Source organism: Halichoerus grypus, chromosome 14, assembly GCF_964656455.1.
Source record: "Halichoerus grypus chromosome 14, mHalGry1.hap1.1, whole genome shotgun sequence".
Classification (NCBI taxonomy): domain Eukaryota; kingdom Metazoa; phylum Chordata; class Mammalia; order Carnivora; family Phocidae; genus Halichoerus; species Halichoerus grypus.
In genome coordinates, this window is record NC_135725.1 from 93,182 (window position 1) to 233,480 (window position 140,299).

Below are 140,299 nucleotides of genomic sequence, written 5' to 3' on the forward strand. Positions count from 1 at the left end.
GCCCGGGCTTGGTTCTCTAGAGAATAACAACACCACCAGGGCATCGTACAACTTGGCAGTTGCTTCCTTGCTGAGACCGGTGAGCTCTGACCTCCATACTGTCCTCCTGTCCTGCTCCCCTTTGTCACAGCAGAGGATACCAGCATCCTTATATAGTGAAGATCCACATACTCTGCCTTGATCGGACTTGGCCTCACAGCCTAATCATCAGACGTTTCCTCTGAAACACTTTAGAATTCAGCAGCTCACCATCCCCACGGTCATTTCTCACCTAGACCCTGGTAACGCCTCCTAACCAGTCCCCTTGTGTCCACTCTGCCCCTATATCCTATTTACCACACGAGTATTGAAGAGGTCGTTTCACAACGCAAATTATTGTGTCATTCTTGAAACCTCTGATGGACTCCACCGCATTTGGAGAGAAGTTGACATTGCCTCATGGAGGCCACCCCTCTTGGCTTTATCTTCCTCTCTGTTGTTCTCAGTAGTCTCTCAGTCACCCCAAACACAGGCTGTTGCTTGTGTTCCCAACACTCATCTTTCAGATCTCCCCAGAGCTACTTCCTCATCATCATTCAGATCTTAAAGTATCTGCTTTTCAGAGAGGCCATCTCAAACATCAGATAAAAAGCGCTTTCACAAATTCTTATCTTTCCCATGGTAATTAGCAGTGCCCTACAAGATCTTATATTTTTGTTTAAATGTTTATTCCTTATCTTTTCAGAAGAATATAAGCTCCTGTGGGCAGGACTCTGGCTTGTGATTAGAACAATGCCCAGCCCACAATGGGGAATCAAAACACGGAGGAAGAGAAAAAAGTAACACAACAAATTGCTCACACTGGTTTCCCTGAGCATGGGGAAGGCAAGAGATATGAGAAAAAAATAAGATCGTAAAATTTTTTTAAATGTCCATGATAAGAATGAATATATAGGGTAACAGTTTTGCACATGCATAAAACTGAGCATGTGTGAATGTGTGTTTATGTTATTAATGAAAAATTAGTTATGACTTTTGTTAAAGATAGTAAGGAAGACTTTATTTAAGGTGGCTACTACAACAGGGTTGTATTGTTGGGGGAGAGAGAGAGGGTTGACTCAGAATACAACAGAGAAAAATGGGAACTTATAGCCCAGCAAGTCAGTAGATAGAAAACTAAGAGGAAACATCAAGGGCAGAGGGGATTCTGGCCAAACAGGATCCTGCTGAATCCTAACAGGATTCCTGCTGAAAGCAGGCCAGGGTGATCAGATATAACCTCAACACCCCTGAAGAGGCCATGCCTTGAGCTTCAGTAGTTGGCATAATTGTCAACGAGCTAAAAGCATGCTGAGAGCAAGTAGTCCCTGTAGGGGAGTGTCTGTGGGCATGAGTCAAGGAAATACATGCGGGGGCCCTGCTGGGGGTAGGAGCCAAGGCTGTCGACAGTGAAGGCAAGAGTATCAAAGACAAAAGCCACCCAGGAGAGCCCTGCCCCAACTGCCCAGCAGCCTCTGCCTGCCCTCAGGAAGCAAGATCACCTGGAGTTATGGTTCCAATGAGGAGGTGGATGCCCCAGAGGTATGACTGATTCCTTAGCCCTCTCCACCATGCAGCTCTATGACTGCCTGGGAGAACCTTACATGCAAGCATAAAAGTCCCAGGATAAACATGTATGAATCTTCCATACATTTTTTAAAAGATTTTATTTATTTATTTGACAAAGAGAGAGAGAGAGTGAGCACAAGCAGGGGGAGCAGCAGAGGGAGAGGGAGAAGCAGGCTCCCCGCTGAGGAAGGACCCCAACATGGGGCTCGATCCCAGGACCCTGGGATCATGACCTGAGACAAAGGCAGCTGCTTAACCGACTGAGACACTGAGGCGCCCCGAAACCACATCACTCTTTGAAAATTTGATAAAATCCCTGATAATTTCCCTGGCCATTCAATATTTTATTATCTATAATCTTTCAATACATCTATCTGGATGAAGTGTATTCAGTAATCAATGGATGGCGTATACGTCCATTTTGGCAATTTAGATTGTATTTTCCTCTGAGTTTCTCGTCTCTGTTTTATGGGTTTCAATAGGGCCAATGGCTTTCAAGATGGTTTATAAGAAACCCTAGCTTTCTATACAGGGTACAATTGGCCATTGGTCTTAATTCAGATCATGGTAGTTACTTATGTATTTACTTCCGTTATAATAAACATACAGTGTTATGTTGGTTTCAGGTGTATATTGTTGCATTTTTATGGAAACAAAGCTGAACTTGGGATTGCACTCTAACCAAAGGCTCACTAACAACAAACAAATCATAACCTGTTAAGTAATGTCTTAAAGGCAAAAATACTGTAGCAATCCACCTTGAACATTTATATTGATCATGATCCCTGTCATTGTCTTTGAGATTATGAAAGAATAGTAGAATACAGATCATCCTTGTTTAATAGATAAGAACACTGTGTTTCATGGATATGAAGTAACTTGGTCAAAGTGACACTGGTTTTAGTGGCTGAACTTTGAGAACTGGAAAATAATCAGAGCATTTTTGGAGATTTACAACGGTGTTGTGATCCAGTTTCAAGCTGTTAAGTCAATGTATGAGTGTGAGGACTTCATAAATACAATAGCAAAAATGTTCTGATAGGAAATGAGAGAGAACTTTATTCAGCACTTTTTTTGGCAAAAGATTTAAAATAAGTATAAATGAGGTTGATGCACTCAGAGAACTATGGAATACTTTCATAATTTCTTAAGGAATTGTAGTGAAAACAGAGTATTCCAAGACTTCCCAGCTGTTAGTAACACAGTGCTCCCATGTGAACATGAATGCCAATCTCACAGCTCTGAGCACCCTACCACCACAAACACCCGCTCACACCTGGATTCGATGTAAGCCCGTTGTACTCTAGGGCCTCTCTCAGGTGGTGGTATTTTTCACCGTGATGCTCTCATGCCCTTGAAGCCCTGGATGCAAGGCCAATGGTAGAGGTTCAGCTTCCTTGTTGCCCCACAGCTCTCAGATGAGATGAATGTTCCTCTCTTAATTGAGGTCACAGTGGGTCATCTGAGCCACAATCTTCCCAAAGCCTGTTGAAACCATATCCGTAACATGGAGCTGTTTTGTTCATTACTTACCCAATTCGAAAAATCCAATTTGTGAGATAATATCAAATTGTGGTAAGGAACTCTGGGGTCATTCTACCCCAGTTTGAGCCCTGGCAGCACCACTCATTATTGGTGGCATGTCTTTAAGTGCCAAAACTAATCTATTTCTGTTTTCCTGCATTTTAAGTGCAGACAACGTCCACAGGTTTCTCCTGATGCACCGACTGTGTATTAATGGGTTAGTACAGGCTTGACATTCAGTTAACTCTCAGTAAATGTGCTATTCTTCTTTCTGTGTGTTGACACTGGCACAAATTGTGAATAAGACACAGACTTGTTCTTAAGATATTTCTAGTTCAGTTCAGCTTATTTGGGTCAGTTGAGTTTATTTCAATTCAACTATTTGTCAGTGGATAATTATAAAAAGTATTTTTCTCAAAAAGATGAGAGTCTACAAAGAAATACAGGCTGTTTGGTAAATGAATAGTTGTAATGAGTACAATAAAAAAGAAGTATGCACAAGGTAAAAGGTAGCAGCCACAGAGAAAGACACCAGGAACTTTAAATTTTATTGTAATGTTAACCTTAAAAATAAAACTGTCAGTTATTTTACCAGCAAAATGGTTTTATTTGGGAATAACAGAATTGCAAATCAGAACATGCAAGCTATAGCAAAACCAAAGGCGAGTCCAACAAACTAAGAGAGAACTATGATTTCATGAAGAAGATGGAGGAAGTTGGGAGGGGTTGTTTTGAATGAACATCCATTGAAGAAAAGCAAGAGTTCAAGGTGGTGAGTTTCTCACTGGCTGAGTTGCAGTGATAGTTGATTTCTTGGGGAGATGCAGTCAACATTTTTCTTTTGGGGCCTGAAATTGACAATTCTTTCCTGCTGAAGATTCTTCTGCTGGAGCCTGTAATTGACATTTCTTTCTATAATTAATGTCGAATAGTACTGCTCTCCCTTGGAGCTTCCCCTTCCAGCCTCTCAAGTCTACTTTAGTGAGGTTTCCCTTTATTGATTTTCACAGTAATATGGGCCAGGCTACATTGGTTGACCTGCCCTTCCCAACCACACTCCACAGAAAGCCAGAATGGGATCAAGTCCTAGGAGCATTCTACTGTTCAACCAGAGACAGTGATAAATGGGGACCGAAAGGTGAGCTTTGAGCCAACATTCAGAGTGCTAAAGTCGTATCAGTGGAGCTAAGATCAGCTGACCAGGCTGAAGGGAGAAGCAGCACTAAACAAGGAAAGCACCACAGTGCTCAGTGAGTCAATGGCAGAAAGATGAGGGTGTTGGCTATGGCGTCAGATGGAGTTTGGAGTTCTTGAATTTTCTTCCCAGGCAATTGGCTTCAGGGTTCTGATCGTTGTTCCTTAAAAGAATGTTAAATAACAAGCAAACAAACAACCTATTCAACACCACACACATTTTTAGGTTATTTAAATTGCCTTATCCTTAGTTTACATATACAAAGAATTTATTTGCCAGGTATTGCAGACAGGCTTTTAACATAGTATTGTCAAACTCTTGGAACCAATTTGACTCGTCTGCTTTATAGAAAATAACCACCCTTTGACCTACTTGCTAAAGCCGGTCCTCATCGTCAAACCAATCAGCCAAATCCAACTCACGTTCTGACAGAAAAATCTTAATTTTTTTGTTTAATTCAAATAAACACGGTATTAAAAGTCTGTGACGGGAGACTTGACAAGAGCCTGTTGCTTAGATAAAACACTCTCTCAGGGGTGAGGCATTCTCAAACTATCCCCTTGTTTAGCCCTCAGAAGTATTTAAATCCATGCTCCACAATCAGATCTGGAATGGGTGAGGGGCTTTGGTGAAGTAGGAGAAAGGTGGCTGTGGAAGCGAAGGTGAGAAAGAAGAACTTGCGGAACAGAGATGCTTTTTAGAGCAGGTTAGCTGTAGAAAAGAGTACACACCTAAGGTGAGAATCTGGAAATTGGTTATCTAAAAGCTATTCATGGCCATGGAACCTCTGGAAGTCTTCCCAAATCCCATGGGGTATACATATCCCTGTTTGAACACCAGTGACCTAAGTTCCCTTAAGTTTGTAGTGTGTGCCAGGATTGAGTGGATTAAAAAGTACACTATCAGAGTAGTCACTGATAGTGCTAGGAAAAATTTCCCCAAACTTGGAAATTAAAAAGATGCCATATCCATCAACATCGTACTAGAAGACAATTGCTCAACAATCCCACCTAAGGGTCAGCTAACTCTCTAGGAAAAGAACTGATTATTTATTTTTAACTATTTATTATTGATTAGGCCCAGACATGTACAGCCCTGTAAAGGTAGAAGTTAGACTATAAGAAACTGATCAGTTGCTTTTTTCTATGGTGGGAAAATTAGATAACCCCAAATATTACAGTTTAATTGCCCTACAGGACATTAACTAAGGAAAGCACCACAGTGCTCAGTGAGTCAATGGCAGAAAGATGAGGGTGTTGGCTACAGGACATTAACTAAGGCTGCCTCTAATTTAGCAATCATTATTCCTTTTGTTCTCACTCACTTTTGTTCTCACCTACTTTTTCAGATTCTCTTCTGAACTCACTTTATGTGTTCCCTTATTAATAAAATAAATGATTTCACTCATATGTGGAATTTAAGAAACAAAACAAATGAGCAAAGGGGAAAAAAAGAGAGAGAGAGAGCGAAACCAAGAAACAGACTCTTAATTATAGAGAACACACTGATGGTTAGCAGAAGGGAAGTAGGGGAGACATGGGTGAAATAGGTGACGGGGAGTAAGGAGGAGGAGCACCGGCTGATGTATGGAAGTGTGGAATCACTATCTTGTACACCTGAAACTAACATAACACTGTATGTTAACTAACTGGAATTAAAATAAAATAAATGAAATATTGGCATGTGCTCACTAACCCTTTGGGTGAGAATTATGTTTTTGAACATTTAGACAATTACATGTTGGCAGAGAAATTTACCTTGCATAAAAATAGGATACCTTGAAGAATTTTTAGCAAGGAAATGACCTAAGATGGATTTGTATTGGAAATACCAATTTTGTTTGAAGAGTGCATACATAGATGGAAGTAAACCCAAAGATAAAGACACTAAATTACTGAGAGATGAGAAGGGTATGAACTAGGGCACTGGCAGTGGGAGTGAGCAGGTGCAGAATGACTTGAGATATAGAATAAATAGGGCATGATGGTTGCTTGGATGTGTGGGTAGGGAAAGAGAGGTAGGTGAGAAAGGCTGTAAGTAACATTCGATAACTGATTATGAGGGGGTGGCAAGGAAAAGGAGGAGCTGACCTACATCAGCAATAATTCCTGCGTTAGGCATAGAGATTGTATCAGGTGGCAGCAACACACATTTAGCATGTGAAACAGAGAGAAGTAGGGCAAGGAAGAAAGTCCTTAAGTTCCTCGCCTTTTACATAGTTCACACACATTATAGAATAAACTCTTTGTCTCCCTGGCTCACTCAAAATTCCATCCTTCCTTCTGAAATGTTTGCCTGTCCCATCTGATTCTGAATCATCCTAGCATCCACTACAGCCTGACATACACTTTGTTTCAAAAAGGTAAATCACGGGGCGCCTGGGTGGCTCAGTCAGTTAAGCATCTGCCTTCAGCTCAGGTCATGGTCCCAGGGTCCTGGGATCAAGTCCTGCATCAGGCTCCCTGCTCAGCGAGTAGCCTGCTTCTCCCTCAGCCTGCTGTCCGCCCCCCCCCCACACCCGCTTGTGCTCTCTCTCCCTCTCTCTCTCTCTCTCTGACAAATAAATAAATGAATAAATAAATAAAATCTTAAAAAAACGTTTAAAAAAAAACAAAAACAAAAGGTAAATCACATTTACCTTTTAACCAAATTTGCTAAATGGAATTACTCTGTAATGCAAGGAATTAGGAAGATTAAGTAAGGATAGTTCTCCATGAAGAAAAGGGGGGACCAACTGAAGTGAATCCTTTCAAACAACAGACAGATATGGAAATACAGATATGTGCACACATGAAAGGGCCAAGGTACATTGACACCTCAGTAGCAACAAGCACCCCACCACCCAAATCTTGGTTTTTAAGTACCACTCTAATAAAAGGAATCAGAAACAGCTGACTGCAGGGCTGGGCTGAGAAAATGCAAGATGAAACTGGGGCATCTCGTAGTGTCAGAAAATAACAGTTCTTTTTTTAAAAAGTGATTTCTCTAGAGGACACGGGAGAAAACCTGAAAGAGCCCCAGTGGCCAAAGATGAAACAACTTGAACAAAATAAATGTTAGAATTCTAGGTTGAGGTTGACCTTTCCTCTTCTTTCAATACTTTAAAAATATTGCTCCACTGTCTTCTAGCTTGCATTGTTACCAAGAAAAGTATGCTCTCATTCTCATTTTGCTCTTCTGTATATGATGTGTCTCTTTCTGGGGGCTGCTTTTAAGATTTTCTGTTTATAATCAGTTTTAAACAATTTAATTATGATGTGCTTTGGTGTAGTTTTCTTCATGTTTCTTGTCCTTAGGGATTCTGGAGCTTCTTGGATCTGTGAGTTTATAGACTTCATCAAATTTGTAAAATTTTGGCTATTATTTCTTCAAACACTTTCTGTGCCCCTCGCATTCTCCTCTAGGGCCTTGAACTGTATTTTAAGCTAATGTGTGGATCTGCACACACCGAGGAGCTCCACTTTGTTTCCAGTTTCTGTTTTCAATCTGTGTTATTTTGCGTAGCCTCTATTGCTATTTTCAAGTTCACTACTCTTTTCTGCCAAGTCTAAAATGTCATTAATCCCATCCAGGGCAATTTTCATCTTTGACATCTTATTATAAATTACTACCTCCAATGGAAACCACAGCAGGATTTCAGTGTATAACCTGAATGGCTGATTCTGTTATTCTTCTTAGAAAATATATGGTATATAGAAGCTATTTCTTCAGAACTGGCATTTTACTAGGCACCTTGCCTTCAAAAACCTCTTCTAGGAGCTGCCTAGAAGAAATACTGCAAGTCTGTGTGTGCAGTTAAAGAAGTACTTTTGAGCAGGTGTGCACATATGCGTGTGTGTTAAGGGGAAGGTGATGTGGAGTGAGAAGGTATGCTGGGGTATCAAAGGAATTAAGTCTTGCACCGGTGATGGGATCCTAGTGTGTTTCACTCCTGCACTCCTGAGTACAGTTCCTTTTACTTTTTGTTTTCTTAATGTCTGCCATGCTGTTACACTCATAGAACCTCAGCAATTGCTCTATTTCGCTTTCAAGGCCCATGACTCCACCAGAAGCACCACTGTCTTTAGTAAGCAATTCCCAGACCCTAGTCTCAGTGAAAATCCCACCATTCTAGGTATTTCACTTGTGCACAGAGGATCTGAGCAACCCGGCTATTCTAAGCACACTGCTCCTATATCCAGTTTTTAAATAAGCCCTTTTGGTTCTGCCTCCAATCTGTATCTTTCCATCCCCACTGCCATCACCCTATTCAAGTCACCACCACAACTTACATGGACCACTGAAGTAGCCTCATACTTTTGTTCTCACCCTTCTCAAATTCATTCCCTACAAAGCTATGGAATGATTGGGGGGAAGTCTATTTGTTTTATTATTTCCTTTGGGAATATTGATCGACTTCTGCATGTTGATTTTTGTGTCCTGCAACTTCACTGAATGTGTTTATTATTTCTTTAAGATTTTATTTATTTATTTGAGAGAGAGAGTGAGCACAAGTGGGGGAGGGGCAAAGGGAGATGGAGTGGGAGAAGCAGACTCCCCACTGAGCAGGGAGCCCAATGTGGGGCTCAATCCCAGGACCCTGGGATCATGACCTGCGCCAAAGGCAGGCCCTTAACTGACTGAGCCACCCAGGCGCCCCGTGTTTATTATTTCTAATAGTTAATTTTGTTGTTGTGTCATTAGGGTTTTCTCTATATAATATCATGTCTTCTGCAAAGGTAATTTTACTTCACCTGTCATTTAGATGTCTTTTATTTCTTTTTCTTGTCAAGTTTCTCTGGCTAGAACTTCCAGTATTACATTAAAGAGAGGTGGCTAAAGTGGGCATCCTTGCCTTGTGCCAGATCTTAGATGGGAAGTTTTCATTTTTTCCCCATTTGTTATGATGTTAGATTAGGGCTTTTCATATATGGTCTTTATTGTGTTGAGTTAGGCTCCTTCTATGCCTATTTTGTTGAGTTTTAATGATGAAAGATATTGCATTTTGTCAAATGTTTTCTCTGTATCTGTTTAGATGATTATGTGGTGGGTTTTTTTTCTTTCATTTTGTTTATGTGGTGTATCATATTTATTGTGTACATTGAACCATCCTTGTGTCCCAGGGATAAATTCCATTGGTCATGGTGTATGGTCCTTTTAATGTGCTCTTGAATTCAGTTTGCTAATATTTTACTGAGGAGTTTTGCATCTGTATTCATTAAGAATATTGGCCTGTACTTTAGGTGCTCAGATGCTGGGTGTGTATATTTTTGTAATTGTTGTATCTTACTGTTGAATCATTATGACCTTGTCTTTAAAGACAGGTTTTGACTTAAAGTCTATTTTGTATAATATAATTACACCACCCCTACTTTCCATTGGTTACCGTTTGTATATAATATTTTCCCCATCTTTTCTTTTTTTCTTTCTCTTTTAAAAAGTTTTGTTTAAAGATTTATTTTTTAAGTAATCTTCACATTCAAGCCCCATGAATTCATAATCCCAACATCAAGAGTTGCACGCTCTTCTGACTGAGCCAGCTAGGCGCCCCTCCCATCCTTTCACTCTTAGCCTATGTGTCTTTAAATCTAAAGGGGGGGTCCCTTGTAGACAGCATACCACTACATCATATTTTTTTAACCATTCAATCACTGTATGCCTTTTGACTGGTGTGCTTAATTCAAGTATATTTAATTATTGATAAATGAGGACTTAATATAGCCCATTTATTTACTTATTAAGATTTTATTTATTTAAGAGAGAGAAGGAGAGAACGAGCGAGAGAGCACAAGCAGGGGGAGCGGCAGAGGGAGAGGAAGAAGCAGGCTCACCACTGAGCAGGGAGCCCAATGTGGGGCCCGATCCTAGGACCCTGGGATCATGACTTGAGGCCTAAGGTAGACGCTTAACAACTGAGCAACCCTGGACCCCCATCCCTTTTATTTAAAAAAAAATTTTTTTTTTAAAGATTATTTATTTTATAGAGAGAGGGTGAGCGGGAGGGGCAGAGGGACAGGGAGAGAATCCTCAAGCGGACGCCCCGCTGAGCCGGAGCCAGACATGGGACTCAATCCCAGGACCCTGAGATCATGACCTGAGCCAAAATCAAGAGGGCCACTCAACCGACTGAGCCACCCAGGCGCCCCTCTTTTGTTTTGTTTCTCAGTTGTTTTGTCTCTCTCTTCCACTCTTGCTTATCTTCGTTATTTGATGATTTTAGTGATTTTCTTTGATTCTTTTATCTTTATCTTTTGTGTATTTACTATAGGTTTTTTCTTTGTAGTTAACTGGCACGAGCCAAGCTACTCATGCTGTTTGACAAGGTCCAAGTATGGGGGACGATCCTGAAAACAGGAGACTCCACAGCTGGCTCCTGCTATTCTCTTTCATTTTGTTTATGGCAATCTTTATAATTGTGGGAATATTTCTGGGGTTTCATGATAAAGTGACTACTCATCTTAGTTACGCCTATCTAAGCAATCATAATGAAACTAATTCCACGAAGAATTAGTTTCTATAGAACAAAATAACAAGACGGTCACGCTCTGTCTAGCACCTTTCTCTTTGCGTACTGTTTTTTAGTTTTAGCGAAAGCCAATAAGTGGAAATCAATAAAGGTCATGTTAATCATTACAAAGGAAAAATGAAAGAAGGCTATGGCTGTAATCCAGAAAATGATCTAAGATTTGGAAAAACAAAAATATCCTAACATATAAATAAAGTTCCTCCGAGGCTGTCAGGAGGAGATGCTTGCAACCTGATCCTGTGTCTGTGTCTCCTCATTCGCCGACGCCGTCCTTTCCTACGAGAGACCCACCCCGGCCGACTCCAGCAGTTAACTTGAGGCTTGCATAGAATATCCTGTAGTTATAACCCTCGGTTTTAAATTTCAATTGCATACAAAAACTCTACACTTTTATCCTCCCCCACATATTTGGTGTTCTTGTACTCAGAGTTTACTTCATTTTGAACAAATTTTTCTCTTAACCCTTAAGTTAGGGTTAAAAGTAATTTATAAATAACCATTACAGTGTACCATTTGTTGTATATTTACCTTTACCAGTGAGATTTAGGATCTCATGCTCCTGTTGAGCATGTTTTCATTTCAATTTGAAGACTCCTTTAAGCATTTCTTTTTTTTTTTTTAAGATTTTTTTTTTTTTTTTTAAGATTTTATTTATTTATTTGACAGAGAGAGCGAGAGAGCACAAGCAGGGAGAACAGTAGAGGGAGAGGGAGAAGCAGGCTCCCCGCCAAACAGGGAGCCCGATGCGGGGCTCGATCCCAGGACCCTGAGATCATGACCTGAGCCGAAGGCAGACGCTTAACGACTGAGCCACCCAGGCGCCCCAAGATTTTTTTTTTTTTGACACAGAGAGAGAGACAGCCAGAGAGGGAACACAAGCAGGGGTAGCGGGAGAGGGAGAAGCAGGCTTCCCTCGGAGCAGGGAGCCCGATGCAGGGCTCCTTTAAGCATTTCTTGTAAGGCTAGTGGTGATGAACTCCCTCAGTTTTTGTTTGTCTTGGAACGTCTTTATCACTCCTTCATTTTCAAAGGAAAATTTTGCTTCATTTCAAAGGTATAGTTATTCTTGGTTGGCAGTTTTTTCTCTTAGTACTTTGAATATATCTTCCCATTCTCTCCTGGCTTGCAAGGTTTGTGCTGAGAAATCCACTGATAATATTAAAGGAGTTCCTTTATATGTGATGAATGGCTTTTCTCTTGTTGTTTTCAAAATACTATTTTTGTCCTTAATTTTTGGCAATATGATTTTATAATGTATCTTGGTCTATTCTTTGGATTTATCCTATTTGGAAACTTTTCAGCCTAATTAATTTGGATGTCTATTTCCCTCCCAAGATTTGGGAAAATTTCAGCCATTATTTCTTTAAATACACTTTCTACCCCCTTTTCTCTCTTCTCCTTCTAGGATATATTGCATATCCCATATTCAAACAGTTTTATTTTGTTGATGCTTTCCCATTAATATCACAGACTTTCTTCACTAATTTTCATTTTATCCCCTCTGAATGGATACTTTCAAATGACCTTTGAGGGTGCAGATTCTTTCTTCTTGAATGAGTCTGTTGTTGAAGGTCTCTCTTGTGTTTTTGATTTCATTCATTGTTTTCTTCAGCACCAGAATTTTAGTTCTCTTTTATAAATTCTGTCTCTCTGTGGAACTCATTTTACACATGTATTGTTTTCCTGATTTTGTTGTCTGTGTTCTTTTGTGTGTTCACTGAACTTCTTTAAAATAATTATTTTTAATTCTTTCCCAGGAAATTCACAGATTTCCACTGGAGACTGTAACTGGAAAAATATTCTTTTTTTGTTGGTGGTTTCTTATTTCTTCATTTTTTAAAAAAGATTTTCTTTATTTATTAGGGAGAGAGAGAGAAAGCACAAGCAGGGGGAGTGGCAGGCAGAGGGAGAAGCAGGCTCCTCGCCGAGCAGGGAGCCCAACGTGGGACTCAATCCCAGGACCCTGAGATCATGACCTGAGCCGAAGGCAGATGCTTAACCGACTGAGCCACCCGGGCATCCCATTTCCTTGATTTTTTTGTGTGCGTGTGTGTTTCTTATAGCCTTACATTGATCACCTTGCATTTGAAGGAGAAGTCCCCTTTCCAGACTTTAGAGACTACCTTTACTGGGCAAAGATGTTCACCTACAGTTGGGTGTGAGGGTGCTGGGTGAGGTGGGATTTGGCAGCTCCAGCTCTGGGAGAGTGCAGCAGTGTGGACTCTCAGTAGCTCTGTCAGCTGAGGTTAGCATCAGTGAATACTGTAGAGGTCCTTGGCAGCCAAGGCTGCAGATGAACATGGTAGCAGCAAGGACTGCTGGAGTCCTCAGTGACAAAGAATGCTGAGGTTCTCCTGCACTTCTTTTCCCCAGCAGGGTTAATTATAGCTGAGGGGATCCCTCTTGGTGCTGAGGTCCAGGGTGACACAGTTAAAATGCTTCCTATTCTTTTCTATGCAGACATCCCCAGGTTATTGTTTTATTTTGTTTTGCTCCACTAGGTTCCTGTGGCTTCATTGTGTTCCAGAACTCTCTGAGCTGTTTTCCTTGGTAAGTAGTTGTTACATTTGTTTTCTTTGGAGGACAAAGGTTGGGATCTTGTAGTCTACCATCTTGCTGACACTACTCCCCTGTAACACTTTTCTGAATTCAAGTCCTTCTAGTAAAACACTGAACCTGAGGGTGGTCTTTAGTACCCCAACCACAGACTGAATCATTAAATTCCTTGATTTTAGTGTAATGCAGTATTAAACTTACCTCACTTTTAAAATTCAGCTGTAAGACAGCATGATTAAGTCATTTAAGTGGAAAAAAATCAACAAAAATATATAACCAAAATGAATAAACTCTTATATTCCTCCTCCTAGGAAAAACATACTGTATTAGCAGGGGCACCTGGGTGGCTCAGTCAGTTAAGTGTCTGCCTCAGGCCCTGGTCATGATCTCAGGGTCCTGGGATTGAGCCCCGCAGCAGGGAGCCTGCTTCTCCCTCTGCCTGCCGCTCCCCCTGCTTCTCTCTCTTTCTCTCTCACTCTGTCAAATAAATAAAATCTTTTTTTTATTTTTTTAAAAGATTTTATTTATTTATTTGAGAGAGAGAATGAGACAGAGAGCATGAGAGAGGGGAGGGTCAGAGGGAGAAGCAGACTCCCCGCTGAGCAGGGAGCCCGATGCGGGACTCGATGCCGGGACTCCAGGATCATGAACTGAGCTGAAGGCAGTTGCTTAACCAACTGAGCCACCCAGGCGCCCTAAATAAAATCTTTTAAAAAAAGAACTGTATTAGCACATTTTGCTCTGACATGGTAATATTGATCATCAACAATTGTTAGAAGGTGGAAGAGGGGTAGTCAAGTATTCTCCAGACTGAGAAGGCACTTTAAGACCAAAAAAATGAAGAAAGCCACTCCATACCGTTTACACAGTTTTATTCAGGGTAACTTAATGGCAGTGGGGGGGCGGGCGGGGGACATCAGGCAGATGACCATCCAGGTGCTGTGCAGCTATTCTCTGAAAAGTCCAGACCTTAATCCACAGATTTTAGAGAGTGAATTAAAGTGGTGCCATCTGTGTACCAGAGGGGAGGGAGGGTAAGAAACTATGTTATCTCTACTAGTTATCTAAAGAACTTTAGGGAACATCAGAACAAGCCTTCCTCATTCTGGTCATGGCATACATTAACCTTCCAAGGGCTTGGAACACATAGCCCTGAGGGAGGTCATTGCACAAACATAAACAAGATGTAGGGCCAAAGATGCAGTCAGTACTGTTGGCACTCATACCAGCATTATAATGGCACCCTTATTTGTACTGATTTTAAGATTAGCCTTAGTAGAATCATACCTTGTTCTATATACCCTGCCAATGTTATAGCAAATTTCAGTGGATGCTATGGTAAAGAAAAAAATAAACTTCAAAAATCTCCATTGCTCCCTCTAGAAAAACTCTATTGTGAGAGTCTCTTAAGAAAATGGCTTACAAATTTTTCTGGTTTTTGGTCCCAGGAGTCAGGAAATGATAATCTAGCTCATAAGTGATAGAATCGTTATAATCAAATAGCATGACATCGTGCATATATTTTCCTTCTTGTTTAGGAAACTATTTGTTGAAATTAAATACTCATTCAGAAAAGTAGGCAAATCATTAAGTATATAACTGATGAATTTTCACCAAATGTACACATCTGTGTACCCAGAACCCAGATCCAGAAAGAGAACATGATCAGCCCTGTAGAAACCTCTACAATACTGATTACCCTGACTTTGAACAACACAAATTAATTTTTTGTATTTTTGAATCATGTAAAAGGAATCATATTATCTATATTCTTTTATGTTATGTTTGACTTCTTTTGTTCATCATCTTGAAATTCAGTGATGCTATTGAGAATAGTTAAAATTCATTCGTTTTCATTGCTGAATGGTATTCCACTATGTAAGCCACCATGATTTAGGAGATAATGTATATATTTTCTTTCCAAAATAATATACTGACTGCATTTCACTGTACTAATTCCTTTGTGTAAAACAGGATATCTCAACCTTAGCACCATTGACATTTTGGACTACATAATTCTTTGCTGTTAGGGACTATCCTATGCATTGTAGGATGTTTATTAGCATCCCTGGCCTCTTAGCAACCTCCCCTCTCTGATGATCATGACAATAAAGAACATTTCCAGAAATTGCCAAACGCCCCCTGGGAAGCAAAATTACCCCAGGTTGAGGACCATTGGTTTGAAGAATGGGTCAATTTTATAGAACCTTGGGACTTGTATATGTGCCATTAGAGAAAGTGTACTTAAAAAAAAAAGTTCCTCTTGTTTTTGCATGTGAGCAAATGTAGCCTACTCATAAGTAATGCAACAAACAGCAAAACCCAAAACTATTTATTTCTTTAAAATGCATTTTGGGCGCCTGGGTGGGTCAGTTGGTTAAGCGACTGCCTTCGGCTCAGGTCATGATCCTGGAGTCCCGGGATCGAGTCCCACGTCAGGCTCCCTGCTCAGCGGGGAGTCTGCTTCTCCCTCTGACCCTCCTCCCTCTCATGCTCTCTGTCTCTCATTCTCTCTCAAATAAACAAATAAAATCTTAAAAAAAAAAGAGTCTCCTTTGTTGTCAGGGACTAAGGATAAAGTTATAAAAAAATAAATAAATAAAATGCATTTTAATTTGGGGTTTTTTTGGCGGGGTTGTTTTTATTTAAATTCCAGCTAGTTAACATACAGTGTAGTATTAGTTTCAGGAGTACCATATAGTGAATACAACACCTGGTACTCATCACAATTCCCCCTCCTTAACCCTCATGAAACAGACTCTTAACTCTAGAGAACACACTGATGGTTACCAGAATGGAGGTGGGTGGGGGATGGGTTAAACAGGTAATGGGGATTAAGGAGTACATTTTTTTTATTAAAGATTTTTATTTATTTATTTGACACAGAGAGAGAGACAGCGAGAGAGCGAACACAAGCAGGGGGAGTGGGAGAGGGAGAAGCAGGCTCCCCGCTGAGCAGGAAGCCTGATGCGGGGCTCGATCCCAGGACCCTGGGATCATGACCTGAGCCGAAGGCAGACGCCTAATGACTGAGCCACCCAGGTGCCCCAGGAGTACATTTTTGACAACCCAATACTATTTCAACAAGGGAGGAAGTGTAAATAGCACATTAAAAGAGGCAACAAAGTCAAAGGCTTCTGCAAAGTGTGCGTGTATAATATTTTCATATGTTACTCAACTCTTCCCAGAGTCACTGAATGGAGAGAGAATATCCAGAAAGAGAAAATAACTGAGAGCTTTACATCGCAATTATCTCTACGTATATAGAATCATATAATGTGCTTTCTGTAATCACCACAACAGTAACAATAAGGTGGGTATTAATACCCCAAATCTGTAAAAGGGGAGAATGAGGATTACGGAGGTTAAACCACTTTTTCAAGGTTACACAAGCAATAACTGGTGAAACAGATCCCAGCTCAAGTCAGTCTTTCAACTACTACTGCTACCACTTCCTTTTGTCTATTTCTTAAGAGTTTCCAATTAAAGAACCACAGGGTTTTTTAAAAATATTAAATATCTGATCCACACGAGCCTCAACTAACAATTCCAGCTAAAGTTCTAAAACTTGGCATAGACATACCAGGTGAGAACAAGAGGAATGCACTTGTTCAAAATTCTTTGGGTTGTCACTTGTTCCCCCTGTACCTATGAACATTTCTGCCTTCCAAAACAGGATCAGCAACACACAATATACTGTATGAGTCCAATAAAATGAAGTAGGAAAGACTTCCAATACATACTATGGGGCCTTCCTTCCTAAATACACCGTTTGAAACAGTATTAACCTGGTTTAATTTCTTCTACAAGCATTTACTGACCATCTCCTACGTTCTGGGCACCGAGCCAGGCCATGGGACTACAAAGATAAGTCAGAAAAGTCCCTTGTTCTAAAGAAGTGTATGGCATGATAGGCAGAATTCTAAGATGGTCCTTATGATTGCTGTACTCTAGTGTGCATACCCTGCATTATCCCTCCACTCGACTGCAGGCAAGACCAGTGAATATAACAGGTTATCACTTCTGTGATTAGGATACTAATCAGTTGACTTTGGGTTAATCAAAAGGGAGATAATCCTGGGTGGACTTGATCTACTCAAATGAGCTCTTTAAAGGAAGGTGAAGTCTCAGAAGTGAGAAGGAGCAAACTGTTGGTGGAGGGCCACTTAGCAAGTAGTAGAACAGCCTCCAGATGCTGAGAGGAGTGGCTGACTAACAGCCAGCAAGAATATGGGGCCCTTAGTCATAAGACCACAGGGAAATGAATTCCAGCAACATCTTGAGAGAGCTTGGAAGCAGATCCTTACTTAGCTGAACTTCCAGATGAGTATGTAGTCAGCTGACATCTTGATTTTACCCTTGTGAGACCCTCAGCAGAGCCAGTTAAAATCTGCCAGATTCTTGCCCCACAGACACTGAGATAATACCTGGGTGCTGACTTAAGCCCCTAAGTTTGTGGTAATTTGCTTTGTAACAATAGGAAACTAATAAAAAGTGTATAATTCATTGTTTTTTTTTTAGATTGGGAAATTGGTCTGTTTTCTTTTTCTTATTATAAAAGTATACTATTACATATTCATAGCCCTAAATCAGAAATTTATATGAAAAATATTCTTGATTCTAGAGCCAATCATTATTAAAGAAACACTTTCATTCTTTTTTTGATTAATGTTTTTAAAAAGATCAAACATTATTGTTTTGCAATCTTTCTGTGCTACAGTATTGTATGCATATCTTTCTATATTTCATGTTCATGTATATCTTTAAAAATCAATAAAGATAAAAAGGCAGCACTTCCCAAACTGTGTCCTACACATCTACAAGATATTAATCAGTGTTTCAAGAATAAAAATCTTTGAGAAACACTGCTTACTATATTTTCTCTTTGGAAAATCATGATACCCATCAGCATATTAAAACTAGAGGAAGTCTGGCAATAAAAAAGAAAATATTTTAAATTTGTTATTATTTAACACACAAAGTTATTTCCTACCAGCTCTTGCATACCTATTAACAGAGGAGCATCTTTTCCTTAACAATATGATTTCAAACAATGGAGATATCTAAACCCTCTTGGATGAAACAAGGTATCACATGTATCTTTCAGTGAGCACCATTACTTTCCTAGAATCTAAGATGTCGAATTAAATTATGTGGACTCCCAAGTCTTTGACCTTGATTAGTACAGAATTAAATAAAAGGTAAGGATAATGGTCTATTTAATTCCTATGGTATAGCTGTCAACATAATGTAATTATACAATTCACTTCTTTAAAATTACTTTTATGAGTCTCCAGATCAAGAGACCTGACCTTACAGTATCATCATCAAATGCTATTTATAGTGTTATATTTTTGGCAATGCATTTTAAGTGGGATTTTCATAAACTGGTATGCGTTTGGAGGATAATCAGGAAAGATGGCAGGTTTATCTTGACATTTTAAACAACTGCAATTAGACATTTTTGTATAGACATAGAAGGCAGAAGCAGGATCAAAGCACAGCTGAAAGAATCAAGCAGTCTTTAGCTCAAAAAAGAACATAATTCAAAAAAATGACAGCTATCCATAAGTGAATTGGGTGTATTTAACATTACCTCTTCTCTGGCTATATTTAAGTAGAGGTTAGATGACAACCTGCTTGAGATATTGTTGGGAAATTTCCTACTCTCAATTCAATGCTGTTGACTTCTAAAATCCAGTCAGTCTCCTATTGTGAACTAAAGGGTCTTCAAGAAAGGCCAAGTAGCAGTACAGTCCCTGCATTAAGGGGCAATCCAGGTTGGTTACTTGAGATCAAGAAAAGAACGGTGTTCTTTCAGGAAGAAAAGCCAGTTTTGGAGATCCATGTACTCTGGGAGACAATGTCTGAACAGTAAGTATAAATTAAGCTATAGCTCTGTACACCAAGGGCTATGAACTAAATTGTATCCTTCCCCAAAATTTAGATGTTGAAGCCTTAACCCCCAATGTGATGCTATTTGGAGAGGTAGTTAGGTTTAGATGAGATCATGTAGGCAGGAGTGCTCATGATGGGTTTGTGCCAACAGAGAGCTTGTCCTTGTGAGGACACAGTAAGGTGGCCATCTGTAAGCCAGGAAAAAAAGCTTTCATCAGAACCTGATTACTGGTGCCCTGAGCTCAGACTTCCAGCCACTGGAACTGTAAGAAATAAATTTCTGTCGTTTAAGCCATCCAGTCTATGGTATTTTGTTACGACAGCCTGCACTAAAACACCAAAGTTATACTAGCTCAAGTCCTGGGAGGGACCTAAGCCAGTGTGTAGACCAAGTCGGAGCACACAAAAATCTTTAGAATTGTGCATGAACTGTTTGGAATGTTAACTTTAAAAATAAAACTGCCAGTTATCTTACCAGCAAAATATCGGAGAACTGCAATCCAGGGCAAGAAAGCAATCTAGTGTCAAAACCATAGACAAGTCCCAAGAACCAAGGAGAGGAAGGTTCTCTTACAGAGGAAGTTGGGAGGGCTGTTACAAACAAAAAGTCCACTGGAGTAAACCAGGGGTTTAAAGTATAATGGCTTTTCATTGGTTGGGCTGGTGGACCTGGGGAGAGAACCGTTCTTCCTCCTGCCGGAATAATATAGTAGCTAAAGCGCCATGCACTTACAAGGTGAGTCTCTTCCTGCTGGGCCTACAGATGACGGGAAGTGATAGGGCATGAGAGCTCGCCCTTCTGATTTACTAATTCTTATAGTAAATCAATGGTTGTAAATCAGTTGTAAATCAATGGTGGACTGATTGGACTTATTTCATTGTTAGTTAAGTCCATCTGGGTCTCCCTAATAAGGAGAAAGACATAAGGTCTTCAGGTTTTCAAGGTATTCCTCTTCTTTCAAGGAGGCATTGAATGCTCAACCATCTAGCAGGAAAAAATATTATGACTATATTTGTACTCCAAATTGGTGCAACAGTCCTACCTGTTTGTTACCTTAGCTTTGTAACTACCAAGTCACTTTCCTTTTGAAGCTTGGGTTGGCAACTGCAAAATAGGATGTGGTATCTCACAAGGTCCTTTAGGGCCAGTAATCACGATAGCAGCATTCATGAAGCCCAGATTAGGGTAGTTTACTTCTGTACATCATCACCTTACCCAGAGCAGGCTATTATTCCTATTTCACACAGGAAGTTCCGCTGCTGAGTAATCGGTTCATATTCATCGGTTTGCCACAGTGGGCGGTGTCTCAGGAAACAGAACGGCTGGGGAGGTCCTGGGAGATGACGTTCTTCCGGCGCGCGGCGGGGGCCTGACGTCCCGGCGGCTCCGGAGACGTGGAGGCGGGGCCCGAGGTGGGCGGGGCGCTGCTGGAGGCCTCGGGCGCGGGCGGGGAGCTTGAGGCGGGAGCTGAGGCGCGGGGCGGGCGGAGCCTCTTGACCGTGCGGGGCAGCCGCTGACGCCGCTGGCAGCCGCGAGAGCCCCGGTCGTTGCGGCGGGTGCGGCCGGTGGCTTCTGCACCTGCGCTCCCTTCTTCGCCTCATCAGCGACTCCAGCCCCAGCCGCCCTTCCAGCTCTCGGCGTCGCCGCTGGCGCCGCCGCCGCCCGACCCGCAGGCCGCCGCGGGCCGCGGAGCCCATGAGGGCGCGGGCCCCGCCGCCGCGTCAGCGGCGTCGCCGTCGTCCCGGAGCGTCCCGAGCCGGCGCGGGCATGGCCGCGGCATGAGCGCGGAGCCGCCGCCGGAGCCAGAGAACAAGGCGGTGTCGGAGCCCGCGGCGGGAGCCATGCCAGAGAAGCGCCCGGGCGCGCAGGCCGCCGGCTGCATCTCGGTGAGCGCGGGTGCGGGTCCCGGCCGCGGTGCTCAGCCCGAGGCCCCGGGTCAGGGGAGGCTGGGCGGGGCCGGAGCGCGGAGCCGCGCGGTGCTAGGCCGGCGCCTGCGTCCCCGGGGGTTTGGGGAGACGTGGAGCGTTGGCTCCGGCTCTCGGGAAGCCGGTCCTTTCCGGGGTCAGCCATTGGATTCCTCCCTGGGCTTTCCTAGCGCCGCTGCTCTCCAGACAGACCTCGAGGGGGCCCATTGTTTCAAACAGCGCCAGACACCGGGCCCCGAGTATAAGTAATTTAGTTTTTCAAGAATTTCCAGACGTGTGACTGGCGATACCATTTCCGTGGTGCAGTTTCTGGCCGAGCCTACATGGATGTGTGGGGGCCTCAACCGGGAAGTTGGCGGTGGAGGCTGGGCAGCACCTCAGCTGCTGCTTCCTTCTCCCGGCGGCCGTGCCGTTGGAGGGCAGGCTCTCGGAGCAAGCTGGGGATGCCAGGGCCCGGCTGCGGGACGTGTATAGGCCGGTCTCGCGCTCCGGTTTCACGCCAGGCTCAGGTGGCTTCCGAAGCCCTGACTTAATTGGCACGGATTCGGCAGAACAGGCCTTGTCAGTGGCGCTTTGGTTTGTTGTGGTGGAATACTAAGCAGAGAGAGCCAGTCATTTCTTAGAGGTTTTTTTTTTTTTTTTTTTTTTTGTCTGTTTAGGACAGGAAATATAGAAACGTTACAGTGAGTAGAAACTAACGCAAAGAAAACTAGAAATTTTAGGAAAATTAAGTGTATGCAGTCAGCGTCACATTTTAGCTTACGTGTCTATATTGCTTTTAAAAAATACATGATTATTCACTGGTGATGTGAGTCCCCATTAGTAGAATTGGGAGGGTGGGTGAAGTAGAAGGAGCAGTAAGTAGCATGGAGCCAGAAGAGCTGGGTTCTAGTCTTGGTTCCCTGAGAACCAGGGTGCTCGGCAAGGTCCCGACACAACCCTGCCACTCCGTGCCTCCCCTGTAGCGGGAGAGCTTAGTAATGTTGAAGGACCCTCCTTGCTCAAGTGAGTTCTAATTTTTTAAAAAGCATTAGGAGTTCATTTCTTTTTTTTTTTTTTTAAGATTTTATTTATTCATTTGAGACACAGAGAGAGAGAGAGAGCATGAGCAGGGAGAGGGAGAAGCAGGCTCCCCGCTGAGCCAGGAGCCCGATGTGGGGCTTGATCCCAGGACTGTGGGATCATGACCTGACCGAAGGCAGACGCTTAACCATCTGAGCAACCCAGGTGCCCCAGGAATTCCTCATTTCAAAGATAAGATTTCCGTAAAGGGAATTTTATCTTCAGTGGGGAAGATAAGAGAATAAGTTTTTCTCGTTTTGTTTTTGATTATTTAAAAAGTAGACTTGTCATCTTCCTCCCCCTCTAACCTGAACCAAACTGCCAGGTCCTCCTCCTGTCTTTGAATTGATAGACCATAATTACTAACCAGAGGCCACACCAGTAACATGAGAGGTAGCCTCCTTCATTCCTTGCCATGCTTACAACATCCAGTATATTCCTAAGTCTAGCTAATTTTACCGGGCAAAGATTTTAGGTTTTTATTCTCTGCATCTCTATGGTTCATTTCCTCAGCATTTTGACTTAGATTTTGACTTGTCTTTTGGGACCCTTGCTTACCTCACCATTGGTCTGCTGTCCACAATGTTGATCAGTGTGATCTAACATGTAAATATAATTACTGCTGTCCTTAAATTTTTTCCTTGGCTCGCCTTGGTTTATAGGATAGAAAAAATAACCTGGCAGGTTGAAGCATTATAGCATAGTGATTAGGTGAGCATGCTCGGAATCCCAGTTCCCACCTTTTATTTCCTACATAACTTTGGGCAAGTTACATAATATCTCTGAATTAATAATAGTATTTACCACAGAGGATTGTGAGGGTTACTACAACCTTGCACCTAGTAAGTTCTCAATAAATATTAGCTGTTATTAGTTCTCAATATTTTTGGCATGAATGATTGGCCAGAACGTATAGGTGATCCCTGACTGTCAGTTATTCACTAAAAATTAAAGTTGCTAATTTTATGCGCTTAGAGCTAGAACTTTTGAGGGATGTTTACTCAAGGAAACTTAGACTCTTTATTCCCTGTTTCCTTCTCCTGTGGACCCTGATGCTAACCTAATTTGGGCACAAGTACATTCCTGCTCAGTCTTCCCTTGTCTCTGAGGGTCCGCAGAGTCAGTACTGATAAACTGCTGTGAAACTGACTTGAGTTTTCTGATGCTTGCTGTACTTAGTGAATGACTAGCATGGGCAGGTGGCACAGTTCAGACACTGGTGCTTTTTGGAATGTGTGGTGGCTGGGAAAGCAAGTGAATGCCTTTAATCATATAGGTTCATGTTGTATGCCGGTACCCCAAAATTATGCATCTTTCCTGCTTGCACTTTCTGTCTAGTATCACTTCCCAGGAGCTATGTTCTGTAGCCTCTGTGACTTGATTTCATTTTAATGTATTGGAATTTCCTTATAGCTTGAGTCCAGTGATACTCATGGTTTCAGGTTCTTAGATGCTAATAATTACAGGGAAAACTGCCCATACACAGGGAACCTGCCGGCAGCTTTTCAGCCTTGTTTGGCAAAGAGATGTATTGACCTGAAAGAGATTGGCAGAGAGATGTATTGATCTGAGTAATAGAAGGGAATCAAGTATTTACTTCAAGAGATCATTGCCTTGTAGAAAAGGGATGTGTGTTTAGCAAGTAAGTTCTTGTTTTATTATTTCCTCTTTTCTCTTTCCTTCCCTAATCATGTGTGTACAACTTGAGATGTTTCATCAGAATTGTTTGCATTATCATTAAATGTATGTTTTCCATCATACTTAACCTTCATAACCAGGTAAGGGGGAAGGTTTGTTGTTGTTGTTGTTGTGTTTGTTTTTTTTTTTTTTTTTTGGCATCATTTACCTGTGAGCATCTGATGAAAATTAAGGATTTGCTGCAAAGAAAACACAGCTAAGTTTAGCATACTATTTCAGGATGTTTTTGGACTCCCAGAAGCCAATGCTTGGTAATGGGTTAAGAGCCCTGATATAAGGCCTCTCAGGATCATTGTTGTTCTGGTGACATTTGATGTCTCTTTTTTTTAGATTTTTTATTTATTTATCTGAGAGAGAGAATGGGAGACAGAGAGCATGAGAGGGGGAGGATCAGAGGGAGAAGCAGACTCCCTGCTGAGCAGGGAGTCCGATGCGGGACTCGATCCCGGGACTCCAGGATCATGACCTGAGCCGAAGGCAGTTGCTTAACCAACTGAGCCACCCAGGCGCCCCACATTTGATGTCTCTTAAGTTGATTTTCCTAAGACTGTTCCAGAGGGTTTTCTGTAAAGGCTAATTTTAATTCTGATTTTTGAGAACAAGAATATTATTTATTATGTAGGCAAAATGGAAATAATACTGAAGAGTAGCTTCAGATAAAAAAATGCTAAAATGACTCTGTTATGTTTATAGAGATAAAAGAGGGTCTAGGCACATATTAGGGAAAATTAACTATAAGCTTTCAATTCTTTCTTGACACTGTTAGGGACCGGTATGATCATTTCAATAATAAAATAGTACTGGGACATTGGCATAGCAACTTCTCAAGTAAATTCTAGCAGATAAGGGGAGAAACTGAAAGCATTTGTGAGCACTTGATATACTGCAATTTAGAAAAGCCAATACGTGGTGCTTTCATAGAAACATTTACTATATTTCATATTTAGAATTATGCAAATTTCTAGTCAGCTCACTGTCATCACGGCTAGCCTTTGTCATAACACAGGCTTATCCTTGCTGTTGTGTTGTTCTTAGGCCTGGCATAGGCAGGATTTTGTAGACCTTGCTTCTTAGGATATTTGAGCATCCTTTTCCACCATTTTTCTTACTAGATGAAGTCTTTAAAGATAGGGACTACAGCTGTGTATCTTTTAATCTGAAATAGTCTTTTGGGGATGATCAATAAAAATAAATAAGTCATTCAGTGTAGCTTTAAGCCAGTTTTTTGGCTTATTAATGACATAAGCTTGTCTTTTACTTTTTTTTTCCCTCTTGTCATTTATATAATATGCTTTGGCCTTATAAAACAAGTTGGGGGGGGACCTGGGTGGCTCAGTCATTAAGCGTCTACCTTTGGCTCAGGTCATGATCCCAGGGTCCTGGGATTGAGCCCTGCATCGGGCTCTCTGATCAGCGGGGAGCCTGCTTCTCCCTCTCCGGCTCCCCCTGCTTGTGTTCCCTCTCTCACTGTCTCTGTCTCTGTCAAAAAATAAATAAAATCTTAAAAAAAAAAAAAAGTTTGGGAGTTCTGGTTTCTTCTTTTCTCTGAAGATTTTGTGTGTGGTAAGATAATTTTAGAACTTAATGGTTTTTAGGCTGGGGTAATGTAGTTGTATAACAGTCGAGGTTTTCTTTTTCTTTTTTTTTTTTATTTAAAGATTTTGTTTATTTGACAGAGAGAGACACAGAGAGAGAGGGAACACAAACAGGGGGAGCGGGAGAGGGTTAGAAGCAGGCTCCTGGCTGAGCAGGGAGCCCAATGCAGGGCTCAATCCCAGGACCCTGGTATCATGACCTGAGCCAAAGGCAGACGCTTAACGACTGAGTCACCCAGGCACCCCAACAATCAAGGTTTTCTATTTGATTTTCTTTTTTTTCTGTTTTAGTAAGTTGTATTTTCTTAGGAATTTGTCCATTTCACCTTCAAATTAACTGGCATAAAGTTGTAATAGCCTCTTAGGCTTTTTTAAACTGCTATAAGATCCTTACTGTTTTTATTGCTGACACTGGTAATTTTCAACCTCATCTTTAAAAAAAAAAAATTAATTCTCCAGTGTATTCTGGGTAATCATCAGTTTTGCAAATGGGGATAATTTTGCGTCGTCTGTATTTCTATGTTACATGAACTAGAATATCCAGGAAAAGGTTCGGTAGCAATGGTGAAAGTTCACAACTTTCTCTTCATAACAGAAATACATCTTTTTCATTGTTAAGGATGGTGTAAACTATATGTATGAGATAAATAGGCTTTATTACATGACAGAAGCATCTTTTTATTCTTACTCTCTTTTTTGTATGTGTTCCCCTCTTCCCCACTCTTTCTTCCTCTTTGCCTCCCTCCCTCCCTTCCAGTCCAGTGTCTCGTAGAACCTTCTCACAAGTGGGCTACGAAGTCTGAGATGTCCCTTGGAGAAATAGGTTGTGGCATAGTAAGGGCATTGTTGTATAAGAATTGGAGAGAAATTTGTCATTAATCCCTGTAATCAACTATAATAAATAATCTGCTAAAACATATAATATCTGTGAATTATGTCAACTTCTTTCTAGCTGCCTGACTTTTTAATACATAGTTCTGTATTTGCTTATAGTTCTAAAATAGCTTTATTGAAATAAAATTGACATGGTAAAAACTATGTTTAGAGTGTACAGGTTTGTGTTTTGACATGTGTATACACTTGTGAAATCATTACCACAATCAAGATAGTGAATATATCCATCACTCCCAGAAGTTGCCTTGTGCCCAATTTTACATCCTCTCTCTCCACCTACTCCCTAGGCAAGCATTTATCTACTTTCTGTCACTATATATTACTTTTAATTTTTTAGCATATACTCTTTTTGGTTTGACTTTATTTTTCCTCAGCATAAATTATTTTGAGATTTATCCATATTGTATATAAATCAGTGCATTCTTCTTTTGTTGCTGAGTAGTACTCCATTGCAGGGGTGTACCACAATTTGTCCATTCAGCATTGATCAACATTTGGTTTATCACCAGGTTTTGGCCAGTATAAATAAAGTTGCTATGAGCATTTGTCTACCAGTCTTTGTATGGGATATACTTTTTTTTTTTTTTAAAGATTTTATTATTAATTTGAGAGAGAGAATGAGAGAGAGAGAGAGAGCATGAGAGGGGGGAGGGTCAGAGGGAGAAGCAGACTCCCCGCCGAGCAGGGAGCCCAATGCGGGACTCGATCCTGGGACTCCAGGATCATGACCTGAGCTGAAGGCAGTCGCTCAACCAACTGAGCCACCCAGGCGCCCTGTATGGGATATACTTTTATCAGAGTGGAATGGCTGAATCATATGGTAGGTGTATTGTTTAACTTTTTAAGAAAACTGCCAAACTGTTCTCTAAAGTTATTGTACAGTTTTACATTGTCACTAGCACTGTGAGAGTTCCACCTCATCTACATCCTCAAAACTTAGTTTTAGCCCTTGTAATAGATCTGTAGTAGTGGTATCTTACTGTGTTTTTAATTTGCATGTCCCTGTGGCTAATGATGTTCAACATCTCTCCATAAATTTATTTGCCATCTTTATATCTTCTTGGTGAAGTGTCTGCTCAAGTCTTGCCTATTTTTGTTGTTGTTGTTGTTAGGTTGTTTATTATCTTAAAATTGATTTTTGAGAGTTCTTTATATATTTGGGATGGAAGTCCTTTATCAGATACATGCTTTGCAAATATTTTCTTCCAAGCTGTGCTTTTAGAAGAACAGTTTTTAATTTTCATGAAATTTAATTTATTAATTTGTTTTTTATGGATAGTTTTTGGTTTTACATCTAAGAAATGCTTGCCTAACTCATTATCACAAGGATTTCCTTCTCTGTTTTTAGAAGTTTTTTAGATTTTACAATTAGGTTTATGACCATTTTGAATTAGTTTATAATATGGTGCAAAGTGTGGGTGGAAATTCGTTTTTTGTGTATGGATAATTGATGCATGATTTGTTGAAAAGACTTTTTTTTTTAAGATTTTATTTATTTGAAAGAAAGAATGTGGGGGGGAGGGGCAGAGAGAGGGAGAGAGAGAGAATCTCAAGCAGATTCAGCGCTGAGCACAGAACCTGATGTGGGGCTCAAGCCCAAGATCATGACCTGAGTCTGAGATCATGACCTGAGCCAAAACTAAGAGTCCAATGCTTAACCAACTGAGCCACCACGCCCCCTGAAAAGACTTTTTTTTTTTTTCGCTAAATTGTCTTTGCACTTTAGTCGAAATTCAGTTTCAGTTGTCCGTATATGTCAGTCTATTCTGGATTCTCTGTTTCATCTATTTATCTTTATATCAATACCACTTAATCCTTATTACTGGAGGTACATAATACTTGAAACAAATAGTGTTAGGCTTCCAACTTTGTTTTCTTTTAAAAATGTTTTGGCTATTCTAGGTCCTTTGCATTTTAGAACTATAGAATCAGATTGTCGACTTTTACAAAAATAACGAAAAACCCTGCTTATATTTTCATTGGGATTGTGTTGACTCTGAAGATCAGTTTGAGCAGAATTGAAGACAACATTGAGTCTCCTCATCCATGAAGGAGGTACTGCTCCATTTATTTTAGATCTTCTTTTAAATATCCCACCTTTATTTTGTAGTTTTCAGTATATAGGTCTTTCACATCATTTGTCAGATTATACCCTATTTCATATTTTTTGATGCTATTGTACATAATAGTGTAAATGTATTAAAAATGTGAACTGTTAAAAAATTCAGATTCATAATTGTTTGTTGCCAGTATATAGAAATATAGTTGAGTTAAGAAATTTCTAACATTGTGATATAATACACGTAACATAGAATTGACTATTTTAACCTTTTTTTTTTTTTTTAAGATTTTATTTATTTTTGACAGAGAGAGAGAGAGAGAGAGGGAGTACAAGCAAGGGAAGCAGCAGGGAGAGGGAGAAGCAGACTCCCCGCTCAGCAGAGAGCCGGATGCAGGGCTTGATCCCAGGACCCTAGGATCATGACCCGAGCCGAAGGCAGACGCTTAACGGTCTGAGCCACCCAGGTGCCCCCCCCCCCTTTTTATTAAGTGGGCTCCATGCTGGGCCCAGTATGGGGCTTGAACTCACAACTCTGAGATCAAGACCTGAGCTGAGATCAAGAGTTGGATGCTTAAATCACTGAGCCAACCAGGCACCCCTTTACCTTTTTTTTTTTTTAAGATTATTTATTTATTTATTTGAGAGAGTGAGTGAGAGAGCAGGAGCAGGGGGAGGGGGAGGGAGAGGGAGAAGCAGACTCCACACTGAGCAGGGAGCCCAACATGGGGCTCGATCCTAGGACCCCGGGATCATGATCCGAGCCAAAGGCAGACACTTAACCAACTGAGCCACCCAGGTACCCCAACCCCTTAACCATTTTTTAGCATGCAGTTTAGTAGTGTTAAATATATTAACATATATAGAAACCAATCTCTAAAACTTTTTCAGTTTGTAAAACTAAGCCTTTACATCCATTACACAGAATTTACCCTGTCCCCTGTTCCCTAATAACCACCTTTGTGCTTTTAGTTTCTATAAGTTTGACTACTCTAAGTACCTCATATAAGTGGAATCATAGTCTTGTTGTGACCATCAGCATAATGTCCTCAATGTTGTTGTTGACACATGTTGAAATATGTTGTCTTTAAGATTGTTGAAGACATGTAGTGTGCCTCAGAATTTCCTTCAAGACTGAATAGTATTCCATTTTATGTATATACCACATTTTGTTTCTCCATTTATCGGTTGAGTATTTCATTGCTTCTGGGTTTGTTTGTTTGGTTGGTTTTTTTACTATTGCAAATAATGCCTTTGTGAACATGATTGTACAAATAAATATCTCTTTGAGAGCCTGCTTTCAGTTCTTTTGGATACCTACCCAGAAGTGGAATCACTGGATCATTGGATAATTCCATTTTTAATTTTTGAGGCACCGCCATGCTGTTTCCCTTTGTGGCTGCACCATTTTAAATTCCTACCAACATTACACAAGGGTTCCAGTATCTCTACATCCTCACCACACCTGTCATTTTCTGGTTTTTGTTTTGGAGAGTAACCATCCTGATGAGTGTGGAGGGATATCTCATTTTGATTTTGCATTTCACTAATGATTAGTGATTTTGAGCATCTTTTCATATGCTTATTGGCCATCTGTATATCTTCTTCGGAGAAATGGTAGTCCTTTGCTCATTTTCAAATTGGGTTGTTGTTGTTGTTATTTTGAGTACTTGTAGAGGTTCTTGATAAATTCTGGAAATTACCTTCTTATCAGATAATGCATTGCAAATATTTTCTCCAGAGGTTGCCTTTTCACTCTGTTGATTGTATCCTTTGATGTGCAGAAGTTTTAAATTTTGGTAACATCCAGCTTACCTGTTTTTACTTTTGTTGTCTTTGTTTTTTGGTGTCATATCAAGATATCATTGTCAAATCCAGTGTTATGAAGCTTTCCCCTTTTGTCATTTTGTAAGAGTTTTAGGTCTTACATTTAGGGTTTTGGTTCATTTTAAAAGTTTCTGATTTTGATGAGGCCCAATATCTACTTTTTTTTTGTTGCTTGTTTCTTTTTGTTGCTTTGGAGTCATGTCTAAGAATCTATGACTAAATCCAAGATTTACCTCTGTTTTCTTCCAGGAGCTTTGTGGTTTTAGCTTAGATCATTTATCTGGTCTGAGTTAACTTTTGTATATGGGGTGAGGTAGAGTTCCAGCTTCATTCTTTATATGAGGAAATTCAGTTGTCTCCGCATCATTTGTTGAGGAAACTGTTCTTTCTTTCCCTTTTGAATGGATTTGGCACTTTTGCCAAAAATCAGCAGGACATAGATGTATGGGTCTATTTGTGGAAACTCAGTTCTAGTCCGCTCGTGTATATGACAGCCTCTGTCTCTTCTGCTCCCATGTTGGCAACTCACTGATGTTTACTGTGTACTGTGATCTTTGAGTTGGGGATCATGTTTGGGACAAATGGGAGTAGCTTTCAACCTTACCTTTTTCCAGTTGAAGGCAGATGACCTGATGGACAAAAGCCAGATGCTCTAGTTCATTTGATGTTTTCAGGTCACGTTGATAAAGCAAGTGAGGGGTTTAGTGGAGATTGTTCTTTTGCCCAGATACACACTAGCCAGGCCAGACTCCTTAGTGTGGGAAAGTGGGGGTGGTGGGTGAGTAAAGGGCTGCACTTCACCTGAAGAACTGTCTGCATTTGGCTCCTGTCACCTATTACTTAGGTTGCCGCAGTCCAGACTACCTGTCATATGTATGTGCTGATTCTGTTTGTAGAGAACTTTGGGCTCTAAGAAAGGAGTAAGTAGTGTAAGTAGTACAGTGGTTAGTCACGTACACTCTGGAGGTAAGTGATTGTCTGGATGGAATACCAGCTTAGGCACTTAGTAACTGCAAGATGAGCAAGTTACTTGAATTCTCTGCATCTGAGTTTTGTCACCCACAAAATGGGAATAATAATAGTTTCTATCTCAAAGAATTCAGTGAAGATAAAATGGTAGGATCTGTGATATGCTTTCATCAGGTCTTGGCATGGTATCTGTTGTTGCTTCTGCTGCTATTGTAGGATAGTTTTTGCCTAAGTATAGCTTAGGATCTTTTGTGGTAGACCGTCCCTAACCTGTGTCCTTGTTCTTTAGAGTGTTTATTTCCATTTAAAATTTTATATTCCATGAAACAGGAACAGGGATAGTATCCTCTGTTGATACCATTGCCCCCAGCATCTAACTGACATAATGGGACTCAAAAAACATATGTTGAGTGAATTAACCACTTGGAATTGAATATTTTCATTCTTTTTTTTTTTTTTTTTTTTTTAGATTTTTATTTATTTGACAGAGAGAGACACAGAGAGAGAGGGAACACAAGCAGGGGGAGCGGGAGAGGGAGAAGCAGGCTTCCTGTGGAGCAGGGAGCCCGATGCGGGGCTCGATCCCAGGACCCTGGGACCATGACCTGAGCCGAAGGCAGACGCTTAACGACTGAGCCACCCAGGCGCCCCGAATATTTTCATTCTTGAAGAAGATTGATAGAAATAGAAATATTTACAAAAGCAGTCCTTGGCATCTTGGTTTGCTTTAAGTCGGGTGGTGGTTGGTAAATTATAGAGTTTGAAAAGTTGAGTTAAAAGCAGTTATCTTACAAATGTTTAATGAATGCTTAGTCCCTCCAACATCATAGTCATTGCATTTATTCAACTATTTAATGCAGTGCTGGGAAAATTTTCATAATTTTTATGGAAAAGTTATTTCATCTAAAGAAGCCGTAAAATTGGTTTTCCTACTGGCATTCCAGTATTAGGAGGATGAAAGCAAAACTTTCAGGTATAATCATTTATTTGTTTTAAAACTATTTGTGTTTTTCATCTTTGTGTTTATATTTTAAAAGATTTCTGATAAAGAATTTATTGTTGATGGAGCATTTTACTAACCAGATAAATACAAATGATGTAGGCAAGAAGTATTAAATGTCTGAATTATTAAAATACTAAGAGCTTATAGTGAAACCTACTTCTCATAAATGTCTTCAGTAGTGCTGCAGAGATGACTTTGAATCTTATGGCAGTACATTCCAACTGTGGAGTACCAGTTTTCAATTAAAATGTATTTTAAAATAATTTTTCTGCTTAGAAGTACAATGGAGCCAACAGTTTACAGTTACAGCCTTAGTTGCTTAGCTTACCCATAAAAATCAAACTCAAATATTTCATTTTTAATAGCTTAACATTGTTCATGGTGTAATGATACACTTCATGATAAAGGGAATTTTTATTGCACATAATAGGAAATACAGGAATTGTGTGCTTATTTTAGCAGTTTAATATCACCAAAGACCTAGTGGGCTCATTACATTCATATGCTCTGCTCTTCCCAGGGTGCTAGTTTTTGGTCTTTAGGATTGACCACATATGGTCTCAAGTTGGCTGACGTTGCTAAGTATCACATGCTTACACAACAGTGCTGTCACACTGGAAACAGTAATGTTTTGATATTGTCCCTAGAAGAATGAAGGAAAGTCCATAAACCCTCCCACATATTTCCCCTCATATCTCCCTGGCCATAATGGGGTCATGTGGTTCATTCCTTTTTTTTTTTTTTTTTAAGATTTTATTTATTTATTTGACAGAGAGAGACACAGCGAGAGAAGGAACACAAGCAGGGGGAGTGGGAGAGGGAGAAGCAGGCTTCCTGCCTGAGCAGAGAACCTGATGTGGGGCTCGATCCCAGGACCCTGGGATCATGACCTGAGCCGAAGGCAGACGCTTAACGACTGAGCCACCCAGGCGTCCCTACTCCATCAGATCCTTAACAGAAAAATGTTTGCTGGCCCCAGTGTGAGTAAGTGGAATACAAAGGGGTGTTCATAAATATCAGTAACCCGATAAAATATCTGAGAAGCTGCTGACATTCCTTAACTACCCTGAGCAGAGGCGGGTCCTTCCCTACCAAATCCCTGTAGCCTCTTTTCCACATACAACTAGTCTCTCTCCTGTACTACACAACACCTCTCGAAGGCAAGGATCTTAATAGTATTCCTCTAAATGTACCCTGAACTCCGAATATAACAGGCTTTTGTGACAGAAAAAGTTGACTTCCCATACCACCCAAGACATTTGCTAATAAATTCCCAATGGTGTTCATGTTTCAGCAACTGTGTGCATAAAGAGACTGTAGTCACCTTCTGACACTGCAGGCTTGAGAACTCTTCAGGTCCAGAAGTTGAATCTTGACAAGCCAACTTGACCAGGATAATTCAATGACTTAAAATAGGAATGAACCGGGGCGACTGGGTGGCTCCGTCATTAAGTGTCTGCCTTCAGCTCAGGTCATGATCCCAGGGTCCTGGGATCGAGCCCCGCATCGGGCTCCTTGCTCCGCGGGAAGCCTGCTTCTCCCTCTCCCACTCCCCCTGCTTGTGTTCCCTCTCTTCACTGTCTCTGTCTCTGTCAAAAAATAAATAAAATCTTAAAAAAAAAAAAAAAAGCAGCCGTGGACATACATAAATGAATGAGCACTGCTAAATTTTAGTAGAACAATTTACAAAAACTGGTGGTAGATTTAGACTGTGGGCTATAGTTAGCCAGCCCCTGCTGTAGTGTTTCCCATACTCTTTCCTTTCCTCCTTCAGGATGTTTTTGATATTCTTGTCCATTTATTTTTTAAAACTTTATTTTAGGGGCGCCTGGGTGACTCAGTCGGTTAAGCGTCTGCCTTCGGCTCGTCATGATCCCAGGGTCCTAGGATTGAACCCTGCATCGGGCTCCCTGCTTGGCAGGGAGTCTGCTTCTCCCTCTGCCTGCCGCTCCCCCTGCTTGTGCTCTCTCTCTGACAGATAAATAAAATCTTAAAAAAAAATAAAAATAAAATTTTATTTTAGGGTAGTTTAGACTTAGAGAACAATTGCAAAGATTGTATAGAGAGGTTTCATAAACCCCACACCCGTTTCCTTCTATTATTAGCATCTTATATTAGTATGGTATATTTGTCAAAATTAATGAACCAGTGTCCATACTTTACCATCATCTAAAGTCTACACTTTATTCACATTCTGCTGGTTTTTACTGAATGCCCGTTTTCTGTTCCAGTATTTCTTTACATTTAGTTGTCATGTCTCCTTAAGTTCTTCTGGGCTGTGATAGTTTCTCTGACTTTCCTTGTTTTTGATGACCTTCACAATTTTCATGAGTCCTGGTTAGATATTTTGTAGAATGTCCCTCAGGTGGGATTCATCTAATGTTTTCCTCAATATTAGGGTGAGATTATGGGTTTGGGGGAGGAAGCCCACAAAAGTGAAGTGCCATTTTCATTACATCATCTCAAGGATACAAATCACTGTTGATGCTTGTCACCTTTCTTTATAAAGTTACTCTTTTCCCCCTCTTCCTATACTGTGCTCTTTGGAAGAGTATGTGCAGCCCACATTTGAAGAATGGGAAGTTATGCTTCACTTTCTTGAGTACAAAGTACCTATGTAAATTATTTGGAATTCCTCTGCATAGGAGATTTGTCTGTTCTCCCCCTTTTGTTTACTACATCATCATGTTAGTATAAACTTGGAAATATTTATTTTATAATTTGGTTATAATCCAATACTGCTTTGTTCATATTGTTCCAGCTTTAGCCATTGGGAGCTCTTTGACATATCCCCATGTTTTTGTCACTGTGTTAGGTTTTGTTTATTTGTTGTTTTTTGTTGTTGTTGTTTTAGCACTTACATTCTGGCACTACAAGATGCTCCAGGTTCCTCTTGTATATTTCCTGCCTTAGTCCTAGAATTAGCCATTTCTCCAAGGAGCCCTGGCTCCTTTTGTTGGAAAATTGTATTTGAAACCAAGACCTGGGTACCAGATACTTCAAGTGCTGTTGGGCTGCCACGGTGTCATTACTTTTAGGTTCTCAGGTGACAGGTCAAGGAAAATATGATGTGTGTATATTAGCCTGTGTATATACATATATCTATAAATATTTCTGTATGTGGTCGCCTGTATCATTGTAAAGCTAGAATGAGGTCATAATGATACCCAAATCTAATCTGTTAGCACATGGCTCATTCTATCTCTCCCCCCTTGTTTATTTATAACCTTCCACTGGGGCGGTGAAAAAAGTAACTCCCACCATTTGTCATCCGTTTACTTAATTGTTCAGTTCCAGGACACTGGTTTCAGAATTGTTATCTGTACCATTGTGGGGAACATATTTATCAATTAGAGTACAGTGCTTATGTGAGGTTTCTTTTGCCTTCAGTCTTGCAGACTAGTCATTCCTAATGTTATTTAGATCACTAACTTTCCCCCCATTCTCTTCAATGAAGTTGAGTCATGCATTCTTTTTTTTTTTTTTTTAAGATTCTATTTATTTATTTGACAGAGAGAGACACAGCGAGAGAGGGAACACAAGCAGGGGGAGTGGGAGAGGGAGAAGCAGTCTTCCCACCGAGCAGTGAGCCTGATGCGGGGCTTGATCCCAGGGCCCTGGGATCATGACCTGAGCCAAAGGCAGACGTTTAATGACTGAGCCACCCAGGCTCCCTGAGTCATGCATTCTTAATACAGTTAGCTCTTTGTCACATTCTGCAGTCCATGCTGAGATTCTCTGCCCTCTTAAACATTTTTTTTTTAATTAACATGTACTAAGGTTCACTCTGTGTTCCGAAAGTCTGTGGGTTTTGACAAATACATAGCGCCACTTACCATCTACCATTACAGTGTTATACATAAGTTTCACTACCTGAAAAAGTCCTTTGTGCTTCAACTGTTTAACCTTACCTCTTCCACCCCTAGCAACCACTGATCTGTTTACCACCTCTGTAGTTTTACCTGGAATCATACACCATATAGCCTTCCAGACTTGCTTCTTTTCACTTAGCAATGTGCATTTAAATTCTGCCATCCAGCAATTGCATTGTTTTAATTTGCATTTTTAAATGATATATGCTGAGCATCTTCTCATATAGTTATTTGCCCTGTCATTTTTGGTTAGGAGTCTGTTCAGAACCCCCCCCCCCAACCCTGTTTTATAATTAGGGGATTTATTAGCTCATTTAACAAGAAATCTGATGGAAAGACAGTTTCAGGATTGGTTCATTTAGCATGTAAGCAGTATAATCAAGGACCCAGGTCCTTTGTGTTTTCTGTGTATTGACTTGACAGCCACGCCAGACATTATTCCAGCCTTCACACACCATCAGCAAAGTCCAGAGGCAGCCAAGAGACAGTCAGCCTCTTTGTGTGTCTTTCTCTCATCTCTTTTTTTACCACTGCATTTTTTTATTGATATACTCACATAAAATTGACTGTATTCCAGTGTACAATTTTTAGTATATTCACAAGTTTATGCAGCCGTCACCACTGTCAGAACATTTTCGTCTCCCCAAAATGAAACCCAGTACCCATTAGGAGTCACTCTTCATTTTCCCCTGCTCTCAAGCCTTGGCGACCACTAAGCTGCTCCCTCCCTTTGGAATTGTGTAGTCTGGGCATTTCACTTAAATGGAATGATACTATATGTTGTTGCCTTTCCTCTTGGCTTTTCTCACTTAGCATTATGTTTTCAAAGTTCCTCCATGTTGTAGCATGAATTTATACTTTATTTCTTTTTACAGCTGAATAATACTGTATTGTATGGATATACCACTTTTTGTTTGTTTATTCAATCAGTTGGTAGACATTTGGGTTGTTTCCACACTTGGTTACTGTGAATAATGTTGTATGAACATTTGTTTACAGTTTCTGTATGAATGTATATTTTCAGTTGTCTTGGGTATTGGAGTACAATTGCTGATAATTATATGGTAACTGTTGAACATTTTGAGGAACTGCCAAACTATTTTCCACAGTGGTTGTACCGTTTTAAATTCCCAACAGTTCTGTATGAGGGCTCCAATTTAATTCCTCATCAATGCTTGTTATTATTTTTTTTTATTACACCCATTCTAGTGGTTCTGAAGTGGTACATCACTGTGGTGGTACATCACTGTGGTGGTACATCACTGTGGTTTTGATATTCATTTCCCTGGTGGCTAATGATGTTGAACGTCTTTTCATGTGTTTATTGATCACTTGTATATGTTCTTTCTTTTTAAGATTTTATTTATTTATTTGACACAGAGAGAGAGACAGCGAGAGAGGGAACACAAGCAGGGGGAGCGGGAGAGGGAGAAGCAGGCTCCTGGCTGAGCAGGGAGCCTGATGCGGGGCTCGATCCCAGGACCCTGGGACCATGACCTGAGCCGAAGGCAGACGCTTAACGACTGAGCCACCCAGGCGCCCCGCCCCTGTATATCTTCTTTCAAGCAATGTTTGTACAAGTCCTTTGCCCGTTTTTAAATTGGGTTACTTGTTATTTTATAAGTGAGTTGTAAGAGCTCTTGATTCAAGTCCCTTATCAGGTATGAGTTTTGCAAATAATTTCTTTGACTCTGTGGCTTGTCTTTTTGTTCTTTCAGCAGTGTTTTTCACGGAGTGTAAGTTTTTAATTTTAATGGAGTCCAACATATCAACTTTTTCTTACATGGATAGTGACATTAGTGCTGTATATACAAACTCATTGTGAAACTAAGGGACCTCCTTTTAGCTCTGTGATCTATTTTCAGTTCCTTTTTTTTTTTTTAATTGTGGTAAAATATATGTAACACAAAATTCACCAATTTAGGCATTTTTAAGTGTACAGTTCAGTGGCATTTAAGTACATTAACATTGTTGTGCAACCATTACCATTGTCCATCTCCAGAACTTTTCATCATTTGAAACTGAACTCTGTACCCATTAAAAAATAATTTATTGTTTCCCTTTCTCTCTATCGCTGGATGACCACCATTCTACTTTCTGTCTCTTTGAATCTCATATAACAGAATCATACAGTATCTGTCCTTGTATGACTGGCTTATTTGACTTAGCATGATGTCATCAATATTTAGCCATGTTGTAGCGCTTATCAGAATTTCCTTCCTTTTCATGGCTGAATAATAGTCCATTGTATGCACATACTATATTTTGTTTATAAATTTATCTGTCAGTGGACATTTGGATGGCTTCTACCTTTTGGCTACTATAAATAACGATGGTATCAACATGGGTGTACAAATATCTCCTTGAGATCCTGCTTTCAATTCTTTTGGATATGTACCCAGAAGTGGAATTACTGGATATTTGGTAATTCTATTTTTAATTTTTTAGGAACCCCCATGCTGTTTTTTCACATTGGCTATACCATTTTACAGTACCACCAACAGTGCACAAGGGTTCCAGTTTCTCTACATCCTTGACAACACTTGCTGTTTTCAGGTTTTTAAATATTTTTTCTTTTTAATCATAGCCATCCTAATGAGCACAAGGTACTATCCTTGTTGTTTAACTTTGCATTTTCCTAATGATAAGTGATGTGGAGCATCTTTTCATGTGTTTTTTTTGTCCTTTGCCCATTTTTTAATCAGTTTGGTTTTTTGGTCCTTGAATTGTAGGAGTTTTTTATATATATATAATCTGGGTAATCCTCATTGGATATATGATTTGCAAATATTTTCTTCCATTTTGTGGGTTGCCTTTTCACTCTGTTGATAATACCCCTTGATGCACAAAAGTTTTTCTTTTTGATTAATCAGATTATCTGTTTTTTTCTTTTGTTGCCTGTTCTTTTGGTGACATTGAGGAAAGCATTGTCAAATCCAATGTCAGGAAATTTTCCTCCTATGTTGTCTTCTAAGAGTTTGTAGTTTTAGCTTTTACATTTAGGGCTTTGATCCATTTTGAATTAATTTTTTGTACATGATGTGAGGTTAGGTCCAGCTTTATTATTTTGCATATTATGAATGTCCAGTGTTCCCAGCACCATGTGTTGAAGAGACTACTCTTTCTCCATTGAATGGTCTTAGCACTCTTGTTGCAAATTATTTGGCAAGTGTTTATTTCTGGACTCTCTATTATTATATTCCATTGGTTTATGCTAGTACCACACAGTTTTGATGAGCTTTGTAGTATGCTTTGAAAGCACGAAATGTGAGTACTGCAGTTTTGTTCTTTTTTAAGATTGTTTGGCTGTTATTTCAGGGTCCCTTGAGATCCCATATGAATTTTAGAATGGGTTTTTCTGTTTTTGCAAAGAATGTAATTGGGATTTTTGTAGGAATGACATTGAATCCATAGATCATTTAGGGCTATTCACATCTGGACAACATTAAGTTTCCTGATTCCTGAACATGGAATGTCTTTCTGTTTATTTTTGGTCTTCTTAATTCCTTTCAGCAATGTTTTGTAGTTCTCAGTGTTGAAGTATTTTGCCTGCCTGGTTCATTTTTCCTGAGAATTTATTCTTTTTGATGCTATTGTGAAAGGAATTGTTTTTGTAATTTCCTTTTTGGATTGTTCATTGTTAGGGTATAGAAATGCAACTGAGGGTGCCTGGGTGGCTCAGTCAGTTAAGTGGCTGCCTTAGGCTCAGGTCATAATGTCAGGGTCCTGGGATTGAGCCCTGGGTCAGGCTCCCTGCTCAGCAGGGAGCCTTCTGCCCCGCCCCTTCCTCGCTCATGCGGTCTGTCTCTCAAATAAATAAATAAAATCTTTTAAAAAATGCAACTGATACTTGCATGGTTTTTTTGTTTGTTTGTTTGTTTTGGTCCTGCAATTTTGCTGAATTCATTTATTAGCTCTAAAGTTTTTTTTGTAACCTTTAGGGTTTTGTATATGTAAGATGATGGCATCCCCAAGCAGAAATGATTTTACTTCTTCGTTTCCAGTTTGGATACTTTTTATTCTTATGTAATTATTGTGGCTAGAACTCCCAGTACTATGTTCTATAAAAGTGTTGAAAGCAGGCATCCTTTTCCTGTTCCTGATCTTAAAGGAAAAGTTTTTTCAGCCTTTCACTATTGACTGTGATGTTAGGTGTGGATTTTTCATATGTGCCATTTATCATATTGAGATAATTTCCTTCTATCCCTTTAAAGATTTTTTTTATCATGAAAGGCTGTTAAGTTTGTCAGATGCTTTTTCTGCATCAGTGGAGATGATCATGTGTTTTCCCCCCTTCATTTTAATGTGGTGTGTTCCATTGATTGATTTTCATATGTGAACTTTTCTTACATTCCAGGAATAAATGTCACTTGGCCATGGTATTAGAACCCTTTTAATAGGCTGCTGAATTTAATTTGCTAGTATCGTGTTAAAGATTTTTGTATCGTTAGCATAAGGGAAATTAATCTGCAGTTGTCTTTTCTTGTGGTATCTTTTTCTTTGGTACAGGTAAATACTTTCTTCATAGAATGTGTTAGGAAGTGTTCCCTCCTCTTCATTGAGAATGATTGATTTTAATTCTTCTTTAAATGTTTGGTAGAATTTACCATTGAAGCTGTGAGGGCCAGGGCTTTTCTTTGTTGGGAGGTTTTTGATCACTGATCCAATACCCTTACTAGTTGTAGGTATATTCAGATATTCTATTTCTTCATGATTCAGTCTTAGTAGATTGGGTGTTTCTAGATATTTGTCCAATTCATGTAGTTTATCCAATCCATTGTCCTACAGTTGCTCATAATACTCCTTTATAACCTCCCTTTCGTTTCCAATTCTAGTAATTTAAATCTTCCCTCTATATTTCGTAGTCAGTTTCACTAAAGATTTGTTAATTTTTTGATAGTTTGACGATTCTTTGTTGCTTTTCTGTTCAGTATTGCATTTATTTCTGCTCTAAGCCTTTATTATTTCTTTCATTTTTCTTGCTTTGCTTTAGATTTGCTTTTCTAGTTTCTTACAGTGAAAAGTTAGGTTATCGAAAGCAGATTTTTTTTTTTTATAATAAGGTATTTACAGCTAAAAACTTCCCTGTAAGCACTGCTTTAACAGCATTCAACAAGCTTTGATATGTTGTGTTTTCATTTTTGTTCATCTGAAAGTTTTGTGATCTTCCTTGTGATTTCTTATTTGACCTATGGTTATTTAGGTGTATGTTGTTTAATATCCACGTATTTTGTAAATTTTCCATATTTTTTATATTACTGATTTCTAGTTTCATTACATTGTGGTCAAGGGAACATAGTTTATACGATTTCAGTCCTTTTAATTTATTTAGACTTGTTTTATGATATTTCTGTGTACACATGAGAAGAATATACTGCTGTAGTTGGAGTGTTCAGGTAAATGTTTGTTAGGTCTAGTTAGTGTAGTGTTACTAAAATCTTTCCTTCCTTGTTGATCTTCTAATTGTTCTATTCATTACTAGAAGTGGGTATGGAAGTCTCCAACTATTATTATTGAATTGTCTATTTGTACCTTTTATTTTTAAAGGGTATTACAGTTCTGAATAGCCAGAGTGATGTTAAACCTCTAGTCACTTCTCTTTGGGAGAGAATTATGGTCAGCTTAGTTAACAGGACTGGGTCTAGAAGTTGTTTTCCCTTTCAGGCAATACAATGTTAATTCCTCAAATTAGAAAAAAAAAAATTCAGTGCTTCAATATTTCCTATGATGCATAGTATACAGACAGTCTTTTAAACAGAATGCTGGGGACCATGTCTTTTATTCACCTACAGGCTAACTTCAGTATGCTAGGAAAATCATCAGTTTGCACCCTGGAGCGAGGGCCTTCTGGCTCCATTTTAGAGCGGTTTCCCTTTATTGATTTTCACGGCTATATGTGGACTGTGGGATGAGATTGGAGAACTACAAAAGGGATCTCAAGAAAGTTTTGAGTTTAAACTTAATCATGAGGGCAAAGGGAGGGCGGTTGTATCACTTAATGATTGCTACATAAGAAACTACCCCCAAATTTAGTGTTTTTAAAACAGCAACCATTTATGACAATTCTTTGGGCTAGGGTCAGCTTGGGGTTCTTCACTGGGTTTGTTTGGAGTTACCCATGCTTCCATAGTCATCTGCAGGCTTGATGGAGTTGGGTGATCTAAAACAGCCTTGTTCCTCTGTCAGGCAGCTGGTAATGGCTGTTCACTGGTTGGCCCAGGTGGCCTGAATAGGGAGGACTTAATATGCTTGTGCCAAGAAGGCATTTGCATGTGGTCTTGAGGACCTCTGGAGGCCTAGGTTCAGAAGTCCATGTTGTCACTTCACCTGACATCTCTTGGTTTGAGTCAAGTTGTTAAGCCTGCCCAGATCCAGGGAAGTGGAGAAATAGACTCTACCTTTGGATGGCATAGGCAGCACATATTGCAAAAAGATTATGTACACAGGAATGAGATTCAGAATTTGTAGCTCAGTTTTTGCAGTCTTCTGCAGGTGTCATATGATAACATAGGTATTTTAGAATGATCACTCTGAGTATGGTATCAAGAAAGATTTGAAGAAGGAAGGGAAGAGAAGTCAAGTTAGAGTTAAGAGGCCATTGCAGTCCTCTGTAGGAGAGATGGTCGTATGAGTGAATAAAGACATCACCACATACTTATCATCTAAACATCTCAAGCTGTTCCATACTGATTTATAAAGGGGCAAATGGAGAGAGGAGACGTTGAACTGATCCAGAAAGGCTGCACTAGATCAGGCTTAACTGGAAATAATTGGTTAGGTTGTGTTAAAGTTTTTCTGATTAGCTCAGATAATTTAAGGGAGAAACTTGTGATCCTTTTTTTTCATCAGCATCCTGGCCACCAAGAGCTTAGGAAGAATTGGAAGGAAGGCAGATTTATTTTTGTCACCTTTTTTTTTTTTTTTTTTTTAAGATTTTTATTTATTTAACGGAGAGAGAGAGAGCACAAGCAGGCAGAGTGGCAGACAGAGGGAGAGGGAGAAGCAGGCTCTTCGCCGAGCAGGGAGCCCGATGCAGGGCTCGATCCCAGACCCTGGGATCATGACCTGAGCCGAAGGCAGCCACTTAACCGACTGAGCCACCCAGGCGCCCCTATTTTTGTCACCTTCTTATATCCAGTTGCCCACACTAAGTTCCCACTGTACCAAGGCCTGCCTGCCTGTCATAGTACATTTCTCTCATGTATCACTGGTACTGGCTAGGAATAGTTGATAGTTCAATTAAAGTAATTTATGTAGAGGTGAGAATAAGAAAGTGTTTGCATTTTAGAAGAGATGTTTGTTAAACAACTTCTAATTGATACATCTAAGCATATAATATATAAACAAAATGTAGGTTGTCTGGTTTTTTTTCGCAAGGTGTTAAAATAGCATAATGTCCTAAAATATATCACACAGATTAAAGTGTGTATCTGTTTTTATGTTTAATCAGCATTGCCGCTACATGGATCTCTATCCCAGTGGTCTCCATAAATAGAACTTTATTGCCTACAAAAGCACCAAACCATGGAAACTGCAAATGAGAAATAAGAGTTACCTTCTTATGCTTCCTATGCGCTGTTCTCAGAGTTTTTTGAGATTCTTGTATGCATGATGCTTAATAAATAAAATGATTCAAGAGCAATATTGGGCTGTTTATTGACATGCTCACACAGTGTTCAGAAGCAATTGTTTTGTAGTGTGGAGTTGGTGACTATCAGAATTTTTACCCAAATAACTAGAAATTATTAGTAAGTGCATATAGGCTACTTTACTTTTTTAAAATTCATTTTTGCCACTGCTTCTAGTTTTTTTCTGTAGATTTTAAAACAGATTCCAAACATGCTGTCAGTTCACAAACAAATGCATTAGTGTGTATCTCTAAGAGATAAGGATCTTTAAAAAACACACCTTCAATACCATTATGTTACAAAGAGTATAATTCTTTTTTTTTTTTTTTAAAGATTTTATTTATTTATTTGACAGAGAGAGACAGTGAGAGCAGGAACACAAGCAGGGGGAGTGGGAGAGGGAGAAGCGGGCTTCCTGCCGAGCAGGGAGCCCGATGTGGGACTCGATCCCAGGACCCTGGGATCATGACCTGAGCCGAAGGCAGACGCTTAACGACTGAGCCACCCAGGCGCCCCAAAGAGTATAATTCTTTAGTATCATCTAATATCCAGTTCATTTTCAAATATCCATGATTGTCTCAGAATTGTCTTTTTTCCAGATAGTTTGAGTCAAACCCCAAAGTCCCAGAATATTGCTTTTGGTTAATATTTCTTAAATTTCTTTTAATCTATATACTAACATAGTTCTCCCTCCTTTTTCTTTTTTTCTTTGACCATACCATTTCCTTGTTGAAGAAACTGGGCCATCTGCTTCAAAAATTTTTCTACATTTTGGGTTTTGCTGTTTAAAAGATCAGAGAAAAGATGTTAGTCTCTGAAGAAGAGATCCTTCTTCCATCTCATAAATTTTGTAGAGTGCTTACTACTATAGTGGGGTGAGAGAAGGGCTATTTGGATACATCATTGAACAAAGACAAAAATCCTTTCCTTCATAGCATTTAAATTACCATTCCATGGGCAGTAGACAAAAATGAATCCTAAAGTTTGTTGGAAATCCTCTAGAAAACAATAAGAGCATAACAAAAGGGGATAGGGAGGTGTGGGACCTCCTTGGACTAGTGGGATGTGGGGCTGACTGCCCTGGAAGTCTAAGAGGGTGGAGCAGAGGAGTTGCCGGGATCTGATTTACATTTAAACGGGGGCACTGTGGCTGCAGTGCAGTGGGTGAAGGAGCAAGGGTGGAAAGCTACTCTGTAACCTGGGCAAGAGGTGGTAGAGGATTAGATGGAGGGCAGTGTGGGGAGAGCCAAGGGTGATGGCAAAGTTTCTGTCTCTAGCAGCTAGAACGACTTAACGCAGAAGGTCTCAGAAGGCTTAATCACAGGCAGAGGCTGAATAGTTGCTGCCATTTCCATTCACTATTCTGTTGGTAAAGGACTATTGAAAACTATTCCTTTTTGGAAGATTATGTTAAAGGCCTTTTGGTTTGGAGGGGGTGAGTTGTTAGATGCTTAATTTTTTTTTTTAACTTTGTAAAATGCTTTCTGTTTTTGCAAATGTCTTATTTAATGGCATTTAAAGGTACTTTTCATTGGACATGGCAAAAATTTAGAAATTCACGAGTTTGTATTTTTAATAACGTTTGTTCTTGGCTCTTTGAAAATTTTCAAAACTACAAAAAAAAGTTAAAAGTAAAATTATATTCCCTTCATCTAAATTCAGCAGTTGGCATTTATTAACATTTGCTTTAGGAAGTACGTATGTACCTTTTCGGTTTTTTTGTTGTTGTTGTTTTGCCAAACCGTTTGACGGTAAGTTGCAGACATCAAGAATACCCAAATGATTAATATAAAGTCCATATTCATATTTTATCCTTTTGTTCCCTTTTCCTCCAGGATCCCCCATTTTGTTGTGTGACTCTCGCCTCCTTTAATATGTATGAGTCTCCTGACCTTTACTTTCATCTTTTATGACATTGACATTTTTAAGGAGACCACGCCTGTTATCTTGTAGAATGTCCCACAATCTGGATTTGTCTGATTATTTCCTTACGATTAAATTCCAGTGAAATGTAGATTTACTTCTACCTTTTAAAGACTTAAAAATATAAGCATAAGAATAGTGAGGGCTTTACAGAGTCTTTTGCAAGCATCACTTTCAGTTACTACCAAATGGTAGCAAGGTGCCTAATCTTGTAATAAGCGTTGTCATAGAATCAACATTAAGTTGAAGGGAATTTTAGATTTATCTCCAGAAGTCATAAACTGCAGGCAACTGGCAGAATAGATACAGTCTTAAAATGTAACAAACAGAAAGTTGGATTTTGACCCCCTGGTATGGACTGTGTTTTCCTTATTGTTCGTCCTCCCCCATCATTTAAATCATCTGTGCTGCTCCTGAAGCTTTTGAACAAGTGACCCACATGCCCACCTCTCTCTTTACATAGCTAGAGAAACCAGGCTTAGAAAGGCCAAGTTTCTGAGGGACACATAATTAGTAAGAGACAGAATAGTCAGGTCTTGGAACCTCAGTCTCTTAAAGACCCAGTTGATTCTCAACCAAAGCTCAGTTATTTGCAGTCATGGGACAAGTGAAAAAGTTTATAACTTTGCCACCTTCTGTGATTAGGCAAGGAATCAGGGATGCCACAGAATGAAGTTTTATCGTATATAATACAGGTAGGTCCTAAGCTTACTTCATACAGTCTTTATTTTGTGTGTTAGATACCATTTTAGCAAAATTGATTTCTTTTATCTGTCTACTATTTTTCATAATAACTTTCTTCCTTTTTTAGCTACAAGGCTTTGGCAGACCAAGTGTATATCATGCTGCTATTGTCATCTTCCTAGAATTCTTTGCGTGGGGCTTGTTGACAACTCCAATGTTAACTGTAAGTATTGCTGAACAGGTCCTTATTTATGAAAGCAAAACAGAGGTTCTTAAGCATATATCCCCAGGGCCAAATGTTTAGGTATGTGTTTGAGAGAATCTCTTGACAGCGATTTAAGACTGCTTATTCCACTGTGTTGTTTCCACTGTGGAGACTAAGAACTACCTGCAACAAAACACCTGGGCTGCACGTTAAATATTCTTGGGTAGCAAGGCACTCCCACTGAGCCAGAATCTTAGAAGTGCTGTGAGTGAACTGTAGGTATTTAGGAAGACCGTGAAGATGCACAAGGAGAAATTATTGCAAAGCTTTGTTGAACTTTGTAACTTACTTTGTATGGATGTAATGGCCTTTGACTAAGAACATAGGAAATAGATTGGTAAGTACCTTGTAACAGTGATCATTGTATTTGGTAGCTAACTTACTATAGCCACTTCTTTGCAGAGGCTGTACTGAATTTCTTAGCAAGAACCTGGATATTTGATATGTGTTGTGGTTAGAGGGAAGGGAAATGCTTAAGAAAGGTTTGGCATGTAGATTTTGGGTGCTTAATTACTTTTTTATTTATTTTATTTTTTTAGACGATTTTATTTGGGAAAGTGCACATGCACGTGTGTGCACGAGCAGGGGGAGGAACAGAGAGAGCGAGAGAATCCCAAGTGGACTGAGGACAGAGTCTGACACAGGGCTCAATTTCAGGACCCTGAGATCATGACCTGAGCCAAAATCAAGAGTCAGACACTTAACTTGACTGAGCCACCCAGGTGCACCCCAATCACTAACAATTCTAATAAAAATATTTTAAAATTGAAGAAAAAGGTATTTTTAAATTGGCCTTACATTTCAGTTGTCTTAAAAATCATTGCTGGTTAACTCTTCCCAATCACCATTTGCCTTACAAGAGAATCCCTTTGGATACAGATAAACTCTGGTCACAAATTAGCTTTAGAAAATAGGCAACTTTAAAGGGTGGCTGTTAGCCTTACATAAGACTTTGCTATTTTTAATTCTTCTGGTGCATTTAAAATAAAATTTGATTTAATTAAAATGACAGCTTGGATGGAGCAGTCAACTTAAAAGGTTGCCTGTGTTTTTAAACCTCTATTTTATTCTTTCTCATTATACTACGTTTTCCTTCCTGAGGCTTTGCTACAGAAGGTAATTGGTTATTAGTTAATGGGGGTAAGTGGTCCCCGTTTTAAGTTTCATGAGCCTGCTGTGTTCACCACTGTTTGGGCTGCCTATGACACAGTTGGTGCTCAGTAGATATTTTCTCTGAATAATAAGTATATGAATTATAGGCACACGTGTGTGTCCTTGAGGGATTGTTTCTTTGAGACCTATATTCAGTATGAATATAGACACACCAGGCTACTCATTGTAAGGAACTATGTTACTTAATTTTTGGTCTAGGCTCTCTGACTCTGGTCCATGTCCATGTCCCCCCCAACCCCCATGTGTTAAGTGTTTTAAATAGTTTAAATAGTATTTTTCTAAGGCAACCAGAAATCTGCTGTAGTGGTTCAGCAGGTTTCTCAATATAGAGTTAATCCTATAATCATGCTCTAGTAAGAATTCAAAGTGAAGAATACTTTAATATTTTTGAGGCCTTGTTAGAAATTCTGAAACCACCTTCCAGACAGTTAAAATCTTTGGGGACCTTTTTGGCCCTAGACCAGGTTGCCAGATCTCTTTTAATTTTAATTAATTAGTTAATTAATTTTAATATGCATGCAAAGACTGATGTGCCTTTTTTCTTACTGCCCAATGCAGATAATTTTCCTAGGGGTTCTTTGTCCTTGTTAGACCCTGGAATGCAGCCTTAGAAGCCAGCTAAAATGCTGCTTTATTTTCTCTTTGCAGTTTCTGAGCAGTTGTGCTGCTTTCAGAGATTTGGTTAAAATAAACATGTGAGGAGTACAGGGTTGCTAGCATCACTCTGACACACTATACTGTCATAGAAAAAGTGTTGCTGAGTCAGTAGATGGGTTCATTCTCTTTTTTCTGAGCTCTTGGTGTTGCTAAATTAAGCTAAATGTCCTTTAGTGTCCTATCTCCCTTAGCCTTTACATCACAGTTTGCTACCTCTGTTTTTGTTCTGATGTGGCAGGGCTGGTTCCTTTCACCTTTTTTATGGGGGGCAGGAGGGGGAGATTTTCTCTGGCATATCCCCTCTACTTTCTGCCTTTTCTGGTTGTACAGAAAACTGATAATGTTAGGTTGTTTGATAAGGAAGGGACAAAATTAGGGTTTGTTTATTACAGCAGGAGTTCGTTTATCCTCTTCCTTTATCTTGGGGTTTACTGTTGTCAGATAACTAGTTCTTGGCATCCTACATCTATCACCCACTATGGTGTAACTATTAGGATGATGGTTCATGTGTGGGGTTTTTTTTCCGTGCTATAACTAGTGGACAGCATTCTGTCCTGTTTCCATCAGGTGAGAAAAACAGTCTGAAGTAAGGATTTGGAGATACAGAACAGTACCTACATATTAGTATTTTGTCCAATCAGACTGTCTGCATCCTAGCACTCATTAGAAGTGCTCTGTTTGAAGTAGTACAGAATTGGAGACTTTCCAGGATGGCGGAGAAGTAGGAGACCTTAGTTTTGTCAGGTCCCAGGAATTCAGCTAGATTGCTATCAGATCATTCTGAACACCTGTAAACTCATCCAGAGATCTAAGAAAAGAATTGCTATAATTCTACAAATAGAAAAGTGACCACGTTCTGCAAGAATGACAAGACAGAAAAACTCACCTCAAAAAAGAACAAGAGAGGGTACTGACAGCCAGAGACCTAATCAATATGGATATAAGTAAGATGTCAGAACTAGAGTTTAGAATAACGATTATAAAGATACTAGCTGGGCTTGAAAAAAGCATAGAAGACACTAGAGAATCCCTTTCTGGAGAAGTAAAAGAACTAAAATCTAAGGCAAAATAAAAAGAGCTATTAATGAGATGCAATAAAAAATGGAGGCTCTAATTGCTGGGATAAATGAGGCAGATAGATGCCATTCCCATTGGAAATATGGACTTGGCCCTGCTTATAGTCATTCCCACCCCATTGCTGCTTTTCTAACTAGGTCTTAGTTTGCATTTCAGGGCCTTGGGGCTGTTACTTACACAGCCAGGGTGCCAAGACTGGTGGCAAGTTCCCAGTCAGTCCCTGAACGCTTGGTGCTTAGCTGGCTAGGGTATTCATGGTGATGGGTAAAGATTTAATTTTCTGTTACGCTGGTACATGAAACAATTTGTGTTTTGACCTTGTGTCTAGTGATTTTGCTGAATTCACTTATTAATACTAAGTGTTTATCTGCAGATTTTTACATACATGTTCATATATTTTGTGAGTGACAGTTTTTAAATCCTTCCAGTCCTTTTTCTTTTTCTTTTTCTTACTGCATTGCTGTGACATCCAGTACAGTGTTGAATAGAAGCGATCATAGTAGGCATCCTTATCTCATAGATGATATCTGTTGGAAAGTGATCTAAAATTTAAAATTCACCACTAAGTATGTTATTTGCTATAGATATGTTTTTGTAGATACTCTGTCAGAGAAAGGAAGTTCCCCTCTATTCCTGTTTTGCTTACAGTTAATTAGGTGTTAAATTTTATCAAATGAATTTTCTGCATATAACCAGATAACAACTAGATTTTTCCTTTATTTGAGTAATGTTGTCAGTTATATTGATTTTTTTAATTAAAAGATTTTATTTGAGAGAGAGAAATTACAAGAAAGGGGGTGTAGAGGGAGAAGTAGACTCCCCGCTGAGCAGGGAGCCTGACGCAAAACTGGATTCCAGGACTCTGGGATCATGACCTGAGCCGAAAGCAGACGTGTAACCGACCGAGCCACCCAGGTGCCCAGCTATACTGATTTTTGAATATTAGGCCACTCTTGCATAAATCCCACTCACTTAGTTTTGTTATATATTTATAACTAGAAGCTTGTACTTTTCATCCCCTTCACCCATTTCACCCACCGTCCCCTGCCTCTGGCAACCACCAGTCTGTTCTCTGTATCTGTGAGCTTGTTTATTTTGTTTTGTTTTGTTTGCTTCCACATATAAATGAGATAATATGATATTAGTCTTTTTCTGTTTGACTTATTTCTCTTAGTGAAATGCCCTCTGGGTCCATTAATGTTGTCTCAAGTGGCAGAATTTCCTTCCTTTTTAATGGCTGAATAATATTCCCGTGTGTGTGTGTGTGTGTGTGTGTGTGTGTGTGTGTGACAGTTTCTTTTATTTTTATTTTTAATTGAAGTACAGTATGATATATTAGTTTCAGGTGTACAACATTGTGATTTGACAGTTCTGTACATTACAGAATGCTCACTGTGATAGTTACCATCTGTCACCATACAGAATTATTACAGTCTTAATGACTATATTCCCTATGGTCATAGACTGTTGCATGTATATTATCTTAATTTCTAAACATTTGGGGACTTTTCTAGATTGTATTATCAGAGATCATATTATGAATTATTTCAGTTCTTCAAAATTTGTCAAAGCTTGTTTTGTATACTTGCATATGGTTAATTCTGATAAATTTTCCATATGATCTGAAAAGAACAAGTATTCCCCTGGAGTAGTGTTCTCTATGTGGTAAGTATGTTAAATTTGTTAATTATGTTTGATGTCTTTTATATATTCACTGATGTCTTTTGTCTGCCTGTTCTGGCATCCTTCAAGAGAGATGTATTTCTCTTCCACTTTTTACATTATTGTTGTGCAGCTAAATTCTGTATTTTTTTTAAACACTACAGTACATTGTAATATTTTATACAGTCAGTATTTACCCTGATACTTATCCATTCTGATGTTCTTACTTTTTCTGTATTTCTGTGCTTTCTCCTATAATCAGTTCTTGAAGACTTTTTTTTTACTTGTTTTGCTTTGGTGCAGGTCCCTGTGCAGCACATTGTTTTTAATGTGCATAGCATTTTTTGGAATGTCTTGGAGGACACTTACTTATTTTAAAACTTTCTTCTGTTTCCTACCATAATTTGGTTATTTGGCAGTGAGGCAGATTACCTTTTCCTATTTGTGTTCTTTTTGTGCCTTTCAGTGATTTTCAGATTTGTTACTGAATTTTATACATGCTTATATTTACAAATGAGGGGGTAGATCAGAGATTGTGAAAACAAATTTTTCTGGGGCTAGGCAAGTAATGTAAATGTCAGAAGTGGGGTAGGAATGTTGTAGTTGGAATACATGCTCCTTCAGCTGCAGCAGCCGCTGTCTGCTTACTCAGCTAATCAGTGATGTGGCAATGGAAGCCCCATGTTTTGAAATCTTCTGACTTCCTGTAACATGCTAGAAAATCATATGGAGTATGATTTTTCCTAAAATTTACACACTGACAATTATCACACTTTGAAAAACACAAATACAAGTCAGAAAGAATATCAGCTTGCCAATTTGCCGCCTGTGCCCTATACACCTCTGGTAGTTGGAGTGCTGCCCAGGTGGAAAGGCCTGTTCCTCAGAATTGAATGCACACATTGCTTGTAGGAGCTCTTGATTTATGTCAGTGTGGTTGTTCAGAGATCCCTCTGTAATGATGAAGTAGTTTATTGTGTGATTGTAGGGCTTTATGCTACTCTTGGCAAACATAAGGAACCTGGGGCATTATCATTTTTTAATCCTACCCATTTGGTTCTGCAGGTATCCCATTTAGTAATCTCAGTTCAGAGAACTGTGCTGTTTGATTCTTATGTTGGGCACAGATACGGAGGTCAGCAGCCTTGAGAGCAAGATACCAGGAGCTCATTTTATAACCTTTTAAAAACCTCTTCAACTGTGGATGTTTTTCCTCCTCCTCCAGTTCTGAATCTTGTTTTTTTTGTTTTAGTTTTTTTCCTGGACTCTGGGAAATTTACGTTTTCAAAGATCTTTTTTTTTTCCCCTACCTTCACATGTTATTGTTGCTTCAACTCTTTCAGGGTTTCCCGTCTGCTGTGTATGATCCAGAAGTCCTTCACTATTCTTAGCTTCTCAGGAATACTGTAAATTTAGTTTCCTATCAGTGGAATTTTAGGCAGAAGTACAGAAATACAGCTGTGTGTGTGTGTGTAATGTGTAAGCATATATACATACATATGCGGTTATTAGCTTCATTGTACTAGAAGTCAGTTCAACTCTCTAAACTTTCAGTTATTAGGAAATACTATTATAGGGGTGCCTGGGTGGCTTAGTCGGTTAAGCGTCTGCCTTCAGCTCAGGTCATGATCCCGGGGTCCTGGGATTGAGCCCCACATCAGGCTCCTTGCTCAGTGGGAAGTTTGCTTCTCCCTCTGCTGCTTCCCCTGTTTGTGCTCTCTCTCTCTCTCTCTCTCTCTCTGCGAAATAAATAAATAAATAAATAAATAAATATCTTTTTTAAAAAAAGGAAATACCATTATATTTAATGCTTATAATAGTTCTGAAGAATAAAGGCAATATCTTCCTTAAGTTTTATTTTATATAGGAAGATGTTAAAAATGAAAGCTTTGATTTTTATCAGAAATGTTTAATAAACTTTTTATCGTTAGGTTAAATTATATACTGTATTTAATTTTTTTTTTAATTTATCATAAAATGGGTAGAATATTGCTGTTTTCTTTACAGCTGCTTTATTTTATGAATACTTGGCTTTTTTTTTATTGACTTTTTTGTTTTACTTATTTATCCAATAAGATTTAACTGCTTTCTTCTCCACCCCCACCCCCCATTAGGAAAATGTAGAAGAATTTTGAAAAGCACAGATTGAAAATTCTTAGAGGAACTTCCTGCATCATGGCACTGTTGCCCAGAAATGGTCCCTCACATAGCCAGGCATCCCATTAGATCTCTTCAGTTTAATGTACAGCCCAATAAATGCATACTCCATCGTTTATACATGCTGATGGTTTTGTCAGATTTAAGTGGTTGTCTCCTGTTTCTGGATTGCATCACCTGCACAAGTGAATGCATGTTTGGGTCGTTTTGAGGGTAGAGTTGTTTTAGGGGAGGTCAGAGGACAGAGCCGGAGACAGTGGAGGATCGGCACCGGTGCCCCTTTGACAGCAAGCAGGCAGCCCTGGAGTTGGTGTAGTATTCACGGCACTTCTCCACCTTCTCTTTCACCCTGGCAGAAACTGTGAGGAAGCCTCTACTCAAGGGGAGTCCGAGAAATGTCTGTATGCTCTCAGCCTCAGTTTGACAGAATATATAAGGGGAGAACAGAGGGTTGTGAGACAGTAGATACCCACACCCAGTGGCACACACAGGATTAGAGAAACATTTTTTAAAATACACTGACTTTCTTGTGTTTTGCTGTTTCACCATATTTTTGTGATGCATGTAACAAATGAAACTGTTAAGGAGTTCGGATAGTGATTTGCATTCCATTTTCTTTAAAGAAAATTTTTATATCTCTGTATCCTATGAAGTATGTTATTTTTGAGATTTTTCTGAGAACTCTAAAGATTTTTAACTTGTGATATTTGCTGTCTTTTATCTACTTTCCTATTTTTCCAGTATAAATAGGTAGAGTTGCAATGCACCTAGCTGAGATGACAAACCTTTTCTAAATCTTAGGAATAATCTTGTTAAGGGAAAGGTTGGAAATAATTTCTGTGAATGCATTTTACTTTCATAGCATTCCATGCAAACTTACTGAAGTCTAATGTCAATATCTTCACCCTCATCCAGGACAGCAGTGTCAGCACGAATGAGGTGAAGGAATGTAAACACTTTCTTCAGTTACCTCGTTTATTCTAATGTCATTAAGTCTTTTAATTCCACACAATTAAAAAAAACCTACAGGACACATCATTTTGTTGGGTGCATCAGTGTTCATTTATATTCACCATTTTCTTTGCTGTTTACTTCATGTTGCATCTCACATCTTAGTCTAGATTATTTTCCTTCTTCTGGAAGTACATTTTTTTATATCTCATTAGGTGGAGTCCATAAGTTAGTAGACTCACTACTGTAAGTTTTTGCTAGGTTAAAAATTGTGCTGAAAGCACATTTTAACCAGGTATAGAATTGTAGGTTGGCATTTGTCTTCCTTTCCTTGTTATGTTGATGATAGGATAGCATGCTTCTTGTCTGGGCTCCATTGTTACTCTTACGAAGACATCTTAACTGCTGCTCATTTGAAGCCAGTCTGTATTTCTCTTGCTGCTTTTAAGTTTTTGTTTGTTTGGTTTGGTTTGGTTTGGTTTTCTGATTGTGAGTTTGGATTTCTTTTTATATTGCTTAAAATTTATTATGCTGCTTTAATATCTGCCCTGATGTCTGTCATTGGTTCTAGTACATTCTCAGCCATTGGCTCCTGAAATGTTGTGTTTGCCTCATTCTCATTACAAGACAAGTTTAACTGAAGTTGTGTCATATTTTCTTATAGGATCCTCTGTGTCTTTTACTTTCTCTTTTATTTTTTGTCTTTTTGTCTCTCTATGCTGCATTCTGGATAGTTTCTATTGACCTACTTTTGGGTTCAGTAATTCTCAGCCATGTCTAATCTTGTCAAACATCTCCACTGAGTGAGTTCCTAACTTAAGTCAATACATTTTTTCTGTTTGGGAATTTCTTTTCTTTTTAAAATCTGTGGACTTTCCTACAGCTTCTAGTTCAAAAATTTCAAGCTTATTTTCTATATCTTGGAACATAGTAAGCATATTTTTTAAAAATTTTATTTATTTGAGAGAAGAGAGCATGCACGTACCAGTGGGGGGAAGGGGCACAGAGAGAGAGGGTCAAGCAGACTCCCTGCTGAATGAGGAGCCTGACACAGGGCTTGATCCCAGGACCCCAAGATCATGACCTGAGCCAAAGTCAGATGCTTAACCAACTGAGCTGCCTAGTGCCCCAAGCATACTCTTTTTTACATTATTTCTGTTAAGTAATTCCAGAATGTGAAGTTGTTCAGAGTCTGTTTCTATTATATACATATTCTTTGTTGCTGTTTCTTGCTTATGGTGTCATATTTCATTTTGTATCTGTGATTACCTTTGATTATGTCCTGGTCATTATATTTGAAAAAAAATATATGTATGGTTGATTTGAAACCTAGATGATGCCTTTTCAGGATTGATTTTAGATTTTTTCTGTTAGATATCCAGAGGTGCTACCAGTCTGGAATCACTATGATCCAAATTGAAGGCTTGAGGTTTCCTGGACTACCTAGGTCACATGAAGCTGGGCTGCAGGTTCATACTTGAGCTTATATAACCTTTTGTGGCACCTGCTTAAAATTGTTGGTGGTGAAGGGTGTAGCCCATTAACAGTTTGTGTTTGCTGCAAATGCTTTTGTAAGAAAAGCACCTGAGTGCCCCTGTGTATGTTCTTGCCTTATTTAGATTTCTGCCTCATTATTTTTTACCTTTTCATACTTTAAGGATATTTTCCATATATCGCTGATACTTAAAATGTTTTCATTCCAGGGTTCATCTTATTTACGTAACCTAACATTAACAGAAGCAAAATCTTTCTCTTTAATTTGTTTTTGAATTTCTCTTGATGTTTGCTTTTTGTAGGTTCTACATGAAACATTCCCTCAACACACATTCCTCATGAATGGTCTCATTCAAGGTGTAAAGGTAAGAACAGTTTTTGTGTGGTTCACAAGGAACCAAAGGCAGGAATCCTTTAGTAGTTTAAGTCTGGAAGTTTAAGTGGGAAGTAGGGAAATAATCACTGTTTGTTCTGGAGACCTAAATCTAAACTTCTACCTGGATTATTAATGTCAAAATGAAACACAACCCAAGCCCATAAGGCATAGAATGGTTTACTGGTAAAAGCAGTACTTCATTTTTATTAACATGTATATAGCAGTTTATAAAGAGTTTAATTATGTGAGGCTTTTAATTGCCTTGCCTATCATATTCTTGTCTGCTTTTGAGATTGACTTTGATATTGAGGAAGAAGGCAGCATCAAGATTTCGTCAGCTATATAGTCGTCTTGTCAAAGCTTGTTTGTGTTCTAGTCACAGCTAAGTTCTCGACCATGTAATTAATTAGCCTAATTCATTGTTTAAATTTTAATGTGATATTTATCAGAAAAGCTTATGAAAGATTAAAATAGAATGTTATGTTCCAGTCCCACTTCACAGTATAGTTAGTCTATGGGAATAGTGTCCTATGTGTCCCTCCCAGCTTAGATGGTATTGATCTGTGAGCTGAGGAGCACACAAAATTATACCATAGTAATTTGCTGAATTTACAGCTGGGAGCAGCATTATTTGTAATGAATGCTATTTATTCTTTTTCCTAGTTTCAAAAAGAATTTGAGAATGCTTACAATAATGGCATTTTATTTTTTATTTTTTTAAAGATTTATTTATTTTAGAGAGCAAGCATGAGCGGGGGAGGGGCAGAGGAAGAGGGGGAGAGAGAGAGAGAATCTCCAGGAGACTTCCCACTGAGCCTGATGTGGGCTCGATCTCACCACCCTGAGATCATGACCTGAGCAAAATCAAGTCGGACACTCAACTGACTGAGCCACCCAGGTGCCCCTAAAATGGCATTTTAAATAAAGGTTGAAGCAAGAAGTTTTTAGTACTCATTGAGAAGAGGAATATTATCAAGAATCTGGCATGTGGTCATTTAAGCACCTGTTTGTGATCAGCATAGATAAAAAGAAAAAATGAGAGAAAGCATTGATAAAAATATAACATAAATTTATCCTTATAGTAGATTCTTGGGGAAGTTACTCCATAGACCTTTTTATCTTATGGACTAGCTAATAAAATGTGTTTTAGTCTGGTTCTGCAAAATAAAACGAGCTAGATCTGTACTCTGAAGCCGAGCAGTGTGCTACACTTTGACCTAGAGACACCTACAATATTATTCTAAAAAAATGTAAAACACAAGGTATTTGGATTGATTCAGGGGCTTGGACAGTGGCTTATTCCACTTCAGTATATACAAACTTCAGCTCATTGAGCTTTAATAAGGACTTCTGTCCTGTAGTGATAGGTTATTATGTCAGGGGTAGGGATAAAATGACAGCACCTACAGCAAAGTGTAGCCCTATTAAGATAGCTTAATGTGAGTGTGAGCACAGTGAAGTGAATGTGGCTTCAAATTGGGATCAAGCCCCGTGTTGGTCTCCACACTCAGTGAAGAGTCTGCTTGAGATTCTCTCTCCTTCTCACCCTCCCCTTGCGCTCGCTCGCTCTCTCAAATAAAAAAACAAAATCTTGGGGTGCCTGGGTGGCTCAGTCGTTAAGTGTCTGCCTTCGGCTCAGGTCATGATCTCAGGGTCCTGGGATCGAGCCCCGCATCGGGCTCCCTGCTCGGTGGGAAGCCTGCTTCTCCCTCTCCCACTCCCCCTGCTTGTGTTCCCTCTCTCGCTGTGCCTCTCTTTGTCAAATAAATAAAATCGTAAAAAAAAAAAATCTTTAAAAATAAATAAATAAAAGATCTTTCTAACCAGGGTGATTATTACAGATTAAATGAACTAATATATGTAAACCTATTAGCACAATATCTTCCTGTGCTGACTAAAATGTTACAAGGAGAAATATGTAAAAAACAAAAACTATTAGAAGGAAATCTTGGTGACCATTTTCTTACCAGTTTGGGAAAAGATTTTCTTTTCTTAGAAAAAGAATTTATAAAGGAAAAGATTGAGGCATTTACATCAGTATTTTAACTTTGGTAAGTCAAAACCACCATCATAAAAATTAAGACAAATGACAAAAAGTTATTTGCAGCATGTGAAATAGAAGGAGGAATACATAAAAGTGCTCTCAAAGTAAAATGTTATGAGAATGATTGATATCCCAGAGGGGAAGGAAGGACATAAGCTAGCAGTTTACAAAAGGTGTCAGTGTAGAAATAGGTTTATCACTAGTAAGCAATGAATCCCAAATGAAATGAGATTATATTTTCTTTTTTTTTTTTTTTAAGATTTTATTTATTTATTTGACAGAGAGTGAGAGAGAGAGAGAGACAGAGGGCGAGCACAAGCAGGGGAAACAGCAGGTAGGGGAGAAGCAGGCTCCCCGCTGAACAAGGAGCCCGATGTGGGGCTCAGTCCCAGAACCATGGGATCATGACCTGAGCCAAAGGCAGCTGCTTAACTGATTGAGCCACCCTGGTGCCCCGAGATTATATTTTCACATAGACATTGGTAGAAAAGTTTAAACTGACAATAACTAGTTCATTTTGTGGTAAATTGGGTCCCCGTACATGGTTGATGGAGGATAAATTGGTATAGCTTTCCTGGAAGGCAGTGTTTAAAGAACCTCAAAATAGGGGCACTTGGGTGGCTCAGTTGTGAGGCGTCTGCCTTCAGCTCAGGTCATGGTCCCAGGGTCCTGGAATCTAGCCCCACGTTGGGCTTCTTGCTCAGCGTGGGGGGAGCCTGCTGCTCCCTCTCCCACTCCCCCTGCTTGTGTTCCCTCTCTTGCTGTCTCTCTCTGTCAAATAAATAAAAATCTTAAAAAAAAAAAAAAAAAAGAACCTCAAAATATTCACTTACTTTAACAAAGCAATTCCATTTCTAGAAAATTGTTCTAATCAAATAGTTATTCAGAGATTCAGGTAAAGGGCTGTTTGTAATAGTAAACATGGAAGCAATTAAAATGCCTTAAAATTAGAAGAAGTACTTTGTGGCACAGCCATATGATGTAACACGGGTACATGAAGAACACATTTTTGAAGAATACTACATAATGTGTGAGCCAAAAAGGTTGTAAAACTAGAGTATGGCTTTGGTTTTTGTTTTTACCAAAATACGTATGTATAAGCAGGGGGAAACGTGATTAAAACAGAGTCACCTGAAGCGTGAAAGCATATGGATTTATGGATGATTCGCAGTTTTCTTCTTTACGTTCGTTCTTTGTAGATTTTCCACAGTTCCTTGTACTTTGTAAGTTTACTGTTGTAATGCATGGGTGAGAAAGTTCATATTTGGGGTGAGCACCCATAAAAGATACAAGAGGAAACAAATCTGTGAATTCTCCAGTTTCAGGTTTTTTCCTCTGGCAGCTTTATTCAGATGAAATTCACACACCATGCAAGTCACCCAGTAAAAGTGTACATTCCATGGGGTTAGCGTGTTTACAGACTTGTACAGCCATCAGCACAGATCTACTTTCTGCTTCTATAGATTTGCCTGTTCTGGACATTTCATATAAATGGAGTCATACTGGGACGCCTGGGTGTCTGTTGGTTAAGCGTCCAGCCTTGGTTTTGGCTCAGGTCATGATCTCAGGGTCATGAGATAAGCCTCGTGCTGGGCTCCACGCTCAGCATGGAGTCTGCTTGTCCTTCCTGCCTCTGCGTGCTCTCTCTCCCTCTCTCTCTCTCTCAAATAAATAAATAAAATCTTAAAACACTTAAAAAAAAAAATGGAATCATACTATAAAATAGTCTTTTGTGACTGTCCTTCACTTCCATGATATCATCCAGGCCCACCTGTGTTGCAGCACATGTTAGTACTTCATTTTTTTATGGCCAAATATTCTGTTGTGTGAACATGCAAGTTCATCTGTTCATTAGTGATGGACATTTGTATTTCTTCCACTTCTTGGCCTGAGTAATGACACTGCTGTGAACATTACATTTGTGTACAAATTTTCATGTGGCCCTATGTTTTCACTTTGCCCTAAGAATACACCGAGGGGTACTAGAATTGCTGGATCATATGATAACTTGATTGTTTTAATTTTGTTTTCAAATTAACATCTTTCCTAACCCTCTCTCTGGCAAGTCATATGTGTTCCTCATCCCTTAGACTTCTGAAATACGAATGACTCAAGCCTTGGACAACAGTTTCTTCTAACTCTACACTCGCTTCCTGGATGACATTATCAGACTTACCACTTTCAGCTCTCAAATATCTTCCTAGACCTTAGTCCAGAACTCCAGATTTATATACCCAGTTGCCTTACTGTGACACCTCTATTTCCTGGTCTGATAAGCATCTCAAAGTTAACATGCCAAAACTAATTCCTGATCTTCCCCTTTGGCCTGACCTGCTCCCAGGCCTTACTTATTTCAGTTACTGGTCATGCCATTCTCACTCAGACCAAAATCCCTGGAGTGAGTGTTGACTCCTTTCTCTTCCCAAAACCATTCCATCAGCAGATTCTGTGGTTGTGCCTTCAAAATAGATCTATAATGAGAAGACTCCCTGGTCTCCTTTCAGTAGAGATCCTGATAAAATATAAGCCAGCTTGTGGCATTCTTAACCAATCCCATCCCCACTCCATTTTCTCCTCTGGCATCATCCCTGTGCTCCCTGCTGACCTAGCTCCAAGCAAGCCTGTGCGTGCCTGAGGGCTTTGCCAGTTCTGTTTTTTTCTGCTTGATTGCTTTCCCCCCAGATACTGACCTCACTCCATAACCCTTAGCTTTTCACCCAGATGTCATTTTTTAGTAAAGCCTTTACTGACTATTGTCTTGAATAATGTAACCTGTTCTCATCACTTCAGTCCCTCTTCTCTGTTTTTCTCCAAAAGCATTATAATTTCACCTCTGACATGCTGTGTGTTTTGCTTTATGTTGTTATTGTGTGTCCTTCTCAACCTTTCTCTTTTAGACTAGAACCTTCTTAAAGGCATGAATTTTTGTCTGCTTTGCTTACTGCTGTCCTCAGCACCTAGAACAGTTCTCAGCAAATGACAGGTGTTCAGTAAGTATTGTTGACTTACTATTTTTTTCCAGTCTTTTTCTATGCATTTTTAAATAGTCAAGATCCAGCTTACACGGAGACTGTAACAATTTATCTTTGTTCTTGTATCAGCAATCACTAATTATATCATCATCATTTCTCTATGACATTAAAAACTACACTAAGTATAGGCAGCCCTCTTTTTGCACATTACAGTATGCACAAATTTCAGTTGTATCTAGTTCAGTTAAAAAATACCAGCCCCCTACAACAATACAGCTCACATTTCCATTACCGTGGTGTAGTGATTGTGAGTAATCGCATAAAGTACGGACTGCTCCTAGCTCCTCAGGCCACAGAACACTGCATACGGCACAGATGGCATCATGCTCAGTGACCAGTGATGTCACTTCTTGCAGAGTCTGTTGGGGACCGGTCACTGCAGAGCATGTAGCTGTGTCGCCTCCTTGTCTCCAGTGATAAACCCACATGACAGTTGACAAAAGTAGATCATTGAAAAGCAACTGGCCAACGAGGGTGGAAACGCAGTGAAGAAGTAATTACTGATAATGCTAGAAGTGAGATTCAGATAGAACCTCTGCAGAGTTACGGAAGAAATGAGCTGGTAATCAGAGTAGAGGAGAGCAGTGTGTTGAAAAAGATGTCCCAGGGGAAGTGATGTCAGCAAAATGCTTCACCTTGAAGGAACTCTCAGAGATGGTATTTCATGACATTGAAAACAAAGGACAAAATGTTGGAAGTTGATTCAGATTTAGAGAGGTGTCTGACAGTTTGCCAATACACAGAAGATACTCCTTGCACATCATATGTTATAGGTCCTATGTTAGTAGGAAGGCAAGCACTGTTCAGGTGACTCTTGGTAAGTTTTTTATAAGGAAATAAAATGCTTTCTTAAGGTTTTCCATTACAGTGTAAATAAATATTAGTAAATATTTTGGTTTTTTTTCCTTTTCATTAGTATTAAGAGATTAATAACATTAAAAGATTTATTTTAAGAAATGGACTCACATGATTTGGGGGCTAGCAAGTCTGAAATATGTAGGTCAGGCTGAACTCAGGCAAGAGTTGATGCTACAGTCCCAAGGCAGAACTCTGTCTTCTGCAAACCTCAGATTTTGCTCTTAAGGCCATCAACTAATTGGAAGAGCCTCCCCCCCCCATATTATTGAGGGCAATACCCTTTACTTTATTTTTTTTATTTTTTTTTAAAGATTTTATTTATTTATTTGACAGAGAGAGGCACAGCGAGAGAGGGAACACAAGCAGGGGGAGTGGGAGAGGGAGAAGCAGGCTTCCCGCCGAGCAGGGAGCCCGATGTGGGGCTCGATCCCAGGACCCTGAGATCACGACCTGAGCCGAAGGCAGACGCTTAACGACTGAGCCACCCAGGCGCCCCAATACCCTTTACTTTAAAACCAACTGCAACAAAATACCTTCACAGGAACACCCACACGCACTTGATTAAATAACTGGGTACTATAGCCTAGCCAAGGTGACACCATCACAGTAGTTTTAGCTACACTTTATCCAAAATGTAACACCAGACTGAGACGCCATGGTGTGACTTGGCAGATGAAGTCTAGTTATGATGCTGGTTAATAGGAGCAGGTGGAGAGTGACTGTAATCATTTTCATCATTAAAACCAATTGGTCTGGGCGCCTGGGTGGCTCGGTCAGTTGGGCATCTGCCTTCGGCTCGGGTCGTGGTCCCAGAGTCCTGGGATCGAGCCCCGCATCGGGCTCCCTGCTCTGAGGGAAGCCTGCTTCTCCCTCTCCCACTTCCCCTGCTTGTGTTCCCTCTCTTGCTGTGTCTCTCTCTGTCAAATAAATAGATGAAATCTTTAAAGAAAACAAAAAACAATTGGTCTGATGACCCAGTGTCTGCCTTGTAACTTCTTGAAATTTTTTGCTTTAGCAGCTATGTTTTATATTTATTACAAAATTAGACATCTTTATCAGTGTCCCAAACTCAGCAGGTCATGTGTCCAAGGTTGGTTTATGCCTAGAATGATCAGTATGAAGAGGGTGGCTCTAAAGCAGGGAAGTGATAATCTTGTCTAGCTTTGACATCACAGTGAAGGCTTGGGAAAGGGGAGAAAGTAGAAGACCCAGCAGGCCAGCTAATGGGGTAGACCCTCTGCCAGGATGCTCTTCCAGGGGTATTTAATACGTCATTTCTATAGTCCCAGGAGTTGCTGCTCAGCTGTCTCATCCTGCTGTTTAAATGAGTTAAATCATCAAGCAGTGCTTATAGTAGCTTAGCATAAGGACACACGGAAACTTTTGGTTGATTTTTATTTATTTATTTATTTATTTATTATTTATTTATTTATTTATTTATTTATTTATTTAACAGAGAGAGACACAGTGAGAGAGGAAACACAAGCAGAGGGGAGTGGGAGAGGGAGAAGCAGGCTTCCCGCGGAGCAGGGAGCCCGATGTGGGACTCGATCCCAGGACCCTGGGACCATGACCTGAGCCGAAGGCAGACGCTTAATGACTGAGCCACCCAGGCGCCCTGATTTTTTTTTTAATGTTGATTTATTTATTTGAGAGAGAGAGTGCACAGGAGCAGGGGGAGGGGCGGAGGGGGAGAGAGAATCTCAAGCAGATTCCCTGCTGAGTGTGGAGCCTGGCACGGGGCTCAATCTTAGGACCCTGAGATCATGACCAGAGCCGAAATCAAGAGTCAGACCCAGGCACTTCTTGTCCGATGTTTTTAAGAATTAAAAAACGAGATATCTTTAAAGTTCCCTCAAACTACTCTTTGGTATTAGTAAGTACAGAATGGTTTCCCTACACACACACACACACACACACACACACGGAATAATTCTTAATTTGCACAACAATTTAAAGATTATCCTTTTTATTATCTGTAAATAAAATTATTAGACAACCTACTTGAGAAATGACTTCAAAAGTTTTTTTTTGTTTTTTAAAGATTTTTTATTTATTTATCTGAGAGAGAGAATGGGAGACAGAGAGCATGAGAGGGGGAGGATCAGAGGGAGAAGCAGACTCCCCGCCGAGCAGGGAGTCCGATGCGGGACTCGATCCCGGGACTCCAGGATCATGACCTGAGCCGAAGGCAGTTGCTTAACCAACTGAGCCACCCAGGCGCCCCTGACTTCGTAAGTTTTAAGTAGTCTTTTCATGACAGACTGCTAATTTATCCGTTTAATAAAACAGGTGTGGGGCACCTGGGTGGCACAGTCCGTGAAGCATCCAGCTCTTGGTTTCAGCTCAGGCCATGATCTCATAGTCGTGGGATAGAGCCCTGCATCATGGAGTCTGCATGGGATTCTCTGCCCCTCCTGCTTGTGTGCTCTCTCTCACTCTCCCTCCCGCCCCCTCTCTCTAAAATAAATAAATATGTAAGATAAAATAAGCATGTAAGAGTGCCCACAAGTAGAAAAGACTAGTACTTTATGTGGTTTAGGTTGGAGACCCTGAAATGTTAACAGATTAGTTTAATAATTGGTTTGAATTGTGGGCTCAGGGGTTAGGACTCAGGTTCTGGAGCCACCTCACATCTGAGCTGAATCCTGCCTCTCTGCTGCTTATGAGATTCGGGCTAGCTGTATACCCTAATAGAACCTACCTCACAGTGTAAGGGCATGTGTGTAAAAGGCGTGGAAGAGTTTGGCATAGGTGGATGCTAGCTATTACTGTTATTATTACTTTAAAACATACACTGAGCTTTCTTGGAGTCAGAATTTGTAGTGGCCCTATTACTTCTAAGATTAAGGAAAAGTCTGTTTACTTATATTTTAATTAAAACAATTTAATTTCACTTTCATCTGCTTTTTGTTTCTTCTTTCTTTTAGTGAATCTTCCCTACTTCTCTCCCTTTACCTCAAAACAAAACTACATGCCCTAGCCCTCCTGCCCATTTTGTTCTTTCCTTGAAGTTTCTGGCGCCAACTGTTTTTTGACCCTTCTCCAGCTTTGCAGATTCCCTTTTCCAAACTTTAATTGAATTAAAATCACCTTATATGTCACATTTCTCATTTGCCCTCTTGCACTGATTGATACGTTCCCTGTGAAGGGAAGCTGTGTACTGTGCAGGGTCTCAGTGGGCCCCAGGTCAGAGAGGTGACCCTGTGTTAATATTGTTTTTATGTGAAAATATTTGTACTAGTCAACTATACAAATAAAAACATGGTTCCATTGGTGTATGATTTTCTCTTTGATCTTTTTGAGATAAAAGTCATTATTAGTAAATTACTGTATGAAAGACCAAAATGAACAAATCTAATTTTGGGGTAACCAAGTCTACATGTTGCAAGTTCCTCATAGCTTATTGAAGAATACTGAAAATTTCTTATAGTATGTGAGCTTTTTCATGGAAAAGTGAGAATTTTCAGAAGTAGTTAAATGACCTTGTACGCTATTCTTCAGTGGAGCCATTGCTCACTCACATTCGTTTGCAAAGTTAATTACGCTATTTGGAAAAAAAAATTTTTTTTAGTTTTAAAAATATTGACCCAACTGTTCTAGTCAAATATTTGCCAACCGCCTATGTTAAGGAAAACGTATGCTTAAAGCTTTTATGATGGCTCTATGAAGTGTAACAGTCATGTATGTTTGCTTCAGGTAAGTTGTATTTGTCATTCTTTGTATGCTTTAAAATGTTTATTGGATAATTGCATTTAATTGAACAATAAACTCTAATTAGAGCCTATAAGTCATGTCAGAAATACTGGCCAGGGCACCTGGGTGGCTTTAGTCAGTTAAGCGTCTGCCTTCGGCTCAGGTCATGATCCCAGGGTCCTGGGATCCAGCCCCGCATCGGGCTCCCTGCTCATCCGGGAGCCTGCTTCTCAACCTCTCCCTCTGCTGCTCCCCCTGCTTGTGCACTTATGCGCTCGCTCGCTCTCTCTCTCTTTCCCTCTGTCAAATAAATAAAATCTTTAAAAAAAAAAAATACTGGCCAATTAATTATGCCACCTTAAACACCCATGTCCACTGGGAAGTTAGCTAACTAGTGACTGTGTGAACCATTGGTGAATTTTGCCGTCTGCACCTGGACTCCTGCACACCATGGTGCACCTAGTACTGGTTGGGCTGTGATAGCGTAGTAACCGTTGATCCTCATTATGTTTGGATTTCGTATTTGCGAAACTCACTGAGTTTATTTGTAATCCCAGATCAACACAGTGCTCTTGTGGTCATTCATGCACCCAGGTGAGGGGCGAGCGTGAGTTAACAGCCAACTCGTTTCTAGCTGAGGTCGAATTTCTGTCTACTTGTTTGAGGTCTTATACTGTACATGTGTCCCTTTTGTGGTCCATACTTAGTGCCACATTTTTTGCATCTTTGTGTCTTTTGTTGGTGATTTGGCTGTTTAAAATGTCCCCAAGTGTAGTGCTGAAGTACTGACTAGTATCTCTAGTGCAGGAGGTCTGCGATGTGCCTTACCCAGAATATACTGTCAGATAAGCCTCATTCAAGGCATGAGTCATGGTGCTGTTGACTGAGAGTTCAATGTTCATAAGCCAACAATATATATTAAATAAAGTGTCTTTAAACAGAAACACACATAAATCATGGTTGTGTATTGATCGGTTAATGAAAATAGGTGACCAGAGCCTTGATAACACTGTGTTTCCCTAAGGAGCAGTGGCTCCACATTCTCTAATTCAGTGCTTGTGGTAGCCTTATAGAACATAACTACTGTGGGTAGTGAGAATCAGTGATATTTCTTTTTTCTTTTTTTTTTTTTAAAGATTTTATTTATTTATTTGACAGACCGCGGGAGAGGGAACACAAGCAGGGGGAGTGGGAGAGGGAGAAGCAGGCTTCCTGCTGAGCAGGGAGCCTGATGCGGGGCTCGATCCCAGGACCCCGGGATCACAACCTGAGCCGAAGGCAGACACTTAACGACTGAGCCATCCAGGCCGCCCCTATGTGTGGATTTTTTGACTACACGAGGTAGAGCATGTTGGTGCCCCAACCCTCGTGTTCTTCAGGGGTCAGCTGTATGAGATTGTATGTTAGCATCTTAATAAAAAAGTAGGTTGTCCCAGAAGATGTTTTCAGTATCTATTATTGTCACTAAGAATTTGATTTAAACAATATTTTTAATGGATAGATTAAATTACCATTTAAAATCCATAATCTGGAAGATAGCATATTTTTTCTGTAAAAACTATATTATTTTAAATATTACTTTAATGCTTGGCCTTTTTTTTTTTTTTTTAAGATTTTACTTATTTACTTGTCAGAGAGAGCACAAGCGGGGGGAGGGGGGGCGGCAGGCAGAGGGAGAAGCAGGCTCCCCGCTGAGCAAGGAGCCCGATGTGGGACTCAGTCCCAGGACCCCAGGATCATGACCTGAGCTGAAGGCAGACACTTAACCAACTGAGCCACCCAGGCATCCACCTTCTCATTTTTTTGTTTAAAAATGGCATACATTCCATATTTTAAAGCATTGTGTGAAGTCTGGAATTAGAACTGTCCAACTTTCCCAGAGTTCTTTGTGGTTTAAAGAGTTTTAGTTACCATTTTTGTGGTGGTGGTGATTTTTACTCTCTTGTTCTCTTAAGTTTCTTTACATATTTTTGTTGACCAGTACTCTACTGCCCACATATCCTGGTACTTGAGATTTTTAGAGAATTTTGAAGCAACATAAAAGATTATCTTTCCTAAAATTCATAAAACCGATAGTCACAAGTCCTGAATTTAAGCCCCACTTTCTGCAATTACTTGGCTCTTTGTTAAGGGAAAATCATTTAATCCTTGATCTGTTACTTTCTTGACACAAGGACAGGCTAAATGGAAATCCACTGTGGCTTAGAAATTACATTACAGGGTTTGATTCCTGGGCATGGATTAATATTTTATTTCAGAAGAACTAAAAAGCTTTTCTTCTCACCCTGCCATCAAGTCTCCCTCTTACCTCCCCTTACTTCAGTTTGCCTGACACCTAGTCGGTGGGCTCTAGGTTTACTGGTGGCTGATAGGAGATTGGAATCCTGTACCCCTTCTTCCCCGCTGTGTTTTGGTTTCCTCTTAAAGTTCAGTTCACCAGACCTTTTGAAAGCCCTTACCAGGCTTGTGGTAGGCACCAAGGGTACAGAGATGTGAAGAAACCATCCCTCTGACATTAATCTCCATTTCGAATTGGAGAGAAGATGGACAAATAGCAAGTGTTGAAATCACAGTAGAAGAGATAGATATGTACCAGGCAGGAGGAGTTTGTTTCATACCCCACAAACACTAGTGTGATTAATTCTGTTTGTGTAGCTAAGAGAATAGATAGAGGAGGAAGTTGGGAAGAATGACTAGTAGTTTACCCAGTCTAAGTGTGGGAAATGTACGCAGGCACAGCGAAGGCCAGTTGGCAAAAAGGAGAATAGTTTGCTCAGAAAACTAAGAAGTACTCCATATAGCCAAAGCGTAGAATGTGTGTTAGGTGCCAGATCTGGAGGGTACTGTTTGTGTGCGATGCTGAGCAATTTCAGATAAACGACAGTAGAAAATGTAATGAACACCCATGTACTTATCACCCAGTTTCATTATTTATCAACATTTTCCTACTCTTGTCTCTTGTCTCCTCTATCTCAGTTTTCAGAAACTCATTATTTCACCCATAAGTACCCACTGAAAAATTTAAACTGCACAGTGGAGACCACAGCATGGTTTTAAAGAATTTTTATTATTATTTTAGAACAAGTGTGAGTGAGGGGGGGAGGAGCAGAAGGGAGGAAGAGGAAGAGAATCTGAAGTGGACTCTGCGCTGAGCAGAGAGCTTGATGCGGGACTCAATCTCACGATCCCAAGATCATGATACAAGCTGAAACCAAGGGTCTGATGCTTAACTGACTGAGCCACCCACGTGCCCCAAGACCATACCAGGGCATTAAAGAAGGGATCAGGACAGAGGTTTGCAGCTCATCAAGGGGAGCACATATTGTAGGGAGGACCAGGGTCGGGGCCAAGTAGGCAAGAAAGTGTCTTCAATGCAGCAGGTGATTTGGAACTATGCATATTTATTAAACTGAATTAAGTTTCTGGCCTCTTCCTGTATGCTTGGTGTGTGTTCATCTCATGGGCCATCTGTAGGTATACATTGTTCATATCCCTGCTTCTCCAGAAAAACAAGCTCTTTCCCCCACTTTTCCGTTTTCTAACAGCATGCTTAGAAATTCATTAGAATTTTTTTTTTAATTTCCAATCCTGCTCTTTTGTTTGGGCAATAAACAAATGAAATTTTAGTGATAAATTGATCGCTCTGTCTTGGGCTGTTAGACATGGACATGCTAATGGGCTGACTTGCAATTATGTGGGGTTTTTTTTTTTTTTGGTTCAGTTAGCCACTGTATATAGTACATCATTAGTTGTTTGTTTTTTTAATTTTTTTTTTTTAGATTTTATTTATTTGAGAGAGAGAGACAGATAGTGAGAGAGAGAGCACAAGTGGGGAGGAGAGGGCGAAGCAGGCTGCCCACAGAGCAGGGAGCCCGATGCGGGACTCAATCCCAGGACCCTGGGATCATGACCTGAGCCGAAGGCAGACGCCCAACCGACTGAGCCACCCAGGTGCCCACATCATTAGTTTTTGGTGTAGTGTTCAGTGATTCAGTAGTTGCATAGAACACCCAGTGCTCATCACAACACATGCCCTCCTTAATACCCATCACCCGGCTACCCCATCCCCCCACCCCCCTCCCCTCGAAACCGTCGGATTATTTCCTGGAGTCCATAGTTTCTCATGGTTAGTCTCCCTCTCTGATTTCTCCCCCTTCAGTTTTCCCTCCCTTCCCCTGTGGTCCTCTACGCTATTCCTTATGTTACACATCTGAGTGAAACCATATGATAATTGTCTTTCTCTGCTTGACTTATTTCATTAGAATGTTTTTAAATGACAGTTTGTATTTAATGCTTCAAATTATTCTCTTTGGGGGCCAGTAAAAGAAATGGAGCATTTAGAAAGGAAAAATTGCAAGTGATTGGGGGACCACGATGTAAATTTGAACTTTGTTGCTGCTTTCCTCTGCAGGGCCTGCTGTCTTTTCTGAGTGCCCCCCTCATAGGCGCTCTGTCTGATGTGTGGGGGAGGAAACCCTTTCTCCTTGGCACCGTGTTCTTCACCTGCTTCCCAATTCCACTGATGAGGATCAGCCCTTGGTGAGTGGCTTGGCCCTGTACCATCATGACTGCCTGTTTGGGGTCACATGTGAATAATACATCTGCAAAGCATTTCTTAACCATTTCAGAGCAGTCGATACCTGTATTTTTATTTGATCTCTTTTGGTAATACTGAAAGCCAGTTTGGGTTCTAAGATGTTTAAAGATGTCGCTAAGGGCAGCTGTTGTTGCCATCAGGTCAGTTAAAGGATTGGGTCCTGGGAGGGGGCTGACGGTCCCTGTACTCACCCCTGCGGCTCAGCTGACTGCAGGTGTGTTGTCCTCTCACTGCTCTAGGGTACCAGAGGAACATAGTTTACACTGAAAGACTTTTGAGTACATGGTAGTTAGACCAAGAGCCTGTTCTATCTAAATCATGATATGAATTTGAATTTGATCTTATCTTTTCATGATAAATAGGGAGAGAATATTTAACATATAACCAAGTACCAAAGATGGTTTGGAATTTGCACCTGATCTGTACCTTAGTTGTTTTTCTTGGTTCCAGAAGATGGTATGTGGCCAAAATTTCTGTTGCTGAGATGCTCGTCCTAAGGTGTGAAGAACACACCTTAAAATGGAAGGTTTTTTTGTGTGTGTCTGTGTATGTTTTAATACATTAATATTTCTTTTTTGGCTCATGTAAAAATGTCATCATTTGATTATCTGATAATTTTATGTCAATATTTGTTACATTGTAAATATGTTGGTTCCCCATAGTGGATCATTTTATTTTCTACCAGATGATGAAGTTTTATCAAATACTTTCTGGTATTGACTCTTTCCAAGAACAAGTCATGCTTTTCCAATAAATGAGAGCTTTTTTTTTAATGTCCTCTCAATATTTTAAAATATTTTTTCTTTAGATTTTGAAATGATTTTGCCTCTTCCCTTCCAGTTTTCATGCTGTTGCTTTTGCTTATATTGATTAATGAATACTGCTAAGTAAAAGTGATAATGGACTTAACATTTCATGTATATAAAGGGAATGTTGTGATTTTTCATCATTCGAGTGTTTAAGGTAGCTTTTGCATTGAAAAATATTATGTTACAAGGGGCACCTGGGTGGCTCAGTCGTTAAGCGTCTGCCTTCGGCTCGGGTCATGATCCCAGGGTTCTGGGATCGAGCCCCACATCGGGCTCCCTGCTCAGCGGGAAGCCTGCTTCTCCCTCTCCCACTCCCCCTACTTGTGTTCCCTCTCTCGCTGTGTCTGTCAAATAAATAAATTAATTAAATCTTAAAAAAAAGAAAGATACGTTACTATGAAGAATTATATTAATAGATTTTTCTAATAGTGAAATATCCTTATGTCCTAGGATAAGCCCTACTTTTTGTTCTGTGGAATTTTGTTTGGTAGTATCTTAACTAGATTTTTTTTTAAAGCACCTGTGCATATGATTGAAGTTTTAGTTTTAAATACATTAATATTTTTTGTTGTGATTTCTGCTTTTGTGTAGCTCTTTTATTTATTTTTAAGATTTTACATATTTGAGAGTGAGCGTGAGCACATGTGCACACAAGGGCCAGGGGAAGGGCAGAGGGAGAGGAGAGTTAGACTCCCCTGAGCAGGGGGCCCCACATGGGGCTCAGTCCCAGGACCTTGAGATCATGATCTGAGCCGAAGGCAGACACTTAACCAGCTGAGCCACCCAGGCGCCCCTGTAGCTCTTTTAAAGTTATTTGCTGTATGTGTCTTTTTCTTAGCTAAAGCTAAGAAATTTTAAGTTTTTCTCTTCTGTTGGCTGCCTTTAAAACTATATCTTTACTTAATCCCCTTATTCTTTCATTTTTTTCAACTGCATGTACTGACACCCTTTAAGCAATTACAGACTTGGTGTGTTTCTTCTTCCCCATCTTGATTATCATTTTATTAGTTGTCCGTTCTATCTTTAAATATACATATACATGTATTTGTTTTTAAATTTATTTCTTGGTTTATAATATTTACATGATAATCTTTGGGTCTGGTTATAAAAGTGTATGTACACTACCTCTCTCCCGGGTAATTAAAATAATCTTTTTATAGGTGGTACTTTGCGATGATTTCTGTGTCTGGAGTCTTCTCGGTCACGTTCTCTGTGATATTTGCCTATGTAGCTGATGTCACTCAAGAACACGAGCGAAGTACTGCTTATGGATGGGTAAGATTATAGTTTATGTTTTTTAACCAGAGAAGTAATTAGGGTTCTATTTAAAAATGTACTGGAAAGTAAGATTTAAAATAAATTATAAATACTGACTTACATAAGAGAAAATCTAAAGCAATTGAAATCAGAAAAGGAGATCTATGAAGTTTAAAATAGTAAGATGGAAATTACTAGTAATGTATCCTCCGGTTTTAGGGTGAGTTGTCAGCTGCAAAACTGTTTTTTTTTTGTTTTTTTTTTTTTTAAAGATTTTGTTTATTTATTTGACAGAGAGAGAGACAGCGAGAGAGGGAACACAAGCAGAGGGAGTGGGAGAGGGAGAAGCAGGCTTCCCGCCGAGCAGGGAGCCCGATGCGGGGCTCGATCCCAGGACCCTGGGACCATGACCTGAGCCGAAGGCAGACGCTCAATGACTGAGCCACTCGGGCACCCTGCAAAACTATTTCAAAAGTTGATTTGATTTGGTTCATATTGGCTTACCTCTTGAGGAACCATAAACAGTAAACAGGTGCTAAGCACAGAAGTCCCTGTGCACCTCGTTCATATTGGAGAGGTGCTGCACCTCAGCCCTGTTAATCCACTGTTACTGTATTGCTGGTTGTGTATGTCAGGCACTTATTTGGGACATGGTACTGTAGAAGAAGGACTACATTTATTTGGCAATTAATTTTTGAGTGCATAACAAAAGTTATAGGAGACCTTGTTTTGGATAATTGAGTATTAGAAAATCATTTCTAATTTTCTGAGGTGTAATTATGGCTTTGTGGTTCTGTTGGGGAAGAAAGACTTGTACAGGATGGCAAGCTGAAGCCCTTGAGGTCAATGTGTCATGACTAAAGTTGTTTTGGGGGGCGGGACAATGCCATGTGAGCAGTCTGTGGGTATGTGTCCAGTGCGTGAAATTGCTGAGTCATGTGGGTGTTTTTGAGGGGGGAAATTTTCCCTTCTTCCCTTCTAGGTTCTTTGGCTACCCTAATAATAATTAAATGGACATAGACAGATTAACAGGAGGGAAACATTTAATTTTGTACAGAGCTCCACAAAGACCTGAGAGAGCCAAGAGCATTTGGACGGTTGAAGCTTATATGCCATCCTTAGCTAAGGAAAAAGGGGGTAGGGGTCTGGGACTTCAGAGGGGACGAAAGCCATTCACAGGAAGATGAGAAGAGCAAATGTTTGGTAAATAAATGTTTGCCATGCCATGCAAATAAATCTTTCTGATAGAAAAAGTTATCTCTGGCGATAGCTCTCTTCCTGATACAGGCCCCCATCTAAATTCTTTTAGGCTCTGAAAGAGAGGCAAAAAATCTTTCCCTGAGTGTGCTGGGTCTTAATTGCCTTCAACCAAAACAGTCTACGTGCAAAGGGGTATAGTTGGGGTGCTGCATTCTCCCCTTCAGCATGCACTGTGCTCTTCTTTCAACTTCCCTGTGTTGGAAAATGTTTACAGTGAGAAAAGGTGGAAGAAGAAAACTGGCTGGGTTGTTGAACAGGTTTGAGGAGGACTGAAGGCCAGAAACCCACGTTACTTCTCTCCTTTCCCAAGCCTTTCTCTTCCCTGTAAATCCTACTTCCTGGAAGATAGGAAGGAGTCATAACTGCACAAAGATCAGTTGTTGCTGTTCCATAAAACACAACAGCAGCTTTCACTTTGTTGACTTTAGACATTAGTTGAAAAGCAACTTCTTCAACCTTACTTCCCCTCTACCTACTACCTGCTTTCCCCTCCCGTTCATCTTCCTGCTACCCTGAATGTCTCTCATAGCACATCCTAAGACTGTCTCCATCTGCCGTCCCCACAATGCCGTGGAAGAGGACAGAGGGAGGGGCTCTAGGAAGCCTTCAAAGGAGGCAGGGGTGTGCAGGGTGGCTCATAACAGTCAGCCAGAAGCTTCACTTACCACATTTGTGCAGCTTTTCTGTACATGATGGGAACTACCCATTGAGATATTAATTCCCCTCCAGTTTTAAAAACATTTTTGTTCTTTGTTTTCAGCCAAAACAAAACAAAGAAAACAAACAAAAAAACAAAAACCACTCACAAAGCCGTTGTGCCGAGTATTAATGCTTTCAGGACAGATTTCAGAAAGAGCATGACTTAGCTGCCCTTGCTAGCACACTTCATCTGTAAAATGGCAGTTATGCTTATGGTGTTCATCGGGCTGCCGAGAGGAATGCGAGAGAGGAGAGCTGGCTGTGCTGGACTTGGTCACAAGAGTCAGGGTGTTGGCCAGTGACCTTTACGTGTGCCCTAACTTGTCAGATGTGAAGATGACACAACTAAAAAAAAAAAGGAAAGGAAAAAAGCTTGCAGGCTGCGTATCTTACAGATAAAGGAGGATTTACTGCCAGTTATTTACGAGATTGTCAATCAAGTCTAGCTGGGGTTTTAGAGCCGTTAAAGAATGTATAAAGTATGTACACCTTCCTTCCTTAATGAAACCTCCACTACATCAAGAAGGTGGCAGTTCTTTCAGGGCTGCAGCAAGGAATAGTCCTATTAACTGAGTTAATGCTCACTGAGAGATTGTGGTGGTGAAGTCAACCTTTAGATTTATTTACCAGAGCCATGCTGAGCGTGAGGTGAATTAGGGATTTAGATAAATACGCAAACTAAGCAACAGTGCTGCTCTGAGTTTTAAGTTACTGCATTTTATATAGAAGTTCATGGGGTCATAGATCCCAGAAACTCAGTCATCCAGCAAGTATTGAGTCTCGGCTGTTGGAGGGGAACAAAACTGATCGGATGGAACAATTTAGGGAACTGCGGCTGCTCTCCACCCTTTCTGATACTTGAAACTTGGCAACTAGCTTTTTACTTTTATTTCCTTATTCCATGTGATTAAATTGGCTCTCAGAATATTCACTGTTATTACATAGAGATTTTCACACTAAATTCTGTTTCTCACTATGAAATACATCTCTACGTTTATTTTTCGCATATTTGAAGAAACTGATCTCTCAAGTGCTGTACCTGGTTCGGTGTCCCACTTAGGGAGGAAAAAAATATAGGTGCACGGCAGCAGAGGAGTTGATGGCAGGAGGGAGTCCTGAGTGCTGAGGGACCTAACGAATCAGGGCTGCATTAGGAGGACTGGTAGGCCTGCCCCTCTGTGTCTAAGAACATCTGCCCTGCTGTCTAAGTCATTTTATGGGGCTTTCAGCTCTTCAGATACATAGACTCTGAAGTCCTAAACTCATCTTTTTTTTTTTTAAGATTTATTTTATTTTAGAGAGAGGACGAGAGGGGGAGAGGGAGAGAGAGAGCAGCAGACTCCCGTCTGAGCAAGGAGCCCCACGCAGGGCTCGATACCACCACCCTGAGATCATGACCTGAGCTGAAATCAAGAGTCAGACACTTAACCGACTGAGCCATCCAGGTGCCCCCTAAACTCATTTCTTAACCTCTGTTTTGAAAGCTTAAAAGAAAGATTCTCATTAAGATTTCTGCCTATGCCAATTTCAGGTTTTCTCTGTAGCAGTTTACAAATAAATTATGGAAATACTAGAAAACAGAGCACTTCTTTCTCAGAGCAGTGTTGCAGGGTGCATCACATGGATGGGAAAGATGAATTAAAACGTTTACCATGGTTTGGAGTGCATGCATTACTTACTAATGAGCATTAATCTCACTACATCCAAAGTAGCTACTGTATCCCTTCCAAAATTTTCTGAGGGGGAGCTTAGTAGAATGCAGTCATTTTCCATTCAAAACTCATGTATCAAATGTATTCTTATATATTAAATCATTGTTCTGGAATAATAAATTTAATTCCATCGTTTGTAATGACTGAATCTTGAGTTATTGAAAAATTTTTATTTTATAAAATGTCCATTTAGCTAGAAGACAACGATGGTAGATTTAGAAATGCCATTTTGACAAATAATGAAATAAATTCTTTAAACTCAAGTGATTATTAGATCCTTTAGACTTGGAATGCTGTGGGATTATAAAAACCAGTTTCAGCTGAAATTAAGCAGCTGTAAGTAACTGTACGTTTTGGTGGGAAAGGTTATTTTCGATATTAGAAAATGGCTTCTCATTCTTGCTCATCATATGAACTTGAGTTATTTAACTTTTCTATTGCTATTTGTACATTGAGTAGTAATCTTGTTTACATGCAGAAATGTGAAGATTAAGGAAATGAAAAACTTACTGATGAATGACTTATTGACCCATTTTGTGCAGAAATGAGGTGGTTAGGCGTTGGAGGACCCTGTGGCAGTGCTCCCATAGCTGCCTGCATGTCACTGCAATTTATAATGTGACTTATGTGACTGCCTTGATCTTTTCAAATAATATGGAAAAACCTGAAGGGCAGGAGCTCTGTCTTCTTTTTCATCAGGTACAGAGTGGGTACTTAGTAAATACTGAACCAAGACATTCCTGTTCCCCAAGTTGGAATTCTCTACGCCTCCTTTTCTCCCCCAGACAGTTGTTACTGGACTTTTGGCTTCTGTAGTATTTTTAGTATAATACTAGTATCAGATATATTGTATTTCCACACTCGTTTGCGGGTGAAGGAAGAACGTCATTGGCTAACCAGGTGTTGTCATAATTTTGACGCCAGGTAATGATTTCAGTGGTTTCTTTTAAAACCCATTAGAAGTTTAGATAACCAGTTTATAAGTCTGTTTTTGGCATTCAATCTGGTTATAATTTGGAGACTGTCCATTTAAGCTTCTGAACATTCAGATTACATTCCAAGACAAAGGAGGTGCTCTACATTAGGAAAACCATGTGAAGAGGCTCCACATGGATTCAGGTGCAAATGTGTCTCTGGTATAGAATGGAGGTGGGGAGTGACAGAAAATAACAGCCCAGGGATCTCAAGGTAAAAAGCTTCAACTGTCTCTCAACAGATCTTTGTTGTTGTTGTTACAGCTTTTTCTCTAAGAATATCAGGGATTTTTTTTTTTCCCTTCTCTGTGCTAATGCAATGGTCACCAATAATAAAATGGTAAAACTGTGCATGTTTTTAGACTATGAAATCAACACAGTCCCTGAGTAATTTGTAGGTTTTACCATTAGCCCTGCAGACATTGTTTTTTCATGCCTTTCTCCCCACATCGGTTTTCCAATTAAAGAAGACTAAAGTGTGTATGTTTTATTCATGGGGAAGTTTTTCTCAATTTTTATTTCTAGTAAGATATTTTTTACTCTTGTAGCTTTTCAGGATATCTGCAGTTAGTTCATAGTTTGGGAACAAGTCCTTAAAAGGAAATGACTTTCTCTTTCATTCTTAAAATGTATGTGCAACACATTACTTTTGTTTTGTTTAAAGCCAGGGAGGGATGGCTATAGGTACGTATCTGTGGGACCCTGCGTAAGAAGCAGGAACATAGGTGTGCACCTGCAGCAGGTGGGCTGAGTGTGTGCTTTCTGCACGTGCGTGTGGTAGAGGATGGGACCCAGGGTGAGAGAGTGCTTTTCCACAGGTCTCAGCCACCTTTGCAGCCAGTCTGGTCAGCAGCCCAGCCATTGGAGCATACCTTTCAGCCAGTTACGGAGACCGCCTCGTTGTGCTGGTGGCCACAGTGGTGGCTTTTCTGGACATCTGCTTCATCTTATTGGCTGTTCCAGAATCTCTGCCAGAGAAAATGAGACCGCTTTCCTGGGGAGCCAAGATTTCTTGGAAACAAGCAGACCCTTTTGCGGTAAATATCCATTTCTTTCTCCAGTAAAAATAAAAAAAAAATTGCACATAAGGCCTGAAGGTGTCTGTGCACCAAGGAATATATAGAATTTATATTTCTTTCCTTTTTTCATTTTTTTTATTAGGGAGGAAGAGAGGGATGGGCAGAGGGAAAGTGAGAGAATCTTATGTGTTCCATGCCCAGCGTGGAGCTCAACTTGGGGCTCAATCTCATGAGTCAGACACTTAACCGACTAAGCCACCCAGGCACCCCTAGAATTTATTTTTAAGTCAAGTGTGTGGTAGGTATCCTAAGGAAAGAGAGAAAAAAGGTCCACTTAATCCCTGATGAGGGTGTAGGAAGGAAGTTGTTTTTTTCTTATTGCATGGTTTTCTTTTTTTTTTTTTGTAAACAAAACGAAGGTGGCCGTTTGAAGTGTTCATTTTATTCACTTAAATTCAGGAAAGATGAATAGATTCGGTCTGACTAGTTATTTTCTAGTTTGTTAATATACATCCACTTTGACCAGAGGCTTTGAACTTGTATTTTCCAAGTTGAATGGATTCTTTGTTTCCTGTAACTTTTTAAAATTTTTGGCATTTTTAATTTTTTTTGGAAGGATTCTATTAAGAAAAAGTACTGAGAAGAAGAATCTTATCCCTCCCCTTTTCCCACTTTATCTGACTTGAAATTGTTCTTGAAGAAAATACGTGCAGAAAAAAATAACCAGAGATTTGATTGCTGTTTTTAAACACCCAAGTTTACTTTTTTAGGAAAAATGTGTAAAAGAAAAATAACTCATCAAATTCTTTTCTAAAAAGGTCCCTCAGGTCATGACCTGGGGACCCTGCTCGTTTTGTTTGTGCCATGATGTCAGACATTGAGAAGGAGGTACTTAGAGAAGGAACCCAGGCGTGGACCCGGGCGCCCATCAGGCCTCCCATTTTCTTGTCATGTAGTGATCAAGTTATGCGTGGAAACTCCGACTGCCGCCGTGTACTCTTTCAGGCCTACCGCAGGGATTACAGTAAATAACTAGTCTCGTGTCTGGTGTGCAGCCAGTGCCCACAGACATGAGCTGCTTTTGCTGTTCACACATGAAGGTTACAATTACAGTGACCCTAGAATGCACTGAAGCATTCTCCAGTCCTTAGAAAACAACACACCTTTTGGTCTTCTCAGCAATTCTGTGTAAAAAGGGATGTAAGAAGGACTTTTAGACAAAGTTGGAACATTCAAAAGTTACTGGTCAGAGAATCTTGTCACTGACCCCATGACGAGCATACTTATCTCTCTACCAGTTTTACAGGCAAATTGAATATTATTAACATCTTAAAGAATATAGTAAATTTATATATTGTAAAAACCCTGAACTGTTTATGGATTTAAAAGGGTTATATTATGAATGAGAGAGAGAGATGAGATTTTCTTAAAAGGTTCTGCAACAATGTTTTTTCAGGGTCTGTTCATAGGATGTGAACCAGTATGGTTAACAAAGATGAGCAAGTATTTGTGGGGGAAACTTGTTTTGGTTTTAAGCTGTAATACTTTAAACATAAAACATAGAGGACTTGTAACCATAGAGTTAATGTTTACCTGCTTTTGTAATCCCTTCAACTTTTATAATTCACCTTAACAGAACAAAACAATGAAGCCAATATCCTGGAATATCAGTGACTTTAGTGTCGCCTGCTTTTTACATGTTTCTCTTTCTGCTTATTCCTAGTCACTGAAGAAAGTTGGAAAAGATTCTACCGTCTTATTAATTTGCATCACTGTGTTTCTTTCATACCTTCCTGAAGCTGGACAGTATTCAAGTTTTTTTCTCTATCTCAGACAGGTGGGTAATGTGTGCCTAGTAGGTTTAGAACATGAAGAAAACCAAAGGTTAGGATCTGTTGAAAAGTATTGTGGGGAAAACGGTATATAGAGAAAAAAAATGTGTGGAGTTGCTTCTAGTTATAGTAAGTATAGGCGCTGACATATAATTAGCAGTCGGGGGACCTATAATACGATGATATATTAAAATATTGTAAAATGTTTAATCTGGGAAAAATTTCCTTGAGAATTAGCATAAACAAAGTTTATCATAATGTTTTAAATCTTCATTAAATTTCAGAGAGAGGTCAGGTTTGTTTGATGTGACCTGACCTGGGACATCTTCAGTAGGCCATATAACTCAGTGCTGCTGTAGACTTCAAGGGGGCTCACAAGCAATAATCAAGGCAGGTGACTTAAGGCAATTTAAGAACAAGCTCCTTTCCAACTGTTGTTTCAGTTCTCTGGGATTGCGGAGACATGAGGTGCCTTCCATAGCAATCCTGCCCTGGTCTTTTACTGATTTCCCTGGAAGTCCTTCTAGGGGCTTACTCCACGCGGCAGAGCAGGCCTCCTCCTAAGATAAATTCCTTTATTTCTGGAGATATTTTTAGTTGAAACTTGTTAAATTCACCAATCTCAGTTTTCCTGAAAGTGTGAGACTAATATTTTATATGGTGACATAGAAGTAAAACTTTTTCAACCAGTCCTTTTTCAGTTTTGCTCATTTGGGGTGGGCAGATGCTGGAGATTTAGTGGGAAGACTGGTGAGGTAGCATGTTTAATGTAGAAAATTATATGTGCATTTGTAATTATGCATTAAATTAATTGTGCATTTAATGTAGGAAAAATGGGAAAGCTTAGGGAAGTGAAAAATCCTCTCATTCCTTCAGAAAAAACAACTATGGATATTTTCTTTTTCTACCCTTTTTTCCTATACATATTGCTTATGTCACTACCACCAGCACTTAACAGTAAATCAGAATCATTTTCTGTTGTTTTATATTTGTGCTTTTAAGAGCAGTTCACACACACACACATTTGAGTTAAAATTGCATTTGGTATTTGTAAATCATATATCTGATAAGGAACTTGTATCAAGTATTAACTTTTATAAGTGAACAATAAAAAGACAACCGAACTGAAAAAATTCAGAAAAAGATTGAATAGATACCCATCCAAGGAAGCACATGAAAAGATGCTTAACATTAGCCATCAAGGAAATGCAAATCAAAACGAGATACTTCTTCACACCTGCTAATAAATAAGATGGCTGTAATCAAAGACAGAGAAAGTTATGGAGAAATGCAAACTCTCACACATGGCTGGTGGGAATGTAAAATGGGGTGGAAGAGAGTTCGGCAGTCCCTCAAGGTGTTCAAACTAGGGTTTCCAGCGAATCTATTCCTACGTAAATAGCCAAGAGAAATGAAAACACATGTCTACGTAGAAACTTTTTTTTTTTTTTAAAGATTTTATTTATTTATTTGACAGAGACACAGCGAGAGAGGGAACCCAAGCAGACGGAGTGGGAGAGGGAGAAGCAGGCTTCCCTCGGAGCAGGGAGCCCGATGCAGGGCTCAATCCCAGGACTCTGGGATCATGACCTGAGCCAAAGGCAGACGCCTAACGACCGAGCCACCCAGGCGCCCCTACGTAGAAACTTTTATACAAATATTTATAATAGCCAAAAAGGAGAAGCAGCTGATGAAATGTATTGACAAATGATCTGTATGGCAGGATGTTACTGTTTGGCAATAAGAAGCAGTAAAGTGCTGGTACCTGCTACAGCATGGACAGCCCTTCAAAACATGCTAAATGAAAGAAACCAGGACCATACATTGTTTGATTCCATTTATATGAAAGGCTCAGAAAAAACAAAGGCAGAGACAGGGAAGTGTATCACTGGCTGGACAGAGGAACAGGCTGGAGGAATGGGACTCCTGATGGGGTACCATGTTTCTTTGAGGAGTGATGACATTTTCTACAATTGACTGTGGTGATGGTTGCCCAACTCTGTGAATATTCTCAAACCACCGAATTGTATACTTCTAATGGGTGAATTGTAGGATACTTAAGTTCTTTCTTGATAAAGCTGCTTTAAATATGTATATGTTTATATTTATATTTACAAATACAGGTGGAAAAATAAGGCTACTTCTCAGGTTCCAATTTTTTTTAGTTCGGTTTTCATTAGCAAGTAATAGGCTTATTTGTCAGCATCACTGACTTGGGAATCTGAGATTCTAGCTCTTTTATTAGCTAGTTGTAGGGGTGCCTGGGTGGCTCAGTCGTTAAGCGTCTGCCTTCGGCTCAGGTCATGGTCCCAGGGTCCTGGGATCAAGCCCCGCATCGGGCTGCCTGCTCAGCGGGGAGTCTGCTTCTCCCTCTCCCACTCACCCTGCTTGTGCTCTCTCGCTCTCTCTCTCTCTCTCAAATAAATAAAATCTTAAAAAAAAATGATTATTAACTAGTTGCGTGACCGGAAGCAAGACAATCATTTATTAAATGAATAGAATGCATACAATACTTTTTAAGTCCTTTTCCTGATTTTTATAGGATTTCAATAGAGGGCAAAAATATTTGACTTTTTAAAAACTTGATATTTAAAACCTAAAGTTTTAGGCCTTTCAGAGCTTCTGTTAAGGTTGAGAGGCTTAGTATTGCCAGCTCACTTTAATTGCTTCTAGAATCACCATGGAAGCTTTTTAAAATATGCCTGTGCCTGGACCCAGAGAGTCTGATTTAATTAGTCTCAAGTGGGTTACAGCATTTCATTGCTTACCCCCCTCCCTTTCTCTGTTGCCCACATGATTTTAATGTGCAGCCAAGGTTGAGAGCCATTGACTTGGCTAATGAGCAGATTCTCTTGGTAGCACCAAAAGTCAGATCATTTTCTTCATGTTCTCTCTAGTGTTTGGTGATGTTATATTTGTCTCTTGGTGGGTTGGAGATGGGGATTATTTTTTATAGTATCTATAAAGCGTTTTCTTTCCATTTCCACAGGTCATAGGTTTTGGATCTGTTAAGATTGCGGCATTCATAGCTATGGTAGGAATTCTGTCTATTGTGGCTCAGGTGAGTGTCATTTCATCCATTTTTTCTTTATCATTTTTATTTGGAAATAACTAGATTTACAGGAAACTGCAAAGAAATAAATGTTCATAGGGAACCCTGGCACCCCTCTGTCAGTACCCTCCTCCTCCCCTGCCATGGTAACATCTCTTATATCTGTGGTACAATATCACACCCAGTAAACAGGCATGGATGCATGGATACAGTCTACAGAACCTTTTTTTTTTTTTTTTTTTTTTTTTTTTGGGGAGAGAGAGAGGCGGCCCGGGGTAGGGGTGGGGATGGGGTGGGCAGAGGCAGAGAGAATCTCTAACAGACTCCACACTGAGCTCAGAGCCCAACACAGGGCTCGATCTCACGACACCAATCATGACTTGAGCCAAAATCAAGAGTTGGATTCTCAACCGACTGAGCCACCCAGGCACCCCAGAACCATCATTTTTAATAGAATGTTGAGATTGTAATTTAGGAGGAATTTTTTTTTTTTTAAAGATTCTATTTATTTATTTGACAGAGAGAGACACAGTGAGAGAGGGAATACAAGCAGGGGGAGTGGGGAGAGGGAGAAGCAGGCTTCCCGCCGAGCAGGGAGCCTGATGTGGGGCTCGATACCAGGACCTGGAATCATGACCTGAGCCGAAGGCAGACGCTTAACGACTGAGCCACCCAGGCACCCCTAGGAGGAATTTAATACAGCTTTTCAGTACTTTTTAGGATACCTATTACCTCTACTGGTCATTTCAGCAAATAACAATTTGCTTTTACAACCACCAATAGTCTACTCCATATACTGCAAAATAAGCTTAAAATAAAGAAGCACTCTCCTGGTTAATGAGGAAAGTTTAGTAGCAGTGGAAAACAGAAATGAAATCAGTAACTGTTCCAAACCTTGCTATCCGCAGGACTGAAGAGATGTGGTAATGAGTGCATTAGAATATATGAAATGAGTAAACATTAAACGTTTCCCCACCTATTATAAATATAGGACCACAAAAGGCAGGGTATAGGACCTTTAAGTGAACTCACTGACATGCCTGGGTGTACTCACAGTATCACATGGAACTGCCTAGAGGCTACTCCCTGAAACGGCTTCCTGCTGCTTTATAGCATGGGGCCCCGCAGAGTGCTCTTCAAGGAGAAACAAGAAGGCGATGAAACTGTTCTGCCCAAACGTTAGAACTGACAAGGCTCAAAGGACTGCACCAAGGCAAAAAAGCCTTTTATTTTTTCTTACCGAACTTTTTAGTGAATGTAAATTATGTTGAACTTTCAAGTTCCTCATGATTTTGGTTTGCATTTATAGCAACTCTGGTTAGTCAGTTAGCCAAAACTCACCTTTTATCCTCTGCCTTTACAGACTATCTGAGCTAGTTGTTTAGCAGACTATGTATCTGTTAAAGTCAAATTTATATTAGTCCAACTTTCTGACACCGGTAACTTCCAGCAGAATCCCACATAGTCTGTAAATGTTCAACAGGGGTTTGCTCTTCCCTGGTGGTTAAGTGATTGGCATTTCTCCAAAGCGTCTGAGTCATGTGCTTCTCAATCATGATAATTGGTGAACAGCTATGATGACCTTTGGAAAGTGCTAGCAAAGCATTAGATAAACAGGCTTTGGAGAGGGCTCTGAAGGCCCTGAGCCCCAGGTTAGCCTTGGAACCCCCACAGCTCGACTTGAAAGCTCCGTCAGTACTGCGTGGCTTCCCCTCTCTCAGGCCAGGCTGTGTACCCGTAGAGGCCCCTGGTCATTGTAAATGGGCTCCCCTCATCAAGCTTGCATCGAATCTGTGTACTCACATGGTTTCTCAAGATTATCTCCTTTGTTTTTACAGACAGTCTTTCTTACCATCTTGATGAGATCATTAGGGAATAAGAATACTGTCCTCCTAGGCTTGGGCTTCCAGATGTTCCAGTTAGCCTGGTATGGTTTTGGATCTCAGGCCTGGTAAGCCTCTCCTTTGAATCCTCATAAAGTAATAGACGGAAGCATCTTTTAGAACTTGAGTTGGTTGAATGTGATGTGAAGGAAGGGTTATTTTGCTGGTTTGGTGTACTCAGTATTTCAAAAAGGATGTTTAGACTTAATTTGGGGAAGGTTGGAGGGTAAGTACTCTCAGATTTTTGTTAAATTGCCTTTGCCTCATCGGTGAAGTTCTTATTTAATTGGATGTGTGTGCCTCCTCCAACGCCTCAAAAAAGTTTTATGTCTGCTTTTTAAACACATTTGTCAATTTTTAGTGACCTCACATAGTCCACAAGAAGACAAGAAAAAATGACTGGTTATGATGGGGTTCACTGCCATAATTAGCTGAGTGACTCTGGGTAGTGACCTAACTTTTATAACATAAAGCATCTGAGTTAGACGAACACAAAGATCTCCAAAACCACGTGTGCCCCGAGGCAGTTATTACTGCTAGCACATTAGATGCCCACAAACAGGAAGGAAGTTCAAAATAAGCCCTGAGGAGTTAAGAGGAAATATATGTGCCTGCTTACCAAATATCAGATTTTCTATCTCCATTTTACATACGAGAATTGATCCTCACTTTACACATGCTTAGAGGAGCTAGAAATGTGGTCAGTGGTTCAATGGTTGATTCTTCTTGTTCTTGAAGATTCCGGTCCTGTGAACTTTGGTTCAGTAGCTGATTCGGTCAGACCTGTGCTATGTTTCAAAGATTTTGTTGACCTGCAGGGGTTTTTCTTTTCAGTAAGGACGTGCACATTAGCCTCCCCAAGGAAAGTCTGGCCAAACAGGTTTTCAGCCTGATTAGGGCCTCACTTTGCTCACACTCATGCTTCATACTTTAGTTCCTTTCGTAGTGACCCTGAACTTCAGGTCTCTGTTGTTTCCGTCGGTGGCACATGACACTTGCTTGAGGGGTGGCAAACTGAGCAGCCCGAGGGCAGTGTGAAGGTGAGAAGCACAGAGAGAAAAGTGGAAAATCAGTGAGGAAGATGTGGTGCTTATAGAAACAAATCCTTTTTAACTTCATTGAGCTTATACATCTTAAAGATGGTAATGGGCAAACGAGGAAGAACGGATTTCGAAGGAGGTAACATAAAATAATGAAATCTTCCCAGCTGTGAAGTAATCATTATTAACAGTATGATGTAGGACCTTCCAGGTTTAAAAAAAAAACAAACAAACCATTTTTTAAAGAGGGAAAAATAAATACAACCTAACAGAAAGCTTTTTGTGATTCTGTCAGATTGTACTCTGAACGGTAAGCTCCTTAGGGCTGGCCTGCCACCTGACTGCAGTCGCTCTTGTCATTGCAGGATGATGTGGGCAGCAGGGACGGTGGCCGCCATGTCCAGCATTACATTTCCAGCGGTCAGCGCCCTTGTCTCTCGGAACGCAGAGTCAGATCAGCAAGGTGAGGTCACTGTCCCCTTCCTGTTTTCCTCCTTTAGCTAAGATACACTCCAGGTCACGGAGCAGGTGATAGCCATGTGGTCCCTTCTCAGCAATTACAGCTTTCTCTTTTCCCTCCTGCTTCTGGACTTTCAGAATACTAAGGATTAGAAATAGAACTATCCAAAATAAAAACAAAAAACAAAACCAAAACTATCCATTTTCTCTCTTCAGTTTTGAGTCTTCTTGTGTGTGTTACCACCAGAATCATTTTAACAGATGTATGTCAAATTAGGAAAGACTGGTTAGTAAAGCAATGAGTTCTTTATTTAATCCCCATAATTACTGAAATTTCTTTAATTTGGAATCAAAGTCCATTAGCTTAAATTAGGAAATGATTTTTTGAGGGGATAAATAAGTAAATATGTGTACTTTGGAAACAATTAAAACGGAGACGACCATGTGGAGAATAGCACTCTACCGTCTAGACTCATCATGAACCTCTGGCTTCTGTCAGGCAGTTCCCACTGCCAGAATTAATCCTTTCCTTCTCCATCTGTTAATGGCTCACCTAAAGTAGTCAGGAAGTAGTGAATTTTAGAAGGAAAATCTTTTAAATTCACTAGAGCCTTTTTAAAAGTTCTAACAAAAACTAGACTGGAAAAGACTAATTCATTGCACCTACTTTTCCACATCAGAAATTAGCCATCTTATTCATACCCATTTTTAAAGTGTCACTTGAAGACGACATTCTGTGTGTCACCCTGTTTCCCTTGGCTGTGTGTCCTTGGGGAGGTGTTATGTCTGAAGAAGTGAGACAGCTGTGGGCACTGCCTTGACGTCTGACAGGCACCATCTGGCCTTTCATGACATGAATTCTCTTTGGCTCTTATTATGCTTGTATGTTCTAATACAGATGTTTCTAAATGTCAGCGTACAACATTACTGGAACACATTAAGTTGAATCATATTTGAACAATTTTGACTTGTGGAAACATCCATTTTCATATGATTCAAGCTAATATTTTATCTGCCACATTAGAAACCAGAGATATCTAGAAGTTGGTACTTCTGGGATTTTTCAGTGCAGGTCACCATGAGGAGCAGAGTCTGTGTGAATGTGCCGCGAGTACACAACTTTGGGACTGCTATGGACTCACACACAGGGCTCCAGGAGACAAAGGGCAGATTTTTCCTGTAAAAGGACCATTAGATGAGTAGAGGAGGAAAATCTCGTTCCATAGAAAAGTGGAAATTGCCTATAAATGGAGAATATTAGTGTTTTTTTCATTTTTTATTCCCCATTTATGGGAAGGATCTAGCTGTTACGGGGAGGGATTCAGCCCCAAAAGAGATTTCACAAACATCACTGTCATTTCACCTCCTTATAGATCTTAGGGGGGAGAGTTAGGACATTAACAGGACATAGTAAAACCAGTAATATATTTGTGCACCAAATGGAACTATGATGGGCGAAGTCCCTAATCTACTTCCCTTAGCACAGACTACTCATACTTATTCCAGCTGAGCAGTGGATCACAGTTTGTAGGAAAATACTGTTAAGTCCCTAATCTCGAGATGCTTTTCTGAGAAGACTGGCTCCCTTCTCTCTATTCTCATGTAGGAGTTGCCCAGGGGATCATAACTGGAATAAGAGGGCTGTGTAATGGCCTGGGACCGGCACTGTATGGCTTCATATTCTACATGTTCCATGTGGAACTGACTGAGTTGGAACCAGAATTGAATTCTGACAATGCTGCCCTGCAGGTAATTTGGTGATAAGTCTAGTTTTATAACAACCATATGTCTGATGATAGCAAAATCTGAACTTAAATTTGGAGAATGTTCTTGTTCATGTGATGTTTCTATTGTATGTGCTATGTTCAGTGCTTCCTGGGATTGAGGAAGGATCAGTTCAGTGATGTAATATCTTCTGCAGCAAAAAGCTCTCTCTTAATTTTGTTCAGAGTCCATTTTTACCTACACAAGTACTCTGATCAGAATCCTGTCCTCTGGTGAAGCCCAGCAAAGGCCAAATAAAATGTGAAATGACCTAGATCCCTGCTAGAAATTGAGCTAGAGTGCTTTTTCTACTACATATTTCTTCAGTCCTTTCTTTAGTGTAAATTTCTGTATAAAATTGTTCTTAATGTTCATGAACATAGTGCGAGGTCACAGGATGGGGACTGGAGACCCACAACTGCCACTTAAAAGCTGTTGAAAAGTGGTGCAAAGAACAATGATTAGTTGCCCTCTGTCATATTCCAAACAGAGGCTCTATGGGAATTTGCCTTGATACTTCATGAAACATTTGCTTATGAGAAAATGATTTACTTTTTGATGGTTTGGGGGAGTCCAGGGCTAATTTTGGATTGAAGACTAACCGAATCCTTTATCTCCATTTGTTTCCCATGCCCCTCAGGGAGCTGTCATCCCAGGCCCACCGTTTTTATTTGGGGCATGTATAGTTCTCATGTCTTTCCTGGTTGCCTTATTCATCCCTGAATACCGTAAAGGCAGTGGACTTCAAAAACATAGCAACAGCATCAGCGGCAGCCTGACCAACACCCCAGAGCGGGCCAGTGATGAGGACATTGAGCCACTGTTGCAGGACAGCAGCATCTGGGAGCTCTCTTCCTTCGAGGAGTCTGGGAATCAGTGCACTGAGCTGTGAACTTGGCAGAAAGGGGAATTCTGCTGATGCCTTCTCTGAGAGCCGTGGGAGCCACACCACACGGAGACTTCATGGTGCTGGAAGGGAGATGCTAGTGGCACCCTTCAGGGCCAGGTTTGAGAAGTGACCCTCTCCATCCCTCCACGCCCCCCCCCCCCCGCTCCTATTCTTTTCCTTCTTTTTGTGGTGTATTAGAACAATATTCGAAGTATTTTCCTGCAAATTTTGCAACTCTCAAAGTCATCTGGAGTCCAAACTTTGAAACTCAAATAGATTTCTTACCTCTGGTAGGATGGCTTTCCTTGAATAACTCTGGAGGAAGAGTGATAGCAGTTTTTCCATCTCCTTTTCAGTGGAAGGTGCAGGGTGGGAGTGGACTGCCATCTCTGGCAAGATCTGAGGTAAAAAGTCCCTGCTATTTTCTTCCTTCCTGTTTCTCTGATCTGTGCCCGTTTAGCCCACGGGTGTTCATGAGTGGCCGCCCCAAGAGTCACTCAGTATCAGGGATCTATTGCCTTTGTTCCCAAATCTTACTCTCCTTTCCTTCTCTCTACTTCCTGTTCTTGGCTAGAATGAAATTCAGCATATACACCTCTGGACATTAATAATGATCAGTGATAACCTTTATTTAGATAAAAGGAAAATTTTCTTAAAATTTTAAATTATGAAGAACTGGCAACTCAGATCGCTGGACCTGGTGTTTTGGTCAGATCCCAGGTGATTTTACAGAAGAAAAATGCACATCAAGTATTCTAGTGGCAACACAGAATTTGAAGGGAGCTTCTAAGAAAGTTTTCAATAATAAAAATATTCCTAAGTGAGGATGAGAATTAGTGACTGGATACCAGTGGAGTTTATATCCAAGTTCAGATTCATAGAACACATTATTACCATCTGCTCCTTGCTGCATCTTCTGTCTTCTCAGTTTTTCTCGTTCATCTCACTCCTGCCTTAACTGCTCTATTGTATGCATCAGTTTTTAGTCGGGTCTTTATTTCCATCTGTTTATCTGACTTTTGAATTTCATGGGAATATGCACATCAGATTCTTTTCTAAAATATGGTGGTTTAGGAAGCTCAGTTTCACAATAAGTGTCTTGCTAATTTTTCGAGATGTTCTATGGAAAGAAGACTTTACAGATTTATACGTATTTTCCTGTACCAATAAATCGACCATTAACTAGGCCCCACCCACCTTTAACAGAGCACTCCTCTGCAAGTTTTATAGGTATGAAATATATGTAGATATTTGTAAGGAGTTTTAAATTTTTTTTGATGGGGTGCTGTGTAAATCTTGTATTTAAAAATGTAATGAAGGTGTTGAAAGAAAAATATATATACAACTTTTATAAAAGGATTGTGTACTGACTGAATACATTTAAAAGAAAATATATTTTGAAACCTGTTCTGCTATGAACAGAGATAACATATCTTTTTACTATGCTGTTGGTTTTTAAGTTAAGCTTCCTAATGCATAATAAATTTGCAATGGATACCTTTATGTCTTAGTACCATTGATCTTTTTGGGTTCTCTTTTGGGTGGGTATCAACTAAATTCTTAATATCTTTAATTAAGCTAATGCAAAAAAGAGGTATATTTTCAAAAAATTTTGATTTTTAACAGACTCCCTTCAAAAACATCATATCGTAGCTTTTTCATCTAAAATAAAAAAACAGGGACACATATTTGTACACCCATTTATTGGCATTCTTCACAATAGCCAAAAGGTGGAAGCAACCCGAGTGTCTGCTGTTGACTGAATGGATAAAGGAAATACGGCATTTACATACAAGGAAATCCTCAGCCTAGGGAAGGAAGGAAATTCTGACTCACGCCACAACATGGATGAGCTTTCAGGACATGATAAGTGAAGTAAGCCAGTCACAAAAGGACATACACAGTGTGGTTCCACTTTAGTCAAATTGAGACAGAAAGTAGAATAGTGGATGCCAGAACTAGGAAAGAGTGAGGGGGAATTACTGTTTAATGAGTAGAGTTTCAGTTTTGCAAATGGATGTGGTGAGGATGGTTGCATAAAAGTATGAATGTACTCAGTGCCACTGAACTAAAAATGGTCAACTCAGGTTATGTGTATATTTTGCCACAATTTTTAAAAAATGCTCTCGTGACATCTTTACTATTGCTTACCGAAATTGCAGTTTCTTTACCCAGTATAACAAATGTCAAAACTGGGATAAAATCTATCATTTTAACCATTTACAATTTAGTGGTTTTTAATTTATTCATGAGGTTGCACAGCTGTTAGGACTATCTCCACAACATTTCCATCATAGGCTGAGGGAACAGTGTTCACCATTGAATTATTAAACCAGAGCCTTATGGAAGGGCTGCCACCTGGCCAGTGCTGGAAATTCTAGGCTAGGAAGTGAGTTCTGTGGGGTGATGGCTGGGGCTGACAGTGTACCTGGTTCTCTGCCTGTGCTGGAAAAACTGCAAACTGGGTTTGGCTGCTACTCTCGGGAAGAACCGCCACTGCCAGCGTGAAGAAGCGTCATCAGAATGAAGCTGTGAGAAAGTAGAAGACAGGAAGAAGTCAGTCAGTCCCTCTTCTTCTTCAGTATGCAGTTTCTATCTAGCATCCTTCATCAGCTAACACAGAGCCAGCTGACAAAGGAGAACAGGTATGCCAAGTAAAGGACAGGTTGGAACTAAGAGACAATAACTGGCACCCTCAACATACCTTACTTGAGCTTCTGATCCTCACCAGCACCTCTCCCGTGACCCAGATCTGCATTTGCTAAAGGATGTGGATCTTCCACAGGTTGCTATCATTTTCCCCTAACTTTTCTACTGAGCATTAAAGTACAGTTGAATAACATCAAGGGTAAGGGTGCCAAGTCCCTATGAGGTCGAAAATCCACATGTAACTTGACTCACCAAAAACTGAATTACTGATACCCTACTCTTAACTGGAAGCCTTATCAGTAACAACACATATTTTGTATGTTGCATGTATTACATACTGCATTCTTACAATAAAGTTAAGCTAGAAAAAAGAAAATGTTAAGAAATCTTAAAATAGGGGCGCCTGGGTGGCTTACTCGTTAATTGTCTGCCTTCGGCTCAGGTCATGATCCCGGGGTCCTGGGATCGAGCCCCACACTGGGCTCCCTGCTCGGCGGGAAGCCTGCTTCTCCCTCTCCCAATTCCCCTGCTTGTGTTCTCTCTCTCGATGTCTGTCAAATAAAATCTTTAAAAAAAACTAAAAGAATACAAGTTATGAGGGAAAATAACTTTTTCATTAGAAATTTACAGTCAAGGGGCGCCTGGGTGGCTCAGTCGTTAAGTGTCTGCCTTCGACTCAGGTCATGATCCCAGAGTCCTGGGATCGAGCCCCACGGCGTCTCCCTCTCCCATTACCCCTGCTTGTATTCCCTCTCTCGCTGTCTATAAATAAAATTTTTAAAAAATCTTAAAATACATTCACAGTATCGTTTCTTAAAAAGTCCATGTAGAGGGGACCTATGCAGTTCAAATCCTTGTTCAAGGGCCAGCTGTACTGGGGAGAGAGAAGATGCTGGAGGAGTAGGGGACCCTATTCCAACTGGTCCCCGGAATTGAGCTGGATATCTACCAGACAACTCTGAGCACCCACGAAATCAGCCTGAGATGTAAAAAAAAATAGATCCGGATCTCTACAAACAGAATATCGCGGGCAGTTGGTTTCAAGGTACGAAGCTGGGAGCCATGATTCCGCGGGCAGATTTTGGAGGATAAACGGCAGCGGGAGGGAGCCTGGCCGTCGGGATCCTACACCGCCGGTGAGCGGCAGCCTCACGCGCTGGGGACCAGGCACAGGCTCACAGACCAGTAGCAGCGGGGAAAGGACTTTAGGGCAGACCACTGACGGAAACCCGGAGCGGCGGGGTCGCATGTGCGAACTGGGAGCAGCTGGCGGTTTTAGAAGCACAAAGGGCAGAGACGTGCCCCGACCTGGAGGCAGGACTGGGGGCGCTGCGGGGGGGCGCACAACCCAGGCCGCTGCAGTTTATAGCAGCACGGACAGAAACGGAGACGGTGGGGCCTGGAGAGCTCACTGAAGAACAGACTGCGGTCTCTCTGCTCTGAGGCAGAGGGTTGGAAACGGTCTCTTCTGCTCTGACTCGCAGAAGAGACGCGGAAAGCTGCCAGGGAAAGCCACCAGAGAACAAAATCCCCCAAAACTGGTTCCCACTGAGCCCATCCCCTGCCACAGCGGGGCAGGGCAACTCCGCCCAAACAGGGTTGCCTGAGTAACAGAGCGGCAGGCCCCTCCCCCAGAAGACAGGCTGGGAAAACATGAGGCCAGCAACCCTAAGGTCCCTAGAAAACAGGTGCATCTTGCTTGGGTTCTGGTCAATAATTTGGACTATACATTCCCTCAACCACCCATCAACAGAATGACTAGGAGGAGGAACCCCCAAAATAGAAAAGACTCAGAGATTATGATTTATGCAGCAGATTTACAAATGGATGCAGATATAACCAAGATGTCGGAGATGGAATTCAGACTAGCAATTGTGAAGACAATGGCTAGAATGGAAAAATCAATTAATGGCAAAATAGAGTCTCTAAGGGCAGAAATGAAAGCTGAATTGGCAGAACTTAAAAATGCTATCAGTGAGATCCAATCTAATCTAGATAATCTAACAGCTGGGGTAACTGAGGCAGAAGAGCGAATAAGCGACCTGGAAGATAAAACTTAATAGATAAAAAGGGAAAAGAGGAGGCCATGGAAAAACAACTCAGAATCCATGAAAATAGAATCAGAGAAATAAATGACACCATGAAGCCTTCCAATGTCAGAATTATTGGAATCCCGGAGGGAGTGGAGACAGACAGAGGACTAGAAGATATATTTGAGCAAATCGTAGGTGAGAACTTCCTTAATCTGGGGAATGAAACATTCGTGTCCTAGAGGCAGAGAGGACCCCTCCCAAGATCAAGGAAAACAAGCCAACACCCCGGCACGTAATAGTAAAACTTGCAAATCTTAGAACCAAGGAAACCATCTTAAGGGCAGTTAGGGGGAAGAGATTCCTTACGTACAGAGGGTGGAACATTGGAATAACGACAGACCTGTCCACAGAGACCTGGCAAGCCAGAAAGGCCTGGCAAGACATATTCAGGGTACTAAATGAGAAGAACATACAACCAAGAATACTTCACCTGGCAAGGCTGTCAGTTAGAATGGATGGAGAGATGCAGAGCTTCCAAGACTGGCAGAAACTGAATAAATATGTGACCACTAAGCCGACCCTGCAAGAAATATTAAGGGGGGGTTCTATAAAAGGAGAAAGACCCCAAGAGTGATATAGAACAAAAATTTACAAGGACAATCTATAAAAACAAGGTCTTCACAGGCAACATGATGACAATAAATTCATTCTTTCAATAATCACTCTCAACGTGAACGGCCTAAATGCTCCCATAAAACGGCACAGGGCTGCAGACTGGATAAAAAGACAGGATCCATTCATATGCTGTCTACAAGAGACTCATTTTGAACCTAAAGATACATCCAGACTGAAAGTGAAGGGATGGAGATCCATCTTCCATGCCAGCGGACCTCAAAAGAAAGCTGGGGTAGCAATTCTCATATCAGACAAATTAGATTTTAAGCTAAAGACTGTAGTTAGAAGCACAGAAGGACACTTTATCATTCTTAAAGGGTCTATGCAACAAGAAGATCTAACAGTTGTAAATATCTATGCCCCCAACATGGGAGCAACCACCTACATAAGCCAACTGTTAACCAAAATGAGTCATGTTGATAAGAATACGTTAATTGTAGGAGACCTCAATACTCCACTCCCAGCAATGGACATACCATGTAAGCAGAAAATCAACAAGGAAACAAGAGCTTTGAATGACACACTGGACTAGATGGACCTCATATATATATACAGAACATTCCACCCTAAAACAACAGAATACTCATTCTTCTCGAGCGCACATGGAACTTCCTCCAGAATAGACCACATACTGGGTCACAAATCAGGTCTCAACCGATACCAAAAGATTTGAGATTATTCCCTGCATATTCTCAGAGCATAATGCTTTAACACCGGAACTCAATCACAAGAAAAAATTTGGCAGAAATTCAAACACTTGGAAACTAAAACCCACTCTGCTCAAGATGTTTGAGTCAACCAGGAATTCAAAGAAGAACTTAAACAATTCATGGAAACCTATGAGAACGAAAACACATTGGTCCAAAACCTATGGGATACTGCAAAGGCAGTCCTAAGGGGGAAATACATAGCCATCCAAGCCTCCCTCAAAAAAATAGAAAAATCCCGAATTCACCAACTAACTTTACACCTTAAAGAACTAGAGAAAAAGCAACAAACAATGCCTAAGCCACGCATTAGAAGAGAAATAACTAAGATTAGAGCAGAGATCAATGAAGTAGAAACCAGAAACACAAAAGATCAACCAAACTAGAAACTAGTTCTTTGAAAGAATTAATAAGATCGATAAACCACTGGCCAGACTTACCCAAAAGAAAAGAGAAAGGACCCAAATTAATAAAATTATGAATGAAAGGGGAGAGAACACGACTAACACCAAGAAAACAGAAACAATTATTAGAAATTATTGTCAACAACTATATGCCAATAAATTGAGCAACCTGGAAGAAATAGATGCCTTCCAGAAACCTATAAACTCCCAAGACTGAAACAGGAAGAAACTGACAACCTGAATAGGCCAATAACCAGTAACAAGATTGAAGCAGTGATAAAAAACCTCCCAAAAAACAAGAGTCCAGGGCCTGATGGATTCCCTGGGGAATTCTACCAAACATTCAAAAAAGAAAGAATACCTACTCTCCTGACTGTTTCAAAAAATAGAAACAGGGGCGCCTGGGTGGCTCAGTCGTTAAGCATCTGCCTTTGGCTGAGGTCATGGTCCCAGGGTCCTGGGATCGAGCCCCGTATCGGGCTCCCTGCTCGGCGAGGAGCCTGCTTCTCCCTCTCCCACTCCCCCTGCTTGTGTTCCCTCTCTCACTGTGTCTCTGTCTGTCAAATAAGTAAATAAAATCTTAAAAAAAAAAGAAAAAGAAAAAGAAAAAAAGAAGGAAAGCTTCCAGACTCATTCTATGAGGCCAGCATTACCTTAATCCCCAAACCAGGCAAAGACCCCATCAAAAAGAATTTCAGACCGATATTCCTGATGAAAATGGATTCCAAAATTCTCAACAAAATCCTAGCTGATAGGATCCAACAGTACATAAAAAGGATCATCCACTAGGACCAAGTGGGATTTATCCCCGGGATGCAAGGGTGGTTCAACATTCGCAAATCAATGTGATACAACACATTAGTAAGAGGAGAAAGAAGAACCATAGGGTCCTCTCAATTGATGCAGAAAAAGCATGTGACAAAATACAGCATCCTTTCCTGATTAAAACTCTTCAGAGTATAGGGATAGAGGGAACATTCCTCCAGTTCATAAAATCATTCTGTGAAAAACCCACAGCGAATATCATCCTCAATGGGGAAAAGCTGAGAGCCTTTCCCTTAACATCAGGAACACGACAAGGATGCCCACTCTCGCCACTATTATTCAACACAGTACTAGAAGTCCTAGCAACAGCAATCAGACAACAAAAAGAAATAAAAGGTATTCAAATTGGCAAAGAAGAAGTCAAACTCTCTCTTTTCGCAGACGACATGATACTTTATGTGGAAAATCCAAAAGACTCCACCCCCAAATTACTAGAACTCATACAGCAATTCAGTAATGTGGCAGGATACAAAATCAATGCACAGAAATCAGTTGCTTCCTTATACACTAACAATGCAACTGTAGAAAGAGAAATTAGAAAAAGATTCCATTTACAATACCACCAAAAACCGTAAGATACCTCGGAATAAACCTAACCAAAGAGGTAAAGGATCTATACTCTAGGAACTACAGAACACTCATGAAAGAAATTGAAGAAGATATAAAAAGATGGAAAAATATTCCATGCTCATGGATCGGAAGAACAAACATTGTTAAAATGTCTATGCTACTCAGAGCAATCTATACCAACACCATCCTGATCAAAATTCCAATGACATTTTTCAAAGTACTGGAACAAACAATCCTAAAATTTGTATGGAATCAGAGAAGACCCCGAATCGCCAAAGAAATGTTGAAAAAGACAAAGAAAGCTGTGGGCATCACGTTGCCCGATTTCAAGCTATATTACAAAGCTGTGATCACCAAGACAGCATGGTACTGGCACAAAAACAGACATATAGACCAATGGAACAGAATAGAGAGCCCAGAATGGACCCTCAACTCTATGGTCAAATAATCTTTGACAAAACATGAAAAAATATGCAATGGAAAAAAGAAAGTCTCTTCAATAAATGGTGCTGAGAAAATTGGACAGCCACATGCAGAAGAATGAAACTCAGGGCGCCTGGGTGGCTCAGTTGGTTAAGCGACTGCCTTCGGCTCAGGTCATGATCCTGGAGTCCCGGGATCGAGTCCCGCATCGGGCTCCCTGCTCAGCGGGGAGTCTGCTTCTCCCTCTGACCCTCCTCCCTCTCATGCTCTCTGTCTCTCATTCTCTCTCAAATAAATAAATAAATAAATCTTTAAAAAAAAAAAAAAAAAAGAAGAATGAAACTCGACCATTCTCTAACACCATACACAAAGATAAACTCAAAAGGGATAAAAGACCTCAGTGTGAGATAGGTAGTAACCTCTTCAACATCAGCCACAGCAACTTCTTTCAAGATGCATCTCCAAAGGCTAGTGAAACAAAAGCAAAAATGAACTTTTGGGACTTCATCAAGATAAAAAGCTTCTGCACAGCAAAGGAAACAGTCAACAAAACAAAGAAGCAACCCACAGAATGGGAGAAGATATTTGCAAATGACACTACAAAGTGTTGATTTCCAAGATCTACAAAGAACTTCTCAAACTCAACACCCGAAAAACAAATAATCAAGTCAAAAAATGGGCATAAGACACGAACAGACACTTCTCCAAAGAAGACATACAAATGGCTAACAGACACATGAGAAAATGTTCATCATCATTAGCCATCACGGAAATTCAAATCAAAACCACACTGAGATACCACCTTACACCAGTTAGAATGGCAAAAATTGACAAGGCAAGAAACAACAAATGTTGGAGAGGTTGTGGAGAAAGGGGAACCCTCTTACACTGTTGGTGGAAATGCAAGTTGGTACAGCCACTTTGGAAAACAGTGTGGAGGTGCCTCAGAAAATTAAAAATAGAGCTACCCTATGACCCAGCAATTGCACTCCTGGGTATTTACCCCAAAGATACAGATGTAGTGAAAAGAAGGGCCATGTGCACCCCAATGTTCATAGCAGCAATGTCTGCAATAGCCAAACTGGAAAGAGCCGAGATGCCCTTCAACAGATGAATGGATAAAGAAGATGTGGTCCATATATACAATGGAATATTACTCAGCCATCAGAAAGGATGAATACCTAAGTTTTACATCAACATAGATGGGACTGGAGGAGATTATGCTAAGTGAAATATGTCAAGCAGAGAAAATCAATTATCATTTGGTTTCACATATGATAAACCAATTATATGGTTTCACATAAGGAACAGCATGGAGGACATTAGGAGAAGGAAGGGAAAAATGAAGTGGGGGAAATTGGAGGGAGAGACGAACCATGAGAGACTATGGACTCTGAGAAACAAACAGGGTTTTAGAGGGGAGGCGGGTGGGCGGATGGGTTAGCCCGGTGATGGGTATTAAGGAGGGCACGTACTGCATGGAGCACTGAGTGTTATATGAAAACAATGAATCATGGATCACTACATCAAAAACTAATGATCTATAATGACTAACATAATAAAAATAAAATTTTTTTAAAAATGTTCACTCTTGCCACTTTTATTCAACATATTATTGAAAGTCTTACACAAGAAAAAGAAATAACAGGCCTCCAAATTGGAAAGGAAGAAGTAAAACTGTCACTATTTGCAGATGACCTAATACTACATACAGACAACCCTAAAGACTCTAAACAAAGAATCCAGTAAAGTTGCAGGATATAAAATCAATATACCAAAATTAAAAAACCCTGTTAGTTCTATACAGTAATAATGAACCATCAGAAAAATTAAGAAAACAATTCCATTTACAACTGCACCAAATTGAATACAATACCTAGAAATAAATTTAAGAAGGTGAAAGACCAGGGCGCCTGGATGGCTCAGTTGAGCATCTGACTCTTGGTTTCAGCTCAGGTCATGATCTCAGGGTTGTGAGATCAAGGGAGGCCCCCCCAAATAAATAAATAAATCTTAAAAAAAAAAGGGGGGGTAAAAGAACTGTAGACTTGAAACTGTAAGACACTGATGAAATAAATTGAAGACACAAATAAATGGAAAGATATTCAATGTTCATGGGCTGGAAGAATATTGTTAAATATGCATACTATCCACAGCAATCTTCAAATTCAATGCAATCCCCATAAAATTCCAACTGTATTTTTCACAGAAATAAGCAATTCTATAATGTGTATAGAACCACAAAAGATCCCAAATATACACAGGAAGCTTCAGGGGCGCCTGAGTGGCTCAGATGGTTAAGCGTCTGCCTTCGGCTCAGGTCATGATCCTAGGGTCCTGGGATTGAGTCCCGCATCAGGCTCCCTGCTAGGCGGGGAGCCTGCTTCTCCCTCTGCCTCTCTCTCTCTCTCTCTGACTCTCATGAATAAATAAATAAAACATTAAAACAAAACAAAACAAAGGAACCTTCAGAAAAACCAACAAATCTGCAATATCACACTCCCTGACTTTCAAACAATACTGTAAAAGTAATCAAATAGTATGATATTGACATAAAAACAGGCACATATAGGTCAGTAGAACACAACAGAGCCCAGAAATTAACCCTCTCATAAAGAGCCAATTAACTTATGATCAAGGAGCCAAAAATACACAATTGGGGGGGAAATACAGACTGTTGTTTTTTTTTTTAAGATTTTATTTATTTATTTGACACAAAGAGAGAGAGTACAAGCAGGGGGAGTGGCAGGCAGAGGAAGAGGGAAAAGCAGACTCCCTGCTGAGGCTGTGTAGGGAACCCAATATGGGGCTCGATCCTGGGATCATGACCTGAGCTGAAGGCAGACGTTTAACCAACTGAGCCACCCAGGCATCCCCGGAAAATACAGACTGTTAAATCAGTGTTTTTGGTAAAGAGGACAGCAACATGCAAAAGAACAAAACTGGACAATTACATTACGCCATTCACAAAAATTAACTCAAAATAGACTAAAGACTTGAATGTAGAACCTGAAACTATAAAACTCCTAGAAGCAGTAAGCTCAATGTCAGTCTTAATTATAAATACAAAGACTTATAGATGGCCAAAAAGTACATGATTCCAGCATCACTAATCATCAAGAAAATGCAAATCAAAACCACAATGAGCTATCACTTCACACCTGTCCGAATGGCTTTTATAAAAAAAATAAAAATAACATGTTGGCAAGAATATGGACAAAAGGGTACACTTGTTCACTGTTGGTGGGAATGTAAATTGGTGCAGCCGCTACGGAAAACAGCATGCGGTTTTCTCAATAAATAAAAAATAGAACTACCCCATAATCCAGCAATTCCACTTCTGTGTATTATCTGGAGAAAACAAAAACACTAACTTGAAAAGATACTTGCATCCCCATTTTGTTTGCAGCATTATTTAAAATATCCAAGATACAGAAACAATCTAAGGGTCTCTCAATGCCTTAATGGAGAAAATAATCTGATATATATAGATATAGATATATAGGTACATAAAATTTACTCAGCAGTAAAAAAAATCTTGCTTTAAAAAAATTTCATTTATAATAGCTTCCCCCCAAATTAGGATTAAATCTAACACAATATGTGAAGGATCCGTATGCCGACTACAAAGCACTAAGGAAGGAACTCAGACAAGACCTACATAAATGGAAAGGCAGCGTGGGCAAAGATATTACTTCCCTAAACCTGATCTAGAGATTTAATGTAATTCTTAACAAAATCCCAGCAGGATCTTTGTAGATATACATAAGCAGATACTAAAACCTATATGGTTAAGAGTGTAGTAGCTATGATAATTTTGAAAAAGAAACCATGGTACCTGATTTTAAGAAGTACTCTGCAGTGGGGCGCCTGGGTGGCTCAGTCGTTAAGTGTCTGCCTTCAGCTCAGGTCATGGTCCCAGGGTCCTGGGATCAAGCCCCGCATCAGGCTCCCTGCTTCGCGGGAAGCCTGCTTCTCCCTCTGCTACTCCCCTTGCTTGTGTTCCTGCTCTTGCTATCTGTCAAATAAATAAAATCTTAAAAAAAAAAAAAAGTATTCTGTAGCTACAGTAACCAAGACAATGTGATGTTAAAAGAGGGACAGACACAGAGCAGAGCAAAGAACCCAGAAACAGCCCCACATGAGAATGGCCAACTGATGACAAATGTGCAAAAGCAAAAAGGTGGTATGTGTAGATCTAATTCTTTACAACTAATGTGTATTTTTGTAGCCCTGGGGCTGTTTTATGATTTTGAACTATTCCTCCACATCTTTTCAATGTATTTCCCACACTATAACCAGAGGGGTCCTGACAAAAATCTATGAGATCTTGTCCCTCATTTGCCCAAGAACTCTGGCCCTTCATACAGGCCCAGAGACTCCACATGTCCTCCCCCAATTCTGGTACCCCCCTGCACACTGGCCACCCCCAAATCCCTCAAGCTGGCTGCTGCCTCAGGGCATTCTCACGTTGCCCCCCTGATGCCTTTCCTGACTGTCCTATTGAAAATCACCACCCAGTTCCCAGAACAATGTCTACCATTCTGACCTTTAGAGTTGCCTTTTGGAACACAGGACTGTGCTATTCTGAAGACTGGTTTGTTGTGGATATGCACTATGCTCTGCCAAAAGGTGGTTAATTTTTTCCTTCTCCAAAGCCAAAACTGCAAACTATCTGTGAAAATTCATCTTGTGAAGAGCAGTCTGTTCTCAGTCTCACTCTGTGTAAGTCCAGAGTACGTCTGCTCATATTTTGACCTTGCACCCGCTCTGCTCCCCTGGGATCTACCCTGGAGAGGCTGCAGGAGGTCCTTGACAGGCACTCACCCATGGCCTGAGCACTGGGTTGAGAGGAGCAGCTAGAATGATGTGTGGGCCAGAGCAGCTTATGGAACAGAGAGGACAGACAGACCCAGGGGTAGAGCCACAAGGCACTGGAAAGGGGGAGGTGTCCCTTCCCTGACCTTATGAGTAAAGACAAGCGGTGTGGGCAGGGAACACAGAGAAGCACTGGGTGGAGCTTCTGTCCTGGGACAGCCTGACTGCTCCTGACTGAATATTCCACAAAACAGTTGTAGACATCATGCCTTGCCAGCTGGAACTCTGGGCTTCTGGTTTTTTTAATGAGATATATGCCTTCTATCCCTTAGCACATACTTCTTCACACTATCTGGACTGAATTCATGACTGTTGTATTTAGCATTGAATTTTCTCATGCATTTTGTGATTTTTGTCTGTGTCCCTGTCTAGTGGTGACAAGATGCCTGCTGCCCTTAGCTTCACAGTTGTTCACATTATGGGTCCAGGCACAGAGCTCGTTGGTGTTCCTAAGCCAGAAGCCCCAGCAGGCAGCTTCAGCATAGGGAGAACTCACCCTGAGTCCCAGGCTCCCCAGACCAGGTGCTTGGTGCTGCCACCTTCTCAAAGATACAGCACCTGGCAGGCTCTGAACTTCAGGCTTTTCAGTTTCTGTTCTATCTCTTGTCCAAGGACATGGCAATCTTGGGCAATGGAGTCTGGATTTTATTCTTTTTATGTTTTTCTTTTTTCATTTTAAGTTCTGTGATTAAGGTGAATGGAGTGAGCATCTTGACTAGGTTTGCCTGTCTCACTTTCTAGCTTTGTTGTGTTTCAGGTTTTTTTCTTCCTTTCTTATTTTTATATTTGCCTAATCTTCCCTGATGTTGGGGCCAGAAATCTCCTCACAATTTATTCCTATTACCGAACACTCTTGAACAATAATATCAAGAGAGTAAAAAGTCAAAGCTATACTTCTGAATTATTTTTGTTCTCTTCTATGTTTAATGACAATGATGAGTTCATGTTAAATGTATACAGCACATAAAAAGAAAAAAGGGAAAAGTGATACTATCGAGTAAGAAAGTACACTAACCTACTTCCTGTTCTGACCATAGTAATTCTAGAAAAAAGCACTGTCCTTTTCTGTCATGAAAGAGCACTTGAATCTTTCCTGTTCTCTTCTTATCTACCAGCATGGCAAGCTGCCAAAAGTCCACTCAGGGGAGTTCTGAGTCTGGCCAATTGCTGGATATAAAAGCGATCTCAGCAAAGATAACCACATACCAAAACTGCTTGTGGCAGGGGCACCTGGGTGGGTCAGTCGTTAAGCGTCTGCCTTCGGCTCAGGTCATGATCCCAGGGTCCTGGGATGGAGCCCCGCATTGGGCTCCCTGCTCTGCAGGAAGCCTGCTTCTCCCTCTCCCACTCCCCCTGCTTGTGTTCCCTCTCTCGCTGTGTCTCTGTCAAATAAATAAGTAAAATCTTTAACAAAGATTTAAAAAATTAAAAAAATAAAACTGCTTGTGAATTTCTTGTTTTAAGGCTATTGCCCTGCAGTTACATAAGAATCAAAAGCCTTTTCTTTCCCTGAATATATTTAGAATCTGTTTTTCTACTTTATTAGTTTAAAAACAAACAAATAACCTTTCCTTTGCAGCAGAGTTTTCAACTGACTGGCATTGTTAACTTATTATAATCTTTCTTTAAAAGAAATCACTTTCAATTATGTTCTCATTCTATTTCCTTCAAGAATGAATGAATGAGGGGGGGGCACCTGGGTGGCTCAGTCGTTAAGCATCTGCCTTCGGCTCAGGTCATGATGCCAGGGTCCTGGGATCGAGCCCCACATCGGGCTCCCTGCTCGGCGGGAAGCCTGCTTCTCCCTCTCCCACTCCCCCTGCTTGTGTTCCCTCTCTCACTGTCTGTGTCAAAAAAAAAAAAAAAAAAAAAAGAATGAATGAATGAGGGGCACCTGGGTGACTCAGATGTTTGGGCATCTGCCTTCAGCTTGGGTCATGATCTCCAGGTCCTGGCATCAAGCCCCATGCCAGGCTCCCAGCTCAGCAGGGAGTCTGCTTCTCCCTCTCCTTCTGCCCCCTCTCCACACCCCCTTGTGCGCTCTCTCTCTCTCAAATAAACAAAATTTTATTTTATTTTATTTATTTGACAGAGAGAGAGAGATAGTGAGAGAGCGAGCACAAGCAGGGGGAGTGGGAGGAGCAGGCTCCCCGCCGAGCAAGAAGCCCGATGTGGGGCTCAATCCCAGGACCCTGGGATCATGACCTGAGCCGAAGGCAGCCACTTAACCGACTGAGCCACCCAGGTGCCCCTCAAATAAACAAAATCTTGAAAAAAAAACCCACACATACAAACACACACACACAAAAACAAAAAAACAAACAAAAGAAGAAAAAGAACAAATTAAGCCCAAGGTTAGCAGAATGGAGGAAATAAAGAGTAGAGCAGAAACAGAGAACAGAAAAATTGTTCTAAGACTTGGTTCCTTGAAAAGATAAAACTGACAAACCCTTAGCTACACTAGCCACAGAATAGAGGGAGGACCCAAGTCAACAAAATTAAAAATGGAAAAGAAAACATTACAACTGATACCATAGAAATACAAAGGATCAAAAGAGGCTACTATGAACTATATGCCAACAAACTGAACAATCAAACAGAAACAGAAAAATTCTCAGAAAAATACAACCTACCAAGAATGAATCAGAAAAAAAATTGAAAATGTGAACTAATAAGGAGACTGAACTGGTAATCAAAAGTCTCCCAATGAAGAAAAGCCCAGAACCAGATGGCTTCCCTCATAAATTCTACCAAACATGTACAGAATTAACACCACTCCTCAAAGTTGTCCAGAAAATCAAATAGGAGAAAGTACTCCCAAACTCCATTTTCCTGAACAAAGACACATAAGGACACTACTGGAAAACTGCAGGCCAATATGCCAGATAAATGCAAAAATTCCCAACAATATACTAGCAAAGTAAATTCAACAGCCCATTAAAAAAGGATAATTCAGGGGTGCCCGGGTGGCTCAGTCGGTTAGGTATCTGCCTTCGGCTCAGGTCACGATCTCAGGGTCCTGGGATCAAGCCCCAGAGCCCGAAGTCGTCAGGCTCCCTGCTCAGTGGGGAGTCTGCTTCTTCCTCTACCTCTGCCCCTCCACCCACTTGTGTTATCTCTCTCTCTCGAGCACGCACATGCTCTCTCTCTAATAAATAAAATCTTTAGAAAATAATAAAAGGAAAATTCACCGTGATCAAGTGAGATTTATCACTGGGATACAAGGAAGGTTCAACATATGCAAATCAACCAATATGATATACACTGCATTAATAGAACAAAATCTAAAAAATCCCATCATTTCAATAGATGCAGAAAGAACAATGGACAAAATTCAACATCCTTTCATGATTAAAAAAAACTCAAATAACAGGACACAGACAGAACATACTTCGAATTACAAAGGCCATGTATGACAAGTCCACAAAACAAACATACTCTAAGGTGAAAGGTTGAAAGCTTTTTTTCACTGAAGATCAGGACAAGAGTGCTCACTCTTGCCACTCCTTTGAACATAATACTGGAAGTCTGAGCCAAAGAAATCAGGGAAGAAAAAGAAATAAAAGGCATCCAAATTAGAAAACAAGAAGTAAAATTGTTTCTATATATAGGTGACATGACCTTAATACAGAAAATCCTAAAGACTCTGCTGAAAACGCTGTTAAAACTAATAAACGAACTTAAAAAATCAGTTCCATTTCAGGACTTCTGGGAAAATGGCGGAACAGGAGGATCCTGTGTTCACCTCACCCCATGCATACAACTAGGTAACACCCGCACTGGTGTAAATAATCCAGAAACCTGAAGACTGGCAGAACAGACTCTCCACAGCTAAATGTAGAGAAGAGGCCACACTGAGGAGGGTAGGAAGTGTGGAGATGTGGTCTAGAGCCAAAAAGACCCACAGGACTATCCACAGAAGGATGCCAAGGGTGTGGAGAGAGGAGAGGAGATGCCCCTCCAGGCACCTCAGACATGGGGACCTGCCCAAAGAAGACAAATTCCCGTACCATTTGACTCTGAAAACCAGATGGGACTGGTTTGGCAAGTTCTTACAATCAGTGGGGTTTAGCACCTGGAACTTTAAGGATCAGTGGGGTAGTCTCTGGGAGAGCTGGAGGGTGAAAGTAAACTGAGTCTCCGCCCTTAAAGAGACAGCACAACAAACAGCCCCAATGAGATACAGCACAGAATCAGCAGTTCCAAAAACACTTGAGGAATACAAGAAAAAGATTTATTTACTAATCTCAGAGCAGGTGCCGGAGGAGCAGGAATCTTTGGAAGATGTCTCCAAGAGCAAAGGAGCTGGTGAGTGTCATCCAACACCCGAACCTCCAGCGTAGATACAGGAACACCTATGGGAATCAGTGCAGTTCAACTCTCTAACTAGCTTGCTAACAGTGCACACAGGCCCATGTCCTTTGCAGACTCATCCCCTCCATTTCAGCCTCCACAGTCTTCCTGGGCGACTGCAGTTCCCCTCACAGAGCAGACAGGCACAGACTTTGCTGGCACCATGCCCTATCCCCATGTTCTCCTGCAGACTCCCACCCTCCAACATATCCTTACAAGAGTCCCTTCAAAGCAGTGCCACAGCACGGCAGTGTGCAACAAGCACCCCAACAGAAGCCTGCACCACTCCACACGGACTCCTGCCCCAAGGCGAGAGAAAGATAACCACGTACAACAGTCCATCCGTGGCCCCAGCAGTGGACTGGGAGCACACATCTGGTCTGACTGCAGGACCTGCCCACCAATGAAAGCTTCTAAGGGGACAACACAGGAAGAGTGACCTGCAGTTTGATGCTACTACACCTCTGGCAAAGACCTGGTCTGACTCAATTCAAGCCCCACGCGGCCCCAGACAGGCCCACTAACAACACACGAACCAAACCCTGCCCACAGCAGGCAAAGAGAGCCATTGCAGATAACTGGTCTGAAGGCAAATGTGGCTCAGCCAAAACAGGAGGACACCCCTGCTGCAACACACACAGGACAGCAGCCATACCTCTGAAGTGCCAGGTTCTGGGGAGCAGGGGGCATTGCACTGCAGGGCACTACAGGACCTCTTCCTCATAAGGCCACAACTTTCAAGAGCAGAAGTTGTAGCTGACTTTCCTTTTTTTTTTTTAGAAGATTTTATTTATTTATTTATTTGACAGAGAGAGCGAGAGAGCACAAGCAGGGGGAGCAGGAGACAGAGAGGGAGAAGCAGGCCTCCTGCCGAGCAGGGAGCCCGATGCGGGACTCGATCCCAGGACCCCGGGATCACGACCTGAGCCAAAGGCAGACACTTAACCATCTGAGCCACCCAGGCGCCCCATGTAGCTGACTTTCCTAACTCACAGAAACAGACACAGAGCTAGGCAAAAGGAGGAGACAAAGGAGTATGTCCCAAATGAAAGAACAGAACAAATCACAGCAAGAGCGCTAATTAGTATATCTGATATAGAATTTAAAATAATGGTCAAAAAGATACTGGACTAGAGGAAAAAATGGAGGACCTCAGTAAGAACCCTGACAAAGAGAAAACATAAAAAAGAACCAATCAGAGATGAAAAACTCAATATTGAAATTAAAAATACACTAGAGAGAATAAATAGACTAGAGGAACCAGAAGAACAGATCAGTGACTTGGAGGACACAGTAATAGAAAGCAATCTGAAGAGGAGAGGGAAAAAATAATAATAAAAAATAAAAATAGACTTAACAAATTCCATGACACCATCAAGTGTAGTAACATTCATGTTATAAGGATCCCAGAAGGAGAAAAGAGAGAAAGAGGGAAGAAAATTTATTTCAAGAAATAATAGCTCAAAACTTCCCACATCTGAAGAAGGAACAGAAATCCTGATCTGGAGGCAAACACTCCCCAACAAAATCAACCCAAGGAGGTCCACAACAAGAAACACAGTAACTGAAATGGTCAAAAGTAGTGACAGAAAATTCTAAAAGCAGTAAGAGTAAAGACTTACATACAAGGGAAACCCCACAGAGCTATGAACTGACTTTTCAGCAAAAACTTTGCAGGCCAGAAGGGAGTGGCATGATATATTCAAAAGTGCTGAAAGAAAAAAACATACAGCAAAGAATACTCTATCCAGCAAGGGTACCATTCAAAATAGTAAAGATAAAGAGTTTACCAGACAAATATGTTAGAATTCATCACCACTAAACTGGCCTTACAAAAAATATTAAAGGGGACTGTTTGAGTGGAAAGGAAGGACCATAAGTAGGAGAAAAAAAAGTAGGAAGCACAAAAGCAGTAAAATTCAGTACACCTATAAAAATCAGTCTAGGGATGGGGCGCCTGGGTGGCTCAGATGGTTAAGCATCTGCCTTCAGCTCAGGTCATGATCCCGGGGTCCTGGGATCAAGCCCCGCATCAGGCTCCCTGCTTCGCGGGAAGCCTGCTTCTCCCTCTCCCACTCCCCTTGCTTGTGTTCCCTCTCTTGCTGTCTCTCTCTCTGTCAAATAAATAAAATCTTAAAAAAAAAAATCAGTCAAGGGATTCACAAAATAAAAGAATGTAAGGTATGACACAATATACCTGAAAAATGGGAGAAAGAGAAGTAAAAATTTAGTGCTTTTAGAATTAGTTTAAACTTAGGCAACCATCATCTTAATATAGACTGCTATATGCATAAGATATCATGTATACACCTGACAGTAACCACAAATCAAAAACTTGTAATTGATATGCAAAAAATAAAGAAAAAGGAATCCAAAGTATATCACTAAAGAAAGCCAGCCATAGCCAGCCTTTGTCTCAGATCATGATCCCAGGGTCCTGGGATCCAGTCCCGCACTGGGCTCCCTGCTCAGCGGGGAGCCTGCTTCTCCCTCTGCCCCTCCCCCATCCTCATGCGCGCACGCGCGCTCTCTCAAATACATAAAATCTTTTTTAAAAAATTAAAATAAAGCCAGCAAACCATGAGAAAAGAGCAACTGAAGAAAGGAACACACGGGCGCCTGGGTGGCTCAGTTGGTTAAGCGACTGCCTTCGGCTCAGGTCATGGTCCCGGAGTCCTGGGATCGAGTCCCACATCGGGCTCCCGGCTCAGCGGGGAGCCTGCTTCTCCCTCTGACCCTCTCCCCTCTCATGCTGTTTCTCTCTCTCTCTCTCTCTCAAATAAATAAATAAATAAAATCTTTAAAAAAAAAAAAAAAAAAAAAAAAAAAAAAAAAAAGAAAGGAACACAGAGGAACTACTAAAACAACCATACAGCAAGTAACAAAATGGCAATATATACAAACCAATCCACAATTACATCGAATGTAAATGAACTAAACACTCCATTCAAAAGACATGGGTTACAGAATGGATAAAAAAGCAAGACAAACCTATATGTTGCCTACAAGAGACTCATTTCAGACCTAAAGACACACACTGAAAGTGAAGGGATGGAAAAGCAATTATTATGTAAATGAAAGCTAGTAGAAAGCTGGGATAGCAATACTTACATTGGACAAAATATACTTTAAAATAAAGACTAACAAGAAACAAAGAGGAGCACCTAGGTGGCTCAGTCAGTTGAGCGGTGGACTCTTGATTTCAGCTCAGGTCATGATCTCGGGGTCCTGGGATCAAGCCCTGCTTCAGGCTCCACACACAGCAGGGAGTCTGCTTGAGGATTTTCTCTCTCTCTGTCTCTCCCCTTCTCTTTCTGCCCCTCCCCCCACTTGCTCGCACACATGCGCGCTCTTCCCCCTACAATTAATAAATCTTTAAAAAAAAAAAAAAGGATGCTTCACAATCATAAAGGAAACAATCCAAAAGGAGGCTATAGCAATTGTAAATATTTACGTACCCAACATGGGAGTACCGAAATACATAAAGAGACTATTAACAAACATAAAGCAAAAAGTTGATAGTAATACAATAGTAGGGAACTGTAACACCCACTTACATTAATGGATAGATCACGGAAACAGAAAATCAACAAGGAAACAATAGCTTTGAATGACACATTGGACTAGATGGATCTAACAGACATACACAGAACATTCCATACTAAGACAAAATACACATTCTTTTCAAGTGCATAGAGAACATACCCTAGATCATGTCAGGCCACAAAACATGTCTCAACAAACTAAAAAATACTGAAATTGTATCATGCATCTTTTCCAACCACAATGCTATGAAACTACAAATCAACCACAAGAAGAATTCTGGAAAGAACAACTGTACATGGAGGTTAAATAACAAGCTACTAAACAATGGGTCAACCAAGATTATCAAAAAGTCAAAAAATACATGGAGACAAATGAAAATAAAAACACAACCAGTCTAACGTCTTTGGGATGCAGCAAAAGTTCTTCTAAGAGATTATAGCAATACAGGCCTTCCTCAAAAGCAAAACAAAAAGAGCAAAAACAAAACAAAATAAACAACATAACCTTACACCTGAAAGAACTAAAAGAAGAAGTACAAAGCCTAAACCCAGTAGTAGGAAGTAAATAATAAAGGTAAGAGCAGAAATAAACAAAATAGAGAAACACCACCACCACAAAAATAGACCAATGAAACCAGAACCTGGTTCTTTGAAAACACCAATAAAATTGATAAACCTTTAGCCAGATTCAACAGAGGAAAAAAAAAAAAAAGACTTAAAATCAAAAATGAAAGAGGGGAAATAACAACCGACACCACAGAAATACAAAGGATTCTGGGGCGCCTGGGTGGCTCAGTCGTTAAGCATCTGCCTTTGGCTCAGGTCATGATCCTAGGGTCCTGGGATCGAGCCCCACGTCAGGCTCCCTGCTCCGTGGGAAGCCTGTTTCTCCCTCTCCCCCTGCTTGTGATCCTGCCCTCAGTGTGTCTCTCTCTGTCAAATAAATAAAATCTTTAAAAAAAAAAAAAAACAATAAAAATACAAAGGATTCTAAGAGACCACTACAAAAAAATTATATATATACATATATATGTGTATACCAACAAATTGAACAACCCAGAAGAAATGGTAAATTCCTAGAAACATATAACCTCCCAAAACTGAATCAGGAAGAAATAGAAAATTTGAACAGATTACTAGCAATGAAATTGAATAGGTAATCAAATAATTCCCAACAAACAAAAGTCCAGAAACAAATGGCTTCGTGGGGAAATTCTACCATTTAAAGAATACCTATTCTTCTCAAACTATTTGAAAAAACAGAAAAGACAAGCTACCAAATGCATTCTATGAGGCCAGCAGGACCCTCATACCAAAACTAGAAGACACTACAAAAAAAAAAAAAAGAGAGAGAGAGAACTACAGGCCAGTATCTCTGACTACAGATGCAAAAATCCTCAGTAACATAATAGCAAACTGAACCAACAATACATCCAAAAAATCATTCACCACGATCAAATGGGCCTTATTCCTGGGATGCAACGATGGTTTAATATTTGCAAATCAATGTGATACATCACATCAACAAGACAAAGAATAAAAATCATGATCATAAAAAAATAATAATGTCCATTACAGTAAATGCAAAAAAAGCATTTGACAAAGTAAAAATCCATTCAAGATAAAAACGCTTAACAAAGCAGATTTAGAGGGAACATACCTCAATAATAGATATATATTTGAAAAACAGCTAACATATGCAATGGTGAAAAACTGAGAGCACGTCCCCTAAGGTAAGGAACAAGACAAGGATGTCCGTCCACTCTCACCACTCTTACTCAACATAGTACTGAAGTCCTAGCTACAGCAATCAGACAATAAAAGGCATCCAAATTGGTAAGGAAGAACTAAAACTGTCAGATGACATACTATATACAGAAAACCCGAGTGACTCCACCAAAAAACTACTAGAATTGATAAACGAATTGAGTAAAATCATAGGATACAAAATCAATATACAGAAATACTACATTTCTATACCTTTAATAATGAAGTAGCAGAAAACCATCAACAAAACTAAAAGACAACCGACTGAATGGGAGAAGATATTTGCAAAGAATATACCTGATAAGGGCTTAATATCCAAAATACATAAAGAATATATATAACTCAACACCAAAAAAGACAACAAAAATCCAATTTAAAAGGGCAGAAGACATAAATAGACATTTATCCAAAGAAGACATACAGATGGCCAATAGAACATGAAAGATGCTCATCATTCATCATGAGAGAAATGGAAATCAAAACTACAGTATCACCTCGTACCTTTCCAAATGGCTCAAATCACACAGAAACAAGCGCTGGCAAGGTGCAGAGAAGAGGGAACCCTCCGACACTGTTGGGAGGAATGCAGATTGGTGCAGCCACTATGGAAAACAGTACGGAGGTTCCTCAAAAAATTAAAAATAGAACTACCATATGATCCAGTAATTCCACTGCTGGCTATTTACCCAAAGAAAACAAAACACTAATCCAAAAAGATATACACACCCCTATGTTTACTGCAGCATTATTTACAATAGCCAAAATATGAAAGCAACCCAACTGTCCATCCATAGGTGGATGGATATAGAAGATGTGGCATACATACACACACACACACACACACCACACACACACACACACACACACACACACACACAATGGAATATTACTCAGCCATAAAAAAGAATATAATCTTGCCATCTGCAATATAAATGAATCCAGAGAATATAAAGCTAAGTGAAATATAGTCAGAGAAACACAAAAACCGTATGACTTTCCTATGTGAATTTAAGAAATAAAGAAAAAAAGAGATAAAAAGATTCAAATATAGAGAACTGGTGGTTGCCAGAGGGGAGGTCGGTGGGCGGATGGGTGAAATAGGTGAAGGGGATTAAGAGTACACTTATAATGAGCACTGAATAATGTACAGAATTGCTGAATCACTGTATTGTACACCTGAAACTAATGTAACACGGTGCGTTAATTTTACCTGAACTAAAAAATAAGAATTTTAAGAAGCTTTTTATATATTAAGTTAGCCCTTATCTATGAGGTAAATTGCAAATACTATTCCAAATGCATTATCTGTCTTGTTGTGCTTATATTTTTTGCCATACCATTATTTTTAAATCATTTGCATTTCTTTTTTTTTTAAAGATTTTATTTTTTTATTTGAGAGAGAGAGGGAGAAAGTACCGGGGGGGGGGGGGGCGCAAGGGTGGAGAGTAAGAAGCAGGGTCCCCGCTAAGTGGAGAGCTGGATGTTGGGCTCAATCCCAGGACCCCAGGATCATGACCCGAGCCGAAGGCAGACACTTACTTGACTGAGCCACCCAGGTGCCCCTGCCCTACAGTTTTTAATACAAATTTCTTAATCACTTCTCTTACTGCTTTTGGTTTGAGTAGTAACTGAAAAGTCCTTACCCATACCCAAATTATGAAAGAATGCTCTTTTTATTCTAGTAATTGTGTGGTTTGGTTTCTTCTATTTAGATTTCTTTTTTTTTTTATTTGCGAGAGAGAGAATGAGAGAGAGCACGAGAGGGAGCAGGATCAGAGAGAGAGAAGCAGACTCCCTGCTGAGCAGGGAGCCCGATGTGGGACTCGATCCCAGGACTCCAGGATCATGACCTGAGCCGAAGGCAGTCGCTTAACCAACTGAGCCACCCAGGCGCCCCTCTTCTATTTAGATTTCTAACATACTTGGAATTTGTTTTGGTTTATGTTGTCAAGTATGGACTCAATTTTATCTTTTGTCCAAATGGTTATCACTGTCACAATGACATTTATTAAAGAATTAATCTTTTCCCCAGTGATTTCTTATGCCATATTAGGTATACACTATCCAAATATACTTCAGTCCATTTCTGGATCTTATACTTTATTCCCTTTGTCTACTCATGCTCTAACTCTACAATGTTACAATCACCTAGGATCTAGAATATGTTAGCAAAACCTCCTTCACTGCCAGTCCTTTCCAAGATTCCCAGCTTTTTAATTGTTAAATTTTTTGCAAATTCAGCTTTTATCTCCAGCATGAAACCTTGTTTGCTTATTTGGGGAATTATGTTGAAGTTCTATATCAACTTAGAAAAAATTTATCTTTATGACAGCATTTGACCAAGTCTATTTTGTGACTAGTATAAAATTTTCTTCTTACAGCTTTTCACATTCTACTTTTAAGTATTTTATCTTTTCAAAAAATATGCTGAGGGGCGCCTGGGTGGCTCAGTCGTTAAGCGTCTGCCTTCGGCTCAGGTCGTGGTCCCAGGGTCCTGGGATCGAGTCTGCATCGAGCTCCCTGCTCCGCGGGAAGCCTGCTTCTCCCTCTCCCGCTCCTCCTGCTTGTGTTCCCTCTCTCGCTGTGTCCGTGTCAAATAAATAAATAAAATCTTAAAAAAAAAAATATGTTGAGATTTTCCTTATTGTCATAACTTGTTTTTTTTAAATGAAGGCTATTAAATTTGTGTATTAATTTAAAATCCTGGTGCATCATTCAGTAATTTTTTAAATTATTGACTACTGAACTTTCTAGATGTATTTTATTTCTTCTGTAAATAGTTTCATTTCTTTTTAAATTTATACAACTCTCATTGTTTTCTCACTGATTTCATTGGCTAATGCCAGCGTAGAAAGTTAACATACTTGCTTTGATTCTGAACTTAACAAAATGTTTCTATTGTTTTACATATTAAGGAAGATACTTGTTTTAGTTCTGGGATACATCAATTCTTACTGCAGCTATTTTTTTTTTTTTAAGTTAGAAATGGGTGTTGAGAGGCACCTGGATGGCTCTGTTGGTTAAGTGTCAGACTCTTTATCTCAGCTCAGGTCTTGAACTCAGGTTCAAGCCCCAAAAAAATAAAGAAAGGAAGAAAAGGGTGTTGGATTTTGTAAGATCTTTTCAAGTGCTTAGGGGAGAAATTTTTATGACTTTTTTCCTTAGATCTATGTACAAGATTAGTTATGCTGATTCAATTCCAAATATTGAGGCATCCTGGCATTTTTGGATAAAGGTTTTTTGGGTGAGGTTTTATTTTAATATGCTGTTGGTTTCTGCTAATATTTAAAATTTTTAAATCAATATTCATTACTGAGATTTGTCTACAGCTCTTTTTGTACATTTTCCTTCGGGTTTTGATCCAAATGTATGTGTCCCATTTACTAACTTGAAACTTTCCATCTTTTTGGTAGAATTCTTCTGTGAAAGTTTCTATGACTGATCCTGTTCTGTGAGAGGGTTACATTTCTTCATTTCTTCTAATAAAATTTGTTTATAAATTCATGCTTTTTATCATAACTTGTCACTTTTGATAAATGTATTTTCCTAGGAACCTACTAACTTACCAAAGCACTCTTTTGTTTTTACTCTCTTATTATTTTACATAGAATTGTGAAAATAGGGGTGCCTGGGTTAAGAGTCAGTTAAGCCTCCAATTCTTGATTTCAGCTCAGGTCATGATCTTGGGGTCGTGGGATTGAGCCCCACGTCAGCTCAGTGCAGAGTCTGCCTGGGACTCTCTCTCCCCTTCCCCTCCTCAAATAAAGAAATAAATCTTTTTTAAAAAAGAACTGTGAAAATAGTTTATTGCTAAAATTTCCTCTTTCACAGTTATTTCTCCTGATCACTCTTTACATTTTTCTTCATTTTTTTCTGGATTTGCGGTGAGTGGTTTGACTATTTTGGTTTTTATCACACTATGTTTATTTACTTATTCACTTACATAGTTTTGGGTACCTGGGTGGCACAGATAGTTAATTACTTATTCACTTACATAGTTTTCATTTCTCTTTTAAGCTTTATTAATTTTGGAATTTACTTTTATAATTTATTCCCTTCTGCTTTGTTTTGATTTACTGTTAGTTTTTTTTTTTCTTCTGAGTTGAAAATTTAATTCTCTTTCTTATAGTCTTACGAATTTAAGGCTATAAAATTTCCTTTAATTGCTTTAAGTGTATATTGCTGTTTGATATATTGTGCTTTATCAATTTTCTTTTAAAATTTGCAGTATCATTTTGCATTTTCTTTGAACAAGTTTACTTTTGATAGCTTTTTAAATTCCAAGTGTATGTCATTTGAAAAATTAATTTCTAGTTTTGCTCCATTGTGATAAAAGAATATTGTCCTATTTTTACTTTAAGGAAATTTTTTCTTTGAAATCTGTATTATTAGTTTTATGAATGTTTCACATGTGCTTGAGAAGATGGTATTATCTTCCTACCAGAGTGTTAAAAATCAAGATTTGTGCATAAAATCGACCTTATGTTTGCTGTTTTAGATCCTTATTTTTTGGTCCTGTGAACTGATAGCTGATGTTTAGTCTCCCTATCTACAATTAGGCTATCCTTCCACTTAAGGTTTACATTTTTCTAGAGTGTTCATATTTTTTCTAAAATAGGCCTTGCTTATTTTATGTCGTTTATTTCCAATTCTTATTAGTGTCTATTGTAAAGTGGGAAAGGGGGTCTTTACTTCCATTCCACCTTAACTATTGTTTTAATAATGCCATTAGTATAATTTTATCCCCAGCTATCCTACTGAATTCTATTATTTATAATCACATGAAGAATGATGACGGTGAAATAAATTAAAAATAAATCTTCATAGAAACGTTTTAAATGATCTGTGATCACAGTAAACTAGTCCAGCCTCCATGTCGCATTGTATTCAGCCCTAAATTCTATTTTAAGCCAATGTTTTCTCTTCACAAAATGAGCACAAACACTATCTGACTTAGACATTTGCTGCATTCCTCAATTCTGAGCTCTTCGGGACATTGCCTGGTAAACTTTACTGCTTTACTTTGGCCCAAAGCTGGCAAATTTGGGCCAATCCCCCCGAGTCCCCAACTATCCACCAAAGAAGAGAGTGAACATCTTCCCTCACAGATTTGGCAAACATAGGCACCCAGTAGCAAAATATTCTTTTCAAATATTCTTTCTTGTTTAAAAACAAATTCGGATCTTGCATGCATACCGAAATAAACGTCTGTTTCGATCTGTTTTAAGTAATTTCTGACTCTCCACATGTGAAATGCACTGATGTTTTGACTGATCAAAGAAGAACGTCTGCGGTTTAGGGCTCTCACTCACAAACCTCCTCCCCCACAGGACACACCTCCTTTGAGTCACAGCACCCCATCTTGTATCCTTGTAGATTCCTATTCACCCAGCATCCCAAACACTGTCTCACCGGCAAACACGCCGAAGCTTCCCTCAGCCCAATCCTACCCCAACTACATATTCCTACCGGCCCAAGCTCAGGACACAGCTACTCGCCTCCCCGGCTCGCAGATGCCGCCCCTTCACCCACCCAACACCCACGTCCTCGTTCCACCCAATACTAGCCGCCACCGAGAACGCCTAAATCATGTGCACTTTTGTCTGAACTCGGACAGCTGGGAGCTGGGCCAGAACTCTCAGGATTCCGCAGGGGCGACCAGGCCGAGTTTCGGCGTCCCCCACCCCCAGGCCAGACACTGAGAGGTAGGACGACCACCTACCTTGTGGGTCCAGCAGCTCTTTTGCGCGACATTTCCCAAGTCCCAAGCGCCCGAGCTGAGCGCTTCCCTCGTCCGTCCCGCCGCTTTTAAGCCTCTGCGTGACGTTGCCCAAATGCCTCTGCTCCGGTGCCCAGAGTCTCTCTCGTTCATCCCGCTGCTTTTACGGCTCTGCGCGACATTTCCCAGGAGTCCCTGCCGCACCAGCCGAGGGCCTCCCTCGTCCAGCCCGCTGCTTTTACGGCTCTGCGCGACATTTCCCAGGAGTCCCTGCCGCACCAGCCGAGGGCCTCCCTCGTCCAGCCCGCTGCTTTTACGGCTCTGCGCGACATTTCCGCGGTGTTTGCGGCGTGAGCAGCCGCGCAACGTTTGGCGCCCTGGGGAGTGGGCCGGCCTGGAAAGACGCTTCCAGAACCATCTGTGTGTGCGGCCAGGCGTGGCTGCCGCATCTGAGAGTAGGCGTGGTGCTGGCAGGGCTGCAGGTGCCGGCCTCCGTGTCTGAGCCACTGAGCCGGCGCTGCGCCGCGTTTCCCACAGGCTCTGCATCGCAACTCCAGTTACCCCGGGGTTTTGGCGCTTCTTTTGGGGTTGGCAGGAGAATTCGGGCTCTGTGGGCTCAGGGTTCTGGGGCACAAGCGCGTCAGATCCGCAGGGCAGCGTGGGTCGTTCCTGACTGCACCCAGAGGACGCTGAAAGCGGGGGCTTCCCAAATCCTGGGCAGGGCGACCCGGTAGGAGCCTCAGGACTGCGAGCGGGCAGGGGCGGAGGCGTGATGGAGGTGTGTGCTTGCGTGTACGGCGGCCGCTGTTTCCCCGGGGCGTCTGTGACCCTCTGCCGCACCTGGGGGCGGGGGGGCGGTGCCTGTGCCTCCAGCGCCCCGCGGCCTGACTACTGCCTCCCAGACGCGCCCCTGCGATGCGTTGAGGTGGCAAGAAGGTCCCGTGTGTGAGTACGTGGTTGCGCGTTGGTAGGGCCTGGAGCTGAGGGTAGTTTCAAATTGGTCAGTCTGGACTCCAGGAAGATCCTGGCCTCTCGTGAATCTTCTCCACCATCTCAGTTCTGCCCTTCTCCAAGAGGTGCATGTCTGAGAACCACTTACGAGGTACCTTGGTGTTTCTTTTTCGTTTTCTTTTTGTGGCAATTCATTTTTTCCTTGATTTCCTTGCCTCCTGATTTGATTTTTTTTTCCCCCCTTTGATGCCTGACCTAGGCCCATCAAGTGGCCCGGTTTCTTGTATTTACCATTTGAGAAAATGTTGGGGTGGGGTGTTTATGTTAAAGAGCCCAGTGTGTCTTGCCGTCCCCCTAACCAACTGTTAGTAATTTGACAAATGTTTCAGTTTTCTCCTGTGTTGTCTTTTTATTTTATTTAACGTATTTTTTCTGCTTATAAAATTACAGATCAGTTTGGAGAATTTGGAAAATATACAAAGTAACAATAAAAAAAAATCAAGTTTAAGAAATATAAAGAGAACACTCAGGTAACCACCCAGGTCACAACATAGAACATTGCAAGCACTTCAATAACATCCTAATCAAAATCAAAATCACCCTTCCCATCCACCCCTCTTTTATGATAATCAGTTTTTTCATTATAGTTTACCTACCTAATTATGCATCAATAAATAATAAGCGTACTTTTTAACTTTATGTGACTTTCTGTCCTGTATTATTTTTTTAACACTGTAATGTGAAATTTGCCTGTATTGTGTATTTTTTCATAATGTTTGATAGTGTATCCTTATATAAATAGGTTAACATATATGTTCATTATGTCATTGGTGGTTAGTTTGATACTTTTCAATTTTGGGCTATTACAATGCTGCTGGAGCATATATGTGCATAACTACTGGTATGCAGGTAAGCACATTTCTCTAGGATACAGGCATACTGTGAAGATACTGCAGGTCTGGTTCCAGGCCACCACTATAAAGCACGTATCACAATAAAGTGAATCAGATTAATTTTTTGGTTTCCCAATACGTACAAAAGTTATGTTTACACTATACTGTAGCCTATTAAGTGTGCAGTATTATGGCTGAAAAAAACAATGTATATGCATTAATTTAAAAATATTTGGTTGCGGGCATCTGGGTCGCTCAGTTGGTTAAGCGACTGCCTTCGGCTCAGGGAATGAGCCTGGAGTCCTAGGATCGAGTCCCGCGTCGGGCTCCCTGCTCAGCAGGGAGTCTGCTTCTCCCTCTGACCCTTCCCCCTCTCATGCTCTATCTCATTCTCTCTCTCAAATAAAAATAAAATCTTAAAAAAAAAAAAAAAAAAAAATATTTGGTTGAGGGGCGCCTGGGTGGTTCAGTCATTAAGTGTCTGCCTTCAGCTCAGGTCATGATCCTAGGGTCCTGGGATCAAGTCCCGCATCAGGCTCCCTGCTCGGCAGAGAGCCTGCTTCTCCCTCTCCCACTCCCCCTGCTTGTGTTCCCTCTCTGTCTCTCTCTCTCTCTGTCAAATAAATAAATAAAATCATTAAAAAAAATATTTGGTTGATTAAAAAATGTTAACCATTGGGTGCCTGGGTGGCTCAGATGGTTAAGCCTCTGCCTTCGGCTCAGGTCATGATCCCAGGATCCTGGGATCGAGTCCCACATCTGGCTCCCTGCTCAGTGGAGAGCCTGCTTCTCCCTCTCCCTCTGCAACTCCACCTGCTTATGCTCTCTCTCTATCTGTCTCAAATGAATAAATAAAAATCTTAAAAATAAATAAATAAAATAAAAAATGTTAACCATTATCTGACCTTTCAGTGAATTGTAATCTTTTTGCTGTTGGACGGTCTTGCCTCAAGTGTTGAGGGCCGCTGACTGATCAGGGTGGTAGTTGTGAAAGTTGGGGTGGCTGTGATTATTTCTTAAAATAAGACAGTGAAGTTTGCTGCATCAACTGACTCTTCCTTCCACAAAAAATTTCTCCGTAGCATGTGATGCTTTTTTATAGCATTTTATCCACAGTAGAACTTCTTTCAAAACTGGAGTCCATCCTCTCAAACCCTGCTGCTGCTTTACAACTAGGTTCATGTGATATTCTAAATCCTTTGTTGTCATTTCAACAATCTTCACAGCATCTTTACCAGGTGTAGATTCCATCTCAAGAAACCTCTTTCTTTGCTCATCCATAAGAAGCAACTCCTCATCTATTCAGGTTTTATCACGAGATTGTAGCAGTTCAGTCCCATCTTCAGGCCACACTTCTAGTTCTCTTGCTAGAAGATCTGCATTGACTTCCTCCACTGAAGTCTTGAACCCCTCAAAGCCACCCATGAAGGCTGGAATCAACTTCCAAACTCCTGTTCCTGTTGATAGTTTGACCTCTTCCCATGAATCATAAATGTTCTTTTTTTTTTTTAAGATTTTATTTATTTGAGTGAGAGAGAGAGATCATGAGCAGGGGGTAAGGGTAGAGGGAGAAGCAGACTCCCTGCTGCGCCGAGAACCCGATGTGGGACTCAATCCCAGGACCCCGGGATCATGACCTGAGCTGAAGGCAGACACTTAAACAACTGAGCCACCCAGGCGCCTGAACCATAAATGTTCTTAATGGCATCTGGGATGGTGAAGCCCTCCCAGGTCTTTGATTTACTCTGCCCAGATTAATCAGAGGAATCACTATCTATGGCAGCTATAGTCTTACTAAAGATTTCTTTTTTTTTTTTAAGATTTTATTTATTTGACAGCACAAGCAGGGAGAGCAGCAGGCAGAGGGTGAGGGAGAAGCAGGCTCCCCGCTGAGCAGGGAGTCCAGTGCGGGGCTCAATCCCAGGACCACAGGATAATGACCTGAGCCGAAGGCAGAGTCTCAATTGACTAAGGCACCCAGGCACTTCAAGGTATTTCTTAAATAATGAGACTTGAAGGTCAGAATTACCCCTTGATCCATGGGCTGCAGGATGTGTTAGCAGGCATGAAAACAACATTAATCTTGTCCATCTCCATTAGAACTCTTGGGTGACCAGGTACATTGTGAACAACTGGTTCTATTTTGAAAGGAATCCTTTTTTTCTAAGTGGTATATCTCAATCTTGAGCTTAAAATATTCAGTAAATCCCATTGTAACAGATGAGCTGTCATCTAGGCTTTGTTCCATTTATAGAGCACAGACAGTAGATTTAGCATGATTCTTAAGGACCCTAGGATTTTTGGAATTGGCAATGAGCATTGGCTTCCACTTCAAGTCACCAGCTGAATTAGCCTCTCTTGAGAAAGTCAGCCTGTCCTTTGAACCTTTGAAGCCAGGCGTTGCCTTCTTTCTAGCTATGAAAGTCCTAGATGGCATCTTCCAATAGAAGACTGTTTCATCTGTATTGACAATCTGTTTAGTGGGAGCACCTTCATGAATTCTCTTAGCTCAGTCTTCGGGATCACTCGCTACAGCTTCCCCGTCGGCACTCGCTGCTTCACCTTGCACTTGTACGCTTTGGAGACAGCCTCTTTCCTTAGCCTTGCCAACTTCTGCCAGCTCCCGACTTTTCTTCTGCAGCTTCCTCACCTCCTCAGCCTGCACAGAACTGAAGAGTCAGGGCCTTGCTCTGGGTGAGGCTCTGGCCGAAGGGAATGTTGTGGCTGGTCTGAGCTTCCATCCACACCAGTCAGACTCCATGTCAGCAGGGAGGCTGTTTCATTTCCTTCTCATTCGAGTGTTCACTGGGGAAGCACCTGTGATGTCCTTCAAGAACGTTTCCTTTGCATTCATAACTGGGCTAATTGTTTGGCACAAGAGGCCTAGCTTTCGGCCTGTCTTGGGTTTCGACAGGCGTTCCTCACGAAGCTTAATCATCTCTAGTTGCGATGGAAAGTGAGAGATGTGTGACTCTTCCTTTCACTTGAACACTTAGAGGCCATGGTAGGGTTATCAGTTGTGCTAATGTCAATACGGTTGTGTCTCAGGGAATTGGGAGGCCCGAGGAGGAGGGGAGAGAGATGGGGGAAGGGCCCATCTGTGGAGCAGCCAGAACACACACAGCATTGATCAGTCACGTTCACCGTCTTATATGGTTTAAGAACAATTAAAATAGTAACATCAGGGGCGCCTGGGTGGCTCAGTCGTTAAGCGTCTGCCTTCAGCTCAGGTCATGATCCCAGGGTCCTGGGATCGAGCCCCACATCGGACTCCCTGCTCTGTGGGAAGCCTGCTTCTCCCTCTCACGCTCCCCCTGCTTGTGTTCCCTCTCTCGCTGTGTCTCTGTCAAATAAATAAATAAAATCGTAAAAAAAAAAAAAAAAAAAAAAAATTTTAAATAGTAACATCAAAGATCACAGATCACCGTAACAATTATAATAATGACCCAGGTACCCCAATCAGGCTTTTTAATTTAAGTCATTCTGGTAAATGTATAGTGGTATCTAATTTTGGTTTTAATTGACATTCTCTGATGATTAATAAGCACCTTTTCTTGTGTTTATTGGAAAAAATATATCCTTTGTAGGAGCATCTGGGTGGCTTAGTCGTTAAGCGTCTGCCTTCCACTCAGGTCATGATCCCAGGGTCCTGGGATCGAGCCCCACATCAGGCTCCCTGCTCCGCAGAGAGCCTGCTTCTCCCTCTCCCACTCCCCCTGCTTGTGTTCCCTCTCTCACTATCTCTCTCTCTGTGTCCAATAAATAAATTAAAAAATCATTAAAATATATATATATATCCTTTGTAAAGTGTCTGCTTGAGTCAGTCATAACATTCGGTTGTCTTACTTTTCTTTAATATTGTACATGGTATCCAGATAAACACAAGTCCTTAATTTTAATGTAGTCAAATTTGTCAAATTTTTTATGGTTACTGTGTTTTATTCCCCGTTCCTTTTTTTTTTTTTTTTTAAGATTTTGTTTATTTGACAGAGAGTGAGAGCAGGAACACAAGCAGGGGGAGTGGGAGAGGGAGAAGCAGGCTTCCTGCCAAGCAGGGAGCCCAATGTGGGACTCGATCCCAGGACCCTGGGATCATGACCTGAGCCGAAGGAAGATTCTTAACGACTGAGCCACCCAGGCGCCCTATTCCCTGTTCCTTATATTCTTGTTTTCAACTGTTCTTTATAGTGTTTTATTTCTTTTTTTTTTTAAGATTTTATTTATTTGAGAGAGAGAATGAGAGAGCCCATGAGAGGCGGGGAGGGTCAGAGGGAGAAGCAGACTCCCCCCCCCCCCCCAAGCAGGGAGCCCGATGCAGGACTCGATCCAGGGACTCCAGGATCATGACCTGAGCCGAAGGCAGTCGCCCAACCAACTGAGCCACCCAGGTGCCCCAATAGTGTTTTATTTCTTAATCATGGTGATAGGTACATATGTTTTTGTTATATTATTTTTTAAATCCTTAACAAGTCTGAGGTATTTAATAATTATTTTAAGATTTGGTTATATTTTACATGTTTTTAAAAAATTTTTTTAGTTTGAGCATAGTTGACACACAATGTTACATTAGTTTCAGGTGTATAACGTACTGATTCAACAAGTCTGTACATTATGGTGTGGCTCACCACAAGTGTGGCTACCATCTGTCTCCACACAACGCTATTACAATATCATTGACTATGTTCTCTGTGCTGTGCCTTTTATTCCCATGACCTATTCATTCCATGTAATTTTACTAGATATTGCCAAATTGTCCTCTTGAGGGCTACTGTACCATCATCCATTTCCACTGCAATTAACCAGAGTTATGTATCACACTGCAGTCTGAGCAACAGAGTATGCTGTCAAGCCTTTGTCTTTGCTAATAAATTGTGATACACACATCTATATATCTGTGAAGTCATCACTGTAATCAGGATCATGAACATACCTATCACTCCCAAAAGTTTTGGGGGCCCCCTTTGTAATACCTGTTTCCCATTACTCTTCACCCTTCCCCTTCCCATCAGGCAATCACTGATCTGTTTTCTGTCTCTGTGTATTATTTTGCATTTCCTAGAATTTTGTATAAATGGAGTAATAAAGAACATAACAAAGAGTCTACCCTGCCCACACACAACCTTCATCCTGGCTCCATCCCCAACCACAATAAAAGCCAGAGCCAGTCACTCATCCTGGTACTCCCAGGCAATCTTTGGAGCTGGTTGGAGCCTACCTTGTCCGCCTCCCCGAAAGCCTAATGACTGATAAATCTCTTCACACTTCCTTAATGTGTGTGTAGCAACATCAGTCTTGACATACAAATAAAAGTTTGGGTGAGGGTCTGTCCTGCCTCTAGAGTGAACACAGTAATTCACTGGAGCTGTGACCAGGATGTGTAGATGGTCACCACCACCGAGATCTTTCTTCTGTTGCTTTGGCGTGCCGCCTACTAGCAAGCATGCACTTTCAGCTATTGCTTGCCAGCTAACATGCTCTTTGGGCTGTGTCCATGCTTGCACTTTGAGTTGTGCAACGCTCTGCTACATTTGCCAGGTCCAGTGAGCCTCTGTCATACAGGAAACCAACCAGAGTTACAAGTTATAATTGGCATTAAGAAACCTGTGTAAGGGATTGGGCCCTCCTTAAAGTGACCCTGGTCACATATTTCAGCCTGGACTGATTGGTGTGTGTCAGATTGAATTAGGTGTGTCAGGGGCATTAGCTGTGACCGATGCCAAGCTCAGAGGAAAGACGTGCCCTGTCGCCACCGGTTGTGTCTCAAGCAGGCGCTGGCTTCTGTGTAAAGCGTGCTCGGGAAGGACTGGCAGCCGGTGCAGCACGGGAGCCCCCGGCTGGCGCTTCTGCGGAAGGAGAGCTGGGACCGTATAGCAGTTTTGTGGTTGCTACATACGCCTGTCTCATCAAAAATGATCCCGATCCGGGTTATGGGGGGAACCCTCGTTAAGCGAAGGGCTTAATTCAACCATTGCATGGGAAGGACCCTAACATTGACAGTTCTTATCTGGGACTCTCAAAAAGGAAGAGCCATAAATAGCAGTAGCACCAAAAAGGGGGGGAGGGGGAGTAAACCCAGATTATGAGGGAAGGAGGCAAAAAAACTGAAACAGAAGTCCACATATTCACCCAATTAGAAATCTAAATCTACTAAAAGTTTATACAACAAAAAGCAAAGAGTGGTGACTGACCTTTACACATTTACAACACAGGTCTGAATTAACTTTACATCTGCCAGCAGGTACCAACTGGCAAATTTTCACAATCTTAATGCTAGGGCTTATACTACTTGGGGTTCCCTCTAAATTAAAACAAAGTACTTTGTATAATTTTAGGGGAGTTATTGAACATAAAATAGAAGACAGAGGCATGCCACATCTTAACCATCGAAAGTATTGCCTTTTTAATTCCTCGTGGTCATAGCATCCACTGCCCTAAAATATCCCATAATGGGCATAGATGTTCCAACCCATTAAGTAGTAAATTTAAATTGCCATTTATAAAAGACTTGACAAAGTGGAAACCCATGTATTTTCTCCTCCAGTTAAGACAGTTAATACAGCTGTATTAGTTTCCTATTACTGTTGTAACAAATTACTACAAACATATTGGCTTAAAACAATATAAATTTACTATCTCTTCTGGACATCAGAGTCCTAAATGATCTTCACTGGGCTAAAATCAATGCATTGACAGGATTGCATCACCTCTGGAGGCTCTAGGAGAGAATCATTTCCCTTACCTTTTCTATCTTCTGGTGGCTGCCTACATTGCTCTACTCACAGCCCCTCCCTTCATCTTCTAAACCAGCAGCTGTGGCTTCAAATCTCTCTTGACTGACTTCTTACCTCCCTCTTATAAAGGCCTAGTGATTAGATTACACTGGGCCCATCCAAATAATCCAGGATAATCTTTCCATCTCAAATCTTAATCACAGCCGCAAAATTCCCTTTTGCCACATAAATAGCATATTCATGCTTCTGGAGATTAGGATGTGGACATCTGTAGGGGGCCATTATTCTGCCTATCACAGTGGTCCACTGTAAAAAAGGGCTTTCAGGATTGAAACCCATTATATAAGACCTATTTAGAGGAGGGGTAATGCCCCCTCCCCCACATTTAATCCATTTTCAAATTTGGCCTGTTCTTAAACTAGGAAAATATGCATGGCACCTCCTGGTGAATTACCTCAACTTCAGTGCTCTGGTCCCATCCAATAAGGATCACAAACCCAATAATATTGAAATGACTGACCCTCCAGGCAGCAGTTGATCAATATTTTACTGTTACAGATTTGGCTAGTATGTTGTGTTTAGTGCCTGTTTCAATAGCCTCTCAGTAGTAGTTTGCCTTTACCCCAGGGCCATGATACATCTTAACCAGGCCCCTAGGGCCATGATACATCTTAACCAGGCCCCTAGGGCCATGATACATCTTAACCAGGCCCCTAGGGCCATGATACATCTTAACCAGGCCCCTAGGGCTACGATACATCTTAACCAGGCCCCTAGGGCCATGATACATCTTAACCAGGCCCCTAGGGCCATGATACATCTTAACCAGGCTACCCTTAGAGTACCTCAGTAGCCTTGACGTCACTTACAATCAGTCTTTCTAGGCAAGATCAATTGCATCCATCTTTCTCTAGGAAGACAGGTAGGGACATGACAGTGAAGCCATCCTATCCTCCTCTGACACACATTCAGGACATTACAAATACTCACAAAGGAGGTCAATGAAAAGGAATGGGCCATTGTCTACATATAATAGTAGGCCCAACTACCTCAGTTAAGTTCCTAAAATTATTTGGCAAGCCATAGGCTTCTCCATCCCTGACACTGTCAAGACACAGCTATTGATTCTGAACACCTACAATGTGAAAACAAGCCCAATATCTTTTGTCTTCTTGGGTTCTGGAGGCAATGTATTCCTCAATTACAAATTTTACTTAAGTCCATCTGTTACATGCAGATCAGTCCAACCTGAATGGGGTCCCACCCAACAAAAGGCTCTAAAATCTGTTAAAATTGAAATACAAGGGCACTCCCATTAAGTACCCCAAGAGAGTCCTTCACTACTGAGGTTTTACCAACCTTTTTCATGCCTCATAGTCTCTGGACCATCATGATGGCCGTAAGTTGCCTATTAGCTTGTGAGGCAAGACACTGCCCTCCTTAGCCCCACAGTACACACCATTAGAACAGCAACTGCTAGTCACATCCAGGGCTTTTTTGGAAATAGAGGCTCTCACAAAGAGTCTGTGATCCTTTATACCCAAATAGGGCCGCATCATGGAAGCAGCTCTTCGGCACCACTATCGAGGCCTCCTTGCTATAATATGGAGCCAGGCTTGGGACCTCTGGTGTATCCCACCTGTAGCAGAATGGTCTCCTCATCCTCAGTTTCTTCCCGTATGTCATGTGCTGGAGGAGGCCACCCCTTGTCTAGACCCCTTGACTACCTGGGCATCTGCTTAGGATTACCTGAGTAAACAGCAAAGTAAGTGTGTATATTTTGTGCATGTCACCATCATCATATGTGGAACTTGCTGGAGAGGATGCTTTTCATTCCTTAACCCAGATGTTCATGATCAAAGATGGACACAAGGGTCAGCACAATTAGCTAAACCTCAGGCAGTCATTTTAGGATTGAATGGCTTGGCTAACAACTGGCCCATCTGCACATTTTTATGGACTCTTGAGCCACTGACAAAGGTTTGGCCGTATGGTCCAGTCAATGGCAGCAACAATGTCTTATACATAGTTGTCCTCTTTGGGGTAACAAATTCTGGGAATCTCTTGCCTTACAGATACCCAGATATAAATGAAGGCCACACATATCTCTGTACCTACTAAAGCCAGAAGACAAGGCCTCACCAAGACACTCCTTACCGCCTTCAGAATTCTGCATATTTATAATGACTAAGGCATTTCACTTTTCAAAATACACAATACGGAGCTTCCAACAAGGCATTTATTAGGATTTTCACCTCCCTTACAGGTCTCAGGCTCTTAGCATTAAAAAATTAGTATGAGAATTCCCATATACCCTTCACCCAGCTCCACTAATGTTCACGTGTTATATGATACATGCTATCACAATGAGGAAAATAACATTGATAGACTATGAAAAACCAATTTACAGACCTTACTCCACTTTTGCCAGTTTTTCTGCCAATATAATTTGCTAGTCCACAATCTAATCCATAATCACACATTGCATTCAGTTGTCCTGTCTCAGTCTCCTCAAATCTGTGACAGTTTTTGTTTTAATGACCTTGATACTTTTGAAGAAAACTGGTCACTTATAGAATGGCCCATGTCTTAGGTTGAGGTTATGCATTTTGGCAAGTGTACCACAGAAGTGATGTGCCATTTGAGAAGCATCTCATGGGGTGGTGGGGGCGGGGAGAGGGTGATGTTGATATGATGATATGTCTAATCACTGGCAATGGCAGTGTTAATCTGCAATATTTGGTTAAGTTTGTGGCTGGCTGCCTGGTTTCCCCACAGTAAATTTACTATCCATTCACTTTGTAATTGTTAAGTATCTTGTGGAGAGAAAGTTTGAGACTATCCAAATGCCCTGTTTTCCTTTTCTTTTTTTTTTTTTTTTTTTTTTGAAGATTTCTATTTATTTGAGAGAGAAAGAATGAGACAGAGAGCATGAGACGGGATAGGGTCAGAGGGAGAAGCAGACTCCCCGCTGAGCAGGGAGCCTGATGTGGGGCTCGATCCTGGGACTCCAGGATCATGACCTGAGCCGAAGGCAGTCGCTCAACCAACTGAGCCACCCAGGCGCCCCCAAATGCCCTGTTTTTCATCATCCACTACTTTTAACACCGAACAATGCTTCCCTGTCTGCAACAGTTTTTGCAGTGGTATTTATCTAATGGCTTTCTTCCCTATTTTTAATATTAATTCATTGAAATTCAACTATATGATTTTCACTGTTTATTAACTTATTTATTTATATTAGTACAGATTCATATTTATTTATTTTGTTGCTCAAATTGTCCCAGCGTTGTTGATTCAGAGCTCCTCCTAAATTAGATGATGTCTATTTTTGATGTCTCTACTATTTTTTTTCCTGACTTATTATACTTTATTATTGCATTTATCCGGTAGGATAAAAATCTTTCATAACCTCTGCTGGGGGTCATGTTATACACTCAGCCAATAAACAGAAACATTTTAAAATTAAATGCTTTAGTCATACTTATTACATAATCATCTGCCCTTTTTGAAGAGGGAGATTCAAAGACATAGTTGATTCTTCTATAGTCACAAAGGTAATTTTTATCTAACTCAGAAATAACCACTTTCGGGCGCCTGGGTGGCTCAGATGGTTAAGCGTCTGCCTTCGGCTCAGGTCATGATCCCAGGGTCCTGGGATCGAGTCCCGCATCGGGCTCTCTGCTCCTTGGGAGCCTGCTTCTCCCTCTGCATCTCTCTCTCTCTGTCTCTCATGAATAAATAAATAAAATCTTTAAAAAAAAAAAAAAAAGAAATAACCACTTTCTCTGAATGGGACTGCAAATTAACTGGACCAAGTCAGAAATAAAATAAATCCCCAGAGTTTTTGTATCTCTACAATTCTAACTAATTAATACTTTTCTTGTGCTTTTAATGTTATACTAAAGTTTTGTGATTCTGTAAGTGAATCTCTTTAAATGAAATTCTGAGTCTGAAATTTCATCTAAAACAGATTATTCCATCTACATTATATATTCATAGTGTTAAACTCAATTAAGTATATAATTCAGGTATCTTTGGGAAGAAGTAAAATTAAGTACTATAGACATGAAGTAAACATTTCCACATTTGTGGATATTAAAGCTTAAGATAATTTTGAGGAAACGGAATGAGACACCAATTGAACTGTCTAAACTAACAACTCATATATTTAATATAAATAATCAATACATTATTCTAGATCTCCTCAGCTATATGCCTTTTTATACTTTGCTTAAGAAAATGGAAACTAATTGTTACTAAACTTATTTTATAAATATGCTTACATACATGTATTTGTTTTCATACATGTATTCTTTTTTTTTAATTCATTACTTCAGATTTATTTTCCACTTTAAAGATGAAACATACTTTCAAAAAAAATTGGCATTATACTAAAGTGAGAAAAAATTAAAAATAATTGTGCAATCATCAAAATAAAAAGAAATTCAACATTTTGCTGAATTTCCTTTTTTGAACACACATATACAATTTTTATTATATGTATTATATTCTGATTTTACCAATCTTTAAACAATGCTTTGAAATTTAAAGAAAAAGTAATTATGGAAGAATATTTAGATAATAATTATTGTGAAGATCAGAATTCAGTGGCTAGGATTCTTTTTTTTTAAATACATGTATTCTTAACCCTTTATTGAATGTCTGCTTCAGTTAGATGACATTAAAATGTAAATTTACCAGGAGTTTCTAAGAAGTTTGTAAGAATATGAAACATAGAAAATAATTTGGTTTTTAGCTACTTTTAATCTATCTTGATTTTTGTGAAGCATCAATTTATATGGTAAAGTTCTATACAAGCCCAGTTTATCAGTCCATATACTTTCTTTGTGGATTTTTCAAAGTCTATGAGGACATGACCTCTGTCTACTTTCTGAATAAAAGAAAACAAGGGGAATAATAAAATTTTAACTCCCTTCCTAGAAAAACAGCAAGGGAATCATGAGATACAGCCACAAGGTGATAGAAGGCAGTGAACCATTGAAACTGCATTGTGCAATTTGCATAGAGCTGTCAAGCGAACTCACTCAGAAGTGAGTACAGATGGTAGGGAAAAAAGGCTTTATTTCATGGTTTAAAAACAAAACAAAAAAAGAACTCTTTTTTTAAATGATAATTGAAACAGAGGGGTAAACACAGAGTTAACAATATTAAAATCATGGTTAGTAAATAGTGATCACCACTATTTTTAACAGTATTTTCAGGATATATAAAACCAAGATCAGTATCCTAAGGGACATACCAATTTGAGTGTTTGAAAAAAAAAATTAATTTTAAAGAAGGAACTATACATGAACTTAGAGATTTGCACTGGCTTCACTGTGGCCGGTCACCTCAGAGGTCCCAAGACACTGGAGTAAGCTTCTATAACACTATTATCAGTCTCGAGTAGGATATAGTCACTTCTGAATCAAAGGTCATCTGGTTTTCATATGGATTTGTCCAACCATCTCCCTACCAAATGTTAACTGCACAATTGCTGAAATCATGGGTTCTTCATCACCTCTCCTGGTTGAGTTCCAGGTCTATTTCAAACCGAAATTAAAGGTAGAGGTCAAGTAATAGTAGTAGTATTCTTCTACTTGAGCATGTTCTCTCAAAGTGGAGACTCTCAACAGCTATATTTTTGGTAGTTGGTTGGTCAGCCTGTTTATTTCTAAGATCAGTTTGGAAAAAGCAATGTGCAAAAAAACTGAGATCCATGTAACAGGTAGTCAGAAAGAGGTGTCATTGTATGTGACAGTCCCCCAATTGGCCCTAGGCCATCTTATTTCTCTGGCTTGTTTTCCTGATGTCTCTGTAATAACAAATCTATTATGGATTATATGTTCAGCTTAGACTATTTTTTTTCTTGTAATTTTGCCAGACAAAAGAAGATATAATCACAAAATATGCTGGAAAGAACCTTAAAAATATTTTATGCTAACTTCTGATGTTACAAAAGTGAAAATTCAGGTCCAGGTAGGACACATGACTTATCTAAAATCCTATTTCTCCTTGTATCAGAAAGAGGAAAAGCAAAATCTCCTAACTCACACTCTGAGGTTTTAATTTTTTTGTTGTTGTTCTTTCTTTGAATTTTCAACTCTAATGCTAAAAGAAGTCTCTACTATTTTTTAACCACTTCTTTGGGTTGGTGCTTTAGACCCATCTTGTATTTTCCTAGCTCTGGATTCAACATTTTTCTAAGAAGCTCTATTTCTTTTCATTAAAGAATAGTATTTAGAAACCAAGATATAGCTATTCGGTGTGCTTGTTGCTTCTTTGTCATTGCTTTTAGGTCCTTTTAGCAGACAGAGGTAGGAAACATGCATATGTTTATTAACACATTCACCTGTATCCATATTTGTGTATCTATTCCTCTATGTATTAAAAGCCGTAAGTTAGTACTGATGTCTCTCGTTCTAATCTAACACCATGAGGTTCACTCTAGCTTCCCCCCCTCCTTATTTGTAACCAGATATTAAAACATTATAAAGCTATATAGTAAGACAAGTTGATCAGTCATCTTCCTGAAGTCTCCAATTGTTAAGAGTTTGGAGTTAACTCCAAAACTGAGTTACAGTTTTTACTCTATAACAGTTAAAATGGAAAACTCTCTGTTTCATTTTTGTCTAAGACTCCAGAGATGGAGATTAATAGGTGTCAAAATTTTAAGATATAGTCATATGATGTAATATTATACAGTGAGTAAAAATGTTGTTTACTAAATAAGTGACAAGGAATACTTTTTATTGTATGACAGTATGGCTTAATATGCTAGTTGTTAAAATTTTCTATGTTATGTGCATATTCTATTTTCTAAACTAGAGATTATTTAAAACAGGAACAAGAGCCCTGCTACATGACACAGTCTCCCTGCCAAGGGTGGTTCCCTCAGCTCTTTTAGCTGATGCCTCTGATATTGATGTTTATTCCTAATTAATTCCTAATTCCTAATATTCCTAATTAATATTCTTGGCCTGGTATTTCTTAATCAATTTTAACTTCTAAAATTAAAAAATTTTTTAATTTTGACTTTCCATACAGGTTTTAGAATTCCCATGCCACGCTCCCACTTCTCTTTCACCCAGCAGGTTATTGGTTAAACCCAGTAGTATACACATAATTATGATTATACACTGTGAAGACAAGTGACACATGAAGTTCACAGTCTTTGAAGTAGAACTTTTTCCTGAAGTTAATTGCCATGTTTTTTGAAAAACCCTTCCACGTATTTATCACTTAATTTTACTAAGAGTCCAACAATACTGTCATACGCCTATCAATAATATTTTCCATACAGCCACATACATTAGTTCTTTGTTTTTTCTCCTGAGACCTTTCTTACAGAGCCTTCTGCCTTGCTCCAAAATGGAGGGACTTAACTGACATTTGGCTGCTAGGAGTTATTTTTACCTAGATGTCACTTTTGCGTATCATACTAGAACTTGGCTTCAATAACCCCTGTCTGTGATGCTTCCTTTGGGGGGTGTAGGGGTGGGGAGGGAGTTAGGGAGCCCTATGTCTTCTCATGCATTCTCATTACCTCCAGCTTGTACTCTACTAGCCCCACCCCCTAAGATGAGGAAGGCTATGAGAAGCCTGTGGCAGACCCAAATTAAATTACACATAGGTGTGACTACCACTCATGTAACCCTAGCATTCAGGACCTAACATGTTTGGATACAAAATATAAATCCTAACCACAGTCAAGCCATTATTACACAGTGAGCCTCCGTGGTTGGCAATACTATGTGCATATTGTCACAATACATTGCCAAGAGGAGTTAATACTGTCCATGATTCCATGAGGAGAGGAAACCTGGAAACTCTGAGTTTGGAACTCTCCTGGACTCTACCCTATACTTCTCTTCACTTGCCTGATTTTAATCTGTATCTTCTCTGTATAAGCCACACCCATGAGTGAGCTCTGTTAGTCCTTCTAGTGAATTACTGAAACTGAGGGTGGTTTTGAAGACCACTGTCACAAACTTACAAATGGTGTCAGAAGCAAAGGGAGTCTTGGACTGTGCTCTAACTCTGCAGTTGGTGTGAGAAATGGACTTTACTAGAAAGACCCTGACAAACTTAAATGTGTAGTTTGAGAAGAGAAAGGAGGAGTGAGAAATGATAAACTTTTCTTCCTGGGTGACCATAGGGTCACCTACAGTATTGAACTATAGCTGTGTTGTGATCAGTTACTCGAGGTAAAAGTTACCAATGGGATTTAGAAATGATGGATCTAACTGCCAGGGAGTTGGCTCACTGTATGCATAAGGAAATGCAAAGTAACAAGAAATAACACAATCCCTTTGTTATTGTGGCCCTGTGATAGTTATAATAAAAGGAAAGGAAAATGTTGGCGTAGGTCCTAATGCTGGGCCAACCTTACTTAGGTTGTGGCAGGTCCAAACTACATCCTCTAGGCTCAGAGCTGCTGCTGATGGGAAAAGTTAAAATGAAAATAAGAACAGTGTGGGCCAACCTCGAAATCTGCTGGTCGACGCTATAGCTGTTAGCCTCAGGGCTGCTACCAAAGGGAAAGTCATGCTAAACAACAGAAAACTATGGAAGTCAGAGTGATTTTTAGGAGAATGGGGAAAGACAAAAGGGGAGAACTAGGCCCAGCTTTAAATGGTTGGAGACCTTTAAATGTTAAGAAATGGGATGAACTGATGGGGAAAAGCAAAGGTCTTAATGTAGCACTCTTAGAGGTTGGGTAGACAGATGGGGAGTCCCTGTTAGTCCCCAACTTTGAAAGGTCCTATACAAACCTACTTTATTTACTCTAGTTTGGAATAATTTAAAAAGCTAAAAGGCAGAGTGACAATGAGAAACCTGACTTTGGGGTGATGCTCCTACAATCTAATCAGTATACAGATTGACAAAAGGGCCACCATCCTTTGGCCTAATCCCCAGCTGAGGATCCAAAGACCATATGCACAGGAGTGGGAAAATGGTCAGGGAGTAAGAAGAGACTTTTCTGGAACTTGTCATTGGCATGGCCTGATAAACTGTGATGCCAAACCTGTTGGTGAAGTCCTAAGGGAAGCTACATTCAGGTTGGGAGGATGTGGGAATGCTGTGTTTGAGGGTATTAAGGTGACAGTTTGGGTAAAAACTGGAATATTTCAACAGATTTTGTATGAAGTGTTTATATCTTGTTTATCTGAATAAATTATGGAAGTAGATATTATATCTGACTAGGGAACATTTCACCTACCTAGTATTGTAGAACAGAAGGCACATAAACCTGCCCAGCAACTAAGATTACCCAAGCCCACACAGATTATTAGTTTGATAGACTGGAATCACCGACCGAAAAAGAGATTACCACATTAAGTAACGCCCTGTTAAAGCCAGAGTGCTGGTGTGGACAGATGCTCTGAACAGTCACCCTGTATGGAGCACAGGCTGAGGCTTACAGCAAAAGCCAATGGTGACTTCTGGGGCTTTATACCAGAAAATTTCCATTTGAGAGACAACTACTAGCTTGCTATTGGACATTAATTAAAACTGCCCCTATTACTGAAAGACAGAAAATAATTCTGAACCCTAAAATACTCTTCATATTTTGCGTGATGGAGGGCAGTATCCAAAAGAGTTCCATACTAAAATGGAAATAGTTTGTGCAGAAACAGTCTACCAGGGAAATGCAAAGACATATTTATAATATTCACAAGCAGATAGCCGCTTTTTCTGAGAACCAACTTTGGAATCACCTGAGGAGCTTCCTGATCCTATTGCCACTGGACAGTGCCCTGTAAAGAGCTTTCTATAGACTAACAAAGAACTACTTAGTGTATGGATGACAATTCTATGGCGAATGGACAGCATCTGGTTTGGAAAGCCACCACACTAGGACTGACTGATAGAAAATCTGTTTGAAAAAGTAAAAACAAATCAGCTCAGTAGACCAGTTGTGTGCTATTCTACCCTAGTTTGGGTTTTTATCAACTCATGAGTAGTGGCTCATGGTCTGGCTATATAGTTAGACAGATGTGCAGTAGAAAACTGGGCCATTAAAGGGATGCCTACATGGGTCATGACCTTATGGAAGTTTAGGAGGCACATTAAAATAGGTCTCGTCAAAAACCATCAGAAGAATCTTCATGATGAGAAGGTGACTGGAACTGTCAAATGGATATCTTGGTGTGCTCACTTGAAGTGGCCACCCGAGTGCATGAAACAAGTGGAGGTGGGAGAGCAGAAGCAATACAGAGATGCCTGTAGGAAGGCCCCACACAAAGCTGGAAAGTATATGAAACTGGATTGGTACTTGCAGCTCTGGGTGTCTATGATTACATTTCCTTCCCCATCACCTCAGCTTTCTTTATTCCTATCTGATGTAATGATTCTGGGACCAGTCCTGAAACTCTGTTTGTTGGAAGCAGGGATGATCCTTAAGCAAGAAACTATAATTATACCTTTAAACCTTTACATCAGGATTCCTAAGGGCCTGAATGAGTGGACTGCGCCTTCACCCTTTCTGGCAAAATTGGGGTTTACCATTTGGTGTACAACTCCTGGCAGACTGATCACTTGTATAACTATAAATTTCAATGACCAAATGCTTGTAAGAGTCCCTGGCTATCCTGGACAAAATATAGCAGTGGCATACCTGACTTGCCACGGTATGCTCTGCACAAATACTTATCACCCTTGTTTTTGTACATGAAAATAAATAAAATAGAAAAATACAGTGTGTTTCTGATAAAGTTAAAACCATAGGCATTATCTGGTGGGTCTGAATTTCCCTGAGGAAAGCCCCACCCCCTAAGATGAGGAAGGCTATGAGAAGCCTGTGGCAGACCCAAATTAAATTACACATAGGTGTGACTACCACTCATGTAACCCTAGCATTCAGGACCTAACATGTTTGGATACAAAATATAAATCCTAACCACAGTCAAGCCATTATTACACAATGGCAACAATATGCATGGCAGATTAAACAAAATTGGCCCAAAGACAGAGGCTTTAGGGGAGACAAATACCAGTCTAGGCATCATGGAACAAGTTGAATTCACTTTTCTTGAGGAATAGCATTCAAAGGAAAAAAGATTTATTAATCAAAATAAGCAGATTAGAGGGAATTATCTTCCAGGAGGAAGGCAAAGGATGGAAGTCAGCTCGGAAAGATAATAAAACCGTAGGATCAGTGTTATGGATTGAACTGTGTCCTCCAAAAAGCTATGTAGAACTTCTAACCTTTAGTACCTGTCAGTGCAAACCTATATGGAAATAGGGTCTTGGCAAATGTACTCAAGTTAAGATGAGGTCATTTGGATGAACCCTAATCCAATGTGACTGGTGTCCTTATAATAAGAGAAGAGACAGAGAACTGAACATCATGTGATGATGGAAGCAGAGGTTGGAGTGATGCATCTACAAAGTGAGGAACACCAAAGATTGTTGCCAAACACAAGAAGCTAGGAAGGGGCAGGAAAGGATCCTCCTCCCAGAGACTACAGAGAGAGAATTACCCTGCCACCATGTTGTTTTCAGATTTCTAGCCTCCAGAATTGTGAGACAATAAATTTCTGTTGTTTCTAAGATGTTTTGTGGCACTTTGTTATGTCAACCCTAGGAAACTAATAGCGACAGGAAGACTCAAACAATCCTAGATAATGCTAGGACCCCATGTTGGGAAAGTGCTTGTATCCTGATCCCACAGTACCTTTTTACGATCTTAATACAGATGAAAGCTGACGTACTCATGGACAATGACCCTCCATCCTAGCTGCTCAACGGGGCATGCCTACAGGAATCTTATGGACCTCCAAATATGAAAATTCTCTGGAGCACTTGTAATTTACACTGCAGCACTGATGGCCCTCAGAATAAGATATCCTGTAGTACAATTAACAGGGAAAGGAACTATTCTGGATACCACCTGTGTCCTTATAGAAAGAAAGTAAGCCCTGATATAGAACAGCACACAATGGAAACCAGTTTCACTACAAGTCTGTAAACTGAGACAGGGCATTTAGCTTCATCCCCAACTGAGTTGGAACCCAGAAATAACTGAATCATGGCCAAATGTAATGACACCTGTCCATAATATCTGGTATATGGTCATGGACTGATTCTGTTAAGGCATACCAAATACCACTGAAATTCTGTTTTTTTTCTGTAACCAAATTGTACCATAATGATACTGCAATATTGTGTAACACTGGTGTTGGTAAGAGTCAACTACCCTATGTAAATAAGTTATATAATACTAAAAAATTAACTTAAATCTTCCTCAAGATGTAATATTAATAGAAAAATGACTGGCCTGAGGAAGAAATGGATTTAGCTATCAACTAATTTCTATGTTAAATAGTCTGTACAAGATTATCATAAGGTACAAATAATAGTGGATTAAAGAGGGAAACAATCAAATTAGTACAGAAATATGAAAATACATGTAATGATTTACAGGATGGGTTAGTGGTTTCTTTAACTCTATCCCTACTCCACACTGGATCCTCCAAGTATTAGGCATATTCATACTGATACTATTGCTGTACCAAATATGATTATTTTGCTATAAGGAAGCCTGGGCCAAGAACTAGGGCCTGGCCTGTGCAGTAAAGAGTTAACCCTGTACAAAGAAATGTTAGATTCTTGCTCAGCTCATGGGAGGTAACCTCTAAGGCCTAGAGCATCCTGCCTGATGAGTGTCTTTGTTTACTTGAGGGCCTTGGACTATAACCGATAGTGTAATTTGGTGTGATTTATGGTAGGGTCTATTAGCCATGTGGTAAGCTTGACCTCTGGAGAGGCTAGAGACAGGGCAACCATGTGCTCCTTCAGTCATGCCTATGGAACTGACCCCCAAAAAAACCCCAAACACCAAGATTTGAGTGAGCTTCTTGTATGTCAGTACTCCATATGTGTAATCACACATTATTACTGGGAGAAGTAAACACTCTACATAATTCCACTAGAAGAAAACAAATGGAAACTCATGACTGGAACTTTCCTAGGCCTTGCCCTGTGTGTGTTTCTCTTTGCTGATTTGAATGTGTATTCTTTCACTGTAATAAGCTGAAGCTGTGAATATCCTAGCTTTTCTGAGTTTTGTCTTTTTAGTGAATCACTGATCCTGAGGTCTTGAGAACCTCCCAACTACAGCCCAATTCCCTTTGTCCAAAAAGGGGGGTAAAAATGAAGCTGTTCAGTGATTGTGTGGATAAGGAATAACATATGCAGAGTATCTGGCATATAAATAAATGTTCATTCTATGGTTGCTATTATTATCGAAGAACTTTTTACCTCAGGTAGGTTTAAGACAAAAAACTAAGGGTTAAAGACACCAAAATGGACTCCAAAAGAACCAGAGAAAAACTATCCTAAGAAAGAGCTCTAGAGGGGCGCCTGGGTGGCTCAGTCATCAAGCGTCTGCCTTCGGCTCGGGTCATGGTCCTGGGGTCCTGGGATCGAGCCCTGCATCAGGCTCCCTGCTCAGTGGGAAGCCTGCTTCTCCCTCTCCCACTCCCCCTGCTTGTGTTCCTGCTCTTGCTATCTCTCTCTCTGTCAAATAAATAAATGAAATCTTAAAAAAAAAAAAAAAAAGAAGAAGAAGAAGAAAGAAAGAGCTCTAGAAATCTATATGGTGATCCTTCCTACACTGTTGGTGGGAATGCAAGCTGGTGCAGCCACTCTGGAAAACAGTATGGAGGTTCCTCAAAAAGTTGAAAATAGAGCTACCATATGATCCAGCAATTGCACTACTGGGTATTTACCCCAAAGATACAAAAGTAGGGACCCGAAAGGCTACGTGCACCCCGATGTTTATAGCAGCAATGTCCACAATAGCCAAACTGTGGAAAGAGCCAAGATGTCCATCAACAGATGAATGGATAAAGAAGATGTGGTATATATATACAATGGAATATTATGCAGCCATCAAAAGGAATAAGATCTTGCCATTTGCAACGACGTGGATGGAACTGGAGGGTATTATGCTGAGCGAAATAAGTCAAACAGAGAAAGACATGTATCATATGACCTCACTGATATGAGGAATTCTTAATCTCAGGAAACAAACTGAGGGTTGCTGGAGTGGGGGGTGGGGTGGGAGGGATGG

The 140,299-nt window shown here is 40.3% G+C and overlaps 1 protein-coding gene and 3 long non-coding RNA genes across 5 annotated transcripts; 2 read left to right on the forward strand and 2 right to left on the reverse strand.

Moving 5' to 3' along the window:
- Positions 1–3,694: 3,694 nt before the first annotated feature.
- Positions 3,695–7,011, reverse strand: LOC144380167 (uncharacterized). The gene is made up of 2 exons (XR_013444002.1): positions 6,945–7,011; positions 3,695–4,004 (listed from the first exon to the last, which is right to left on the reverse strand). It is a non-coding gene; the product is annotated as an uncharacterized LOC144380167 (long non-coding RNA).
- Positions 7,012–20,723: 13,712 nt separating this feature from the next.
- SLC71A2 (solute carrier family 71 member 2) lies at positions 20,724–90,596 on the forward strand. Of its 2 annotated transcripts, none has more exons than XM_036073951.2 (12): positions 20,724–21,152; positions 46,533–46,628; positions 56,144–56,206; positions 70,259–70,386; positions 72,414–72,528; positions 77,974–78,192; positions 79,898–80,011; positions 82,996–83,067; positions 84,897–85,009; positions 86,347–86,444; positions 88,047–88,189; positions 88,845–90,596. In XM_036073951.2, the coding sequence occupies exons 1-12, from the start codon at positions 21,045–21,047 to the stop codon at positions 89,094–89,096; spliced, it is 1,521 nt and encodes a 506-aa protein (XP_035929844.1). In that variant the 5' UTR covers positions 20,724–21,044; the 3' UTR covers positions 89,097–90,596. The 2 variants fall into 2 exon arrangements, with proteins under 2 accessions (XP_035929844.1, XP_077918357.1); XM_078062231.1 differs by lacking the exon at positions 20,724–21,152 and adding an exon at positions 23,984–24,031.
- LOC118524023 (uncharacterized) lies at positions 81,831–117,829 on the reverse strand. The gene is made up of 3 exons (XR_013443968.1): positions 117,645–117,829; positions 84,113–91,622; positions 81,831–83,740 (listed from the first exon to the last, which is right to left on the reverse strand). It is a non-coding gene; the product is annotated as an uncharacterized LOC118524023 (long non-coding RNA).
- Positions 117,830–117,962: 133 nt separating this feature from the next.
- On the forward strand, positions 117,963–119,291 carry LOC118524026 (uncharacterized). The gene is made up of 2 exons (XR_004911389.2): positions 117,963–118,743; positions 119,043–119,291. It is a non-coding gene; the product is annotated as an uncharacterized LOC118524026 (long non-coding RNA).
- Positions 119,292–140,299: the final 21,008 nt, after the last annotated feature.

Coding starts and splice junctions, on each gene's coding strand:
- SLC71A2 (XM_036073951.2), top strand. CDS start 21,045: ATGAGCGCGGAGCCGCCGCCGGAGCCAGAGAACAAGGCGGTGTCGGAG. Junction 70,387..72,413: donor CTGATGAGGATCAGCCCTTG/GTGAGTGGCTTG, acceptor ATCTTTTTATAG/GTGGTACTTTGCGATGATTT. Junction 80,012..82,995: donor TTTTTCTCTATCTCAGACAG/GTGGGTAATGTG, acceptor CCATTTCCACAG/GTCATAGGTTTTGGATCTGT.